Consider the following 142,016-nt stretch of genomic DNA (forward strand, 5'->3'; position numbering starts at 1 on the left):
AATGTGAATACAATGCACACTTGCACATCATGTACATTGCTGTAAATTCACCCCTTCAGTTCAGTATGTTATGTTTATACATACTTATGTGTACAGCACATATTTCATATTTAGTAACCCCTGGTTAAGAAAGAAATCAGGACTGTAAGTAACAGTCAATTCATTCTCTCTCTCATACTTCCCACCCATACAGTCTACTGTAACAACTACTGGAATTGTCAGCTACTGTTTATACTCTATTTTAGTGTTTATATTCTATCTTCCTTTTCCTTCTCTGCTGTATCCCATTACTTTTGCTGCTGCGACAACTCAATTCCTCTACTTGAATCATTAAAGTTTCATCATAAAGTTTCATCTCATCTATCTTATCTCGAAATGTCCACAGAGAAAGACAGATTGGACTTTTGAACTTGATTTAGCCTTACAAAGATCCACATTGGATCAAAACATTGCCAGTAAAAGGCATAGACACAAACACTGGTTATTGTAGTACACCTGAGTGTGACATAATTTCAAACATAGGGAAAAGTATGTTGTGGGAAGTAATTACATGTTATTTGATGAAGCTTACAACCTATTTTGCCCACTCAATGTCATAGAAATCAGTTGAAGATGTGTGTTTTGGAGGAATCACTCAAGTTGCTGTAACCACAACAAGGATCAGTTGTATGGAGATCATTTTTTGTATCATTTTTAGACTTAATTCATGTAAAAAAAAAAAATGAAATAAAAGATAACAAACAGGAAATAATGAGGGACAAACCACAGTGAACACTAAAAACACAAAACAAAAATATTTTTCTGTCCACAATCAAATACTTTTTCACTGACATTTAACATACTAATACTTAAATATATATGTAATGGCATGTAAAAATGTAACATTTGACCTGCAAATGCGATTGAACATACCATATTTCACTTTGAAAATATATCATAGCAGAAAATACAGATATTTTTGTTTGTAAATGCTTTAACTGCTACAGGACACAAGATGCTACAAGATAATTACAAGCAAGTAAAACATGAAAGTAATAAAATAAAATTAAGTGGTATGATATTTCACCACATACTGATTAACATGCACTTATGTTCATGTTTTTTTAGTCATAAAAATACACACAACATATTTGTTTGTCTGAATATTTGGCCTTCCCCTCTTTGTTTTTTTTTGTTTTTTTCCATATTTGTGATTTAATTCCCAAAATGAAATCTCCAGACACCTGAGGTATGCTAAGGAAGGTGAAAGCCAGGTGGTGTGTGTGTGTGTGTGTGTGTGTGTGTGTGTGTGTGTGTGTGTGTGCTTTCAGAGGGCAGGACAATGCGGCTCTGAACAGCACTGTACATTTGTTTACAGCTAGTGATCTGGAACAGTATTTGCTTGCCCAGCTGTGAAAGGACAGTGCCGTGTGTTGTTGACTCTGTAGTGCTAACAGACCCTGATACAGTAGCCTCATGTGGCTGGTCTGAATACAGTGCTCTGCACTCAAATATAATGCATACTCAATAGTGTGGAATCAGATTCTTTCATATGTATACATCCAGTCATCTTCCTTATCCATTTCTGGGTCCATTTTGTTGTTTAGTGCTGTATTTTTCTTATTACTATGGATAACTGGCCAAACACAGACAATGTCAAATAGCAAAGTCTTCTTTCTATACTCATCATTTTGCATCAACATTCAACAACCATACAGGGAGAAATCCATAGTAGAAGAGGCAGAGAGACCAATTTCTCTATTGACAGCATCCCCAATAGATCAGAATGCAATGCAGCCACAAGACAGGTGAAAGAGTATCAGAGGGTGGATTTTTACTTTAAGGGACACTGTTTTAAAGTCAGTGAGAGCACAGTCCATTTACGTCTTTTACCCATTTACGAGCATATACGCTCTTATCCAAAGTGCCAGTGGGAAATGAACACCTGACCTTGGCAGCTGTGACACCATGCTCCACCCTTTGAGCCACAGAGCCTCCATTTGACTGAATCAGACAGTGAGGTCAGACAATGCACCGACTCACCATTGGCGCTCCCCGTCGGCCAATGACGTCAGGTCGAGGTTTGAGGTCGTTGCGGTCCATGATGCAGGGGCAGGTGAACGTGAGCGGCGCCAAATAGAGAGCCAGGAGGACGCCGATGTAGATCAGGAACACCGTCACTTGGAAGTCTGGGAAGGAGGAGGATGTCAGGGTCAGACCATCACCATGCCCAGGTCAGACAGCAATGAATTCTTAGCTTTGGCTGTGTTGGTTGGTAACATTGGTAACCTGCTTGGAGGACCGATTTAGCAGCTCCCTTTTCTTGATTAATGTCTCGTTTAATATGCTAGTTTGGATGTGTTGACATTAAAATATTTAAATATTTAATTAAACCACTTTTTCCTTGCTTAGTTGGAGTGATGGGAACTCATACAGTGAATTTTTGTGAACATATTTCAAATTTTCAGGGAGCCCTGGTTTTCAGCTTTTGCCTAATAGATACTTATTATGGTGATACTGCCTCTGAAATTGTAGTCAGAAAAAAAAGTTGATCAATTATATCCTGGTAGCTGATGGCCTTTGAGAATTGACATAGAGGAGTCCATTAAGCGCAAAGGCTGTAAAGTCTTTGTTAAAACTCAAGATACGGCCATAAAATACCCTGCATGAGTCCATATCACCCCACAAAAGCCCCAAAAATGTAATTAAAAAACATGTGAGGGGACCATTTACAGTGCCTCAGTGATGATGGGGAGTTTTTACTTGAAATAAGAGACAGACATGAAGAGGAGACTTACTGGACTTCTCCCTGCGGACAACATATCCAGCCACCAACCAGCTGATGGCTGTGATTGCTGCTAGCGCTCCTATGTGCAGGAAAGGTGCTGTTGACTGGGGACAAAACACAGATGTATTGATTTGTTGGTTATTTAGCCAAGACCACCACAGTGCAACACTGTGTTTATTAGCCTGAATGCCAATGGGGACAAAAAGATAAGGTATAAGGCTCAGGTATGTGTGTTAAAAGTGCAATAAGTAAGGTTTTTACTGTCCCATAGCACACATTTACCATAATATATCTGCAGAGGTTTGATAGGATTGTAGATCAATACCACTGACTCAATGATTACTTGGTCAGATTACTGGCTTTCAAATCTCACTTTCTGGCCCGTGGTCAGTTTTTTCTTTGACTATTATGTATATTTTAGATTTTAAAAGAACCCATATGATGTAGTCAAAAAGCAGCGAATTAAATGGGAAAAACAATTAAAAACATAAAGAAAACATATAGTAAGTACTTCGTACAGTCATTTAAGATGAGCTGAGTGTATTGTATTATTGTTTTGATTAATGTTTTTGTGTCATTCTTGCCATGTCAGATCTGCCATCCTGACCCCACCCCTACACACACCCCATCCCCAAAAGGACCACAATGGAAATAAGCCTCTGGGCTTTATTGTGTTATCCTGACCCTTGTGTTATCCTTATCCTTTTTCCTTTTATGTATGCACTCAATGCCTTGGCAGTGCTGGTGTTTTTAAAATGAAACTGTCAAATAAAATCAATCAATCAATTTGGAGTTAACTGTAAGCAGTGTATAGTGAGATTAAAAGGTGTAAAATATCATTCATCTGGTTTGAATTATCCTACAGACCGACCTGTAGAGATATAAGGACGATGTCCCACTCGTCCCCCCATATATCATCGACAGAAACCACACCGGAGATAGTGGTGAGCAGCGTAGCCAACACTCCGATCTGCGGAGACAAAACACACCAGGTTGAACTCACAGATTTGAGCAGAATTGAGCGATTTCCTAGTCAGACTTTAAAAGACAAGTCACAGTACCTTGTGAACCCAGTAGAGGTTCAGCTGCTGCCCCAGTGAAATATGAAAAAACGCTAAAATCTGAAAAAGAAGCAAAATTCTGTGAGTTATATTGATCTTAATCCAGCAGTAGCAAAGTATGCAAATATTTATGGGTATGAAAAGCAGGATTACCATTAGGAATGTAATGTAGCTGAATCCCACGGTGGTGGATGCGAGGATGGGGATCGTCTCGTCCTTCCATTCTCCAGAGCGGTTGTACACTGACCTGAGGCATGAGAGAGGGGGGGAGGGGGTTGAATTTAGAGTTTTTCCTCAACTCTGCGGCCTGGCTAGACAGCTTTTCACTTCCGGTCAGATGTTTTCTCAAAGCGGGACACGTGACTCACAAGTTGAACTCGTTGAAATCATTTTGAGCCACCAACCAGAAGTAGGCCCAGAAGAGCAGCAGGAGGAAGGAGCTGCACAAGATGATGAACCATGTACACTCCCACTGTAAAGCAAAACAAAAACAATGCACCATTTAATTCAATGCATTGTGAGGACTTGTTGGACTATGTTTTTTTACCAGACACCGGGTGTTTAAGACAGCTAGGTTGAATAACTATTCTGCTTTTTAGAGTATTTAACCCCTCATCTGTCCTCTGGCTTGACTTGTGGGCCAAAGGTATAGAGGAGAGTTTCTGCTGCTTTCAAGGACACTTCCCTTCAGTAATTAACAGGATTAGCAGTTAATGCCGTGGGGGGGGGGGGGGGGATAGTGTACGGCCGGCCAGTCACCAGATCCTGTTGAGCATTGATCAGCTTTGCGCCGCACCGTGCCTGGCCTCACCACCTCCACCGGGCTAATATTAGAGGCTGGGAGATAACAAGACGTGTGCAGACAGGGAGCAAATGGCCACACCGAGGAAGCAGGCTGCTCTCAACAGAAAGACGTGTAAGAGGTCTCACTTTTAGACAGAAGGGCCCCAGGAGGGGAGAGGGCACGCTAGCATGGGGAGATCTTCTACTGTGATGCGGCCAGGAAAAACATGACAGCATAAGATGGGGATATGACAAAGTACCAGGGGCTGTTTTTAATTGGTTTAGCAGCTAGCTGTAACTTAGGTGACAGGACAAGGCTGTGAGGCAATGAGCCAGAGTCACGTTGTTAATCTTTCCTCACGCACCAAACAACGTTGTCAATACTGTCGCGGCTGCAGGTTGGAACACGTCGATACAGTTGCCTTAACAGCGTTCATAATTATTCATAAGGGCAGGGTTCCCACTGTGGCCCTGATGGAAAAGTCCATGGCCTTTCAATGGCTTTTCATAACAAAGTCAAAGCACTTCCATGACCTAAAAATCTGATTCCTTCCTCGTTTGTTAATGTTGTTTTTCAATGATAATGATAATGTTGCCTTCCTGTGGAGAAAAACAGTTGAAACCCACCATCTAATGCAATGAATGTGAGAACCAAGTTGTGAAATACATTCTGGTTTGGTGTTGTAAAATTACCCATTTCTAAAATTCCCTGACTTTGCCAGAGCATTTCTCAAATTCCCTGACTTCCCCTGTCTGGAATAACCCTCTTTAAATTCCATGCTATTCTACAAATTCCATACACAGTGGGAACCCAGTTGGAAGGAGAAAGGAGGAGAAAGGGCTGATATGTACAAAAGGCTGTGTGTGTGTGTGTGTGTGTGTGTGTGTGTGTGGTCTTAAACAGACCGCCAAATGAGTGTAATTGAGACAAGCCTATCAGTCATAGCATGACTCTGATCTGAGTGATCCATGCCTCTGCAATCTAACACTTCCTCCTGAGTTCTGTATGGCCTCCAAAGGTCCCTCACCCCTCCAAACATAACCACTGTCACCCCACTTCTGACAGCACCCATAAATCCTGATCTATGTGCTGACTTCACCATATGACAGAGCCTTCCTCCCTTCCTTCCTTCCTTCCTTAGTTGATTAGTACTCTACAGTACAGTATATTCTGTATGGGACAAGGTCAGTGTCGATTGAGCTTGGGCTTACTGACAGATAAAAACAAAAAGCTGTCACAATCAGTGTACATGGTTATTGTGTTGTGATTGTGCATTAATTATACAGTATATTGATGTACATTAATTATGCAGTATATTATACCTGCATATTAGATTCGATGTTCCATAGAAAACTGAACAATAATGCATAATGAATTGCAAAACTAGTATTCACAAGGGAATAGTACTTTACTGTACTTACTGTACAATTATCACAAATCACTATATGTCACCAGCTAATACTAGTCCCAGGTGTGTAGGGTGATACCTTACACCCATAGAATTACCTTAATTTACAAATCACAAAAATAACATCAGTCAGTGGTGTCTCGACTCTCCAGAAACCAAATCAACAATCGAGGACTAAAGTAATGGATGAACTGCCTGACTTGTACCGGCTCACTCAACAGTGTGCCAACAACCAGAGACCAGAGCGACAGCTCAGTCCATAAACCAAACACTATACTATAAAACACTAACAGGACATCTGGCCCTGTTGTCTTGAAACGGCCTGCACAACAGTTCATCAACCAAACTGTACCTAACAAGTGACCTTTCTGGTATAAAACAGAAAATTCAAAAACTAAACTATCAACAATCAAGGGCTTAATCAAGGGATATAAGGGTGGCTGACCCAGCTGGCTTGAGTCAGTTCAGCACTAACAACACTGTATCAATAGATAACTGTGTCAACTATGCAAAAAAGAACTGCATTAAGAGCTGTGGAGATGTGGCAACCCAGTTCCACTAGGTACTGATATCAAATTTATGCAGCTTTGTCCATGCATTAGACCACTTTTATTCTATTTATTACACCACATAAGAGTTGATAATATAATTAATATGTAAGCAGGGTGTACTAATACACACGTGCACACCTTCCAGTTCTCTTGGACTGACTATAGGGAACCCACCACTGTCAAAGTTGGCAATCCCAACAGCTCAACGGCTCAGAGCACTGATAATCTGAGCCTGAGAAGACATTAAGATGTTGTTAGCAAATATACAGATACACCGAGGGTGAAATCAGGCCTGGGTCAGGACTAAAGTGCGACTGTCTTTAATGACAAAATCAGTCAGTAGGCTACATATCACTTTGTCACTGTGGAGAAATGTATAATTCAGTGTTAACAGACAATATTTCAATGCAAGCGCTGTGAGTCCGACTACATGATGCTTTGTAAACGGGGACAGGGCGAGGAGAGAGGCAGCTGTGTGCTTGTGTTTCGCCTCTTGGTCAGCACATCATTAGTGCCCGGCTCACACGTTCCGTAGATGGACTAATTTATGGCCGAGCCACTGGCTCTTTGTATTAAAGAAGTGATCCAGCAGCAGTGGCTGTGGCTGCCCAGTGGGGATCCAACACAGCTGGGCGTCTGGCTCTGGCCTCAAGATACAAACACTACACTGATTCTATGACTTGCTTTATTCACGGGATAGTTTTCCCTAGTAACTAGCGTCTGGTCAAAAAGACCCTTAGGAATCCAATAGAAAAAAAACTTCATGACATCAAAATCTATTGGATCTTATTTTGGAACCAAGCTTTCATGATTTTTAGAAAGTCTCAAATTAGATGCAACTAGAATTTCAACTGGAGCTTTACAAACATCTTAGAAAAATTAACAAACCTTAGGTTAGAGGTTCCCCAATTTCCAAAAAATTACAATTATCAGCAATGATTTTGGTGATTAACTGAACATTAAGGCCTGTAATTCCAAAATCAAAAACTCAGGCTGAATAAAAGCTTTGCTTTGGGTGATTACACGTTGGGTTGCTGTCCTGTCATTCTGTGCTGCCGCAGACAAAGCCTGACCTATTTTTTGGGCCTTCAGAACCACACAAATGGAAAATTGTTCAATTATTCCTGAGATGTGATCAGGTTTCAATGCAGGCTCAGCAGGATTGTGCGGTCGCTCTATAGGCCTCTGTTGTGCTCTGTTGTATGTAAGCCAACGACCACACACACACACACACACACACACAATACTGTGCTGAATTTACTTTCTACACATAAACGCTGATCTGAAATGTGCATACAAGTACACACACACACACACTGTACTGAGCATAACAATCCCTTTACTGGTCCTCATGATTAGAGCCTGTATTTTAGTAAGGCTCCAACTGAAATGTAATCATGCGGTTGTGTAAATGTCATGATGGCTCTGAGTTACAGCTAAAACAGCACTAGACCACAACAGGCAAACAGATATCATCACCTATAACTGGCTGGTGCATCTACTATGAACCTATTGACATCATCTCTCTCTGTTTTTACTTTTCCCAAGTCTCTTCCTCATCACAGTTTGTGTTCTGCTGTTTTCTTACTTCAGTGACAGTGGGACACAAGCGGTGACTTCACCGATGCCCTTTGCAAGATGACACTCAGGTTCAGCTTTCTCCCCAGTAAGGAGAAGTCCTGGTCTAGTTTCTACTGTTCTGTGTAATGACTGAGCCACTATAATTAATGCTATTGTGTAAAGTTGTGTTGAAGCCTGTTGGAGGAACAAGGTGCTTAAAGTGTTAAAGTGTAGTTAAAGTTAAGTGTGTCTGACAGAACACTGACTGAGAATGAACAGATAGCAGAAATTTAACAAAACTGAAAAAAATTACCTAAATACAGTATATATATGGTTGTACAAGTATGAATACACATAAAAACATAGACAGTATAATATACAAGTACCTATACTTATAGTAATAACAACAACAACAACAACAACAACAACAACAATGATAACAATAATAATAATAATAGTGATAATAAACATTATTGCAATTAATTAATTATTTGGTAAATTATTAATAATAGCATCAATATTATCATTATTATTTTATTTTTATTATTGTTGTTGTTGTTAATATAACAATCACAGTATTATTAGCATTGTTATGATCATTATTATTCTATCCATACTTTGTGATCATAAAAATCTTCTTACCTTAGAGCTGTCGTCATGGCAACGCTGGTAGCGTTTCCAGCGGCAACCATAGATCCCAGTGACGAAGGACAAAAAGAGCTGCTTCTCATAGACCTGTAAGGGTTGGTGTTTCACCATGCTCCTTCAGCCTCAGCTCGCCACCAGTCCGTTAACATCCCACACAGGACAGGGCACCCTGAGGAACACCAAACATTCATTTCAAACCTTTACGTGCAATTCAGTTTTGCCATGTCATGCCACGTCATATTTCTACAAAACACCATGAATGTGTTGACAGCCTTGGGCCTTGTTTGGAGTAACAACAGCAGTCAGAAGAGGAGCTGTCAACATACTATTCAGTAGTGAGTCATGTCTGGGACAGACAGGCTAGTAATATGGGAAAGGTTTTACAGCCATGGGAGAAGTCAACCGTCTCAGGATTTATGCACTTGGCAAAGTTGGCAAACAGGCATCAGTAGGTGGTAGACAGCAGTGAGAGAAGTGGGAGTCAGCACTAGAGAATACTTTGAGTATTCTCAGTAGTAATGCTGAGAGTGAGACCACATTTAAGATCCTCCATAGGATGGACTGTACTCCACTGTCAAGAAGCAACCTCGGTCCAAACTCTCCACAACTTTGTCTACATGATAATTGTTAGGGGTTTTGAAAGGTTTTCTAAAAGGTTTTTAAAAATGTAGTGACCACTTACAACTGTGGTTGATCCCTCCAGGTCAGACATGCTATTGTTAAACTAAGAAACCTGTACAAATAGTTACCTACAGTTTTTTCTTATGCGTTTTTGCTATTTTGTTTCTGTAATCTAGTTTTCTGTAAAACTTTCTTTCATATTTGTTGTATATATTTTGGAAAAAAAAGCAGTTGGTTCTGTCTACACATGAATGAATGTGTCTAAACATGAATGAATGTGCTGATTGCTATGCATATGACTGGAACCTTTAATAAAAAGAACTTAAATTAAAAGGAAACAGTGAGAGAGAGACAGTGTGTTGCCCTCAGATTCACTTGTGACTTGGAGAAAAGCCTGTTGCCTTGGTGGCATGTAAAATTGTCTTGGCAGAGAGCGATGTTTTTCATGCCTCTCTGGTAGAGACGGTAACTTCTCTATTTTCTGACAACAGTCCTTCTATCTACTGAAATGAGGTAATGTGTTGATTTTTTTTTAGCATTTACAGACCATTTCTCTCTGAGGAAGCTAACAGTTGCATCTTTTTAGCCGATGTAACCCATGTGTAATTTACACATCTAAAAATAAAGCAGCATACTGGAAACAACTGCCCTCTGAACCCCTGACCTTCAGTACCTGTCAGTTTAATATGCAGCCTCCATAAAGATGAGCTGAAAAGGTTAGAAGTGATATGGAGATAATTGGGTAAAATATATAATCTATTTTTCATAATCAACTCTTCAGAGAAAGTTAATTTTCCAAGTGTGATTGTTTTTATTCCAAGAAAGACCCCTGTTGCCTTCACTGGCACTCTCTCTCATAAAGCTAATTAAAATTTGAAAATATGAGCCACATTGATCATGATGTTCACGGTAATTGCCTTTTAGATGCTCTGTGAAGCCATTCTGTACAGCTTTGTGTGTTTGAAGTTTGGTTTTCTAATTTTCTCAGGTTTAGTGTGGATTACATGGCTGATTAACAGCAGGGTGCAGATGGCTAAATACAGATGGCTACACATACTTTCTCTTCTTTGACCATTTTTATTAACTGCAATTGAAAGCCCTACTGTGAATATGAATGTTGATGAATTAATTTTGCTCCCTCATAGTGTCAATCCCTTCCGATTCCCTTGGTTAATTGTGTAGATTGTAGTCTACTCTAATACTATAATTCAAAATAAAACGATCTGTACAATTACAAAAATGGTGCTGAATTATGTCTACATCTAGATGTGTTGCACTTGAAGCTAGTATTAAATGCAACAATCCTACAGGGACTTTAATAAGCTTTTCAATGACAATTGCTAAAATAATGCATTATAATAACTTTCTCCATTGTCTTAGCATAGAGTATAGCTCAATACTGTACTGCTGAAACAGTCTGGTAATTAGCCTTGTGTCAGAGCAGAGTATTCACCTCTAAGGGAGTGGCAGTGGGAATTACAGTCATTTCCACTGAATTATTTATCAGCCATACATGTGCAAAAAGTATGAGAGCTTGCCTGATACAGTATCAAGGTCAAGCAAACAAACAAAGCTGAGCAGAGCAGTCCAAGGCCATATCAATCAATCAATCAATCAATCAATCAAATAAGTGAAAGTGAAAGAGTGAATAAATGTATGGATGAATAAACATCTAAAGAAATAAAAAACATAGATAGGTATTTGATTGACAGACAGATAGATTGACAGTCCTGACTTTTAGAGTTTATACAAAGTTTAAAAATGATGCACCTTGGGCAACTTCCCTCTACAAAGTGCATTTCCAATGTGAAACACACGACACAATTTTACTGTCCCGTTGAAACAACGCCTTGGCAACAAAAACGTATCCCTTGGATTGAACACTCTATGTACTTGTTAACGCCTGAAGATCAATATCTGTAACACAACCACTCAACCATCTTGGCCTGCTCTACAATAATTTATCTTCAAACCGGGGGAATAAGCCTGGACTAACATGTTAACAACTTTTCTACAACTCAGGATAAACTCTCCTCACTCTGTTTTGGCCGACATTGACCACAAACATTTATTTTTCCTCCTTGCCGCTTCCGTACAAAAACGTACTGTAATATTAATATGTTTGCCACAGTGTCAGGCAGATGTAGAAAGAATAAGGCAATGGATAGCTGCTTGACATTCAAGCAACTTGTGTGTAAAATTTGCTCACAAACACCTCCTAAGCTGTATGGCTTTATGGGTACAGTATGGGTCGGAGAGATAAGGCAAGAGGACACAGTGGGAGGAAGAGGAAGAGAGACCAGTTTCTCCACCGACAGCAGCCTCAATAGACCAGAATGCAATGCAGCCACAAGTCATGTTGTGTTTTGAGTAAGGGTGCTTTTTCTTGCTTTTTCTTGACTGGAAACTCTCGCTCTCTTGCTGTTACTATCGCTGTTGTTATCGCTCTCTCCACCCACACTAAAACCCACAGCTGAATACAACAAGTCCAGGAAAGTTCTCTTAGGGTTGTTGCAAGTCATTCTGGGAAATCTAGGAAATCAGAAGTAGAAGTAGATGAGGCAGGTTGAGGGAAAGTGTGTCCAACAACAGTATATTACAATACCATATCCAAATTAACTCCTGGAATGCTTTGAACTTCACAGATTGGTGATATATAAAAGTGTAAGAGTATCTGAGGGTGGAATTTTCCTTTCAAAAATGGGCACATATTCTGTTGAATATTTTTGTCTGCTGATTCTGGTTCAATTTATGTTGATTCATTTTTTGTATCCATAGTCTACTTACAGCTCCATATTGTCTGCAAACCAACTCTGTGTTGAGCTGAGATTTTAGTCTTTCATTTGCTGCTGTGTAGATGATTCTGACAGATATTACACCAGAGAAATGGCATGACATATGAGTGTGAAAAGTGTGCCTACCAATCCTGGTCTCCCCTATTATTCACTGACTGGCGCCTGAGTATCTTGGCTGCAATATGCCTAGAAGTGACAGTAATCTAATAAAGACTATTTAGGTGAAAATCTACGATTGTGGTCATTTGGTACATAAATGATAGCCTACATGGGAAGTTTATCTGTACAACAATACCAAATACAAGCACATTCACTTGTTTCGGTTTTGTTTCAGTTTGATAAGTCAGATCAACTGAACAACAATTTACTATCCCATCAATCATAAATCTCAGGCTTGGCGCAGAACACAATTAGGAGAAATGATGGATTAAAACCCTCCTTGGCTCCGCTTGCTAGCCAGATAGGTCTGGATACATTAATTTCTCTTTTTGATAACAGAGGGTGATAAACGACCATTTCCCACAGTGAATGTTGTCAGATAAGGACAGACGAGAGAGGCAGGGCCCATTTCCCGGTCAACCTTCCTTAACAAAACAGACCGGTCCTTTGTCCTTATCTCGGAGCAGACGGATCACAGCGTCACACAGGAACAGTGGAAGTGTGTTTGTCTGGCCGCCGCGCGTTCCTGTGTGTCTGTGTACAGCCACGACTGTCTGTTTCCATGACGCTACAAGTCACCGCACTGCAATCAGATTTTCACGGATTCAGCTAACAAAACACTGAGACAGTGAGTGATGTTCCAGCCATAAAGCTGAGAGCGAAAGGATTGTGCAACACACAATAAGACTGATATCTGCAATGGTGCAATACAAATACAATTGCTTTTCAGGAATGGTGTGCTAATGTTCATCCACAGAATTTGAATTGATGGAAAGGTCATTCCCATTCAAATCTACACTCGCGGTGATGTAGTAAAAGATGTATATGATAGGTATATATATGCAGTATGTATATATGATGTAGTATTGTATATGACATGTGTATGATGTATATGACAAAGCCAAACAGCTTTATGACCAGAGGACGGTGAAGAAAGCAAGTAAGATCGCGAGGGACTCAACTCATAACCTCAGCACCTGCTTTCAGACCCTGCCCTCTGGTAGGGGATATGCTGCCCCTGTATTCAAAACAAACAGGGGCAGGGCCAGCTTCATCCCCTCTGCTATCAGGCTTCTTAACAAACATAACCCCCCGGAACCCCCTTGCCCCCTCCGCCTGGAAGAACTGGCCCTGTTGTGCTAACACACATTCCCAGAATTAGTAGATTTTGAGTCGTTCCTCGTGTCTTTTACTATGGTGTCTTTTTTAATGTGATATTATTTACCTATTTTATATATTTACTGTCTTGTCTGTTAGTATGATACTGACCTGAACAAAATGAATTTCCCTTGTGGACAATAAAGAACATCTAATCTAATCTAATCTAATCTAATGATAGTATGTAAAGCCCTTTGAGACTTGACTGTGATAAAGGGCTCTATAAATAAACTAGACTAGACTAGACTAGACATTTGACTGGTACACTTACAATGGCTGCCATAGAACGTTTGACAATGTTGTCATGGAAATCAGTGTCAATTTGGTGCACGAGACGCGGAAAGCTGATGTGTTACCATGGCAACAGCATCACTTGAAAGAACATTCCAGTGTCAGATGTGATGAACATTCTAACTCTCTGAGTCTCATGTTCTGTCCACACATGAAACAACGCTCATTTACATGGCAGCATTATTAAAACTCTATGGAAGCCATGTTAGTTGTATCAAAGGAAATCAACTCTCTATGTTGCTTACTGTCTGAATTAAATTGATAAAATAATTTTATCAAGATGATCAACTCTATTCCTTCCTACCCATGCAGTCTCTCCATACTCCTCCACCTCATTACACATCACAAGTATGTTACATATAATAGTCGAGCTGTGCATCTTATCCAGGTTCTCTCAGAGGATAAGTGGGGGGCATTTGTTTACAATTCACCGCTAACCTAAATCTATATAATGTCAAAAGGAGGAAATGTTTGTGCATCCACACTGCAGATCTGCATCCTTTCACTGTTGATTCATTATTATATGGGAACTCCCAGGCCTGAGAGAGACTTCTCCTGGAATCAGAGGAGTTGGCAGATTACCAGCATTCACATCCTGACCCCGTCCTCAAACAAGGGCCAACTAGAGCTGAAATCACAGGGGACTCATTCCAGCCAGGTTGGCCTATTGTCTCTCTGTGGCTTTCTACCATGGTGCTATCGCCAGTGCTGTGGTCATCAGGAGGACAATTAAGGTCAGGTAGGCGTTATCACTGAAAATAATTTTCTATAAATCATGTCTGTTATTTATTGGACACTATCTAATTAATGGCAGGAAGCAAAAGCTGTATTATTATGAACTAACATAATTATAACTATGAATCTTCACACAATTTCCATGAGTCGCTTACTATTCAGAAAGCTATATACGTCATTGCTGTGAATTCACCTTGGGAGCGCACAGAATCTGTTTCCTTTCCAATGGGTGTCAACTGGACAGAAGGAAAGAAAGTTAATTTGATCAAAGGTTGCTACCTGAGAACACAATACAATTCACCTTCCAAACACTCCTCACCAGTAATCTATGCAGTGCTCTGAATATTGAATATTGGCTCCAACTCCAACTTTTTTTTCCTTACATAGCCATTTACTTGTTGGGTGAGTTTCATGACCCTTGGGGCTATGAAATTGTTAAAAATGTTATAATTTTTTAAGTACATACAAATAGTATGGAAATAAGCGCTCTTAGGTATTGGCCTTTGTTATTGAGCACTTAGGCTATGTGGTGAATTTGTCTTTGCTCTTAGCTTTTATCTGATTTTGACTGAATTTTGCTTCTGTCTTTTGTTGCATGTTGTCTGCCTGCAACTTTTATGTCTGTCTTAATACTGCTTTCTTGGCCAGGCCTCCCTTGAAAAAGAGATTTGTTTTTTAGATTTTGTTTTGGCCATTTTTATTTGGTAGTTGACAGTGAAGATAGACAGGAAAGATTTGGGGTTTGAGCAGCAAAGGTCCCAGGCCAAATTTGAACCCCGGACATCATAGTTACACAGTACAGACTTTAGCCAACTGAGACACCATGACGCCCCAAAAAAAGAGATTCTTAATCTCAATACCTCGTAAATGAAAGGGAAATAGATGTTTTCTCAGGAGGTAAGTGTTTTTGTCCGACGTCAGTAGCATGAAATTCAGGGTTTATGCCAGGATATTTAGAGAGCTTTGATGGAGTGAAAGCTGTGCACAGGATGAAGGCAATACGGTTGTTGTAACACAAAACACCATGAAAGAGATGTAAAGAAGGGTGGCGTCGCACGTCATTTGAGAATAACAGCTGAGGTAGTCCTGGATCCAGACAAAAACAAACGGCAAAACAGAAACCCCATCAACACTTGACAGATTGGATGAATCTGTCAATAACAAATAAGTGCAGCGTAAACCTCCATGCCTCTGTAGGAATGTCTCCCACACACGCTCTATTTACAGTATAATCATCCAGTGCACAGTTTCAGTTTGATGGTTTACTGACATTTGCAGTAACTGAACTTCCAGCTCTAATGTGTTATTAGTGTTTCCATACATTTGTATTGTTGTAAAAGTATTGCTGTACTCTTGAGCTCTTTCCTGCTTTGGGCACTTGGGAAACGGCATGAGAACTGCAAGTTTTTCATACGTTTATGTTGCATTTACTGTAGAGAAGAAGAGAGAGAGAGAGAGAGAGAGAGAGTTATCCAAACATCGGTATCATTCAATCAGGCTCACCTCTACTCTAAAAGCAAAGCCCTTCCTGCTGGGGCTTCAGCTGGCTGTGGGCCACTTTCCTCTCATGAACCTGCCATTACCTGAGAAGACTTTAGGCTACTACTCTTCTCGGTCCCTTGCCAGCTTCTCCAAGTAACCTGGTTAACGTCTACACCTCCCCACGGGCAGGTGGCTCGGCACGCTGTGTGGAAGTTGTCAGTGGAGTTAGAATTATGTGCCCATTGAATAATAATACAATAATCCACTAAGTCTCAGCCACCGAGTCTCTGCCATGTCTGTCTATAATTAGCCCTTTATATCGGTCACTGTCGTCTCTTTCCAGGCTCCCTCCGTTGTTCACTCCTTCATGAAATTTATATATGCATGCATTAATAATATCCTTAATCTTTCAGTGGATTTAGCCCAAAATAGAGTTTCCATTAGTGCCACGTGCTCATTATCCACACACAGGGAGGACTATGAGGACATGGACTGGAAACGCTGCCATTGTTTGAGCCAATAGGTTTACTGAATGCGGAGTGTTTTGAAGAGTCATGTTAAGGGCTTTCGTCTGACCTGGTGTTTTAACCTGAATCCATCAAGGTGAGAAGACATGGGTTTCTGCTGGCTAAAAGTGAGATCCTCCCTGGCACAGCTGTTAAACCTTCGCCCGTCCTGCACATCATCAGCCGAGCGGCATCTGCCAGTTCGGAGCCAATCACTTATTCATTAAAGATGATTTAAACCTGACAGATAGTGCAAGTGATGCTGCAGGCAGGCCAGGATGTGGATAGAGCTGAAAATTGGTGGTCAGAAATCTTCTACTAATCAGATTTGGAAGGACAAAAAGGACAGACTAATGTAATTAATGCTTGATTCATTTTCTTTGCAGAGATGATGACATTGCCACTTGGTTGTCAGTGACTCCTCCCATCTTTTTTTATACAAATGATCTACCGCAGGACATCAAATCACCCTTTCAACACCTTAATCAAATATAAATATTCAGTCAAGCAACTAAGTGCGGGGACAACTGAGGTCTATATGCAGTTTCAGAAGTGTGCCTACACTGTCATGGAAGTTTTATTAGTCCACAAGCCTCTACCTTGCACTTATCAGACCATGTTAAAGCAAAAACAGACCTCATCAGCCAGAATCTGAATAAGACTGATGGAGATGGAGCCAGATCAAGATCAGTGTGCCTTCATGTAGCCATTTCTTATTTCTTGTGTACTTCCAACCACTGACACCACTTTTCCTTGACGCTTATCTTTGATTTACAGAGATCTAGAAGTAAGTGTTGGGACACAGACATAGTTAACCTTAGTAACTCACAAGCTACTCAATTCTGAAGCTGTTACTGAAGTTTCTCAGTGCTGAAATGAAATTGCATTGATTCCACAACTGCCAAACAACCATCATCCAGGAGAAAAGTTGACATGAGAAATTATAGACTGAAAAATCAACTTATGTCAATTTATGTCAATTGACTTCCTCCACTCCCCCATTGTATTTGTATCATGATGTGTGAATCAACGTTTATGGACAGAGTAGGGTGATATTAGGTGAAGGTGATGATGATGATGATTGATGATGATAAACAGCATGTGGTTGCAGTGGCCATAAGAGCATTTAAGTCTATGAAAGTAGTGTCTGATCCAAACTAATGCATTATTCCATCCACACTCGGACAAAACCACCCACTGCGATCATAATTCCATCAAACTGATCGCAAAACAACACACTGAGGGCCAAGTGACAGTTACTCAGATTATATGAAGATAATCCTCTGAAGTGCGCACAAACACTCACCTCACCTCCACGACAGCGTTTCTTCTGGACGATGTTAAAGACGCAAAAGCTCTCGGGTTGATCGATTATATTCCCATGGATGTCGAAGTAAAGTCGCCTCTTCAGTGTTGGACTTTATGGATTCATGTGATAAGTCTTGAAAGTTAGTTGCGGGAGCCGTATGAGACAAACCATTGGCACACATCAGCCTACTTTAAACCATAGCAGCGGAGGCCCGGAGACTCAGAACGCAACGCAACATACAAAAATGTATGTTTCAGCAAATTATGGGATAGTTGCTCCTAGAATAAAGACGCACCTAAGGTTCATAGAAGAGTTAAAAAGCTGTAAGCCGTCCGACACAGTGTGGGTGGAGCCGCTGAGCACACTGCAAAAAATATCCGCCTTAACAAGTCATTTAGTCTAGTGTTGGGGTCTTAGAATCTTACTTTCTTTAAAACTAGAGGAAATTAAAAGGATCTGTAAATGAGGAGGGGTAATTACGTTGGGTACCAATGCAGTTTCACCTGTTTCTACGATTTAATTGAAACAATAAATTGTAGTGAGGCAGATCTCTGTACTAGTGTGAAGAAAATGACACTTTATTCACGAAAAGTTGATTTGGAGAGCAGTTTGATTTACATTGGAAACAGATTAAATTATCTGAACCCAATGGCAGATTTTTCACTTGTAAGAAAAGTTGGATTTTTGAGACTGAATACTCTATTGACATGTTGAGATGGATATTTTTTGCAGTGTAGGTGATGTCTCTATCACAGGTAGATGTAGGGGGCGTCCTGAGACATACACAACAGTTTTAAAGCAAAGTGCATGGCCACCAAGGCAGGTATGTAGGCCCTTATGTAGGATTTTTTTTAAATATTCTGTATTGATTCCAGCTTGTGCCATGAGGGATTATTGTAGTTATTCCCCACAAAGCATTTTCAATCAACAATTCATACCTGATGTTCTTTGGAAGACACTGAATTTAAGTTATGGTTTAAGAAATTTCAAACAATTTACAGAGTAAAACACCCAAATTATCCATCTCAGCAAGTCAGTTACACTCACATTCAGTCTTATAAGCTTTTTTTTTTTCAAAGAAGTGATAAATTCTGCCAATTGCGTTAAACACTCAATGCAGTTTCCCTTGTTGTAGGAATTTTCTAGAAACAAGAGTCAGATGTATCTTGAGACAAGGCAGAATAAAGCGGACCACTCCACTATCAACCACTGAAAAGTGAAATTATCTCACTCCATTGGCAGATTTTTTCAACCGTTTTCAGAAACATGAGATTTTAAAACTCAATAATAGATTCAATTGAATATTTTTGCAGTTTGAGGAACAATTTATGTACAAAGTAAAGGTTGTACAACTGATTATTCCCCACAAGGAATTTTTTTTTTTTTTTTTTTTAATTTGCATTTTCAAAATTTAAAAATCATAATGCCACACTGCAGGCTCCTAAATACCTGATTGGATTTAGAATGTACTGAATTTGAAGCCATATTTTAAGATTGGAAATATACAGATGAAGAGTGGAGAAAGTTAGCTAAATGCTGTGCAAAATTCTTTGGTGTCCACACATGATTTAATTTAGGAGCTCCTAAATTCATTCGAGACAGAAATGAGAACATTTTGGCAGAGAAAGTGAACTTTGTGCCATTACGATTGTGATTTCCCAGAGAGGCTTTTGAATGTTGAAAGTGTAATTGTAAGGCAGGAGTTGTTGGTGGTTGAGGGTCTCATTTTGGAGGAGAGGAGAGAGACGTTAAGCCGGAATGAGTGGGGCAAGAAGAGGAGGTATAGTGAAGGAGTTGGACGAGGGCTAGTGGGCAGCTGGCATGAAGAGCTTTCAATCTCACCTTCATCTCAAAGTAGGCAGAAAATCCTCAGTAAAGGGAAAAGACAGGAGGGAGGAATGGATGGGGGGGTTGAGTAGCAGGGATGTAGCAGAGGATAAACCCAACAAGACTCAGTTTACCCACTACTTTAGACTGACATAAATCTTTATGATGTATATTAATATTATAAATGTTAGTAAGGGATATCAAACTGGTTTAAATTCTATGAGGATTGGGTCTTTTTTCAGGGACAAAAGCATAAATTTATGCTTTTCTCAACATACAATTGATTTTTGTTTATATTGGTGGTTGTTGATGATCACCAATTGTTTACCTACAGTTTACCCACTTTTCTATTGACCACTACATCACTGAGGAGAGAGAAGGTGCAAAGGAGTAGATTCCTGGCATTATCAGCAGAGGACTGGACTTGAAAATGGTAGAAGGTTAAGACAGATGAAACATAAGAAGCAGATGCAGAGAAGGAGTAGAGACGAGAGTCATCAGAGAGAGGTCGCCGGAGATTTGTACCACTTCCTCTCAGCCGCCTGGAGCCTTGTTTGTTCTATTTTCAAGGCAGGTGGGCAGGTGGACACGGACGGGCAGGTTTCTAGGATCGGGGAACAGAGAAGGTTAGAGGAAGAGGAGAAGGTTGAGACAGTAGCGGTGCTGCAGCAGGTGGAGCGAGGGACAGGACTGGGGGGGGGGCTCAGAGAGAGATGACGACAGGTGATATGAGGAGAGATCAGTTTTGGGAAGGGTTTGTGGAAAGGTTGGATGGAGAGCGACGCAACATGGTGGTCCGAGACACGGAGAAGGGTAACGGCAGAGAGGTTAGAGAGGTAGCTTTTCTTGTGGGAGGGCGAAGTCAAGTCTATCGCCAGCTTTGAGCGTGGGTGGAGGTGCCAAGAAGGAGAGATCAAAGGAGGATAAGAAAGAAATAATAGAATTAAACTTCTACATGGGACACCTGAAGTCGCCAAGGAGGGCGAGCAATGGCCCAATCTCCTGGAAATGTTGATGGTGTTTCTAGGAATTCACCAAGTGGACCAAGAGGAGTTGATGAAGTACAACAGTGTGAAGAAAGGGGGAGAGGGGGGAAGTGACCTGTGTTTATGACAAAATTCAAATAAGAGAGTTAAGCGAGTCAGGGTGGAGGAACAAGGAGTTTCCACTGAGGAAAGATGAGCAGACCTGTGCCACCATCTTAACCCGAAGGTCTCAGAGAGCAGCTAAAGATATTAGTGTTTTTGTGTAAAGGAATATGTTTCATGGATCCCAGTGTTCCACTACCACTGTGGTTCTTCATCCGATGAGCTTCGAAAGGGTTTCATAAGCCCAAGATGTTGGAGAATTTTCTCAACCCATAGATGAGTGTAAATTATACTCATCTCTGGGTATCAAATATTTGGAGGATGACACGGTGTAATCCTCCAAATATTTGAATCTTAAAAAATCATGAAAATCACCAAAGAGTTTATGAGGAGTTTCAAGGAGTGAATGAAGCAAATTAAGCAACACTTCATTTAATTCCCTTCCCTTCGTTGTATTATCATCCACTGACTATTCAGGCTACAGAATTGATTGCTGTAATAATTATACCATTATGTAATTGGACGCTTGGGCCCAGGAAGCCCTGTATCCCCAACACATGTTACCTGGTAGAGAGGTAGAACAGATGAGTAACTTCTTGTGGGAGATCTATTCCAGGCCTAGCAGGCAGAGATTAACCCCTGGCTTGGGATCATTACGTCAGGTCCCTTTAATCTTGTGCAGCCTATCAAGCAGTAACCAACAGTGCCTTTCTGACCATCCCTCAACCAGAACTTCTGTTACAGATGAAGCAATTCTACTAGCATGTGGATGTCAGTGAAATGTGGAAGAGAGCCAGGAGAGGCAATGAGAAGATGAAGAAGTTAAATAAATGCTTTAAGTGTCTAGATTGGTTTTTCTATGTATACTTTTGGAATTTAGGTCATCAGCATGTGACTTTCTATAAAAATCAGGGGACCTTTGTTATTTTGAGAGTTTGAGTCTGTTCAGGTGATCCTGACAAATGTTTTACATTTGGGTGAAAAGTCAGTTGATTCTATTGGAGAGACTCTCAAAGATATACATATATATATATTTTTTTATGATGATACATTTTTATTATCGGTAGCAGAAGTAGTGGTAGCAATAATGGTATGGTGTTTCTTGACCTAGCTCTTGGTCAACCTCTAGTGGTCATGGAAATTACTTCTACTGCTCAGATGAGATTCACTTTTTCTCCCACCAGAGGGCTCCTTTCACTCTTGCTTGCTTTTGAGAGGAATACAGAACATATCCAGTATATCTGATACAGAATCACCGTGGGATAAGCAAAAACATGATTATGGACTCTGAAAAGATAATGTTTGGTGATATGAGCAGAACACGTTCAGGGGTACATGACAATATGGCTTCTGGAATAGAAAACTGGGTTTAAAGAGCAGCCTGTTGTAAGGAAACACACACTTGGCTATAAACAGAGGGTGTGGCTGCTGGCTGTCTGACAGCCATGGCTGCTATTGGAATGCTGAGTCCCAGGGGAATCTGGCTGACCTCAGACTGGACAAGTTGTGCATCCTTTAGGTGTGATGGGTAATGTTTTGAGAAGGCTGGGCTCAGTCAGGGTTAATTTGTTTTACAATTTTACCAATAAAAGAAGTCATGCGTCAGAAGAACATCCAAATAGCAATGATTCACCAACTCCTCTGCCTCTGCATTTCAGCTGCTGTTTGACTTGGGGCCTTGGCTGCTGTCAGCTGGCTGGGTGTTATTGCTACACCTTTGTCACAGCTGAAGACAAGTAAAATATTTCTTGCACAGCTTCAACCCAACTGGATTCACTTCCAGTCCTTACTCATGAAGAAGCATTAGGTTTATAATTCAGGCTGTGTAAGCTGGGCAGCCTTAGGACCAGACAGTGCATTTTTTGGATATGATTTAGATAAAACTGATGTTAGCATAGCTGTTATATTCATAGCACAATAGCAATGTGTCATATTTACTGAGAACAGCATGCTTCTATCAAATTTCTATGTATTTCTAGGCTGCAAAAATACGATATTTTTGCAGGCAAATTCAAAGTAGATGAAATAGCTTGTCTGATTTGTGAGGAGACCCAAAGCTTTCTCCTCATCACTCTCTTCCTACTTCTGTTTTCAAGTTGTTCTGTCAGGTTTACAGATGTTTTGTTTAGATCTGTGTAAATTTCCTGTCTGCTTGTTTCATCCCTGGCCTGGAGAAGGCTACATTATCCTCTTCATCTCCTCCCAAACACATTCAAGAGCAAGTCAATAATAGATAGAAAGACAAAATAATCAAGTCATATGATTGATTAGGAGTGCCTTTTTCAAGCGAAATAAGGGAATCGCTCAAATGAAAAAAATAAATAAAATAAAAGTAAAACAATTTTTTCACTTTCAGTTGCATTTTCTCATCCACATCTGTAATGTATGGCCAAAAGATTAATCAAAATGCTAAATTATTGCTGTATGAAAAGTACATCGATAATTCTGTGTGTAAATAATTGAAACTGAACACTGAACACTGTCAGAATTTTCTTATATTTCCCTTTGGGTACATGTATGATCAAATCTTCTACGCATCTAATGGCTTTTACATGAGGCCCAATGAGTATTACAACAGCTGCATGGGAATAATAACAAGCTATAGAAACAGGGGCAGTGGAACAGGACATGCATCCGTTTCTACTGTAACTTCCTGCTGCCTGATCTCCCAGGCTGGGGGAGGACACACATATCAGGGAAAAGAGAACGACGCATTCATGGGAAAAAGCCTCCAAAGCATCTAGTTTCAATTCCCATGCTCCCCACGCACTTCAGACTCATACATGCTGGAGAAAATGTAAACCTCTCCTACTACTGCGATTATGTAAATAAAATATATGTTAACTTCAGTTCATAAGTACTCCAGTGGGTTACAGGAGCATTAAATTCAAACTTGTGCATGTTTCAACTGTGATAAAGATGATATTCAAACCTGTCATCATTTTCAATGTATTGAATGCATAAGATCTACATTTAAAAAGAATTCATAATGAAATGAAGAAGATATTGCATGAGACCTGACCTCAATATAAACATCAAGCAAGTTTGCCTTTGTTGCTCACACCATTGGGAGGAGCTTGAGTCCAACTCCCTTTACATTTAACACACAGCCATATACACATAACAATGAGGGCATTGAAATACAGATCGTGAAGAATGTGAGGGAAACAGGCAGAAACATTATCACATTCTCTCTACCTCTCAAGTCTCTATATGAGGTTCAAGATCATGTCTCCTTTGTAAGTTCAGTGAAAATGTTGCTCATTAATGTTAAAAGACCCATGTTTTCTATAGCTAACATACAGAGTTACAGAGTTAAAGCTGCTTGTTTGCATTCGTTCAGCAAATTTGTGTCAATAGAGTGGTAAATCTGGCCAAACCGCCTCACTGAGACAATACAGGCCATCTTGTTAAGTAACACCGAGGTATAAAACATGTCGCTTGAGGTTATGTCTCCTTCATGTTTGGGTTAGACAGACTGGCTGCTTTAAAGGAACATCCTGTTGACTCCTGCAGTTTACATTCCACTGGTGTCAGGGGCGTGCAGGCAGCATAATGTGACCTAATTTCTCAATTCAGGTCTCAAATGCCTTGACATTAAACACTGTGACCACTATTCCCTTTTAGAGTGTGTTATGGGTTAAGGGACACTTTCTATTGTATGTTGGGCCAGTGTCTGTGATACCGATTAAGATTTCAGAACGTCACTATGGACACTTTAAAGTAATAATCAGCAATCATTTTCAGATGAATAAATATCTGCTTTGTTATCACTGATTCATACATAGTGATTCAACCTATAGTCAGTTCATGAAAGCTTTTACTTTTGCTGTTCTAAACAGCCTGGTGTCTGGTCGCTCTTTCCTGGGGAAAGTCCCTGGTGCACGGGAAGTGATGTGTTTTATTTGATCTCTGGAAAGTGCAGTGCAGAGACACCACAGCAATGAGCGCTTAGCACCAAAGATGTCGCCAAAATAATAATGAAAAAAGGGGATTACCACTTTAAAGCTAATAACTTCACAGGCCGGTATACTATAGGCCTCTCATGAATAGGACCCCCATCAGGCTTCCCCCTACTATCTGTGTGTGTCTTAGATCAGGCTGGCAGAGCTGCAGACATGGCAATTACAGGGTGGGGGAGGGAAGGAGAGGAACAGTCAAAGCCTTAACACATCAACAAAGATCATTATTTAACACTATCTCATTGCTACCATGTACTGTATGCCTCAAAAGCAAAAAAAAAAAAAAGTCTAGCGTAAGGTAAGAACACTGAATTTCATTATTTTTTGTTGATCCCATGACTTTGGAAAGTTTGGTCTGTATAATATAATTAGAGAACGAATTTGAAATGATGAAGAAATCAACTACAACAACAGTTAGGATTCACTTTGAGCAGTCAGGGTGCACTTAATACAGCAGCAGCCACAGATGTCCCACTTTGCATATATTCATCATTAGCATTGCAAGATTTCCCTAACATTTCTTCTTTGCTGTAGAACAACAGTGCAGCAGTAGTGCAACCACCATGAAAAAGTGGGACTTCAATGATCAAGACATCTATACTGGTTTGTAAATTATGGCACCACAATTGTATAATCAAAATCATCATGTCCACAAAGATAACCATAATTTTAGTATCATTGTAACAGATCCAGGTTTTCCAATGGTATCACAATTGTGTCAATTCTTAAACTGAGTGGTGTTTGAGTTAAAGTTAGTACAACCAGTGCAAAACAAGTATATCAGTGAGGTGGTAGGTTTTTGAGTGATCTAAGTGGGACAAATCTCAGGCTTTAGGACCTGGAGGGGGAGGATTCTTCTCCCACAGCCCTGGTAACTGGATACCATGGGTGGGCCCAGCCAGTTTACTGTGACTGAAAATCTCTGCACATCTCTTGTACACTCCTTTTTCCTGTCCTCCAGAAAAATCCAACTTTATCTAGTGCAGACTGCTGCTGAAGGATCTATCCATTTGTAAGCAAAGGGGTCAGACAACCAACCTGTGCTGAATTACTGAAAAAGCCTAATAAGGTAAGAGAAAAGGGCTGGGAGTAAGAGGGGGGAAGGGGAATTACCCTGGTCAGTGTTCAACTAGTGGGAAATCTCTGCCCAGGCATGCAAAAAGAGTCTTCAAATTCAATGTATCTGTCTATGGCATATGGTAAAGTAGTATTGCTTCACATTCCAGTGTGGATTTAGCAGTGTGGTTCAGTCAAGTTGTTGGTAAAGTCTGAAAAGCATGAAAAAAGTAGGAAAAGTTTGTTGCACAAAATAGAAAATGCATGGGTGTTGACACATTTCGAGACTTCAAGTGTGATTATTCAATGATGGGCTATGCAAGTATGTGAAACATTTGATTAGACTGCACTATTTGCATCTTTGACAAGAAATGAACCCAACTTTTGACCTTGTTGTGTCTGTGACGTTTCTCTTTCCACATTTCTCTTTCCTTTGTCTCTTTATTACATTGCCAATACACAATCTCTTTAATAATGCGTAGAAAGGAATACAAGATGCATTCACAATAAACTACAAAAGATTTAGACATGCATGCCAACTCATTATATATTAAAACTGCACAAGAGCAATAACACCCATTCATACTGTGGCAATGCTGACTGGTACTGTAAGTGTCATGTCCGATGAGATGAACCATCTTATGTTCGTACGTGACAGCAGACTTAAAAGCAATGGCTTACAAGGGCTCTTAACTACAGTGGTTAGAAATGGTGAAATTAGCCAGCGTAGAATATTCAGATGAATATGATCTTATTCTAAATGCTTTTGGTATGCTGAAATGAGATGTTGAATGAGGATGAATGAAATGAAATGATCTTTTACAGAAAGTGCACCCAAACTAAATTTAACAATATTGGCCAATGGGTCATTTGACATCTAAGGAAATAATAGCAAATGTCTAACACTGTGTTGCTGTCCTAATAATATAAAATAATAATATAATAATAATATCCATGGTGTTCTAAAGATGCTATCAAAAGGGAAAACACACAAAGTATATTCCTTCAGCAGTAAGTTGAAGATACTGTTGCAAAGCTGAGAATAGTGTAGCCTTGTGTTGACTGTAAAAAAATACAAGGTTCTGCTTTAAAAGTAATTTCTTTCAGGCTCATTGAGGTCAGACCACTCTATCTTTCTGTAAAGATCTTGCGGCTAAGCGGGCCTGTTGCTACTTGTCTGTGAAGCTCCTGAGTAGGGCAGAGTGTCTTAACATAGAGTCCTTCACTCACAAGTAGACTGTGGTTCATTCCTTGCATTTTACTAATGGGAACCAACCAGCACCAACCAGTCTACGGTGTAATTCTGCTTTAAGAGAGTGTTTGAATTCTTTATTCAGTTATAACTCTTGTGTGTTGCCAAGAAATGAACCACTCAGACCTAGCTGGCCAATGTTCTGGCTTAGCTACTTCCTGCAGCTGCCTACGTGGCTGTTATATAAGAGTGCCTTGAGGTCAAATTGAGAAGTCTACTTTGATTGGTATGACTAACCCAGCTCCCCCAGCTATCATCTATGAAAACTGCTGAGTAAAACCTAAGTATACCACAACATGGCCATCCTGATCTGGGATAAATCAAGGAGAACAAGCCATTTCAGTTCAGTCAGGAGCAGAAACACCCTCCCAGACAAGATGTTGTCTCTCTTCTTGGGTCAGGAACATTATTTTACTGCAAGCGAGTGATCTTTTTCTTTGTGTCTCCTCATAGGTCCTCACCCATTAGCATTATACCATGTGGGTGACAAACTTGGTAGGCCTGGCCCTACTGGCCACTGCAGCCTCAGCTGCCACCTCTGCCTCAGCAGACAAGGTCCTCAGTAACCACGCCACCATCCTGGCTGACAACAGTGCCAACCTGGCTTTCAGTCTCTATCAAAACATGGCCAAGGAGAAGGACATGGAGAACATCCTCATCTCCCCTGTGGTGGTGGCCTCCTCTCTGGGTCTGGTGGCTCTGGGGGGCAAGGCCTCCACTGCCTCCCAGGTGAAGACCATACTGAAGGCTGATAAAGTTAAAGACGAGCAGCTGCACGCTGGTTTGGCCGAGCTCCTGACTGAGGTGAGCGACCCCAAGACCCGCAACGTCACCTGGAAGATTAGCAACCGCCTGTACGGGCCCAGCTCGGTCAACTTTGTTGATGAATTTGTCAAGAGTAGCAAGAAGCACTATAACTGCGACCACTCCAAGATCAACTTTAGAGACAAGAAGAGCGCCGTGAACTCCATCAACGAGTGGGCGGCCAAGTCCACTGATGGCAAACTGCCTGAGGTCACCAAGGATGTAGAAAAGACTGATGGGGCCATGATCATCAATGCTATGTTTTTCAAACGTGAGTCCATATGAAAACATATTTTACCATATGTATGTTAATCCCTTCATTATTTCTAAAAATTAATTGGATTTTTTTGAACAGCTCACTGGGATGAGCAGTTCCATCATAAGATGGTGGACAACCGTGGTTTCTTGGTGTCCCGTGGCTACACTGTGTCAGTACAGATGATGCACCGCACAGGTAGGAAGAGACAGCCCATGTAATATCTTCAGAAATAAATCTGGAACACTTTACATTGCTTATTACATATTCATAGCACCTGAACAAAAGCTGCCTCATAACAGCTACATGGCACATTCATGGATGCTGATTCATTCCTTGTGTCGCCTTTCGTAAAGTGTCTCTGTAATACTGTATGCCATTTGTAAGAGGACATAGAAGAAACCTAGAACAGTTTACCTAGAACGTAGTCAAAATCACAAGTAATGGTGGATAATACAAAGGGGTGGCTAACAAAAGTGACGGTTGCCAGGTTGGACTTTCATTTTGAAATACTTGCTCAATAAGTTTACACACTGCTTCACTGCTAAGCCACATATGGCAACATTACACCAACATGTAAAGAAAGCTGACCTAAGAATTGACCCAGTATGAATCATGAATGTGTACATAGCTGATATACAAAGCACTGGTCCAGGTGTTTTTGATGTTATGTTTGTTCGGGTGTAAAGTGTTCCCACTAAATCATGGTATAGGATTTATGAGATTCCCAAAAAAGGGGTTATGAACAGAGATGTCTCATACAACAAGCATTGCAGAAATATTCCTAATTCATTCACAGGTCTCTATGGCTTCTATGAGGATACGACCAATAAGCTGACGATCCTGAGTATGCCTCTGGCCCATAAGAAGTCCAGCGTGGTGTTCTTCATGCCCTTCCATGTGGAGCCTCTGGAGAGACTGGAGAAGATGCTGACCAAGAAGCAGCTGGATACCTGGATGGGCAAGCTGCAGGAGAAAGCTGTAGCCGTGTCTCTGCCCAAAGTCAGCATGGAAGTCAGCCACAACCTGCAGGTAAAAGATGCAAGAGACCAACAGCATCAGTTAGCGGACCAGTAATGGCTTCTGTTGTGTTTTTTTTTAACAAAATCTCTCTCTCTCTCGTTTAGAAATACCTTGGGGAGTTGGGCCTGACGGCGGCTGTGGACAAAACCAAGGCTGACCTGTCCAAAATCTCTGGGAAGAAGGACCTCTACCTGGCCAATGTGTTCCACGCTTCTGCCATGGAGTGGGACACCGATGGAAACCCCATTGACACCAGCGTCTTTGGCACAGACAAGCTGAAAAGCCCCAAGCTCTTCTACGCTGACCACCCTTTCATCTTCTTAGTGAAGGACCAGAAGACAAACTCCATCCTCTTTATCGGCCGGATGGTCAGGCCTAAGGGCGATAAGATGAGAGATGAATTGTAACCTCACCTTGACATGAATTTCTAAGTTAAATGTTTGACTGTGTGTGTATATTTTCTACTGCAATATGATGAGAGAAGTGGGAAATGAAATGTACATTTGATACCCCACAAGTACATTCCTTTACATCATCACTATGCCAGCGTATTTCCCAATACATGACTGAAGAGATCTTTTTGTGTATTTCGTCCTGTGTATTAGTGAGCAAAGCATTGTCCAAAAGCCTCAACTTTATCTTGGAGAATTTTTGGCATCACTATGTGGCGTTTTTGTTATGTAATAGCAGATCACATTACGGGTAGAATACTTACATTAAGTATGATTTCCCTGATTACTGCCTTAAAAAAACAACACTTCTCTTCTTTCCTGTATCTGTGTGGGTCACAGTTTACTTGAATTGTATGTAACTGAGAGGAGAATCCGTGTGATACATTATCATCAAGATGTGCCAAAGCAAAAATTGTTTCTGTGGTGACCACTTCTTAACAATCAATGCAAAAAGTGTACTACAATGTTACTTTTGGAGAGGTTTTGCTTTCTGTTTAACCTACACCAAATATCTTTTTGCACATTATTTTGTGACCAAGGGGCTGCATTGCTGTTTGAGTTGGTAGTGATCTACCCTGAAAGCACTAGTTTACACTGGCAAACTAACCAACGATCAATAACTGATTTGATATGAACTACAGGATCTCTACAACAATATGTCTGCTCATGGTTTGCCACAAACAGATATTTTGAAACAATCGAATGGTATGAGACTGTTACAAGCTTCATCTTTTTTTTACAATAAAAGTAACAAAACAAACCAAGTGTCATCATTATTTTAGATGTTTGGAGTTGGTATTTCCATTTTGTGTTATCAGAAGACACATTTTGACTCAGATTTTTTCCTGCTTTTTCTGTTCAGTTCTGTTTGAAAATCAGCTTGCCACAGCAGTTTGGCCTTGGGCAGTTTTGGTGAAGTCAAGCCTTTATCCACTGGGATTTCACGGCTGAATAGCACGAGAAAATTCCAGCTATGGGAATTTTGTGACCTCCCAGACAGCTGTACCTTTTATCAGCAAGGAATGTCATAGATTTTCATTAATGGTATATGTGGTATGCCTGCCTCAAGGTCAGTAAGGTCCTAATCTCCAAATATTTAGACCTCTGTAAATGCCTGGGTCATCCATAACAGATTAGTGCTGCAGCTGCTTTACTTGGATGAGAAAAACTCTTGCTGAAACCCACAACATTTCCAACATACCACCTGTGTTTGCATTAGGATTGCAATGTAAACTAGAACTGACTTGGCGAAAGACAAGACTAGAAGTAACATTAGTAATACTGATATATCTTTTATGTATTGAAAAAGAGACCAGTGGCTTAGGGAGAGTTTTGTATTGTTATGCTATGTTTTGGGACTTTTTATAAGTATCTCACGCCACCTAGAGGAAATCTGACAAATGTAACTTTGATGTGTTCAGCAGATTCATAGCTACAAAAAACACGTTGTTTACATGCTTGATAAAGTACGACTAAAGGCCTACATCTATATGGGAAACTTTAATGTAATCTATGGCTATACAATAAACACAGTAAACTGAAAACAATAAAATACAAGTGTGTGTAACTTAGTCCTGTACTGTTTACACCAGCAAATGATGTTGACTACCGGTATTGAAAGTGGCTTAATGTTCTTCTAATGATTGAATCATGTTGTTTTGCACAAGCCAGTGAGACAAATCATTGTTCCTGATTCACTAAAAAACATTAATTTGAAAATAAATTTCAATTTCATGAATGGAAATGAATGATCCATTAGAAAACTACAGCAGATGGTTGTAGTCTTCTAAGTAAGTACACAGTATGAATCAGTACAGAGCTATGTAGATCAGGAGCGTAGGTCTCACCCACAGGCAACAGGATACCAGCTCAACAGCCATTCCAGAAATGTTAAAAGCTGAAGCCTAAAGGTATAATTTCTTCGAATTTTGCAAAATTGCAAACAGTGTATCCATAATCATCACCACTAAGCACATTGACATGACTGACTATTCACATCCATGCTAAAAGAAACAATAAACTGTATAGGCTACTAACATGTTTCCAAAAAGGAAGGCCAATTTATGGTGAAGAGTTTAAGCTTTGTTGGAGGAATTAATCAGATGTTGAAGCTGCATTACTAGGTTTACCTGCATGCCTAATGAATAGCTTAAATTTTAATAGCATTAAAATGACTGTTGTCATAGCCAAGATTGAGAGGGTACTTTTAAAATGTAATTCTGCAATTTAAATTGTAATTTTTCATAAAATCAGCACAGTAATATATAATGAATGACAATTTCATTTAAAAAATGCAAATAATAAAGCAAAATATGTAAAATTAAATTGGTGTCTATCTTGCCTCTAAATACTAATTTCCCTCTAGTTTGTGTCCAGGTAATGCGTAACCTTGACCCTTGACCCTTGACACTTAACCAATGATAGTAACAGTAATAGTAATAGTCGTGGTGCTAGTAGTAGTGATAGTAGCCTATAGGCTAATAGTATTAATCGTGGTGGTAGTAGTAATTGTAATGGTGGTAACCATAATAGTAGTAGCCTAGTAGCAGCTTATAGTAGTAATAGTAGCAGCAGCAGCAGCTGTTGTTGTTGTTGTTGTTGTTGTTGTTGCTGCTGCTGCTGCGGCTGCTGCTGTTTTTTCTGCTGTTGTCATGTTGGTAGTATCACTATCAATGATATTAATGTTAACATTTTACAGTATATGTAATGCAATTGCTGCATTTCTACAGGAACTAAAGGAGGTTATCAGGTTACCGATTCGTCACGTTACCCCTCGTTGTTGATGTGTGCAGTGAGGGAGGAGTGCTCCTGTTGATGGGACTATAAATCCGTTACTACCCAGACTCAGCCTCCTCCTCTTCCATCATGGCTCCCTCGATAGACAGGCAAGGATACTGGGGGCGGCCGACTTCAACGCTGGACTGGTGTGAAGAAAATTATGTCGTCTCTTTCTACATCGCGGAATTTTGTGAGTAACAGACAAATACTGCAGTTGAAGTGAAAATTGTGAATTGTTGTCGCTTTTATCGAGGGAGGGAGAGGCACGGAGCCGGTGTAAGGTCGTCTCTGAATAACGTAAACAGGAGCAGCGGCTGTAATTGTGGATTATGTTATCGTGTTTGCTCGGTTGATATGAATTTTTCAGTGAGTTAGCATAACCAGTAATTTACATTACGCCTACTGGACATACGGCTGTAAACCGACTGTAATGAAGAAAAAAATGACGAGCTGTTTTTTTTTTGTTGCCCTGGACGCCTAACGTAACGTTAGTCTGCCTTTTTCAGTTCGGCTGCTTTGCATGTTTCGTTTTACTGTAGGCTAAGTTATATCTGCACAGTGTTTTATCTATCATTGACACAACTCACACAAATTTTGCTAATCTCCATTAATTTGTATAACAGGTCAACACTGAACCCCCTAAAGGCGTTGCTCTGGCTCTGCACGATGCACTAGTCATTCACAGGCACCACGTTGAAACTTCATGATATTATCAAGGCAGCTCATTCCTTTGTCCAACGATAAAAAACTGGTTTATCGGGAACTACTGTCTTAGATTTAGACTTTGTCAATGGCAAATTGTTCAAAAATGTTTTATAGTTGTATAGCTATAACGGGACTTTCTGCAGAGATGGCACAAGCTTCAGCTTCAATACCAAACTTACCACGTAGCATTCCGTCCCTTCAATAGCACCTTTGCTCTGCTACAGTATGGGGCAACATTTGTGACAGATTGAACTTGAAGTCATTGGGTATGCAGCCCATTTACAGTAAGCAATTGGAATTGAAGTAGGATATATATTTTGGAACTGAACATAGTTATTTGTAGACAAGTTGTAGTCTAGTCTTTTTTGTTACAGTCCATGTGGTAATTCAAAATACAAAAATCTGAATTTCAAGTAAGTTAACTTCACATTCAGCTACAGTTCCTGTATTTCAAAAATTATGTACAAAATGAATATACAGATTAATTGAAGTTGAATTCCTGGCAGTACACATTTCACCATAAGATAGAGGAACCAGATCCATTGTCAGTCCCTTGTTGCCATGTTGTCCATAACACTCAGACTAAGTGATGCAACAGTTAGTCCAAGGTGGACTCAAGCCAAGTGGGTCAGAGTTCAATTACTACTGCTACTGCTCTTTCACCCCAGATGCATTGTGCCTGCTCTACAATAGGCCTATATGGCAATGTTCTCCACTAAAAGCATTTCGTATAAACACATTTACATGCAACATTAGTAAGCTTTGGCATTGACCTGAGTGCAGAATATCTAGGATTTTAAAAATTGAACACAGGTTTTTTTCCACAAGTGACACACGCTGGCCTAGCTGGATAGTAATTTTCACCCACAGACTAATGGCAAAGATTTATTTGGCATTGAAACGGTGATTCAGGTTACAAAGGCTGGAATGTGCCATTGTTCACGTGGAAGACACAAAGAGAGAGCCCAACACAATTTTAATCCTCATTTGGTGTGTGCTTTTGTGTATGTTATCTCAGTTTTTAAAACATCAGCAGATGAGAACAATAGAAGGCTGACATAGAGGGAGGTCAGAAAGACCGTCGAACAGCAGACAGGAGTGTCTAAACAATATTTACAGTTTAACGTCGTTGAGACGTGGCATAGAAAACCTAACTCTGACATGCCACAGTATCCTTGACGTGTGCATTTCTATCAGAGTCCAAAGTCCACACAAAAATGTCAATCCAAGGACTCTTGTGGATAGTGGAGACGCCTTGACTTTTATCAGGCACCTGCAGATAAGGGAAGTTATCATGTCAATTATGAAAATAGTTAGCAGTATTTATCAGTTTTTACACTACTTTTTAACCAGGCAAGTGGCTATGCTAAGTACACATTTTGTATTTACAGCAACGGCCTCGGGGAGGGAGGTTTACATATACACACACAGTCACACCTGGGAGCTACCCAGTTCAACCCCAGGTCACTGAGCAACTGCACTGGTGCAGATGAGGGTGCTTTGCTCAAGGATACCTAGACGGTAGTCGTTGAAGCCTTGTTCACTTCCCCTCCCCAGATTTTCCTAGCTGGTTTTGTGTTTCAAACCAGCGACCTTGACATCATACATTAAACTTCTCTAGCCATTAAGCTACTGTAGCCCCACTTCAGTTCAATTGAATTCAGTTTAACTTCCTTACACAAGTGCACAGTGAAATTAAAAGCCTTTTGTTGGGGTCATGGTACATTCCAAATGAGCAAAAATTAGAACACTATGAACAAGGCAAAACAAAATAGTGCAACAACACAACGTAGAACAATAGCAAAGTGGTAAATGGCAGTCAAATATCTATTGAGGTAGTCAGAACTGAAAATGTATCTATTGCAGTGTTAACAGTATTAGAATGGTGTAACACTTAAAGGGACTCATGCGCTGTAATTCAAGAATTTCAAAAATTACTTCTATTGAAGGAATCAGAATAGGGAATTCAGGCATAGCAATGTTAACCGTAGCAGTATAAGTATCTGATGCAAAGCAACTTGAAATGTCATTGTTAATGAAGTCTTCGTGCAGAGATCATATTTCTGCAATAGGATACCTCCCAGGCTGCTGATCACACAATGTAACCCAGACTGTCTCTGAAATCTCACTGCCGTCATGTCACCCAATCACAGATGCAGGCAGGGCTGATCTACTCAATGACTGAGGGTTCAACCATGATGCAGGTCATATTGTCTTCCTCTAAGTGTCTCTCCGTTGTCTTGTTGAACAGGGAACACCGTCAGCAACCTGATTATGATCCTTCCTCCCATTTATGGTGCCATCCAGACGTTTCGAGATGGCCTTGAGTTTCGCTACATCTGCTCTTTCCTCGGACTTGCAGGTTAGTCTATAGGAACCACAAAATGAAGTAAACTGCCTCTTGTTAATTTATTAATGTATTAGCTATAAACAACAGCCTTTTTAGTCATACAGTATTTGCTGCCTGATGCCATCATAACATAATCATACCCTCTATGTGTGAGAAAGGAGTGTGTCTTTACTTCCAGTTTTAATGTTATGTTGGGTTGTTTGTATGTCACCCAGCTGTTGGAGTTGGTTCCTGGTGCTTTCACATGACGCTGCTCTATGAGATGCAGGTGGGTTGACTTATACTGACTAAAAATAAATCCTGATTTGTCAGCAAAAAAGTGTGTACACAATCACGAATGTGGGTGACTGTTGAAACAGTTCAACAGTTTTTTTTATCTTCTCATTATATTTGTAATGCAAAGGACACAGATTTGTTGCCTATTGCAATGCAAAGTTATACTGAAACACTGTGGCCTTATTGTGCTGCGTTGACTCACATAGCGCATTGATAAATGTGTGTTATGTGTTATGTGTCTTTTGTCTTTTGCAGTTACTGGACGAGTTGCCAATGATTTACAGCACATGTGTCTTTGTCTACTGTCTGTAAGTGGCCCAGCCTTTTGGATTTATTGCTATTGAACACCTCTCAAAACAACTGGTCAAGCCTGATGCCCACTGAGAGCAAATTTAGTGTGATTAGGGCAGTGAAATGAACCAGTGAATCCCTTAATTGATCCATTCCAAGGAAGTACAGCATGTCTTGTTCTTGTGGCTTTAGAGTGTGTGTAATGGAGCTATTGATTCTTCGGCTGAGCTGGACTGGAGCATATTTCTCCATTCTAGTTCATCCTGTTATTTGCTCTCTGTCCTTTTGTATTTCATGCTGCAACATGTTTTTCATCAAATTTCTGTTTCAGATATGAATGCTTCAAACAAGAGAACACCATCAGTTTATTTCCTATTACGTTATTATTAATCTTCAGTGTCTCAGTCAGTGTGGTGAGTGTCTGCATTTGCTGAATTAGTTCTGTCCCTATGTAATAAGGATGATCAAATGCCTCTAATTTTACTTTGAATTATATGATAAATGACATGTAAAATCATTAACATGTCCTTGACTAGTTTCCTTATCGGTTTTCGTAGGTGTACTTACAGTGGAAGGAGCCAGTCTTTCACCAGGTAAGGGAGCGTACTGCATTCAGCTGAGTCAGTTTGCTCTTTGTTTGCTATTAGGGTTCAGCTTGTCGTAAGTCAATTTTGTCCTGTGTAAACACTGGGCAAGGCAACACAGCATATAACACTCTATTTGGTGCATGTTGGTTGTTGAACCTAATGTAGCATTTCATATTAAAGCAGATCCGCAGAATGCAACCTTTAGTGGCATTTTATAGTTTGTTCCAGTTTGCACTTCTTGCAAGAAGTGTTAAATCAAGATCTAGTATGTGAGAAACTCTATTCTAAACACAGTGCATAATCATTAACTATAAGATCAAAACACAGTAAACATTTGTTGGGATGCTAAGCCAAGAGGGGAAATTTCATAGCCATGACCATAAGACTGTAACCTTAAGCACTTACTTCTATTATACCAAGTGTTTATCTGTAAATGCTTACCGTCCCACATTGTGTCTGTCTTGCTTCGCAACAATAAGGGCAATGTGACAAAGCTGCCTTTGTTTACTCTTTGGAGCTGGCTTTGTTTACTGATCACACTGCTCTATGGTGGTTCATAACTAGACTGCGCTGTTAGTCCTGTTGTGGAGTACATGAAATGCAGAGGATAGACATTGGTTCAGAAGGCTTCTTGTCATCTGTAATGATTTTCTGTTCATTTTTAAGTAGTGATTGCACATAGCACTGGATTTGTGGATAACTCAAATGAGTCAAAGCAACAGATGTAAACTCATGTAAATGTGCCTTTACTGTAACTAGCGGACTGTATTTGTAGATTAAATTATTTTAGTCTAATTCATGTAAAGTTTTAAGAGGCTTTTTTTTTTCTTTCTTGCCCCACAAGTTCTTATGGTGTTTCAAAGCCATATGCTTTTTCATACTTCCAGGTCATGTACGGTGCTCTAGTAGCTTGCCTAGTGATGCGATCTGTCTTCATAGTTACATGGTAAGTTCGCCAAGTGGATACAGGAAATTTAAAATGTTCAGCGAAGTAAGTAGCGAAATACTAAAGGTGATGCTTTTTGTGTCATTTGCAGGGTGTACCCCTGGCTCAGACCTCTGTGCTACACCTCCTTAGGTGTCTTCATGTTAGGGTTCCTACTGTGGAACATTGACAATATCTTCTGTGACTCATTAAGGTAAGTGAGAGGCTGGACATTACACATTTACTTTAATGTGTCCCCGCAAATTTAATTTAGAATGCAAATTTCTCAGAACTAAGTTCATTTTACCTTTTAAACAGCAGTGGTGAAGACAAGCGAATGATTATTATTTATTTGATGGCACAGCTTTAGCTTAATGCTTTTTTGCCATCTCAAGAACAAGGCAGGCAAATTAAAAGTAATGTCTGTGCCTTGAAATTGATCAGCTCATTAACTGTAGAAAAGCTATTTTTCTTAATCGGCACTATCTCTCATTTCAAGTTGATGTATTTTTAGTTTTGATGTGAACACAACATTTATAAAAAATAGTGATTGATCGGGCAATTTGATAACATCACCTTGAGGCAGAGCAATCCAATACTGTAGGTATAACAGTCCTTGTGTTATTAATAGAAGCTGATGATAGGTAACACCCCCTTTTGTCCCTCAGAGCCAGTAGACAGACGCTGCCCCCTGGTGTTGGCACAGTAACACAGTTCCATGCCTGGTGGCACATCTTCACAGGCCTGGGGTCCTACCTGCACATACTTCTCAGGTAAGCCATATGGCTTGTATTTGAATAACAGGAGATGATAGCTGCAGTGGGTTTTGTTATGATGATCACTGCATTTTTATGCATGTAAAAATCAAATGTTCATCCTCTTTTAGCCTCCAGATCAGGTCAACCTACCTCAAGCACAGACCAAAAGTAAAGGTATGTCCAGTCCTTATCCTTTGCATACAGCTTTTTTTTTTATCCTATTATATTTTGAGTTCTGCATGTATGGCACCGAATGAAAATCAAAAACATGAGCTAATGCTACATCCAAAATGTGTTCAGTTTCTATGTGGAGTGTGGCCCACATTGCACATTGAGCCTCAGAAGACAAGCTGAAGTGAGGGATGGGGACCATTAAAGGATGGTGACTGCCATATCCAGACATCATCAGCACAGGGACCTACCAATGCCCCTCTCCCTATGCTGGGAAGTCAGCCCACAAACAGAGGGCAGGTGTACCCCAAGGCACCACCCCAGGGACCCTTCAGTTCTGCACTGCGGAGATTTGCTAAGTACAGTATAGCACTGAGAAGTGTCAAGAAATGGAAGATTTTTTTCATCAATCATAATTTATTAGATTAGTTTTTTCTGTAATGTTGTTGAAGTGTAATGTTTTTATTTGTTCATTCATTTTCAATGCAAATATGATGTGTAGTCCACTGCTGATACAGTGGTAGATGTTGAATGGGTGAAGGAAGGTTTCTTGATTACGATTTGGGAAAAGGGAAAACAAGTGTCAATAAGTCCTAATTCACATTAGCATATTTATCGTTGTATGTTAAAATCTGTGGATATTTAGATCCCCTAACTAAGGTGTAACTAAGACTGTATTGGTTATGTGTAGTTTTAAGTGTAGTTGAGGGAGCTCTACATACAACACAGTATTTTCATATCCCTTTCAAGGAGTTTCAGGTATTGTTTTGGATGTGCTCAATACATGTGGGATTTTAACTGCCCGCTAGAAAGTGATACTGTGTTATTGTAGCTCAGCTGTCTTGACTAGAAAGTCCCCATTCATTTGCTCGGCCGCAGGCTTCATTTTTGACTTGAATTTGTTCTATCAAAGCATGCCAAGACTGCAATTATATTATTCTTTCCAATGCTGAAGTAGCTCTTAGATTTAGAACATATTGAAGTAATGTTTGAGACATGTTAATGTTTTACTTGACTATTAATAAGGAGACAAGGAGATGCCATGCTTACATATAGTTTTGGTTCACAGCTCCACAACACTGACTTGCGATACAACAGGGTAATTCTTTTCATGCAATTCTTTTAATTACTTTTTTCCAAATACACATGGCAAGTTGAGTCACTTTTTTCCCCAAATGGTATGGTATTATCTTTTATTTTACATTTATTAAAGATTACTATTTGGTAAAGATGTTTTATGCTGAACTGCATGAGGTGTTTGGCCAAAATCTGGAGGGTAAATATCGGGCACATATAATACGACACACACAAACACTAACACACAGAAACTACAGTGAAAATTGGCTCAACTTGCCCAAAGCAAGACAGTAGACAATATTTTTTGACATATTTTTCTCTAAAATACCTTAAGGTTGGTATTCCCCAGGTATATTCTAAATAGACCCAGACTGAGCGGGCATAAGGCAAATTTTTATGAATTTGTAAACTCTTATAAACCTACCCATCCTTTCATTTGCCAATGATTGGTAACACATAACGTACATAGCACATAGCTTCATAACAGCTACATGGCACTGTCATGTATGCTCATGTTTTTCTTATGACAGCTGTCGTAAGCACTTCATGCAACAATTATTATTGTAGTATTCTTGCATAGCCAGACCTTTCTCCACACTTTGTTTTATTGCTGTTCTTATACTGGACAGAAAGTCTATCTCAAGCCATTGTCAGGGAGAAATGAATGGAAAAATGATGAGGCTGATATGTGTATGTTCTTCTCAATGATCCAGGGCAGCAGGCCTGAGGGGAAGAGAGTGTGCCCTTTCAAAATACTGATGGAAGAAATCATGTTTTAGCCAGTTGGCAGTTACACTAAATCCCCCTTATTATTCCTACTCTCGTGCTGTAGAAAAAATAGCATTGTGGAGTGCTCTACTTACAAAAAGATTACTTAAATCAAGAGTAGTTTGAAGGTTCTACTTCTGTACAGGTATTTAAAAATATTGATGTCTTAGAGCTAAGCATCACCCACAATACTCAGTCAACCACGTCATCACTGGTGTCCAAGTTGGAATGCTTTGGCAACGCCTTATTTGTTCCTGTTTTATTTATTTATCCCATTTTTTTCTGTCATTTATTTATACCATGGTATCAAAGTGAAGATTCAAATGACACATACATATGGTGGACAAGGCTCATGAAACATGGTACCACCACTAGATGGCATGCATTTCTAGGTCTTTTCAGACAACTGTGCCCAAGAATGCCATAGTAACTGCTTTGAGTAACTGCTACCTACGCAGCACCTTTGGAGTCTGTTCCTTAGTTCTCATATACTGGATTTGTGTTGTGACATGAAGGGGTTTACATTTTTACAATGTTTGCTTTGCTACTGTGAAATTGTGCGTATCTAATGAAAAATACATTTATTGGGCTTAACTACTGTAAATGGAAAGAGCTAATATGCATAACTTGGGTGCAGCTTGAGACTGTAAATGAAAATCTGTTGTTGTACGGAGATATTTGTATTTGTCAGGCCTCTGAAACTGCTGTGTGCTGGATTATCTCCTGAGATGACACATTAGACATCATTATATTATTCATTATGCTTCAACCATGCTGTCAAACCTCATATACTCAGTTATAGCCGTGTGGACCCAGTGTTGCAAACATTAAGCGCATAAGCACAATGTATGAAGGACAAGTATTGACATTGTTCAAATGTTCATGTGGAATCTCCAGTATATGTTATCTTAAAATCACTGCTTGTGAGAGGGGGTGAGCAGTTGTCAATGAGGGTGCCTTATTTTTATTCTTGCAGTGTAATCCAAGTTGCCTTGATGCTCATGATAAACAACCCGTTAAAATTTCCCTGTGTGTTTTACAATGCCCCCTTCCCCCATAATTGGCCCGATGTACAGAGAACACTTAAAGTAAACCGTCAAAGCATCAGGAGGAAAACCAATTACAGCTTCTAATGCAAAATGTGTGCCTGATTCCTTGGCCTTCCATTTGTTTCAAACGTGTCTAACTTTCTAACTTAGCTACAGGTTGTGCTAATGATGTTTATGACTATAGCTATAAGTGATAAGACTTCTGTGATGAGGCCAGAAGAGCGAACTCTGCCAACATTTTTGTAGAACTTTGGTCATGTAACAGTCTTTCATAAGATGTCCTGTATTGTCAAATTAAAGATGATGTATCAATGTTAACATGAACTTGGTTTTGCCTTATTTCCTCTCCCTTAAGCCATATGTAATTCCCAATATGTTTATATCATGCTCATTATTGTGAAAGACTGTTTGTTCAAAACTTGGATGGGCGATGGATACTATATTAGAGTAGACACACTGGCACAATCCACCTACATCTAGTGCATGTAGTTTGGATATGGCACTATAGTGATGGTTGATGCAGCGACAGTGACCATCAAAATACTCATGTATGACTCATATCTTTCATAGTAAGCCATATTTATCTGTAGTTTAGTGCGCCTTATCATAGCAGATAATGATTGTATGATGCTAGGGTTACAAGTTGAGTCATGTGTTTGAAGTCTGAGGTGTGGCAGTCATATACGGGCTGTAGGATGTGCAACTACAACTAAGGGCCCTACTGGCATATTTCCAATTCCCCACTGACGCTGATGGATAGGGAGCGGTTTGTTGATGTCCTGCATTTGATCTGGGGATGTCAGCAGTTGTAGAGTTAACTCAGAAAAAAAAAGATCCTAACTACTGTGCCTTAGAGAAAAGATGCAAGAGAAGAGATGGAGTATTTGAGAGCTTCCTCAAATTACAGGGTTAACACTTGACACTTGTCTCACTATGTCCCTCTTACACAAACAGGCAGCTGCCTCTGTCATACTCATATATTAGCTATGGCCCAACTAGACCCTTGCGACATACGACATGACTGTTTGGGTATGTAGGAGCAGTTTGAGGAAACTGGGCCTTGAGAAAATGCTGTCTTGATCATTCATCTCCTCAAACCATAAAACCACAGATTGTCTCAATTTCCTCCAGAGAAGACTGGTTCCCACAAGTGACTTGACTTGGTGACTCTACGTAAGAGCCACCTAGGATTTATCTTTCAAAATCAGTTACTTTGCTCCTTTAGTCAGTGAGGCCTTCGTCAATCCCTCAATTCCTTTAGATGCGGTTAGTTTGTACGGATGTGTTTATCGTATAGTAGCAAATCTGGACAAAGAAACACTTCCAGAGAATGACAGTTCACCTGAACATCTCACAACTACTGTACCCTTCACACTGTGCCCCTTTAGGTACCAAATTTCACAGTTGTTTAGTGAAGGCAATCGGTGCTCAGTGCTGACACTTTTTCTCCGATGCTTCTTAGAGTTAAGGCTTATATGTTACATTAGTTATCTGCACTCGTACCTCTGACTTCTTTTCCAGCTTCTAAATTTTTCCAAGTGGCATTTGAGGCGATCTTGAGAAGATCTGAGCAAAATGTATGCAGAGAACATTGAAGAGGTTGACTTGATCAGGTACAGTCAAATTCAGAAACCCTGCACGTTCTGAATGCTTGTGCAACATTTAATTAGGTTAGATTTAAGCCAATTGAAATGCACTTAGTTTGAAATGTCTGATCTGCTAACCTAAAACAGCTTAAAAATTCCTTTCCTTGGTTGCATCTATTGTCAGGTCTATCTAGCTCTGACCCTAACACTCCTTAAGGTTAGTTGATTGTAATGTTGGTGATCTAGGAAATTAAGCTTATTCCACTGTTTCACTCAGTGTAAGATGGTCTGAATAAGGGCGTCAGCTATAAATGCCTAAAATGTAAATGTCAACGTTATTAGATCTTGGTAGACTTGTGATATCTCAGTGCTTAAAGGAAGACACAGCTTCAATTTCTTTTCCCGGTCCCCTGTGTGTCCACTGCCTTTACCTGAAAGAGTGTAAATGTACACATTGATGTGAGAGACAACATTTTCAGCTGTATTATCTCACAAGTTTCCAATTAAAAATCAGATCAAACTTCCAAGCCACCTTAAAATCTGACAATCAAATCAGCATTTTCCCCTCTGTTCTCCAATCTATGGGGGCCTAAGAAGTCTGAGATGTACGGAGCTAAACCTAAAAAGCAATCCGTACAATTTTTAAATTGAGAATAATGGAGTTCGCTGGGCCAAATTCAAAAGGCTGATTGCCATTGAGAGCATTAAGTGCAAGTGACTGCAAATTGAAAAGGTCTTGGGATTGTGAACATTACCTATGCCAAACGTATCACAGTACTGCGACTATTGTTCACATCTTGTATGCAAGCTTTACTAAGTTGCCTAATACATTGTTTAAATTGTGGTTTATAACATAATCACGACTTCTGAACAACAGATTCATGCTACATGTCATTATAATTAATATTCAGCATTCATGTCATAACGTTTCCGTTTTTTATGGCATAACCGTGGAACAGTGTGTCAATCTAACAAACATTCTCCTGGCAGTTACCTCATTGGATAGCATGTGTGTAGAGAGACAGAAAAGACAGGAGAATGATGACGAGGTGACATGCGCACAAACCATCATGATATGCAACTTAGCCCATGAATAACAGTCTAACTGGTGAGCTATATTGTTAGCTGGTGAAGCAACATTAGGGTCATGTGCTGACGGTTCAGTATTAACACTGGCAGTTTGTATCACTTCAGCCAACATTGTTAATGTGGTGACATTAAGATAGACTTCAATTTTAACATAGACTTCAATGGTTGTCAATTTTCTCTATTTTTCAACTTTTGTTCCAGTATGATATCTTATTTTGTTAGTTATGAGTACTTGTGATCATAATACCCAAAAGTAGGCAGCGAACATTTTTTTTACATTTTTACTGCTGAAACCATGTAAAAACGTCATTTTGAAAGGAGAACCTTTATTTTGAAATTTGATTAAACTGAATTTATCAGGCATTATGTATATATTATAAATTGGAGTTCATGTTGGGTGTTACGTTTTATTTGCTGCACTTGTTCTGACATTGAATATTGGGAATGAGGAAAAAAGCGAAATACTTGGAAAAGCTTGCACATGCTGAGTTAGGAGTTATACTACTATGGTGGTTCGTTTGCAAATTTCTTGGCTGATTTTGAAGTCATCAGTTGTCATATCATGAGCATATCATTTTATTTATTTTTTTCAGTTTTATAAATTACCTCTTTGAGCTTAAAAGCCACCAGAAGTCAATCAGTGTTATATGAATAAGCAAAATCATTTTTGTATAATTTGATGTGTGGTGTAGACATCTTTATGGTGCGGCTCCACAGTCTGAGTGTGTTGTGAGAACAAGTCTCGACAAAGACTAATCACAACATACTGTACATACATACACTACACCGCATTCCTCTTTGGATCTCTTACATCAGAGTTGTTTGGTGAAGTCAATCAGTGCTGAATGTTTGATACGTGCTGCTGAGAGCCTGTCAGAGTTATGGATTCACACAGGACCTTTCACTGTCAAGTCATTTTCAGCAGGACTTTGATGTACAGTATGCTATAGAAACATTTCACTACTATCTCCCTGATGAATAACGTCATTTTGCTGTAAACACATCAACCTCTGCATCACACACACACACACACACACACACACACACACACACACACACACACACAGCATGTGGGTCTAAAGGTATCTTGCACTTTAGACAGATGCATTGTAAAACGTTAATTACAACAATGGTACTACTGGGCTGCCCAGTTGAGGGCTGCAATGTTTTGGTTTTCTAAAGAGGTTGATCTGCCCTGGTTACAAATTTAATTGTTGTCCTCAAGGGGTTTGGCGCTGGACAGCTTTTTATACTCTGCTCCCTTTAAGAAATTAAGGAAAAACATGGTTAATCCTTTTGTGAAAAACACTATTGTTGTCTGGCATGAAGTACAGAAATATCTGGGCGACTCCCCGGTGTTGTCTTGTTTTTCACCGATTTGGGGTAATGAACACTTCAGCCCGGCTAAAAATGACATGGGATTTAAAACATGGTTAAGTAAGGGCATAGTTAAACTACTAGATCTTTATGAAGACAACAATCTAATGTCATTTGAGGAGCTGAAAGTGAAGTATGACTTGCCACAGAAACAGTTCTTCAAGTATTTGCAGAAGATTAGAAGTTTTATTTGGACACGCTTAAAGAACTCAGTGAAACAACCTCCAATGTCCACACTGGAGATATTTTCCACAGGAAATTGTTTCAGTAAAGGACGGGTTACTCAATTATATAATATAATGGTGGAAAACCATAAAGACAACTCTGAAACTAAGAGACAGGAGTGGATACAAGATTTAAAAGAGGAGAATGAGAGAGAAAGAGAATGGGGTTTAATATGTTCAAAAGCCCAAACACAAACCATCAATACTCGACTGAGATTAATACAATATAATTGGATAATGAGATCGTACATTACCCTGGTGAAGTTAAATCAATTTGATCCTAATATTCCTGACCATGTTATAAGTGCAATATTTATCAAGGTACTTTGTATCACTGCTTGTGGGAATGTGGAGAGATTCAAATGTTTTGGAGTTCGGTGATACGTTATATCTCTCAAATGACCTCTTCTCCATTACCTCTAAGTCCTAAACTGTGTATACTAAGCATTTATCCAGACAATTGTTCTCTATCTAATAGAGAAAGAAAAATGGTTGACCTATGTCTACTACAAGCCAGGTGATGGTATTAATCGAATGTGGGAACGTGTTGGAAGAATGTGGGTTGCCCCTCTCTAGGCCATTAGTTGAAAAATTTAACATCAAGTTTGGATCTTGAGAAACTCACTTATATAGTTAGGAAGAAAGCTTCTGAGTTTTATAACATTTGGGAGATGTTTTTGGAATTTGTTAAAAATTGTGACATTGAAGAGGCATTGGAAGTGTGACATTACAGTGAAAATAACTAATCTATTGTGAGAATTGTGTGCTGTATGCTGCTCTATGTTGTGATTGTATTCTTTTTTTTTCTATTCATTTTATTTATTTACTTACTTAATTTTTCTTTCCATTGTAAATTGTTGTCCTTTTTAACCTGATTATTAGCTAATTAATTATTTTTAAGTGATATTTTATTATTATTTATATACTGCCATATGTTTGATTTGGGGGAAGGTTCAGTTGTTATGTATAATGTATTAAATGTATAAAATCAATAAATAAATGTAAAAAAAAAAAAAATGTTAATTACAATAGCACAAAAGAGAGAGCTTTGGCTGAATCTATTCTACAAGTTTTCTTTTCAAAACACTCACAGATTGCACATCTGGCACAGCTGAGTAGTCTGTTTTTACGGTTCCTCCAGCTCATGGAGAAAAGGAGGAAGACTCACCATTCCTGTTTTTGTGACCAATTTGTAAAAATCCCCCTTTGGAGTCTTCTGGCATGTCAGCTTTTCCCTGTGTTGAGTTGAAACACCGCAGGGAGAGCTGGGATTTTGATATCTGATTCCATAAACCTGTTCAAAACATACAGTAGAGAGGCTTCATGCTGATTTTGTTGATAATGAAGAAATGATAAATGATTATAATGTGTTTTATACCTAAGTCTTGATTGAAAACGATTTCTGTTTGAAGGTCAGGGGGAGCAGTATGTATTATGATTTGCCCCATGTTGAAAACTGAATATTATGTGTGGGAGAGAGGACTATGACTCCAAAGCATCACCCAGTTATTGCCACACAACACTTTATGCACAGCGGTGCAATGTTACAGGCTTAATTAAGAACACTAAATCCGCTCTTAACCTCAGGGGACAGCGAGAAGATACGCTATGAGTCAGTGTCAAGACTTTATTGTGTGTAATAGATTCATAATGAGGCCCATTAGCAGGTTTTGCCCAGAATTTCCACCTTTCCGTTGAGTCAGTATTAGTCGCACTATTGAAACTGGTGATTAGATTGTGTTCACACACAGCGTTGGTCATGTATTGGTCCTGGTTCAGGTGAGGTTTGACAAGTTGTGGGTGTCCCAACTGTAAACACAGATTTATATTGGCAGACAGCTCAACAATTAGGATCTGACTCATGTTGGGAATGCCCAAGTTGCTGTAGAGTCAACATCAGCAGGAGGAAAAACACTTTTGAGTGTCTCAGGGAAGAGGCTAGGCTGCTGTTTCTGATGTCATTGCTGAAGCACCTGGCAGTTTTTTGTAGACTTTACTGTATATTACAGTAAAAGTCGCATAGGTGGATCAGCAGCCTGGATTTCAGGCCCTGTTTTAACCTTACAGACTAAGTGGTGTAAAAAATTAGACATTTCCTTGTTTTCTCATTCAAGTAGGTAGTGTCTAAGGTTTACAGTAGGTTTCGGTTCAACTGCTAGGTGTAGGCAGTTTGTGTATTCTTCAGATAAGAGAAGACATGCGTGGGGAGAGTCAGTCACATTATTGTAAGAGTTGGGCTGTATATTTACTTATCTCGGATTTTGCCTTGTGTGTCCAAAGTTCCTGCCGACTGCTGGGACGCCTATTTTGTCAGAGTCTGGGGGTTTTCACTGCGCTTCATACATAGCGATGACCAACTAAACTGATTGAATTGAATTTCTAAATGCTAAACATTCAGTATTCAGAGATAAAAAACTATTTAGGCTAATTCATGGAACTGAAAGTCATCTAAAAAGTAACCAATAAATTATTACTTTCCATTTTCAGTAGCCAAATAGTAACTTAGACGGATAAGCAGTAATCAACCCTGATTTTTTTGGAATAGTGTAGAGTAGCTTTGTACATGCTTATCCTTGGGACTATAAATGTTTCACCAAAGCACAAGCAATAAAGATCTTTTATTATCGTCCTTTGGGCTGTCTATAAGTCTCAGATCTGTTTTGAAGCTATATAAAGCCTCCATTGAGTCTTTCTTAGTTTTGCACTACCGTTGTGGAACCACCCGTCTATACATCCTATTCCTTAGTGAAAATAATGTCCATGGCTCCTGCTATGTGGTGCTATGTGACTACTGAAAACCCATTTGAAACCCAAATAGCCTTTATCTTAGAGTTCTTTCATCATTTGAAACACGATGAACAATTCTCACCATATCAAACTCTACATGAAAGACTGTTTTGCTCATTTTTCACTAACTAAACTTTTCTATTCCGTACCATCAAAGCAATTCTATAAATCACTGAACAAGATATAACCTTTAAAAGTAATCATCTTCAAACCCAATCATCATTCATCATACTTTAAATCCCTCTGCACCCTCCTGACCACATCAGTGCTCAAGTGTAGTTGACTTCTTTATCTAAATATCATAATCATTTTATTTCTTCTGTGAATTGCTTCATTTGGCAGGCACAAACAAAGGATGCAGCGAAATAAAGCATCCATTTTCCTGCATCTCCATAGGGGAATTTGAGTGCTTTATGCCCATGGGCGACGACCCAATCTGAGTGCTAATCTAGGTTTTTAACCCCTCAATTATCTGGCATCATAACATACCATCATACTGTTCCACAGCACTTCGAATATGCAAATCCACCACTGATAACCACTCTGTTGACAAGCTAAAGGGTAAACTAAATATTTGCAGTCCCTGTTACAGGTCTGGTGTTTCTTTGTTGAGCGATTTAAGAGGACCCCGCTGTGCACGGAGCCACACATATAATTAACAGCGGGATCCAGGTGGCCCCCGCTGCAGCTCTACATTCAGTCCTGTGTATCTCCAGCTGAACATCTCAAAGATAGAGGCTGACTGGCTTGGACTCTAGCCTGTCGAACATGAGGATGCTCTGGCTGGGCCTTCTGATTTGTCTCGTGATGCCCAGCCAACACGGCACCTTTCCCCTCCGAACCCCGGAACGACCTGCGCAAGCCCGCGCTGGACCGGCTGAAGCTGAACTGGAGTTTGCGGAGGTATTTATCAGTGGATGCATGGGAGGTGACCCCTGGTAAGAAAGAATGAGCGAGACTGCTAGATTTATGTGTCTTTGTTCTGGGGTAGCGTTGTTTTATTTATGGGAGATCTGTTCTGGACAGCTTTACTGCTGGTGCTTTGCTCAGGTATGTTGGTGGTATGTTAGTTCAGCTAAGTGCCAGAATTCCCTAAAAGCTTCTTGCAGTGACCTCATTGGTGACCCATCGATAGGATCTGCGTTACTTTGGGCAACAACAAAATATATGGTCCCCATTGTCTCTTAATCATAGAATCTCTATCCTCTTTTCTATATTACACTTACAGAATAAATGGAAATATAGAAGTGTGTGTGTAGGGACGTAGAAGTTAAGCCCACCTACCTGTTTTTAGGCTGACATAAATTTTTATGAAATAAATTCATATACATCACAGTAAGTGGTGCCAAACTGATGTAAGTGATATGAAGATAAATGCTTTCCTGAAACTGATTTTTGTTTATATTGAAGTTTGCTGCCTTGTGCTGTTCACTGACTAGAGGTCATAGTTAACCCACCTTTGTATTTACCACTATATCACTGATAATAAGTGATCTACTAGATAAGCTGACAGCAATCATGGAAAGTAGGATAAACTGCAATAGCCACACAGCAGTTACTAATGACTTGGTTGATTAAGTGTTCACACTAAACGCTTACTGCTGATCACAGCATCTTTGTTTTTTCATGGTGAAATCATCAGTAGAAGAATCCTTTAGCAGAATAAGACCAGCACAGTTCTTGTAAATCTTTTTTATTCTGTTGTCTACCTCTTAAAGGGCTACACTGACTTTTTTGGAGTTTGGCCCATTGGTCACCTTACCCAATATGCAAAGAGAGGATTGGTACCAAAATCATCCCTGTCTGGTGCGCATGCTGACGCTTTATAATACAGTATGCTATAACCATAGGCTATTAGCATTAAATAAACGATTTTGACAAAACCTGGGTGAATGACATGTTTCATAATTGCGATCATGTTCGAACTTCATCAACAGCAACCAACAGTTGCATTGTTGCGCATAGTGTAGGTGTTCATGGACTTAAGTGGAACATCTGGCTATGCAGATGATTGCGCAAATTTTTATGGAGCTGTGATAATCCTAGAAGTCAGAAGCTATCTTTAGCCCTTGTATATGACTGTTGGTGACACCTACAATTACATGAGTGCACCTACCTTTGTGCATAGTTCTATTATTAAAGGTTTAAGGAAAATGCTTGGAATGTTTACTGTAAAGACTCTACTCATTTTATGAACTCTTGATCATTTGAAAAATTGAGGAGCAAACATCTTGCCCAACATTGTTTTCAATGCTTGTGTCAGCTTGTGATTATTTTTCAGCTTGGTACAATTTAAATAGAGTCAAACCCTCAGGGGACCCAGAAAGAAGAATAGAGGAAAGATAAATGAGATTCAGTGTCTCACGATTAAATGCTCAACACCTTGAGCATCATCTCAGCTTGCATTCATTACCTTTTTGTTGAGTGCAGTAATAATTGATTCTGCATGCTGAGTGAATTATCTGTTTTCAGGCCTACCTGAAGCACTTTTATGGCTACCAGCCCAAGTCGGAGAGACAGAGGAGGGCTGCAGACTCCGGCGCAGACCAGCTGACCGGACTCTGCGCTAAGGTCCGAGAGATGCAGCGCTTCTTTGGTTTGCCTGCAAGTGGCGAGCTGACCGAGGAGACTCTGGCCGTCATGAGGAGGCCTCGCTGCGGTCTGTCAGATGCTGAAGCATTCGAAGAGACAATTCGCTGGAAGAGGAGCACCCTCAGCTACAAGTTAGGGACTGCCAAAACCCAAAGCTGCAGTCAACAATGATGTGATTAACATTAGAACAGACATAATGCCCATTTAATTACTCAGTGTGTAAAAAAGTGCCCATGATTAGTCTAACTTTAAATCTGTTTCATTAAACTCAATGGCTTCATTCTCAATGGTTATTAATGGAATTTAAAGCTGCAATTGGCAACATTTTTATGTACAAACACACCCGTCTCATCAGCCTAAACACAAAGACGGATATTTAGGTCAGAGGGTGCATTTTACTGACATCACATTACATGATTAATGGGTTTCCATGATTTGGGGCTTCCAACATGTGAAGTTTCCTAGTGCAGCTTTAGGAGAACAACGGAGCGGAGAGCTAAACATATCAATAGGATAAATTATTTGATGTCAGATTAGTGAAATTCTGTGTTTGTTCCTCAGGATCTCCAGCTACAGCCCGACCATCCGAGCCTCCCGGGCTCAGAAAGCCTTCAGGGCGGCGTGGAAGCTGTGGGCCGACGTTGCGCCTATCCGTTTCCGCAAGAGGAGCAGGAGAGACGCCGACATCGTTATCTCCTTCGACAGTGGCGGTGAGCTCTAGAGAGAACAGATCTGCCCACAACACCTTCACAGTTATGTTGCTCAATGATCCTGATACACAGCCTGCATCAACTGTTAGTTGAATGTCATGATTAACTGGGAAAAGTTTGTTGCAGACCATAAGGACGGCTCGCCATTTGATGGCAAAGGAGGCATCCTGGCCCACGCCTTCCTGCCTGGGATTGGTATTGGAGGGGACGTCCACTTTGATGTTGATGAAGACTGGAGCTTCAATGCCACTGGTACTGGCGTTGGAAGTTGCTCAGGATGTTGTTGACATTTTATGTTTGAACTCAAAAACTTGAACTAATAACATTCCTTTTGAGTTAAAGCTGCACTAGGCAAGACTTTTGTGAGAAAATACATCCGTCACAAAGTGGGGCTGCAATAGAGAGGAACATCCCATCCCCCATAACTGAGATACTGCAGATTCACCCCATTTGCCCAAATGTCAAGTATGGTCAGTGGCGAGAAATCTTCACCCAAAGCAAGTGACAAATCAAAACTTAATAATGAAATACAAAACATTTCTTAAACAGAGCACCCTGTCCAGAGAAAGCTGGACTTGCCAACCCAACATTAGATCTTTTTTCTGTCTCGTCTCTTTGATATCCTTTGGTGTAAAACATGTTACTTGACTTCTGAGAACTCAAATTCTTAAATTTCAAAGTTTCAAAACTCTCACTGTCATTTAGGGCCGATAATGTGCAAAATTGCCTAGTGCAGCTTTAAAACCTTTCTTTGATGTTTTTCCAAACAAAAATCCCTTACAAGACTTGTGTCCCTGCATCAGGCTTCAACCTGTTTGCTGTGGCGGTACATGAATTTGGCCATGCCCTCGGTCTGCCCCACTCCCCCGACCCCGGAGCTGTCATGTACCCATCATACAACTTTGTCACTGAACCCGACCTTCAGCTCTCCTTCCGAGATGTCAAAGATGTCCAGCACATGTATGGTGAGTCTGGTCGCATCCAAAACAGTAAGCCACTCAGGGAAAACATTACCATTTCACTGCTTGGATTCAGAAATGTTGCTGTTTTTCTTTGGTGTAACTACCGTAACCCCATCTTTACCTTTGCTTTTACCTTAACTTGAAAATAGCCATGAAAAAATCTGTGTGTATGTCACTCTGGTGTCACTTAGTTACTTACAAAATGCATGAAATTAGTAGGTAATTACATGGTGACACCCTGCTAGTTACTCAGTAATTTCTTGTAGATAAAAATAAAGTGTGTCTGCTCCCATAGCAGGGGGATGAGAGACAAAGCTGAAAACCAGAGTACCAAGATCCTGATTTCTACATCTTGACTTCTACATCATTGTACTGCTGCGAGTTGCACCATAAGCAATGAATATGAAACTGACTTGCCAGCTTAAAAGCTTTACTTAAAAACGAAAAAATCCAGTTCACACAGAGTCTTAAATATGTATATGAATGTGTATATTTTGGCAAATAATTGCGGGTTTCCAATAGATGCCTGTTTGAATTTTTTTTTTTTTTTCTGCTTGTTATAGATACAACTGTTTGCACAACATAGATCCAAATAGAATAAGGAAGAGTCAGTTGCGTCACAAAATACCCAATTTATAACTCATTTATTGTGCCTAAACAACAGGTTCATAACAGCGGCATATGACTTTCATGTATGCTGATTGACATGTATGCTGATATGTCAGTTTACTTTCAAGGTGTTGTGAAATATGTATGTGATTTGTGACATGGCAAGCGAACAGTGTCAATTTATTGAGAAAAAAGTAAAATAAAACAATAGTGTCACTGTAAATTAATATTTTTAACTGAAAAACATTTAAAGTTTGTAATTATGAAACTTTTGTCAGAGATTGGACATCAAAATCTAATAATTCCTTCCAGATATACTGGTGACCAGTACTTACAATGCAGCTGACTGTGGAGAGAATAAAGTCAGGTGACAGAAAGCAGCTTATAAGGTCAACACCTACAGAAGTGCCAACAACTGCTATCACACTTCTGTCACTGCTATCATTCAGTTACAACTTGGACACTGGCTGTAAAACTTTGTTGAAGTGGGGGAAAAAAACAATTGGCTCAATTTCAAAATGCAGGCCTACCATTGTCCCTGTCAAAAGGCACTTTATAAACTGTTTCCTTGTGTTGCCTCCAGGTATCAATCCCAATTTCTCTTCACTCTCCTTGAAGAGGCCTCCGCCAAGAACACCTGACAAATGTGACCCAGATTTGTCCTTTGATGCTGTAACAGAACTGCAACAGGAGGTCTTGTTTTTCAAAGATAGGTAGTGTTATAGTATGTCTACATAATCTAGGGTGACGTGACAGGCGGACTTACTGTATGTCCTCACCTGAGTCTAGGCCCTAAAATTATGTTCCAAGGATACAGAAGACCTAGCTATTAAGAAAAGCTTGTCATGTCTTTTCAGATTTATGTGGCGCAAACATCCTAATTTTGACAAGATAGGAATCTCTCTGATAAGCAGCCTGTGGCCAGACAGCATACCTCCCTTGTTGGACGCTGTCTATCAGAATGTGGAGGCAAACCTGATGGTGTTTTTCAAAGGTACTGTACTATCCTCAAAGAGCAGTATGAGCTGTATTTGTATCTTAATGAAGTCCTAATAAAAGAATACATTGAATAACAGGCAACTGAATGTCTCGTGGATATGAAATAGGGCCGAAGAACATTAGACAGTAGTGTTTTTGTTGCAGGTAGTCAGTACTGGGTGGTAAGGCAGTTGGAAGTCTTGGAGGGCTTCCCTAGGAACATCTCCGACCTGGGCTTCCCTCCCAGGGTGACGTCTGTCGATGCTGCTCTTCACTTCCGCAAAGCCCGCCTCACCGTGTTCTTCACTGGCCATGAGTGCTGGAGGTACTAAAGATCCCACACTGATTTACAGGACGTCCCAGACTGACCGGTAGCACTTCACTAGAAGTCCATTGCGATGCATTATAAGCAAATTATAAGCCAATTAGAACCAGAAATAAACATTTTTACAATGTAATCATCAGGCAAACATCATCAGTCAAACTTAGATTCAAATAAAAATTACATTCAATTCGATATCATGTCATTAACTGCAGCATTATCTATGCAGTGTCTCCAAAATCTATTTGACCCCTTATTTTTGTTTGCACTATATCATGTATAACTATACAGTATATGAATGAATGAATAAATGAATGAAAGCACAAACCCCATGACTATACAAGTTACAACTTCCATAATACTGTTTTATGTGAATAAAGCATATGATTATACACAGAAGAAGGCAATACAAAATAAATTACTCATTTAATTTATACAATGCCTTTTTCCGCATTTCCCATGCCTTCTCCATATAATCATCATGCACTCGCATGTGAGTTCAATGCCAGGTTATGATAGCACATATAACCGTGCAACAGCAACATAAATATGTTGTTATAGATACACTAAACTGGGACCAGATTATTTCCTCTATTTTCAGTCTAATGACGATGTACATGCTTCCTGTCTGAGTAATGCAGGACAGCTTGCCATCATTTTCTGGGTTATTTGTCATCCACTGTAGGTGTTCGGCTGATGATCAGAACAACTTTGGTTACCTCATGTGACAGATCAGGCACTGGAGTTTACAATGATTCATAAAATGATGTGCATTAAATGTCATCTTCCAGCAGGAAGATGTAGACACAGAGATATGTGCTCTACCAACTTTTCCCTCTGTATGATATCTAGGTACAATGAGGTGCAGAACATGATGGAGGAGTCCCCGACACCCGTAGCCCAGCAATGGCCGGGGGCTCCCACTCCCCTGGATGCAGCTGTCTCATACGAAGGTAGCTTATACAGCAATATGAAGTTTATATGAAGGGAAGACCCCTTCATACACATGCAACGATTTAGCATCAATAGATTATTAACACATCTATTTTGAGACATTAGTATAATTACTGTAAACAAACGAGACCATTGTTGAGAAGACTGACAGCCTCTACCAGCCTCAACACAGAATTTTACACTGTGCGACACCAGGTTGGATTTAATGTTAAATCTGCTGGATTGCTTTACAGCACAAAGGGATACTTTTTTTTACAGCACAAAACAAGAAGAGGGCGCTGTTCTTTTAGCACAAACAGAGCTAAAGCTTTCAGAGTTTCTGGCAATGGTGAAATGATGGAGTGAAAGGCCGAAGGAAAAAAATACTTCCAACATGTTTATACTCCTCTGTAAATCCAAAGACAAAACAAGGAAACATGTCGTCCCCCACAGATGATGCAGGCACCCCTTGGACCAATCAGTTACAAGATGCATCCTCACTCCAAGTTTTATCAAAATTGGACAGTTGTTGTAGCAGCTGTGGCCTTTCAAAGTTTTAAATTTTGACCTTTAGTTATAGCGCTCTCATTTGGCCAATTAGAGTTATTTTAGCCAATGGAACACAGCACAAAGATGCCTCATCCTCCCAAGTTTTCATCAAAATCAGACCAGTGGTGTCAGAGATATCACCTGAGATGTCATGTTTGACAGACAACTGGACGGACACGACCTGATCCATAGGCCCGCCCACTTTATGGGAAATGTGGCCTGAATTTTGATAAACACTAGCACTAGCATTACCACTGGTATGAGATAGAAGCTACGTCTCAGCCATGGTCTCATCTGTTTACAATAATTATACCAATATATCACAATTCATCTGACAATGATATATTGATGTTAAAAATGCTACACATGGCACCTTTAATGTTTTCAGCAATGCTCAAACCTCAACACCCCGATACATTGTATATATTTGAATAATAACCCCCCATTCCCAACAGGATTTGTGTACTTCTTCAAGGGGAATGTCCAGTACAAATATGACCCCAACTTCAAACGTGTCGTCTCCATAAGGCCCGCTAATGATCTGCTGGAATGTGAAGAGGAGGCAAACAATGACACAATGATGAAGGGGAGAAGATAATCTAAGTAGTTGATGATAATGATGATGAATGTGCTCTGTGTGGTGTGTGTGTGTGTGTGTGTGTGTGTGTGTGTTTGTGTGTGTGTGTGTGTGTGTGTGTTTGTATGTGTGATATATCCAGCAATAACCGCAAGTTCTCTAATAGATGAAGGGAACTGATGAATAATGCAAGGAAGTGGTTAAAAGTATTACTTGAGCACGTAATATGTAGTGCGGTGTTGTAATAATGGCATTTGTACCTTGTTTTAAAGTGCAGTTTTTTCTGTGTTGTGGTTGATTTTGAAGTTGATGGTGCAAATTGTTTTTTAATGTGTTTTTAAAATAATTCTCTAATTCTACGTATTTTATGGTTCTGTCTTTGCACCACTGGTGATTTGTGGTTCATTGGGTCACATACTTTTTAAGTGCAAAACTGCTAAGACACCTAATATTTCTCATTAATAAATAAATCTTACAAAGGAATATGGTGCTACTGTTTTTATTACAGCACACTTATCCTGTCTGAGTTGCTGAAGACACTGTTGTTGGTCAACTTATCTGAGACAATACATTGAGCAACGAGGACAGAACAGTTCTGCTCGCCAATATTAAGACATAGTGACCAAAATGTAGTTTTCCACTAACACTGGTCTACAAATTAGTTATACAATATTACAAATATGTAAGGATGGAAAATAACAGCCTATAGTGGACACAAGAAAATGTGCATGCAACCAGTCTCCTATCAAGTGAAAAACAATAGCATTTTCTATGCAATACAGCACCTCTGAATATGTTGCCGAACAAATTGACTTCAATGTGGGTATGAATTCACCAGAATTTTTGCCAGAAAAATGCTGAAGGCACAACTATTATTATTATTATCCCTATGTGACTCACATCCATGCACGTAATCGCCTTAGCTGTTGACTTTGTGATCTGGATCATGAGTCGTACAGTGTGATGATGACTGATCAGTGACATATACTAGTACCGCATAACTGGTTGGATGGACTTTGGCATGGGTGAGTTTTAGTTTGGCATGGAAGGTAACTAGGCCTTTTTGTTTGTAATGACATGAGGCAGTATGTCTGTGTTTGCTCACAGGGCACATCACTGTCTCACCAGAAGAGGCAGTAGCCCGAGGGCTGGAGGAGACAGCTCATGAGTGAAGGGTCAGACCTTTCAATTCATAAGGCTTCGAAAAAACCTGGGTAGAGGGAGTAAAGAATGTCATTCAACAACCCTAAAAAACAGGTTCAAATAAAAAAATGAAATTACAAATATTCTCTAAGTCTAAATGTCTTCCTCAAGACCCTAACCCTAACCACTAGAAAATAGTGACCAAAATGTAGTTTTCATCTAACACTGGTCAACAAACTGGCTATATGTTATTACATATGTATATAAGGATGGAAAATAACAATAAGAATGGACATAAGAAAATGTGTGTGCAACCACTCTCCTATCACCCTCCTGCAATAAACGTACAGACTTGAATAAGTGCTCCAGTGTCTTACTTCGGGTAGTCTTTATAAAGTGCCCAGGTAAAATTGTTTTGTTTATTATAAATATTCTGTCAAGGTATCTTTAGGCAAGGCAAGTATCTGCCAAGTGCTCCTGTTGAATTGCTCAGAGGCAATAGAGTGAAACACTGTGGTTGTACTGGGCAGCTTGCATACATTCTTATTAACATCCATTATCCGCATTATCCACATTACCATTGCCATCTGTATGAGTTTAAGTTCCTCCCTGGTATTATTCACTTCAATTGTCAAATATGATTATCAACATCTACATGCAAACTTCCATAATCAATCAGTTTATACTTTCAGAGCAGTACCTAATACCTGGTATATGTTAATTTTCAAAATCAGTTGTTTCAGTATAAGATCATATACAATGATAACAATCTAATACAATATTACGATCACATATTATCATTATAGTGCTATATCAAATATTATGTCTAATAAGTGAAAAAAGTGATTTTAAGATACACTTAGTTGAAATAGAGTCAATTTTTTACCTTACACAAAATACTTTTTTTAAAACAAAATCTGCAATTGGATCATAAAAAGGTATACATGTAGTGCTTTTTTCATGGGGGATTCATGGGATTACTATAACCTTCATGATTCATTAAATATCCAAGAGCAAAGCCTGTGACATGTAACAATCATGAACATGTCATGTCATAATTACAGCGTCTTGTTATGGAAAACTTTTTGGTTGGCTGAGCAATCACAGCCGTACTTCCTCTGCCGTCCATAAATGGAATATTTCCTGACTCACTGACTCAAGAAGGTAGTTGCTCAACACGCCCGGTCCTCAGCGTATATAAAGGAGCTGCCTCCAGCACAAAAACATAAGTCGCACTCGACAAGGAAACATGAAGTCTTTCAATCTGTGCATTCTACTAAGCCTGGCAGTCGCAGTTTACTGTGTGCCAATATCGCAAGTTACTGTGGAAGATGAGCTTCTTGCAGAGGTAAGGTCTCCTCACTGTATTCTCACTGTTTTGCTGTAAAGATGGGTTCAAGGCGTGCATTTGAAACTTTTCTACGAATTCTGAATGTTTTATTCTTATAGACAAATGAGGATCTTATGTGACTGCAAAGTACTGTAGTTAACATACAATACATGCAGATCCTCTCCCCTTCTTCCTTCATGCAATCTATGTCTGTTCTGCAGCTGTTACATTAACCATCTAACCCTTGTTCTTTCCTGCAGAGCTACCTGAAGAATTTCTTCAACCTGACACAGGAGACGGGTCCGGTGGCCAGACGGGGGATCAGCCAGGTGAGCAAGAAGCTCAGCGAGATGCAACGCTTCTTTGGCCTCCAGATCACCGGCATGTTGGATGCTGACACCGTGGGGATGATGAAGAAGCCCCGCTGTGGCGTTCCAGATGGCAACATTGCTCATTTCTCCACCTTTGGAGGCAACCTCAAGTGGGAAAAGAACAGCCTTACCTACAGGTGAGTGATCTAAACAGAGCGCAAGAGAGAAGCAAATTTTAGACATTACATATAATTGACTATTTTATTATATATTTGACTGTTTTTCTGTCCTATAGGATTGAGAACTACACCCCTGACATGTCCATGTCTGAGGTAGATGACTCCATAGATAGAGCTCTGCAGGTCTGGGCCAAAGTGACTCCCCTGAGATTCACAAGAATCTATAGTGGCACCGCTGACATCATGATCTCCTTTGGCCGCCAATGTAAGTACAAAATAACTTTCCGCTTGTCCACTTCCTACCCCCCATGGGGTAAATCAAATCAAAAAACAATAAAAAGTTGGTCATAAAAAAAACGTCCCGCTTGTCCCATCAAAGTCGCAGTTTTATGCCCCAAATGAAAAGCAGTCTATTGGACAATAAGTGTTTGATCTTGCAGGACTAGAGTAGATAGGCTGGATCCCTTGTTGACATCTCTACTCTACAGTGCATGCTTCAATGACACTTATCCTTTAAATGGCTTGGAAAAGGGGCATTTACGCCAAGATTACATAACATATATCACTCACCATAACAAAAACACAACATCATTCCTGTTGAGTTGAAAAAGTGTTTAAAACACTGTCTTCATATCAGCTTCATTTCTTGGTTGTTGTTTCCCAAGAAGCACCTGAACGACTATAATTATTTCTGTGCCTTGATTTACATTGGAGTACAGCTGATCAGTCTCAGTTCTAAGATACATTTGGGAAACCCACTCTGTTAGTTGTCACACCAATACATACAATACAACGCATCCATTAAATCGCTCTAATTTCACTGCTGGCTCTTCCCTATTTGCAAAAGCTGACGTGATTTTGTTCTTGTTTACAGCGCATGGCGATTTTTACCCCTTTGATGGCCCTGATGGCACCCTTGCCCATGCCTTCGCCCCGTCCCCCGGCATCGGAGGAGACGCCCATTTTGACGAAGATGAGACCTTCACCTTCAAGTCCAACAGAGGTGAGTTCTTTCACAGTTCTTTCACTATCCCAGCGGATTCTCCTGCACTGTCGCTATGCATTTTGGCATGATAATTGCTCATCACTCGGCAGAGCCGTAACACAACTGGAATTTTGCGTTTCCCCGCCGCAGGCTACGTCCTCTTCATGGTAGCAGCCCACGAGTTTGGCCACTCCCTGGGCTTGTCTCACTCCAATGACCCCGGCGCTCTCATGTACCCTGTGTACAGCTTCAGAAACCCTGACACCTTCGTCCTGCCCCGGGACGACGTCAACGGCATCCAGTCTCTCTATGGTTAGTAGTCACTGATTGGTTCACTGTAGCCTGTTTGCGCAAAACTGATCTCTATGGAGGTCATGCGAGTTTCATTCTCGCGATTGGGCTTTGTTGCTGAGTGACGCAGACCTCTCTAAATACTCGATGACTGATTTGATTTGACCTCCAGGTCCGAACCCTAATGTGGATCCCGTTGTGCCTGAACCCACTGCCCCCACCACCCCCGATGCCTGTGATTCAACCATGGTCCTGGACGCTGTCACCACCCTGCGAGGAGAGATGCTCTTCTTCAAAGACAGGTATGCTAGACATTGAAAGACCAAGAATGTGAAAGCAGAATTCTTGAGAATGAGTTTGTTGTCTCTAGATGGGAGAAGTGGCTGATGTATTAAAGTTGTCATGTGGTGTTGTCTGTTCTCAGCTTCTTCTGGCGTAGCTACCCCCAGAGCAGGACGCCTCAGCAGAGTCTCATCACCAACTTCTGGCCCAGTGCCCCTGTCAACATCGATGCCGCTTATGAGAGCCGCCAATCAGACAGAGTCATGCTCTTTAAAGGCACGAGTTGTCATGATCTTCCTAAATCTGTAACCATTTCAAAGTCTGCATTAGTGCATTGGCTGATAACTCTTTTCTTTCCATGCCTCTACAGGTCGCAGCGTCTGGGCCTTCTCTGGCTATGATATTGTGCGTGGCTATCCCAAAAGAATCACCAGTATCGGTCTGCCCAGGAGCGTGAAGAAAGTCGATGCTGTCCTCTACGATGAGGAGACTCGCAAGACATTATTCTTTGTCGGCAGGCAATACTACAGGTATGTTCAAACCGGTGTTAATTACACATGACTGAGTTAGGTATTATTAGAACTTACCCTGGTGTCTGAATGGTAGCTGAATTAACGTCTATGTTTATTTTAGCTATGATGAGGCCAAAAGCACTATGGACCAGGGATTCCCCAAACTGGTGGAGCAGACCTTCCCAGGCCTGACCAGCAAGGTGACTGCAGCTTTCCAGTACAGAGGTGAGTGGCATTCAAAACCCATCTGAGTTCCCCAAGTCAAATGTACGGAAATGAGAAGGTGTTCACAGCGTTTCGGGCATAGGAACCCTCTCTGTACCTTATCAGCCTATGACCAGCACAGTATTTAACAGTGTGCCTTTGTTCCCCAGGCTTTACCTACATCTACAGCGGGCCCTTCATGTTCGAGTACAGCCTGAGGAGCGGCAGGCTGTACCGCGTGCTGAGGAACAGCTACTTCCTGCGCTGCACTAACTTCTAGACCAGCTGACTACATTAGTCGCTTACAAAGCCACTGTGAATGACAATGAATGTTCCAGAGAGTCCAAATGTCTCAGTCAAATCTAGTTACTTGTTACACATATTTATGTAAACCTATTTTTTATATATATTTGGATCTACGTTGCTGTTGTTATTCTTATTTTATTTCATTTAGATATGAGTGTATGTATGTATTTAAAAAAATATAAATTTCCAAATAAATTTGTCTTAATAAGAATTTAATGTGTTGTTGTTGTTGTTGTTTTGCATGTGAAGATAAACATCTAAAGAAAATGTACTGTTTGCCATTACTGGAGAAAAGTTGTTTCATATAATCAAATAGGGTTTGCTCAGCAAGCATACTGGGGTTTTTCTAATATGTATTGTATGAAAAATATCTAACATAGTCATTTAAAATCGATCCTCCAATTTGAAGCAGAATAAATGTGCAGTAATTTAGTTACAAACATACAGAAAGACGTTCTATAAAATGTACTGATATTACATATAAATAAAGCGTTATGATAACTCACAAGGTAAAGTGATGTAAAAGATGATAATACTAAAGATGTTTTCAATTAGAGAACTGTTTATATATAATGCCTTATTGAACAGCAGTTGCGCTATATTTGTGTGAAGATATATGATATTATATACTGAAGTCATTACGTCACAAACTTCACTTGACACTAAAAACGACCTTGAAATATGGCCCCTGATAATGGTGAGGTGTGTCTTCTTCTTATTTTGTTACTTCACTGCCCTGAGATCTGACACTGTCTCTCCCTAGGCAAAACTCGAAGTTACTGTTGAAGTTATGTCCATAATCCAGTTAAAAAGAATACACTTCTTTGCCAAAACAAATACTTTTTGAAGAAGCATAAGATCAGAGGGCCTCATAGATTCCTATATCTAGGTAGGAATGGACCAATTTTGGATTGTAGAATGCTGTTTAATTCTTTGGAGATCAATTTGCAAATGGTAGGACACTGCTAGAGGCAATGACGATAGGTACCAGTTTCTGATTGGAGTTTTAACCACAGTAGAGATCTTCTAGGATCAAATTGATTAAGAATACACAGGTTCTATGCTGCCTATGCAAAATGTTGTACTGATTCTCCTTAAATCTGTTGCAGCAAAATGTGCAATTACATGAGAGGAGTCCTTCAAACCAATCATCTACCTCAAATCCAGGTCCCTACCAGACTGATATAACAAGGATGTGTCTTTTTCTGTACAATCTGTTTAGCATAATCCATAAACTATATTAAGTCAAAATGAAGCCTGATAGAAAACGGTTTCATTGCTTTTACTTGGCTTAATTGTTTATCAAGATTTAAAATTCCTATAGCTATGCACCATGTAATACACTGGCAAAGCAGATCTTGGCAAAATGATTCCTGCCTTCACATTAAGCATAGTTCCTTCCATTACTGTAACAAGGCATTGCCAGAGTGGATGTCTATTACCAGTCTGCAAGCTTAACCCTATTTTTGCCCTCAGCGCTCCCTCTTGTGTCTTCTGTGCTTATTGCACCCACTGACACATCATCTTCTAGAGACTCATGGAAAACAGAATAATGGAATCAATCAGGAAAACACTTAACAAAAAAAAAAATCCCCAAATGAAGTGTCTTTGCTAAGTTCCTGTGTGCACAGACAGAAACATCATTGGTATATCAAGCTGAATCAACAGATACCAAGAGTCAGATCTGGTCAGTTTCATCGACTGAGAGGCGAATCTGACTCTCAAGCTGGTTGGAGTTGAGGAATCAACTCTTTTGGGGTCAATCCTCCATCACTAGAAATTATAGGAGATAATGAAGTAAGTGTTGGACTTTCGGACTCACAGTGCAATTGTTTGGCTTCAAAACACTTGGATTAGGCTGCACAAGCTGTTTGGAGAAATTTGCTGGACATTTTATGCTGTAAAAAGAAAAAGCTCTGCTAACTTCAATACTTTGGCTTAAGGCTGAGATGGAACTACAGGGGCTTGACATGGGGGTGACTAGATAATGACTGAATTTTCATTTTGGGGTGAACTATTTCTTTAAGCACTGACAACCTCACTTAAATTGGGGACACTGAACTTTTTTTTTCAACAACAGATCATCAGTGAATCTATTTTGTATTTTTTTATTTTTAATTTTACAAGATGAAAACTAAAAACATAAATACTGACACGTATTACTAATTAATAAACTTATTTCCTCTGCCTCTGTCCCTCCCTACTGTCCACTCAACAGTCCATCTGAAGCTGTATGATGGAGCAGCCACACAACAGGGAAGAAGAAAGAAGAGGAGGAAGGTTACTGGTTCTAATCTCTAGATCAACTAGGAAAATCCAGGTAAAGAAAGAGAATAGAAAACACTCTTCACCAACCTTCGTCAATGCTCAATTGAGCAAGACATTTATTCCCATATTTCTCTATTGGAGCTGATCAGTGGTGAACTTGACGATGGTTCCCTCTAGCTGTGAATGTTGTGCTGCATGTAACCCTCTCTCCACCCTGCATCTGCTTATCCCAGTTGCTGTAAATAGGAATGTGTCAACATGCTGTCTAAATTCTCAAAATGAAACACTGACTTGATGATACTTAATTTCTCATGCCCGTGCAGGACTGAAAACTTCTCTGCTGTTCTCTGATCTCTGTTGCTTAACTGTACCTGTTCTTACCCGTCCTTCAAAGCATTATCTAACTTGGATTTGCATAAAAACTCATCTTACATTGAAACAAAGCCTACATCTTCTTTCCCATTGGGAATACTTGCCATGTGTGTAGTTTGCTGCACATCTCTAATGTAAGGTTGGAGGCAGCACCTGTAGGTCCACTCAATCCTACATATTTTATAATTGAACATAGTCCAATTGGAGTTCAGTTCCTCCCTTATATGGAGTAGGCCTGAATAGGATTAATATTTAATATTTCACTTTAACATAAGGTGTTTTTAGGTGTTTCTCGAACATATCAGCTCTCCATTTACATGTTATCTGCATGTCTGCAGTTTCACTGAGTGACAGCAGGACTTTTGATTCTTTTTCTTTCCTAAATTATTATGTAACTTATATTGAGCAACACAGTCAAGACTGATACTCAGACGGAGCCTTTCTGAACAGCTCTCAAGCTGTAGATGGTGATGGTGGTCCCAAATACATTAAAGAAATTTTAAAATCAACTGAAAGTCAAGTGTAAAGTGGCTAAAAAGAGAAGTATGATCTCTCCTCTTACTGTAGTTTGAGTGAAAAAACTATTTTGAAATGATTGCAGATGCGCAAAAGCTCTATGGTTGAGGCGAGAACACAAAGAGTAGCAAGGTGAAATAAAGTCCCAAACAACTTTCTCCAAGTCAGAAAAAATAGAAATACTTCTTGACTGATAGAAACAAGACTGGGCAACTCTTTGGTGTCCTAGGAGCTACTCCAACTGGCACTACCTGTCCTGACCTCATGTTAACTCCCCCCCGCCCCCCCTCCCATATCCTCTCTCATCCCTACAGTTATTATCCATCTCCTGTTGTCCTCAATGGGCCTGTTCAGACACTTGCAGGAATGTTTTATCGCCCAATCATGTATTTTACCCCAGGTGTTTAGCTCACATCCCAAACAATAATATGGATTGTTTCAGGGAATGACCAGCCAGTCCGTTGCACCTCTTCATCTGAGCAGAGCCAGAGAGGAAGAATAAGTATCTAGCAGGGACTCAGGATAATAATTCCTTCTTCCCTGCAGGAGAAAAAGGGAATCATGGAAGGGGCTTTGGCTGTGAAAACCTTGACGACAGCGGTGCTTGTAGCACTTTGCGCAGCTGCTCCCAACACACCTTCCCGCCTAAAAGAGATCTCTAAAGCCCAGGTAAACATAAAATACATAGAAGTGTTCCTTGAAGCTGTAATTCCTTATGATTTGTTGCTTTTACCAATATTTGAGAGAGAACAACATGCAAATATTTCTCTGTGATTCTATTAAATCGATGCCCTTCGATGCACCTCAAGCACGTAAAAAAAAAAAAAAAAAGTTTGCACCCTTTTTAATTTTGCAACATGAAATAGACATTTCTTGCAGAAATATTTTGTCACTGAAAATCATCACAGCCATTCACACTCAGCTTTACAGCATTTAACATAAGGGTTGAAAATTGGGTTAAAGAACATATCTTCTGCAGAAATGGAATATAGCCTACCTCAAGATGATTGGTTTGGCTGAAGTCGTGTTTTGCTTGTCTTTATTTTGATACTGTTAAGACTGACAGCAGTCACTGTCTAAACAGGAAAGAAGATGGAGCTATGTCTGGAAGTATACCTGTCTGTATTCAAAGCACTTAATCTGAGTCACTGTCACTCAATCATGTGATGCAGAGAAATTGCAAATCTTTAATGTGGATTTGTCTGTAGTGGGTTAAAATAAACACATGATGGACTTTTTGAACCAATAATCAAGTATTAAGAAGGCTCTTCGGACATGGAAAAATATTATCTACTGGAAGATTTTCCCAAATAAAATTCAGGGTAATTTTGATCAAACGTCACTCTCCAACTTTTTGAAGTATCTTTATCAAAAATGTTGCAAATGTCAGCAAATAGTCTGAGGAGCACATTATAGCTGATATCATATGTTAAATTTCACATGGTCCTTCCGGAAAAAATTCCTCAATTGCTGATGGTTCATGTTTATCTTGAAAGTGCTATCTGCATATGAGAATGTTCCGTTTTCTTTGTCCAGAGATATCTGTCTACATTTTACTCCGACGTGGGCGTCAGCGCTCCCAACAGCAACAGGCGCAGCGCTCGAGATTCCTTTGAGGACACCCTTAGGAAAATGCAGGACTTTTTTGGACTGGAGGTGACGGGCCAGTTGGATTCCAAAACCATGGAGGCGATGGATCAGCCCCGCTGCGGCTTCACAGATGTGGCTAGATATGGTCATTTTGATGGCCGACCCCACTGGGACAAGAATGAGGTCACATACAGGTACACAACACCCTCAGACAGACAAGATCCCAATGTCAGATGATGATGACAAAGTGCAGTACGAGCCTGCAAGCAGTCAATCAGAACATAAAGCACAATCAAGCACACCTGTAGGGACTTGTAAGCCATTTTTTTCTCTCAAACTGCCTTAGGATAACTGTGTACACGCCAACCTTGAGAAGAAGCGATGTGGATGCCACCATAGCCGAGGCTTTCCAACTCTACAGCGACATCATTCCTCTGGATTTCAAGCAGATCTACAGCGGCACCGCTGACATCATGATCTTGTTCGGGACTGGAGGTGAGTAACGCAATGCCTTCAGTCCCATTCAGAAAAACATTTCATTTCATTTCTTGGTATATTATTCTCCTCTCAAAACCAGACCATGGAGACTTCTCTCCCTTCGATGGGAAGAATGGGGTCCTGGCCCATGCATTCTCTCCCGGAGAGGGCCGAGGGGGTGACACCCACTTTGATGATGATGAGCAGTGGAGTCTAACCGCAAGAGGTGCACGCGTTAAGGAAACGGTGTTATCATGATGATACGCCTGATGATACATAGTTGAAGAATTACTAGGCTGTAGTCCCCTCATGGCCCCATCCTAACTTTATCTGTGTGTTTATACAGGAACCAACCTGCTGCTGGTGGCTGCCCATGAGCTTGGCCACGCTCTGGGATTAGCCCACTCTAAGGTCAAGACGGCCCTGATGTATCCCAACTACCACTATGTGAACACACAGGACTACAAGCTGCCTGAGGACGACAAACTGGGAGTGCAGGCTATATATGGTGAGAACCCAGCCAATTCATACACTGACAGTTAGAACTGTTCAATCTATAGAGGAGCTGCATTCATTTTTCAGATGCATATACGTTTTCATGAAAGCACTTTCCTAGCCATCAACTCTCTCTTCTACAGAAAATCTTTACCAATGCCATTTCTTTGCCTTTTTTCCTCTCTCCAAGGAGCCCGAACAACACCAGATCAACCGACTGAACCTGCGCCAAAACCACAACCTACTCCAAAACCTAAACCCAAACCACAACCTAGACCTGAACCAGAGCCTGAGCCCACACCAGAGCTTCCTCCAGAGAGGTGCAGCAGGAACCTGGTTTTCGATGCTGCCACCTCCATGCAGAACGATCTTTACTTCTTTAAAAATGGGTGAGACACTGATGTGTTATTTGAAGTAAAATGAGTTCCAGACAGCAAGCTCCTCCATAACCGTCAGATAGAGCCTTTATTTTGAAAGTCAGATGCACACATTAACAAAGCAATAGTTTTTTCTTGATGTTATTTCTGCTTATACTTACCATTGGAATATTGTTGTGTCTCTGTAAGATATTTCTGGAAGAAGAGTGGCTACTGGGATGGCATCACCAAGAGGAAAATTCAGTCTGCCTGGCCTGGAATCAACCATGTCGATGCTGCTTACGAATTTAAGAGCCGTGACATTAGCTTCTTCTTTGAGGGTACAAAATTAGCTTATAGTTACCATATATAAGACCAAAACTAAATCAGAATGTATACTCCCAAAAATGTACTTTGTTCTTACCTGATCTTCCTTGTTAATTAAACATTCAAGAAGCAATAAGTGAGGCAGGGAACAGTAAGGAACAGAATAGCAACTTTCTCTCTACCCTTTCACCTCACAGGGGATCATTACTGGGGTATCAGAGGAAACACTGTGGTGCCTGGTTATCCCAAACCCCTCAGCGACTTCGGCCTCCCCCCCTCTGTTACCAACCCCCTCTGTTACCAAGGTAGACGCTGCTATTCATATATCGTTCACAGGCAGGACCCTCTTCTTTGTGAAAACCAAATACTGGAGGTGAGTATCATTTAGACAAAACACAAACAGCCTGAAGCCAGATACAGACAGACATCATGTGGTGATGAGTGTGGTAAATGGATGCTCCTGGTTTTGTCGTAGCTTCAATGAAAGGAGGGGCAAAATGGACGGTGGGTACCCGAGATTAATTTACAGAAGATTCCCGGGGATTGGCTACAAAGTGGACGCTGCATTTGAGAACCAAGGTAGGTAATGATGGTGAAAATTCCCTCCACACTGGCAGTAGCCTATTTTCCTGTTCTTCTAAATAATTTGGGGTGAACCTAATGATAATATGTCCCATTTTAGGTTACCTGTACTTTTCATATGGACCCAGGCAGACAGAGTACCACTATCCAAGGAGAAAAGTGATTCGTGTTCTGTTAAACTATGGGTGGATGGACTGCTAAAGAAACAAAGACCTTCATATTTACACCACGCACATGCAATTAAAGCTGCAATCTACTCCACTATCTTTTCCTGAATAGCTTATGGCAGCTTATCTGTAGAAGTATGAAAATGCTTTATTTGAAGTAGAAATACAGTAAGAATTAACAAACGCTCTAGGCAATGACTGACTGTTATGTAGCTAAAAATTGTGGATTTTGTCTTGGGTTGTGCCACAAGCAAGTGTGCTTTAATAAAGCATTAAAAAAAATATGAAAGAATGACTTTAAATGTGAATTTGTTTGGAGTTAGGATGTTGTTGAATACAGACAAAAAGGAATTGTGGCACTTGGGTGTGGCCGTGTGTGTGTGTGTGTGTCTCTTCACTTCCTTCACACAGATTTCCCAGTGAGAAGCTTGTCTTTCTAGCCATAAGGTTACTGTTAAAGGCCAATGAGAAAAGACCTGACCTCTGTGGGCTGCTAAAGGCATAATTTAGCTTTTACAATGTTTTATTGCAATAGCAATAACAGTATTGAAGGTTGAAGGTTATAGTTTATCTTATATAAGTGTCTGTTGTGGCTGAGTTCTGTCAGTTATTCATAAGAGATTACTTTGTATTTAAAACTGCAATAACCATAATGCATAGCCAGTCGATGACGTCGGGGGAACACACCTCTCACTGTGATTGGCTGATGCATTTAGCCCTCTGCTGCATGGCTGAAGGTGAAGTGGGTCCAAGTGTGTGAGTCAGAGTCACAGTCCTGTCTTCCACTCCAGCACCATGTCATCCAGTGGACTTTTAACCATGCGTGCTCAAATTTGTAAACGCCTGGTAAGTGAGGGTGTGTAAAATAATTTCTCTGGGTTTGTCTGTATCTGTTTTGTCACCTAGCTATCTCTGTTATCTTGCAGCCACATGCTATTGCTAGCTACTGTATGTCTGGTTGTAAACACAAGGCCGGGGTTATAGCAGCTCAGCTAACTTTTTGCTGGCTCGGTAACGTTAGCGTCCTTGAACAAAATAAAGTAAGTCAGTCAAAAACCACTAGATAATTGCTTTTAGTGAGGCTGCTTTTTACTATTCGTATCACAGGCTACGTATTTATTAACGGTCCAACGTTACTGTCACGGTACTCACACTTCTCAACAAAATGAAAAGTAGCTGCTTTTAGTAGTGTTATGTAACGTTAACACTTTCTTACCAATAACAATACGGCAGACTACCTCAGATAAAGAGGAGTTTAAAATGTTAACGTTATAATTTTAAAGTTAAGTTTCAGTATATCTGCCCTGACACCATCTCTGTCGAGAGAGCATCATCTAAAGTAGCTTTGCTTTTCTGCATAACGTAGGTACTCTACTAATTTTACTAGTTAAAAATATAACTCAAGATCTTTTCTGAATCGTAAGGACCCACTACTAACTAACTTTTCAATTGGGCATGCACATTATTGTAATGAAATAATAACATTTTAGTAAAATTACAACATACAGAATTGTTTTACTCGTTACCGCCCACCACCATGCTACTTTTGGTGGAAGATTGTGGGAATAACAGACGATTACATTTTTAAAGTTGAAACTATTGAAGTACGTATGAACCAGTGTTTATTTATACCGCTTATATGATTATGAGACATATTTTAGGAGGGATGTACTTGCTAAACAAGACTACAGTAAATTGTAAGATTTTGAATGGTATTTGGCCTTACATTTCTTTAAGAGAATGGAATGTATTTGGGTAGTATCAACGTTTAATTACCGACAACATTGCATTACAGCAGCGGATTTCACTTATCAGCTCCCCCTCTCTGGTTGACTGTGCTAATCAGTGAAATCAGCTGATGTAATGTTTGGTAGGAATGAAAACCAGCAGACTCTTGAATGACACAGGGCTGGACACCACTGGCTAAAAGGGAACATTGCTGTGGACCTGTTGTACCTGCTTTGCTATCATAATGGCATAGCCAAAGGAAAATATTCTGTGAGTTAATGATGAGTGTCTCTTATAATTTACCCATAATAATGGGGGAAAAACTGGCTTGAAGACAGATGCAGGGAAGAACAGGAGGCTTGTTGGCAGACACTAGAGTAGATATGAGAACTCCCACATCCATGGCATAATTTTAATGAAAATTTGCAATTATCCATATACTGTAAACAAAGTCAGAATTTTGCATAGAATTGATGTTCTTCATCATGACTTGGCCTTATGTATTCTCTGCCATTACAGACTCACAAGTACCTGTCAAGGACCTACGCATCTCGCCCTTCTCTCAATGTAAGTACACTAACTGAAATTTCAGATTTTATTCGCTTATAGGGATGTAACGGTATACCGTTTTAAGGTATACCCCGGTATCAAGCAACCACGGATCTGAACCGTAAGCCTTTCCCTGTAATACCGTGCCCATGGTATAAATTTATGTTGTGCAATGCGCATATGCACAGCGCCACACGCCACTACAATGGAGGGTTACCTATCCACAGCTCCACTCGTGACAGCCAGGGGAAAAACTGAAACACTTCAAGTTGCTAGCAATATTGAATTGCAACAGTGGACATTGTACTTTAATATACATTATTAAACTGCACTAGATTACAAGATTGTTGTGTGTATTTTCCGTCTTTAATGCAAAATAAATAAGTTCATAATGGAGGACCCTCGTGTAAACATTCTCATATTAGGTCATAAGGAGGACCCTTGTGTTAAATATTTTTATGTAAATGTTACAATGCTAATGCATGAGAGTTTCAGTTAAATACACACACGCACAGGCATGCACACACGTTTCAGTTCAATAAAGCAATATTTTTCTTCAAAGCAAAATACTTGTTTGTTTGTTTTTTCGATGGGCCATAGTACGTTTAATTAAAAGGGGGGGGGAAATGAATACCGTGAAATACCGTATACCGTGGTATTTTGGTAGATATCGTACCGTACTGTGAAATTTCATACTGTTACATCCCTAGTCGCTTACAACTTTCCAACTGTCTCTGGACTGTTCTCTCTAATATAAACTTTTGATGGGTGATCTCAGGAAGTCGTCATTGTCAGTGCAGTCCGCACTCCAATGGGGTCGTTCAGAGGGAGCCTGGCAGCAGTGCCAGCTACCAAACTGGGCTCCATCGCCATCAAGGGAGCCATCGACAAAGCAGGTATGGTTCAGACAATCCAGTGCATCTATGGAGGTGTTCCAGAAATATTTTCACCATTCATTTGTACACTAGCATCTAGATTTTACTCCAGGCTGGGTCCTAAGTGGTTCACAAGTTCGGTTAGTCTTGAAATCTTGTATACCAAGCTCATCCTGAAATTAGACATGATGTCAATGTTTATTAGCGCTGAACAGAATATTTTATTCAGAATGATATTGCAAAGGCTGCAGTATGCAATTTGATTTTTATAACAGATGCTATAAGTGAGTGAAATAGTGAGAATTTGGAACATCTTTCAGACTTGTCCTTCCTTAAACCCAGAAATACTGTTTAACAAAAAGGGTCATCAGGGGGAAGTCCAATGACACTAAAAGTGTTTGGAACCACATCAAAAACTTAATGTAAACTTAAAATGAGTGGGTTTAGGTTACTTACCTTATTGTTTGCTTATATGAATCCTCTGGATGTAACATCTCTGTAGATCTGTGCAAGCATTGCAAAGCTAATACACCGGATGTGGTAAATGACATAAGTTTTCTTTCTCTCAGTTGCACATGTAGGATCTCTGCTACCTCTCTGCGACTTGGATGGGTCACTACATCACAGAAAAGCAAAGTGCATTTCGGTCAAGAGCTGCGTATGTCAGTGACTTGATGTAATATTGCTTGTGTCTAGGAATCCCTGCTGAGGAGGTGAAGGAAGTCTACATGGGCAATGTGCTTCAGGCAGGAGAAGGACAGGCCCCCACAAGACAAGCCTTGCTTGGAGCAGGTAGGGTTAGCAACAGAATGAAGATGCACACTCACACAGACTGGTTGATTTATTTTAATCCACATCATCGAAATTTTGGCATGACCCCAAAAAATAGTGATGTCCACAAACCATCTGCAACGTTTACTTGACAAAAATGAATTAATTGACTCAGGGGTACAAACACTAGGACTACCTCCATACTGCCTTGCTGCTAGGAAAAGCTGATGGTGAACAGTAGCTAGTTGGTTCTGCTTCTGTGTAAATCACCGCTTTACACAGAAGCAAAAGCGGAAATCACTCCTCACCGCTTTATCATAAACATGGCCATGGCTGCAAAATATAGAAACCAGTAGCTAGCACTTGTAGCTTGGCTGCACGGTGACACAAGGCAGGTTTAACTCCAGCAGCTTGGTGAGACCTTTTGCAGCCTACAATCAAAAGTACACCCAGTTTTTATATCCTTATTGACAATAACAGTATCAGGAATGTTGGCAAGCAATATGAGAATATGTCTTGAGCATTATTGCTATGTTTGCCAGTTGTGTTTATAGAGCATAACAAATCACTGTAAAACAGATGTTGCATCCTTGATTGTTAAACCTGCAGTTCCCTTGTGCCAGACTGACACACACACACTAAAGGAATGTATGTTACTGTGTTGGCACTGTGATTTATGTTGTAAATGCAAACGTGTCCCTCATTCTGTCTCCAGGCTTGACCCTCGGCACTCCAGCAACAACCATCAACAAAGTGTGTGCCTCCGGGATGAAATCCATCATGCTGGCAGCCCAGAGTCTGATGTGTGGACACCAGGTAGCATAAGTGTTTAATACACTGTAGCTCTCCTGCTGGAGAGAGCAAGGTCCGTTACCATGATGATGCAATATATACATGCATATACCTATGTTCCTGACCACTGTTGGGTCAATCTTGCATCTGAAAAGGACAAAATATTGACACATATTGTATCTTTAGCAGTGAAATTGCTTTTGGGTGAGATGCATTAAAAACACAAATCTGATATAGAAAACTCATTAATCTACTGGTTGCTCCAAAGCTATATGAGGAGAGGCTAAATTGGATTTGTCTTCGGCTGGACTTTTACTTAAACATAAACCTGGCAATGTTGTAAGATGTCTTAATCAGATAACTGTGACAGTTGCGACCAAAAATATGCATAATATACATAATAACTAAGTACAGACATTGACACAGAGACATTGACAACATAATTTGTAGCGCAAGGACAACCAGACTTTGCATACAGCACAAAGGGGCAGTGCAAGACAAACTACAGATGGTTGGACTATACCTGTCACTACAGCGTAGCATACAGTGTGGCTGTTTGTGTGTGGGTTTAGGATGTGATGGTGGCAGGAGGCATGGAGAGCATGTCCAACGTACCTTATGTGATGACCAGAGAGACACCAGCCTACGGAGGAGTGAGGATGGAAGACCTCATCGTCAAGGATGGCCTCACTGACGTCTACAACAAATTCCACATGGTAACTATCAACCATCTATTACTGGAGATGCTGTTTGAATAATAATAATAAACTTTATCTATATATCACTTTTCAAAACACTCTTACAAAGTGTTTTACAAAGGATAACAATGTGAATGTGTGGTGGTCACATCACATTTTGTTGTGTCAGTCGGTGGCTTCAATCAGGAAACTGAACTCCTGGCACAATAAAAAGGTTTATTTAGGCTATATATTCATTTATTGGCTCTGGCTCGCACGTCTAAATGCCAGATCAAAAAATGTGTCTGGTGAACATTGGCCTTGAACCCAGGACAAACCTATGCTTTACCAATCCAAGTGAACTCAGTGATACAGTCAGGAGTCAGGCTTATAGTGTTTATAGCTGTCACGCAATGGCACATGCGCAGTGCGTTTTTTTTTTTTTAACTGATCGACTTATACACAAACAACAAAGCAATAAAAACAAGGCATAAGAGGGCAATTGTCATAAACGGAAGTCAAAAACGGTAATAAAGGTCAATAAAAAAAATCTAACTAGTCTATAAAATGAGTTTTAACAAGTGATATAAAAGTGAAATCCAGATTTCGCCAGCCTGAGCTAATGGTGCATGACTCCCAAACATTTGGAGTAAAAAAATCATATAAAATCATAAAAATGCCTCATCATACATGCTTTTTCAGGAGTGGTGTAAATGATACCGCAGGCCATATGCAATTGCAAATATAGCCTATAAATATCGTGTCTGTATTGGCAATAGGTGTATCATTGCAACTCATTAATATGCAGTTGCCAAAGAAAATTAAGTGTGGAACACAAATGCAAAACATGTCTAATGCCTTTTTTTTTTCTTTTTTTTTTCGCATTTAAAAGTCAGTAAATTTCAAGCAGTGTGTGTTTACAGGGCATGAGTTTTTTGATTTCTTCTTATACTTGTTTCAAATGTTCCACTCTTTTTCGGGTCAACTTGCGATGTGATGTGAACTTAGGATCATTTTCTATCTGTGTTTGCTGTCCCGTTTGCTTTACGGTCTGTAACAGGGAAACTGTGCAGAGAACACAGCCAAGAACAGCAGCATCACCAGGGAGGAGCAGGACGCCTACGCCATCAGCTCCTACAGCCGCAGCAAAGCAGCATACGAGGCCGGCGTGCTGGCCAAAGAGATCGTACCAGTGAGCATTCCCCAGAGAGGTAAAGGAAGACGGCGACAACATGCTAATGACAGTGGTCAAACACATGGTGCAGCATAACTGATATTGATTTGGTCCTGTAGGCAAACCTGATGTAGTGGTGTCCGAGGACGAGGAGTGGAGGCGTGTCGACTTCAGCAAAGTCCCCAAACTGAAGGCTGTTTTCCAGAGAGAGAATGGTAATTATGCAGCTGAAGAACTATGTGGTGGTGTGTATGGGGTGGGTTCCAGTGATTTTACTTTGAATTAGTAAGGTGTATATGATGGCCCTATTTGTATTTGTCTAACTCTAAAAACGATTATCCTTTGCTGCTCATTCACTCTGAAATTAATCAAATGTGTCTTTTGACAGAAGTTCTTGTTGATATGAAAACATAATAGAAGTGCAATAGAAAAAACCCCAGCGTGGCACATTTGCATGAACACAGTCTGACCCGCATGCTTCAGACAGGGACCTCTGTTTGGATGTTCACTTTATTCTGATAGGTCATTTGCATTCTAGGCACAGTGACGGCAGCCAATGCCAGCACACTGAACGACGGGGCCGCTGCTGTTGTTTTAATGACGGCCGATGCTGCAAAGAGACTCAACGTCACTCCACTGGCCAGGATTGTCTGTAAGGTGCCCACACACATACACGTGCCTATCTGTGTTTGCATACAGTATATGTACAGTGCACATGCCCAGACTGTACACATGGACTGATGGCTCTCACACAGTGTAGTCCTACTGTCTCCCATGAAACTAATTTATTTACACTGATGCAATGCTATTGGGATTGCTGAAAATTAAACTGCAACGCTGAGTGGGAATCATTAAAAGTGGAGTAAACAAGCTCTGTAACATTATTATGAATGCCTGTCTGTATTTTTAATATGAGAAAACAGGTTTGCATTTTTGCAGGGTACTTGCTCCCACATCACTGCAGTACATTTTTAAGAATCACAATCACAGTGATTTTTCTGTGATTGAAATGTATTTTGTTGTATTTTTCCCCTAGCATTTGCTGACGCTGCGGTCGCACCCATTGATTTTCCCATTGCTCCTGCATTTGCTGTACCAAAGGTGAGTATGAGGGTGTATTCAGGTAGTATTGCAGGTTATTTTCAAGGTTCAGCAGGTTCATCTTTAATTGGTCATGCACCAGTTCCGTATTTGGTCAAATATGGAACTGGTGCCACTAATGGTCTGGCTCATGTCACTTCCTCTTCTTAGTTTTATTCTTTAATCATTCTGTAGTAATCCACAAACAGAAATGCCATGGTGGAAAAAAAGAAATATGGAGCTGCTTCCCTGTATGTTCCTGAAAAAAGTTTGGTTATCGTAATAAAGTGTGCACAAAATCAGAATGTAAAATCATAACTTTGTAATCTGGTTTAATAAATGTAGACACATTTAATGCCATGTCTTATAATTTCAATTTTTTTTAACAAGACTCATTATACTGAATGGTGATTAAAGATCTATGTTGCCCCATACTCAACTTATTTTATGGCTTATTTTATGTTAGTACATCAAAACACTTTCTCTGTGTGTGTGTCTGTCAGGTGCTGGAGGCAGGCGGGGTGAAGAAGGAGGATGTAGCCATGTGGGAGATCAACGAGGCCTTCAGCGTGGTGGTGCTGGCCAACATGAAGATGCTGGACATCGACCCCACCAAGGTCAACGTCAACGGGGGCGCTGTCTCACTGGGACACCCCATCGGGTAAGCAGCTGGGAGGGACGGATATAGACTGGCTGCCCATTTTTCATTAAAGAGCAGGGTTGTGATCAGGAACGCAGGGAAAAGAAAGAAAACGGTTTAGAAAATGTGAATTCCCCAAAAAAGAAGATAAATCACGCCCCTGGTAGAAGACTATCTATATATATCATGTCCATCCATCCATTTGTCTCCATCTTTGGTGGTCAGCGCTCATTGCTGTGGTGTTTCTACACTGCACTTCCCAGAGATCCAATCAAACAAGGGCACAATCCCAATGTCCCAATCCCAATCCCAATCCCAATGACTGAACCCTGAGTCCTCACAGACTCTTTGTTTGCGCTTTTGTCTAAACAGCATTATTAAGAAATAATGAAAAAAATGTTGATGAATAACGTTAAATAGGCCTACATATATGTTTTGCAACATCGCACAGTTTATACTGTGCTAATGGATATAGAAAATACACTTCATTCTACTAGAAGTTAATCTGCACTACATCATTACAATATGAAAAATATGTAAAAAAAAAAAAAAAACATTACAAAAAAGAAACAGTAGGAGGTACATTGAAAACAAAAGGTACTTTTAATAAAGCTTAATGAGCACAAATAAGCACATAAGAAAGCAAAACACTATATTACATGCTGCTTATATTAGCGGCATCTAACATCCTTCTTAAAAGTTTAGGAAAACTTAATTTTCTTTTTTCTCAAATGAGCAGTTTATTCTGTTTTAATGTTGCAATGTTTTCTCTTTTAGCTGTATCTTGCATATAGTTTCAACCGTTTCATTCCTGTTTCTCTCTAAGTTCTTGTTAATTGTTTTTTTTGTGGTTTTTCCTTAATTATGTTTTTTTTCTTTTGTATCGGTTATATTGGCTGATATTTTCCACATACATGAATATTAACGTCAAAAACGCTGTGAACTGTGGGTAATTCCCTCAGGCAAAGTTTGCAGCTTGTCGGGAACGTGTGTCAAAGTCCGTGAGTCTGTGAGTGTGGACATTGGGATTGGGCCAGTGTGTCCAGTACTGTGACGTCTTTTTCCTTGGTTTTTCTGTTGATGCACTTTGAGTTTCTGTAGGTGGCGCTCTTTTCTCTGTCTGTTCAGCCATGGTGCCGTGCTAACTACTGCGTCCCAAAGCTTTTCTCTACTCCTCCTTTCCTCCCTTCTCTCACTACCACTCCTCTCCTACCAGGAAGTAACTTGGAGGAGACAAGGGGAGCAGTGGGTCATGCGCTGTTTGTCCAAAAATGCCTCCTCCCCTCCTCCCCTACCTTTTCTTTTCTTTTCCATGACCTAGAAATTGATTTTTGGATTGCCATTTTGGAGACTGTCCCAATATTGTAGGGGACAAAAGAAGCTGCTTAAAATCCTCAGACAAAGGATCAACCAAGGATCCACAACAAGAGTATCCTCTTCCAGGAAGTTTATACTTACTTGACACCGGATGTTTAGAACGGCAAATGTAAAAGCAAATAAGAGTAGCAAAATGGAGTTTATGTGAAAATGTCATGGATTATTACTTTAACTTAATTTTTCTTTTTTCCTTTTCCCTCAGGATGTCTGGGACAAGAATTGTGGGTCACATGGTGCACAACCTGAAGTCCGGCCAATATGGGCTGGCCGGTATCTGCAATGGAGGCGGTGGAGCCTCCTCTATTCTCATCCAGAAGCTGTGAGAAACTGTAAGAAACTTGACAGGAACCTTCTCCCTCCCTGTTAACACTGGTTGTTTAACTGTGTGAACTCCCTGTTCGATGTAACTAGTTAAGATTTCCATTCACTCCCTTTTTAAAATATGAAGACTGCATCTGTTACAACTGTATTACCAGCGGCCTTACCCAAGAGCAAACTCACTGTACATGACATTATATTATGACTTCAATGTTCAAGACACTCCTTTGTTTGGTGAACTTTTGGTGCAAAAAAAGGATAAATATTTAACTTTGAGTTGAAAAGGTTGAATAAATAGTTTCTATGAAATCAGTTTTGTGTTATTGGTATTTTTTTGCTTGAATAGTTGATAAGGGTTTGACTTTGATTCATTAAAAAAGATTGAGTTTCCAGGAAGGTATATGTCTTTTGTCATATGACTTTTTTATGTTTTTAATCATCAATTTTTAAAAATATTAATGACCATTATTGTAGAGTTGGCACTGTAATTTTCAACTTGGCCACTGGATGCTGCAATTTCCATTCTTTGTACATGGATAACTGTACACATCCTTGTCAGTGTTGCAGTGTGTAATGGCGGAATTTAGTTGTTAGTATGGCCTTCACACCACAGAGGGGCAAAAGGCATAACAGGCTTATAGGTTGCTTATATTTATAGGTGCTATCATTGCTTGATTTAAACTTGTTATGGTGAAGAAGATGTAGTTGGCCTGTTACACCTTTTCAAAGATTGTTTTTGTCTAATGTACCATGAGGCTGAAAGTGCAACATTGTCTAGATCTGTATATAATCATCAGTACAAGCAGTCAGGTTCCAACAGAGAAGCAGGTGCATACTGTATAGATAAGCAACTTTTCTTGCTACTTAGTTTTTTTTAATATACTTTATGACCTAAAGAGACCTGATCCCAAAATTTCTACTTTTTAATTTTTAGTAATATGTTAAAATGGCTATTAATTAAACCAATGTTAAGTTAACGTCAGTCAAGTGGGCAGTATGTGCTTCACTGCATGCCCCTTGGCTTTCATTCCCTCCTCCCTCCAGTCAACGCAGTCATATGTCATGTTAAATATTGACAGAGTCTCAAAGTTCTCAGACCAACATTTTGTGTCGAAGCCTGTTTGCGTGTTTGTTAGGAGCCCGGTGGAGACGTTAACTTGGTTACTGATTAAACACTCGAGAAGCTTCGCTATAGGAAGACTGACAATGCCGTACGCAATGTAAGAGCCAAAACCCTGTTTGAATGATTTCTTTTCCATTAGGACGTCAAACAAGCAGTGACCAATTGCTGCTTGCCCACAGGCGAATGCCCCTCCTCTCGCTCACATTGCACTGTGGTCATTATAGGAGTGGCAGCAGTATTGCTTGAAAGCACTATTACCTATTATTACCTAAGATGTTCTCTACCATGAGAATTTCCCATTGTGCAAGAAATTGCCAATGAACAGTGAGTTGCCATTTTTTTCAAACTCAGAAATAAATCACAGCATCGTTGCCCTGCCTTGTTCTTCTATGTGTTGTGGTTTTGCAACTGTGATACAGTATACTGTATTGTATATGTGCATGTAGCCAATACAATAGATAATATAAATTCAAAACATCTTCAGAGTATAATTTCTATCTTACAAAGCAGATTCATCGATGGCAATTAGAAACTACGGTTGTTTTCCCCTTGATTCCTGAAAAGTTCCTGATTTAGAGATGCAAGTTTTCATCCAGCAATATGAGATGTAAAAAGCAGGTTCTGATTCTTATGGATGCTTGAAGTGTGGCCAACAAATCTTTGTAACGGAACAAAGCGCTTTGTGAAATCAATCTCAGAGACAGGCTGGTTTGCTCGGGAATGTCATCTGTACACAATGTAACACAATATACCTAGACGATACACAGGTAGATACACAGGACTGCGCGGCCTATTATATCGTCCGAGATAGCGCACCGCTGAAGTGAACGCATAATTGGCTTCTCTTATCACTAATCAATGGATGGGCACTGCTGGGTGAACACGGCCCTGTGCACGTCGGTTTCATCTCATTCACCTTCATCACAAAGAGCGGCTGCGGAGAAGAGATGCTGAATGTCAGTCCTGGCCTGCATCAATGCTGGCTGTTTGCTCATGTCATTTCAAGTGTTGGCATAGATCAAGTGGCGCACAACGGGCTGGCTTGTGCACACACAGGAAAAGGTGTGGTCATGGCTGTTGATTACCTGGAAAAGTGGAAGAATGGACTGAGCCAGAGGGAGAGAGGGAGAGGAAGGATAGACACAATCAGACTGGTGAAGGAATTTGTGTGATTCTCAAGGTAGGTGAGAAAAATGGGTGAATGTCTTTTGCAAACTGTAAGTACACCAACTTAGATTGTGGGTGAGCCTTTTTGGTGTAGTGTTTTGAAAAGTAGCATAGTGCTTCAATTTGTAGCTTGTTTGTAACAACAGAGGAAATTCTCACCATGTTGGTAGTTTCATGTAAAATATTCTTAGAGCCAAACTTTTGACTAACAAATGTTCAGTGACGAGACTTAGTTTCACTTGAGTTTCATGAATTGATATGGCTTTCATGTATACTGTAGTGAAGTCACACAGTGTCACGTACTGTATGGTCAGTAGATCATTAGTTTTCATTTAATAGCTTGTACAACCTTTTCCAGGTGTGGCAGCCTCCTACTCGGAGCAGTGTAGACGGTTTCAGTATGAGTAATAATCAGGTAAATGAAATTTCACGTCTATTCAGCAACATATTCAGATGTTTTTCTATTCGTACAGTTCACTCTTGATCTCATGTTGGCATTTTCACAACACTGTTTATTTGTTCATAATGACTTAAATGATGATTTGTAATATAATATTTTATAATAATTTATAATATGATTTGAAAAATCACAAAGAACCAAATCACGTTTAACATATTTACTGTCAATGTTACTTAATTAGTAACAGCAAATAATGTCTTATTTCTTTTCTCTTTACCTCTAGGCAGATGGTCCCCAGTATGTCAACCGAGGGTTTCAGTATGAGGAAGGAAGACCTCCCCCATATTCCCCGCAAGGGGGAGGGATGTACCCCACCCTCCCACAAGCCCCCCCACCCTATGATGACTCCCCGTTTACCCCCAAAACCATCAACACCCACCACACTGTGACCCCTGGAACACCACATAACACAGGACAGAGGAAAGGTACAGTATAATAATATTTATATAGCTGCAACGTCAATAGCATTGTATGTATGGTGTTTTATCAGAAGGCGTTATTAATTTATGTGTATTTTTCCTTATAAAACTCTATCTTCCTATAACTAAATCCAGTAATACACCACTTACTATGAATATACTACGAGTTTACCTCCTAAAGATTTAAGCCAGCCTAAAAAAAGAGGGTAAACTCTATTTATGTGGGTAAACTACTTCAGCTGGGTTTACCCTTCACTACATTTATGATTATGAGTGCATTTCAAGTGCTTTATAACTGCAGATGATCTCTATAATGTGTTTTGAGGCTGGTATGAGAAATGCCACAGAGGCCGTTTTTTTCCCAATGAATGTCATTGGGAAGTTAAGGGGAGATGCTGCAAAAGAGGCCAAAAAAGTGTGCAATCGCTATCTTTAGATAATGTTTAATAACACAAGGGGATGAATCAATATTATATTTTTGAAAGGAAGTGGGCTGGAATGCCATATACAGTATTCACTGTTGTATGCAACAGTTTGCTCATACATTGATGTTTTGCACACTTGGTTATGCTGCAAAATAAGTCCAAAATACAATCATTTGGGATTTATTTTGCTTGTTATCTACATAAAGTTCTCAGTTCTATCAAAGTGGAAAGATTATTATGGAATTATGGAAAATAATGGAAATTCAGAATTTTAAATGTAGCACACACGCCTCTTGTGTCATTAGAGCTTAATTGTGTCAGGTCGATATACTGTTTGTGTAACATGTAATATTCAGACTTCCTATCCAAGTTGTAGTTATGGGATATTGTATTTCTTCAAAAGGATTTTACCACAATGCATCTGGAAGTGCCCTTTATTTTGTATTATTCAAGTTTGGTTATTATAATTCAGCCATAATGCTCTCATATGTTTATAATTCAACAACCTTTTCTTCTACATTATTTTTGGTCTTTAGTCATATCTGTAGTTGTCGAGCCTGTTCTTTGTATGTTTGAGAACATGTAAATTTTAGAGAAGTTGCTATTTGCATGTTTCAAATTTGCCAGCACAACCATTCAAAATCTCTGGTCATCCAGACAGAACTGATGTAATCCAGTCGCATCAATGACTCCTCCATGCCTTTTTGTTTCTGCCGTCTTGCAGGGGTAAAGAAAAGCCGCTGTACATGTATAGCGTGTGCATCTGCCTGCGTCTTAGTCGTCCTCGCAGTGGTCGCGCTCTTGCTCTGGTACTTCCGTAAGTTAATCTTCAAAGGTCTTTTTGTTGTTGTTGTTTGAAATGATGTTGGTGACATCACAGGAAGTCAGTTTGAAGATCAACCACGCTTGTGATGACAGAAATATGTTTGTAGGTTTCAAATTGGATGCCTGTGTTTGTGCTCCTGTGTGCTTGTGTGTGTGTGTGTGCGCGTTTGCAGTATCCTACCAGTGTTTACTGGGGAAGTCATGTGGAAGTGGCGGGGCGTGTCTGAGCGCCTCCCAGTGGTGCGATGGTGTCAAAGACTGTTCAGAAGGACAGGACGAATCCCAGTGCTGTAAGACAGTCACCCCCCCCCACACACACACACACATACATCATATTATTCATCAACCTTGTTATATCACTGAAGAGTGGAAACCTACATGCATTGGAAGATGTGACGTACAGATGGAAACTGTCACACTGCTCTCTCTGGCTTACAGTTCGCCTCCACGGGACCAACTTCATACTGCAGAGTTACTCGTCAGCCAGCCAGAGGTGGAAGCCCGTGTGTGCGGAGGACTGGGATGATGACTATGGGAAGGCTACCTGTGAGCAGATAGGCTACAAGAGGTGCGTCTGGGTCCCTGGCAGTGCTGATGAAACATTTGTCACTGTTATCCCCCCTATGAATCTTTTCTGATCATAAAAGATTCAGTGTTTCCCTGAGAAATGTAGTCTTGTCAGGGTGGAAAAGCCTCTGAAACAGCATTTAGAACACCATGTGACACTAAGCGGACTTTCAAGAGGACTGAGCTCTCTTTTCTGGTCCACAAGCATGGATGAGATCTCAGACTCATTTGTTGTTCACCCCACATCTCCTTTAGAACTCAGATGTGTGGTCACAGGACATTGCAGCTGTGTATGTATGGCAAGTCTCAAGCTAAAAAGGCGTAAAGCAAAACACGAAGCGGACTGGGGCCGCTTTGTTTTGAGATGAATTGCACGAATCAATCAGACCACTAAGTGGACCACAAACGTACTGAACTCAGACCACCTCCTGGGGGGGTCTGAGTTAGGTTAGTTTTTGGAGGGTCTGAGTTCATTTGGCTGAGTTTCATTATTAAATCAATAAATAAAATGTGCAAAGAAAATAAAATTTCATGTCATATCGCCGGTGGACGACACTGACTGGCCGATATCAGATATTTAATAAAAGGCCAATATTGGCCCAGTATATGGGCAAACCGGCATATTGGTCTAACCCTACTGACCACATCTTTGTCCTTGTGTCTGTTCCACAGAGAGCAGTATGAGTCCTCCACCCAGACTAGTGCAGGCTCCTTGGCTTCCGAGGGCTACATGAAGCTGAAGCCTGGCTATAAACCTGGAACATTCATACAGTCACAGCTCACCCACAGGTGCAGTAATGCAACCCAATACTGGATCATAGTTACATTTTGCACAATACAAGAGTGGTGAAATTGAATTGCTGCTGGAAGCTGCATCAGTCCAGTTCCACTCTGTTTATGAAGTTGAAATGAAGTTCAATATTTTGGCTCAGATTCACTCCCTTTAAACAGATTTTTGTGTCGCTTTCCTTCACAGCAAAAGTTGTTCAACCAATGCTGTCAGCCTGCGTTGTATTGGTAAGCTACTGTTTTAACGGAGGCATAACTGCAATGCTAGAACATGTATGAACACATGTGATCTGTGCGGACCTGTTCGGACAATTGGATTTATCCACATTGCAGTGACATTGCAGTGCAACAGTGTGTCAGTTTATTGGAAATTTAAAAAAAGATTGTATTTTTTTAGTTATTTTGCAGCACAACAAAGTGTGCAAAAAAATGTAAAAACAAGTCTCCCTGGCCATTGCCAGTTTTAGCAGAAAACATGTAAGGAAAGTTACTGGCATAATATTCCTGTTTGTTTGACCCATGCCAGTTTGATGACACACTGTTCTCCCCTCAGCGTGCGGACGGAGCGAGGCGGCTCCCCTCACTCGTATCGTGGGGGGGACGGCGGCGGCGAGGGGGGCCTGGCCGTGGCAGGTCAGTCTCCAGATTCGAGGCAAGCACATTTGTGGAGGCTCCATCATCAGCCCTGACTGGATCCTATCTGCTGCACACTGCTTCGATAAGTGAGACTCTTTACACCATTTAGGGCCCTAGGCATTTGCACTACTTGCTCAAATTTGATTATTGTCTTTTCATAGATACGCAGGACAGGATTAGAGGTTTGTTTTCCTCATGTGTGACTCTTTCTCCTGTCTGTCTGTTGTCCATCGTAGGCAGTCCAATTTTAACATTTGGATGGTATACTCCGGCTCTGTGAGCTTGTCTTCAATGTTTGGCAAGCCAGTCAGGAGAATCATCGTTCATGAAAAATATGACACAGAAACTAATGACAATGACATTGCTCTCCTGAGGCTCAACACGCCTCTGACATTTTCACGTAAGCACTCGCCAATCACATGCGTTAATCATAATTGTGGCCATTGTAGGTGCATTTTTTTTTTTTTTTTTTTTTTACCGCAGCTGGGGGGAGGGGGTAATATTCTGAGATTAAAGTCAGAAATTCTGAGATTCAAATCAGAAATTTCGACCTACAATGGCCCTAATACTTTTCCGTGTATTTCTGTAGCGATAATGGCGATATTTTGCCAAGCTCACATGATTGTTTATGCCACAGGAACAGTAAAGCCAGTGTGTCTGCCCAATGTCGGCGTGGACCTCTATCCTGGGCGCCAAGCCTGGATCACTGGATGGGGAACCTTGTACTCACAAGGTCAGTCTAGTAGGAAGAGGGGGTTCCCATGCATAATTTCTCAATGAAACCTGTATTTTTGCAACCCTGAAGGTGCCTAGTAAACAAATCTGGATGTTCAAAAGAATGTTCGAAAGGGTTCGTTTGGCAGCCGTTTTGATTTTTGGCATCACGACAGATAAAAATCATCTTTTGAGCCATATATTGTACAGAGACTCATAAACCCACTTTTTTTTGCGTAATTTAACCATGAGGAATCGACTGAAATGGTTATTTTAATGATTTGAAATGTCTTAAATGGCTTTTTAGTGCAAAATTCGGGCCAAAAAAATATTTGAAAAGGTTACATGCATATTTCATGTGTGCAGTGTGTTTTATTTGTTCAAATGGTTGCCGGGGGGTCACCTGCATTTTAGTGTTGAAAATGTAAGTGAGAGAACGCTTGACTGAGCTAACCGTGGATGTATAGCCTAATGATTAATTTCTCTCAGGATCATCCCCTGACAACCTGATGCAGGCCCAGGTGACCATTTACAGCAGAGACACATGTAACAGAAAGGAAGTGTTAGATGGAGAAGTCACTGACTCCATGATCTGTGCTGGCAAACTGCAGGGAGGAGTGGACACATGTCAGGTTAGTTTCCGTTTGTTCTCTCTCTCCTTCACACACACACACACACACACACACACACTGAGATGTTACATTGTTCATGTTTGCTGTAGGGTGACAGTGGAGGACCCCTGGTGGCCAAGGTGGGAGAGCTATGGTGGCTGGCAGGGGACACTAGCTGGGGTATCGGATGTGCTGCGAAGAACAAGCCGGGAGTCTACGGCAATGTAACCTACTTACTTGACTGGGTATACGAACAAATGCAGGTACAGTATGTATTAATGCCATGAATGTATTTCTCTAATGCATTTTAAAGGGCCAACCTGATAAATACTGAGCCTTGAAGCATGATTGAATTCTACTACTCTGCACAAATCTAATTGGAATTTTCCAAATACATTTCTGTTTTCTTTTACAGTTAAAAGTTGCATTATTTATACAGGGTTTTTTTTTTTTTCAGATTGGTCTGCACTTAAGGCAGATCAATCAAGATTTAGCTTCTTAAGGAGGTGCTAGACAATTGCACATTTAATATAATAGGAAGCATAACTAATATAGAGGTAATATACGTAGAGAATAAGTCACAGCAACTGACCCCATAAGCAGTCTGGTAGGAATGAGTGACATACTGTAGGTGAATTCAGTTTTAACATAGATATTCCAGTTAATATGTTCATATAGTAGACAAATGATATCCTCTGTTTTTATCCTAACAGAGGGAGTGATGGAGATGTCAATGAAGACAAGCCTCTGTCCCTAATCAAATGTCTTTACTATAACACACACTTTGCACTTTGAATTCTGAAGTTCTGACAGAACTTTTTGAAAACAACAAATCCTATATTACTCATTGATCAGAAAGATTTTCAGGAAATGCGCAAAACATTCTCTCACATAATGTTGGATTTATCACTTTCTTCAACACTTATTTTTATATGCCAGTTATTAGTGCACCTTGACTTTGTATTTGAACAAAATAAAGGTATTTATTTGTTGAAATAAGACTAATAGTTTATGTGCTAAATGTGATTTGAACAATAAGCAACTTTTTCCCGGTCCGTCCCCAAAGAGGCTTTATAGTAGATTTCTGTCTTGGGAAAAATCCTCTGGAGCACAGCAAGTGATGCGTTATACATTTCCGGCAGCAGCAACAGTCCATGGCAACAGCAGTTTGTTTGGAATAAACAGAAGAACTGGGTAGTTAGCATGAGCAGCGACCATGGCTGAACAGACAGAGAAAAGAGCGCCATCTACAGAAACTCAAACTGCATCAACAGAAAATCCAAGGAAAAAGACGCCACAGTACTGGAAACACTGTTTGATTGACAGGGGTTCTGTGGGAAGTGCAGTGCAGAAACACCACAGCAATGACTGCTATAGGCACCAAAGACGGACACAAAATAATAATAAAAAATAAATAAAAAAAACACAGGAGGACCTCAAGGATTACCACATTAAAGAAACAGTTAACCCAAAGACTTCAGTCATCACCCCCATGCCAGTTGAAACTCTGGTGAAGTTTGTTAGTCCATAGAACCGTCCCGGAGCTTCGCAGCACAACTCTGTAGCAGCGTTCTCTACGAACAGCTGAGGTCTTTGAGGACCGATCTTTAGAGTTCCAAAAATAACAAAAAATAACCATACAATTACTCCATTCAGCTTGTGAAGCACTTCTGATGCCATACGATTGCTCGAGTGAAAAAAAATGTGATTTTATCCATTATTTAATGTAAATCGAGTCTTTCTGCATTGTATTTAACTTCCGCAATACCAAACCTCACTAGCTGTTCTCGTCAAAATCAGAATATTAGCAAACCTTGCTGGTAACCATCATCAACTTTAGCCCCTTAAACCTGCAATAAGCGATTTCAGACCCTGTAACCAGTCCTGAAACTAACCTGTGCTACGTGGAGATTTCTGTGAGAAGTAATGATATAGACAAACAGCCACACCCGCGGACCAGCTGTGTTGCTGTTTTCACCTCTTTTCTAAAGCGTGTTGTCACTTTTGGCCCGGGTCGTAGATTTTCCTTTTTTCAAAACTAGCTCCTCGCTCTCCCCCTCCCCCTCCCCTCTGTGAAAAAAATGCTGGTAATGGCGGAATCGATGAAGCAAGCGAGAAAATGTTTTCAAGTAGTAAAACCTTTGACCTACTTGAAAAGTAGGTCAAAGTAGTGGAGGCATGTGTGACAACTCAATTCTGCTGCAAAGCCAGTATTCCACTGCTTTGGTTCTCGCAGCAAAACCTCTTGCCTCAGCAACTCGCCGTAAGTCAGTTTGGCAACAGTACACATAAAAATGGCTGCTCCTTCAACCATCCAGCAACGTTTATTTGAATGGGAAAGACCGTTCTATCCATTCAAGTTCTGTGTCTAAATCTCATGTCTCATGCCCTTTCAGTCTGAAAAGGCTTTAGACATGTGCTTTAACTTGTATGTAAGAGTCATATATTGGTCAACGCACTTCCACCAAGGAGGTGTGACGTAACCAATCAGAGGCTAATTTTGATCAGCTGTGTTTGTGCACCATGTGGCCAGAAACTATCTTCAAAAGGAGGAAGTCAAAGAAACAAGGTGAGCTCCATCTAACATTTTATTTGCAGATTTTCTTGTCTTAATCATTAACATGTTTTCTACATGAATGGAATTTCTATTGCTATGTTTTTGTGTAACTGTAATGTTTGAATGTTGATGATTGTTGATGATGCTGAATTAAAAAAAAAAGCTCCATCTAACATCCCAATTCAAGCTTGAGTCTAGCAACAGTGTTGTGTGTTGAAAGAGAACTATTCATTTACATAAACTGTAATTTGCTTCTTGTGTTTTTTTTTTTTTTATTGTTGACAACTTCAACTGGTGTGCTATGGAGACTTTAATGAGCAGCCACTAACCATTTTCTCTCCCTTTTTGCCATTGCAGGAGACTATATGAAGTCCCCAGATGAGGAGAGCTTGTGTGGACAGTTATCTTGCTGCTATACTCCTGAGCTTATTCACAATATAATGAGTGTAAGACGTTTCCAAAAGATCTACAGAGACACTCTGATCCAGCTGGCTCATCTTCAGAGAATGTCTCCACCTTCTTTGTCATTGCTAAGAGTTCATAATAAACTACAGATGTCTCAATAAAAGTGAGTTTGACTGTATAATTGGTAATTGCTGCGTACTTTATTTTAAAACTATAAAACATGAAAGGAATCTTGATAGAACCCCATATAAAGGTTCAAAGAGGAACCTATAAAAAATAAAAGGATTCAGGTAGAATCCCCTAGAAGGGTTCCAAGTGGAACCCTAGTAGAATGCACAGGATTGAACTATCCAGAACCACCTGGATAGATTCTAGAACTCACAGTTATACCTAGAATCTATCCAGATTCTAGGTATAACCCCAGGGTTCTGTAATGAACCCTGAGGAATGGTTATTTTCTGAACCCTTCTCAGAGGGTTCCAGATGTAACTACCTGCTGTGAGTTCTAGGTAGAACCATTTAGTAAGGGTTCTAGATTAATCCCGCCGAGAGGGTTCTAAGTCTAACCTTCAAAAAGGGTTCCACCTAGAGCCAAAAATGGTTTTCCTATGAGGACAAGTCAAAGAACCCTATATGGTTCTAGTTAGCCCTTGTGTTTCTAGAGTGCATGGCGCACGCACTGCAGAGATTTCTGCAGCTCAAATTTACCTACCTTCCATGTGTTCCAAAAATCCACAGGCAACAGGAATCGTGGTAATGTCAGTATCCTAATCAATCAATCAACTGAGCAAAAAAAGAGCCAATTGGTTGTGGTTGGCTGACAGGTTTTTGTTGAACTATTTGGTGTTGATTTTATGTAGCCTACTGCACCTTGCTGACAACTGGACACTTGTGGAACAACACCAACACCACTGCTATCAGTGCTGAGTGCAAGGCCACCTCGCTAATGCCAATGAGGTCAAGATTAATAGCCGAGTAATCCATATGAATTCATTTGGAACCATCCTTGCACATTGCCTTTCAAATATAATATAAAGACAGAGCAGAATTGAGTTAATGTATGTTATGTGGCCCAGTGTATATTTCAGTTTATACCTAGCTTTCTGCTGGATGTGTTGTGAAAACAATGCTGCAGACAAATTAGTATGGAAAATTAGCAGTAGGTAACTTGTAATTTGGTTTTTGACAACATGGCCCTTGTTGTATACATGGACCAGAAAACAATGGAGTGAACTAATTTATCTTGTACCTGAGTAGTCATGGGCTCACATATTCATGGTTTGTAGATTTTACTCTTTGATAAATATTTGTTAAAAATAATGTATTTATTTACACAGATTTTTATTTATTTATTTATTTTTAAAAATATAAATAGCCATTTATGTTGCAGTAAAATTACCATCATAACCAAAATATCCAACACCAGGAACACCCCCTTAGTCATGTGGAAAATGGTTTAGCCCAGCCCGGTGTTTGGGCAGTTTAATTGACTTTGCGCGGGAGAAGCAACGGGGAATAGGAAGAGGGTGAACAAAGAAACACAATTAAGTGTTAATATCATGCCTCTGCTACAAGCTGAGTCCAGTTTTCAGAAGAGGAAAGAGAGGCAAAACATAAAATGAGACCATTATTTACACAAGTTTTCACCATGAAAGGTGGGTTTACTGTCTGTTAGGCTACATGACTATGGCAAATGTTGACGTGTTGTTTCAGTTGAATTAAGCTAGCTGCAAAAAAAAAAAAACGGCTTCATTCTCATTATGCCAAAATGTCCCAGCAGGTTCCCCCCACCTGATGAACACGCTTCAACAGCGACAGAGGGAGGTGAGCTAGTGTAGCTTATTTTAATGCTAGACACGTTCTGTGATTTTCTGCAGTTTTGTACATTTTCATATTTAATCATTTGATTAGACATTAACACAGATAATCACACTGGAGGCAAGTTTTTTCATGACACTGCGTATGTCTGTAACATTGGGTATAGTTTTCACCTCATGCATAATGTGTTTTAGTTACATATATTTTAATAAGTTGGAATCCTTTCATTGTACAGTATCTACTCATAGTTTACAAACAGGCAGTATCTATAAAGAATTGGCAGCAGTAAGACCTAATAGTGTTGTAAAGCAATGATATGTTGTCATGGATCATAGATTTTGAAGCAGCTACCCTGCTACCCAGTGTTTGAGCTACTAAATGTGCTATAAACATGGCTGTTGTTGTATACATGGACCACAAAAGAATGAAGGAGTGAACTCACTTGCACATTTGACATTTATCACAAAAAGAAATGTTTTCCATTTCAATACAATTAGGTCAACATAGTTATGGCATTACAGCACACTATGATACTGGCTCCTGAGTCATATTTACTATTAACAGCACACCTCAATTAAATGGTTATGCCTTTCTAGATGGTTTACAGTGTTGGAGAATCCACTCTGAAACTGTAGTTTACCAAACTACTAACTAATTCACAATATAAGAAGGTAGACTACACTTAACCTAGGTCACTGAAGATCTGCAGTAGAGCATGCATGGCAATCTGCACTGGCAATCAATGGTCACATGATATGTAATTCAAAGTAAATATGAGGAGTTCATTGATGACAAACACCTCAGGCTTCTATTTGATAAAGGAGTGTTACTGGCACTGCACTATTTCTTCAATCTGGTTATTTCCAGAACATCTCAATCAATTTTATTGATTTTATATTATTATTGTAATAAAGAATTGCTGTATTCCTTATTGTTACAGCTCTAGGGAGCTTTAGGGCAAAGTACAGAAATAAGGGTAATATAACTACTGTAGGTGGTAAGTGGACTTGAAAAAGATCCAGAATGGAGCAGACTGGCAGTTGTTATTTCCTCTAGAGGAAGGTGTTGGCAACCTCTTGTCAATAGTGGAAATGTCTGTTAAAGATTGAATGTGTAATATTTCTGCTTAATTGAAGTGTAATATGACAGAGATTCTGCTTTCAAAAACACAGTTCTGGTAAATGCATGTATATAATCCTCCAAACAGCTTGAATTTACCTTTACCTTCCATATGTTCCAAAAATCCACAGACAACAGGAATCGTGGTAATGTAAGATAGTATAAGAACAATATAAGAAGGTAGACTACACTGAAGATCTACAGTAGAGCATGCATGGCAATCTGCACTGGCAATCAATGTTCACATGATATGTAATTCAAAGTAAATATGTGGAGTTCATTCTATTTATTCAATCTATTTGATAAAGGAGTGTTATTGGCACTGCGCTATTTCTTCATTCTGGTTATTTCCAGAACATCTCAATCAATTTTATTTCCTTGTAATAAAGAATTGCCTTAGTCCTTGTAATTACAGCTCTAGGGCAAACTACAGAAATACGGGTAATATGGCTACTGTAGGTGTTAAGTGGACTTCCAGAACCAAAATCCAGAATGGAGCAGACTGGCAGTTGTACAAAACCATGGCCACACTGACCGGGTCTGTCTGGGTCTGGTTTGCACCCACAGAATCAAAACAAAGAAGCCTTTGGCATGTTTCCACTGTGTGTGTAAAAACGAGCTGCAAACATGTTGGCTGCAACCTTACATTACAAGATCTGTTCAATTGGAATATCATCTCACTGTCCTGATGCTATTACATGCTTTGTACTTGTAGCAAAGTAGTGATTGGACCTGATTAATATAAAATAAAGTGAAAAGTAGCTTAGTGCTGGTTACATGCTTGTCAGCTGTGAGCATCTTGGTGAGTAAGATGATGCTATTTTTGACCAGTAACTATAGACCGATATATTTGTTTGAGATGTGGTGGCATTCAACAACATTGCTGTACTTCACGTCAATGGAGTCGGAGAGCATCTCAGTGTTTAGCTAGCCAAATAATGTGCGAACATGCAAATGCCGCGTCAGGACACAGTTTGTCAGCACAAAACAGAGAGTTATGTAGGACTGCAACTAACGATTATTTTCATTGTCGATTAATCTGTCGATTATTTTCTCGATTAATCGATTAGTTGTTTGGTCTATAAAATGTCAGAAAATGGTGAAAAATGTCGATCAGTGTTTCCCAAAGCCCAAGATGACGTCCTCAAATGTCTTGTTTTGTCCACAACCCAAAGATATTCAGTTTACTGTCATAGAGGAGTAAAGAAACCAGAAGATATTCACATTTAAGAAGCTGGAATCAGAGAATTTTGACTTAGTTTTCTTAAAAAAATACTCAAACCGATTAATCGATTATCAAAATAGTTGGCAATTAATTTAATAGTTGACAACTAATCGATTAATCGATTAATCGATTAATCGATTAATCGTTGCAGCTCTAGAGTTGGGTAACAAACTCAACCTTAGTGATGGAATTAACCTGTCGGACTTCTCCCCTCCGTCCTGACAGTGAATTTATGGATGTTTACCTTTTATCCTTAAGGTTTCATGAAATGAAACTTTGGGGCATCTAGTTTGTGTTTGGTTCATGCTCTTAGCACCTGTGTTAGTGTCATCATAGTTTAGGCCATATGCCCTAGAGTTGAGTTAGGGTAAGTTGTCTAATGTGGGTTAGATACACATTTTCCGTATATTGTTGTCAGTCACAGGCAGAAACTTTACCTGATATGAAATGAGCACTGCAAACGCAGTTATTACCTCCGCCAAGGAGGTTATGTTTTCGGTGCCGTTTGTCTGTTTGTTTGTCTGTTTGTTTGTCTGTTTGTTTGTCTGTTTGTTTGTCTGTTTGTTTGTCTGTTTGTTTGTCTGTTTGTTTGTCTGTTTGTTTGTCTGTTTGTTTGTCTGTTAGCAGGATTACAGAAAAAACTACTGGCCCAATTTTCATGAAACTTTGTGGAAGGGTGTAGCATGGGCCAAGGAAGAACCCATTAAATTTTGGAGCGGATCCGGATCCGACTCACGAACAAGCAATAATAGAATGAACCTTGGTGGAGGTCTGCGCTCTCCGAGTGCCCTTCTAGTTTTGAATGATATCCTCCAACTTCGTTTTAGTGTTTGCAGCCGTAGGGGTCTGCAATTTGCTTTCAATTCATTTTTAGCTGCGACCAGCAGCTAGTCGTCACTCTGTCAGTGGGTCGGTCGGTCGGTCTTTACTGCACATGCATGATTGTGGGACACAGCTATAAAGACTATTACACTGAATGCTGCTGCAATCTGTCCTATAAATCAATATATAGCCTAAAGTAACCTTTTTATCGTGCCAGGAGTTCCGTTTCCTGATTGAAGCCACGGCCTGAAACTGACAAACCTTCTCAAAGCAACAAGCTGGTTGAACCTTATCACAGATTATGTGCCTGTTTTCTGTTGATATGCAATAAAAACAAAGATCCTGTTTATGATTATCTTGGCAGCCAACAGCACAACATGACTTTTTTCTTAATATCCTCTTTCTTACTTTATAGTTTAGATTCCCGTCTCTCCCAGATGTATCACTCCTGCTGTGTTTGTTTTGATACCACTTCTGCATGCAGCGTTTATGTGATAAACGTGATATTGACAGCAAATGTGTCTACACCTGTCTCTCGAAGAAACAGAAAAAGAAAACAAAAGCAACATTGCTACCATATTTACCATAGTTACCACTTACCTTGTCAGATAGACAACCAAGTATGCTTTCTATCCCCAAAATATAAAATAAAACCAACATTTGCACTATTTTAAACACAACTGCTGTTAGTATGCAATTGGGAGTTTCTCTATATAGCAATACCCATGACTCTTTGCAAACATCAATTCCATGGAATAATCAATATTTTTATCATGAAAATCTTACCAAACCAACCGTGGACGTGAAAGAGACTAATTCAAAGCTTGCACGTTCTTTCTAGTGTAGCAATATGGCATGATATCCCACTGATACCCAAGTTGTCAGTCAGCATCATCTGCAGGCTAGTAGGGTTTAGCATGACAAGTATAAGCACAGAGTAACTCATTACTGTAAACTAATCAAGCAGGGTCATCAGCTAGCCTCTCTCGAGAGGACATGAGCAATTAACTATTGACTTCATGAAAACCCACCCAACAAACCAACATGTACATGAAACAGCTAAAATATAACTTCAAACTAGACCATAGTTTAATTTAATTTAATTGAATTTAATTTAAAGTTGTTGTTTTTTAAGTGAGTCACAATGAAACTGCATTTTGAGAGCATCTTGCTTCTTTACTGTGATGTATTTCCTGTTGAAACAGGATTTTGGGGCAGGACATAATATGGGGAGGGATCATTCAAAAGTGTAAAAATACAATCAAATATTTTTGTTGTCATTTTTTTGGCATAAATTGTCAAATAGGTGTATGGTATGATAGAATGAGCTACAAAGTGATTTTTCATTTCAGTGTGGCTTTAAGTTCATGGCCTCAGTCTGGTGTGGGTCGAATCCTTGAGTTTTCACAGGAACTGGGAAACCCCAAGACTTTCACTGCACCTTATTTTCAGCATTAATTGATATTTCATATTGAGCAGTAAAAAGTTAACTGATTCAGATACATTTTAGCCTCAAGATGGTGCTGTGACATTTGCAAGGGCCCAAGCTGGGGTGGTGATAGCCATCACATTATTTTCTTACACTACCAGTCCTTTCTAGGAATACTTTGAACTGGTAATGTGGTTTCATTTTTCCTGGTGTGATGCTTCCCCAAATAGTGAATGAACTCCATAACAATGCGACAAATACATTGATGGGAAAAAATGTTAGTTATTACCTTCACCACATCGGCCCTGAAAGGTATTTATTTGTATTTATCTTAATGGGTGGTATGCAATAGCCAGACATCACCAGTCATCATATTCAGTCTTGTTCTCTTCAATTTTCCCCTTTCGAAGTCTTATAATCTGTCTGTTTTCTTTCCTCTCTGTTCTTTTCAAATGCTTCCTCCCTTTCTTTTTCATTCCCTCTCCTCTCCTCTCCTCTGCTCTCCTCATCTTTCCTTTACCTTTCTCTCCTCTCCGCCCATCTTCTCTTTTCTCCTCTCCCCTCCTCCCATCTCTCCTCTCCTCTCCTCTCCTCTCCTCTTCTCTCCTCTCCTCTCCTCATCTCTCATCTCTCTCCATCAGCTTGGCCGTCTAATCATTGCTCATGGAGATTGGCTCGCTAATTGGCAGATGCTCAATCCCAGAGCCTGCATCTGCTACCTGTTTGTACCAATTAACAGACCCATGATACTGCACTGACACCTCTTCAATGGGTTAACAGATGCCACAATTAGCCACTCATTTGAATAGCTGCCTGTTTAGCGTGAGGACCCTTGTTGCATCATCCCCAACTGGGGGGGAACGCCTTTCATCTATTTGCCTTTTTTCTTGTCGCCTCTCAAATGAGGTGTGGGAAGGCCCGGGAACCCTGGTGTGTTGAACAAACAAACTCTTCACCAGATCCCTAAATTAGCTCTCCGCGCTCACTGTTGTAGCTGAGGGGGAAGCTATAGGGTCGTATGGCAAGATGTGCTGCATACATACATGAGAGGGGAGGTGCTGCTGTTGCGTGCGCTCACATTGATTGGCTATTGGCTGCAATAGTCCCAGCGTGACAAAACTGACATGGAGCAGGTTGGGGGGTGAAAGATAAGGATGGTTTGGTGATGACACTGCAGATGGTAGAATGGATGAAACCTCTCCAAATAATCATCAATCTATCGTTACTTCATGCAAAGCCTGCTTTCTATCTTTATCCATATAAAACTGTTGAGGAAAAATCTAGCTGCAAGCCAGTTATGGTCAGTAGAATCTACAATTTCTTAATTTTGGTTAAAATTAAGATCAAAGTGAAAATGTCCATGTTGTTGCAGATTTCAGCCTGAACAAATGCCATTAGTTAAAAGCATAAACTGTGGGCTGTTGTGAAACTCAGCCAATTATTGAGGAGAAAACTGTTGACATTAAGTATGAAACACCCTGGGTGACGTGTAATAACAAAATGACAGCACTGTTACTAGGGGCTAAGTGCTAATCTTGGGTGAGGAAAAAAACTGAATTCTCAGAGGATATTTAAGTAAAAAAGAGGCTTACTGGTGTGATTCTGCCCTAGTTCTCACCAGCACTTTGTGAATGTGTGTGTACGTATGTATGTATGTGTGTGAGAGAGAGAGTGCTTGTGTTGGCGTGTGCATGTCTAAGCCTCAGTCTGTGCATGTGCATACACAAGCTTTTGTGTGTGTGTGTGTGAGCATGTTACTGTAATCCTGCCTGTGTGCGCGTGGATCAAAACCACATGTGTCATTTCGCACAAAGGGTATGATCAATCCAACATTCTTCAGCAGCCAATGAGGAGAGAGCTCTTGTTACTGGGCAGTTATGTGTTTATTTTTTCCCCCCCTCCTGTTCTTTCGTGAGGTCGATGTCACGCGTCAAGCCTCATAGACTCTCAGATCAGCATGAGTCTTTACGACACACCAGGGTCCTGCGGTTGTGATGAACATCAGCACTCTCACTGGTTTTGTAGGTCAACCAGTATTGAGCTACGGGTGCAGCCCAGCTCGCAACACATGCACTTGTGTGCGCTGGTTTTATACAGTGTACACAGAGCAAAGGTCATATAGGAGATTCCATTCACACTGATCCTGGGTATTGGCTGGAGATGGTGCAGGAAAGTTTCCATTGATTTTTTTTTTTTTTTTTTTTTTTTTACAATAATCTGCAAGTCTAATTTCTTCGTTTTCACTGTCTCTGCTGCATCAGTGGTGTTTACATACTGTAAACAGGGATGTAGTGGAGGGTCAACCCAGCTAAACTCAGCAGCTTTTTATGTGTGGAATACAATATACCCATCTTTATAGGATAAATTCACAGTATATATCATAGTAAGTAGTATCAGACTATAAAGATAGGGTCTTTTAAGGAAAAAAGTATGATTTAATAATTTTTTGAAAGTATGATTGATTTGTTAATATTTGTGGATCATTGCCTTGTGATGATCACCGACTGGAGGTCACCTTTTGATTTACCACGACAGTACATCATTGAAATTGCTATTCAGACAAAATATTAGCTTCTACAGGGATGTTTTTCCAAAGAAGCCAATACTTGCTTGCACTCTTGAAGGTTCCTAATGCATAAGTCAACAAGACGTCAACCACACCATGTGGCATGGGGTTGGAGAAAATTTAGGATTGTCAAATTGAAATTGTCAAATTCACTGAAACATAGATCTGAGGAAGACCCAGTTACAGCTAAAGTAGCTTTTAAATGTGCCCTGATACTAATGTTCAATCCTTGGAGCTAAATGGCCTTGTTTTCTGAGTTAAAATTGGTTAAGAAATCCAAAATGGTTTTTTTTATACCATATGTCTTATATCCAGTGACACAGCGGGTAAAAAGGTGGGTAAACTATGACCTTTAGTTGGCAATCATCATAAGGCAAACAGCCACCAACATAAACAAAAATCAAATACATTTTCAAGTATTCATTTATGTTTTCTTCAGTACTATGATGTATAATCTGAATTTACCTCAATATTTATTTCAGCCTCAAAAGGTGGGCAAACTATTTTGCAAATAAAAAAGGCCGGTAAACTGGATTTAAGTGGGTTTACACACCATATTCAAATTTAATATTCTTTATTAAAATTACAAATGCTGACAATAGAATATCAAAGATTTCTGAGCATATCATCCCAAGAGAGGCAGGTCTAAATCTTGAGGCCTATGTCTGAAGAAGATCAAAATCACAAAAACAAGCATGTCATTTAGAGGGAATAACAAGCATAGCCTGCTCGTTATTCCCTCTAAATTACACCTTAAGGCATCGCAAGTTATTGCTCTGAGGATAAGCCTCCAAAGATTATTCTCTGTAAGGTATTTAAAGCAACCATAACGACAACAACAAAAATACAGCTTGATTTCCCCCAGCTGAGTTTGAATGATTTACTCTGTGCCTTACCAGCAGCACCGCCCCTGACCACATGGGGGCATCTGTCTTCACTGACTCAGGCCACCGATTCAGCACCGTCGATGAGCTGGATCCAGAGAAATCCTCTTTACTGGAAGGGTGAGACTTTAATCTTAAGAATCTCTGTTCAGTGACGACGCCTCCCTCCATGTAAAAACCATACAGCAATAACAATAAGGCAAAAACATCTGTCTAAACCCTGCAAACTGGTAAACAAGAACAACAACAGAAGGATTACACCTAAGCCAGCTAGTTAACAGTAACCAGATCTCCATGCACATCAACAACACTTCCATCTCAGTTTCTCAGGAGGAATACATGTATTTTGCATATAGAGTAAGTAATAACTTTTGTTTATTTTGTTTGGAGCGATGGTTCTGCACAATTAGAAAAATGATTGTGCCACAGCGTTCCATTTTGCCTATTTTAGAGAAGGGAAACCATAGCCTTTTAGATGCAGATTCCCAGTGGAGTATTTCAACTAATGCCATCTTTGCAGAGTTAAATGTTTGTTTCCCCGGTGTCCTCTTTTGGTTGGTCAATGTATTGCTGTTGACAATTTTGTATTTAGGTCAGTGTGGCCCCCTCAGGCTCTGACAAACCACTTTCTCCCCGAGTCCCCATGATTGACACATTCTTTTATAGCGAATGAAGTCCTGGGCTCCTCCGGTTTTGAATTCTTGATGAGTAACATGTTATAAAATACAACACTGAATGCCATTGTTGGTGCATTCTCATTTAGTTTTCCCCCAAATAGCACAATAATAATAAGAATAATGTTATTATTACTTATACTTGAATTATTATCATCATTATTAATAGTAGTGGTAGAATTTATCTTATTAGTTCAATTTTAATTTTATCTTTATTATAGCCATCATCATGGCAAACAATTTCCTTCCCTGACTTCCCTGAGCATTAATCCCATCAGTTCCTCACACACCACAAAGAGCCAGATGTCCCTGGACCTGCAAGGCCTTGTTTTGCTTGGGACCGCAGCACCATGTGACCCGGCCGGCAGAGAGGGCTACCTGTTGTCCTCTCACCGCCGCTAGACAATGTGGTAATCATCAGCGGCCTGGCAAAAACCAGCATTACTAGGACATCCTCTAAGAACATAATGCCTGTCTTAGACACTGGGCATCTGTTGGCATTTCCTCGTGATATACTAGATACAGAGTAATTACAGGCTAGGAGAGGGGGGAGCGAGGCAGGGAGGAGTTAGGGAGGGAGCTTCAGGCTGGGATTAAGGAGGGAGGGAGGGAGGGGGTAAGGGAGGAGGAGAAGGAGGAGAGATGACCTGACCACATGGTCCGTCCGTAAAGCTCTTTTCCTCTGTGCTGGCCCTCTGCCCTGGACAGCCATTCCAGGTCAGACCAAGAGCCCCCGCTGGGCGACGCCCCGCGCTGCAGCGAGCGCTCGTTGTGATCTGCAGGTCTGCCTTGTGACGGAGCTCAGTCAAGTAGTCGGTCAGACACTGCGTATCGGGGGAGGTCTGAGGAGGCCTGCTGGCCACCGCTGACAGAGATAAGGGAATACAATATGCTCCAGTACACCTTAATTGTTTACTCAACACGGAAAATTTGTGTTCAGTTCGGAGTTGCAAAGCATGAAACCGAACCTAACTGCTAAAGCAAAACAAAGAATAAGAATAATAATCCTAAACAAAATTATTGTTACTATTGTTATATTAAAGTAAGTATAAAAATAAAAATTGTAAAGAAGTAAATACACATGCACCCACAAGCAGTGATTTCAGGATTCAAGCACATATTCTAATATTAAAGATTTAAAGGAATACAATTCAAATCAGAAAAATCACAAAGTCACTTATTTACTAATTTCTCATTCATTTGCTTTTTTAATTCTTTTAGAATTAAAAAGAAGCCTGATCTATAAATATAAAAGTCATTAAATTGACTTCTTTTCTGAAGGACTGTGGAAACCGAGTATGGGAAAGTCACTTTAACCGGCCCATTTGCTCCAAAAATGTGGTCTCCTTAGCCCTGTCAGCACCATCTGACATGACCGCCACATTTTCAACTCCTTTGGCTTCTGTTTGAGTTTTCGAGACAAAATGCAACTATAAATTCCCATGATTCTTGCGAGATTGCGTTATGTATAACCTGCACAATCAGAGTTTTGTGATAACCCGGGCAAGCCGTTGTCTGAACCCTGGGATTAATTACAGTTGATTCCCATTCTCTTCCCTCCACTGTCTACTGAAATTAGCCCAGACTACAGTGTTTGATCCCCCCCCCCCCCACCACCACCACCACCACCACCTTCCCACCCTCCTCCTCCTCTCCGGCGAAACCGCCCAGAGAGTACAACGTTTTGCGCAAGGTGACTTCCAACTCTTGACAGGCTTTTTCTGCGGGGTAAACGGCGAAGATGCCCCGGGGCAGAGTGCCAGCACCGGGGCCAGATGGGAGCCCCGGTCTCTACCTGCCACCCGCCCCCCTCCCCTCCTCCCCCCCGGCCCAGTGCCAGTCCCCTGACACTCCCTCCTGCCATCTGTGCCGACCTGCCCCTAGCTGTCAACAGTTCAAGAAAGGGGTTGGAGGGGCGGGGGGTGTGTGTGTGTGTGTGTGGGGGGGGGGGTTCCCGCCTGCGTGTGGCAGCCGACAACACAGCTGTGCAGATGTTGTCGGGGCGGTAAAGATGGCGGCCCGGGCGACAGCGAGGCTAACATCTGCGCTCCCTGTGGGAACGACGGAGCAGCACTTTGCGAGGAAGCCAGTCGCTGTGATGCTGTGTCAATAAACTGACAGACGGAGCAGAGCGCCGCTTAACGTCCTGTGTGGCGCTCTGCGGTTAAGAATCATCAGCACCGCTATGAGCTCACGCAGGCCCCGGGAAACCCCACGCATACACAGCAGATAGTTAGTCGTATGCAGCACCGCCGCCGCATAATACTTTATTAATTCCATAAATATGTACTGAGGATTAAGCCTGGATTAAGACACTGCGCAATGTAAACTAGATAGATTTCCATCAACTAAGTAGATCACAGGAACATGATACTGTAAGCGCATCATATCATAGGTTACGCAGCGTCAGCGAATAAGTGACCAATCCAAATATCATCATCTTTCTTAATCCCGCATTTCCCAGCATTTCTTTTTTTTTTTTTTTGTAGCAGCATAATTCCTCTCAGCGTAGCACACACACACACAGCTTAATATTTGAAAAAGTCTTCCAAAAAATATCTCGGCATATTAAAAGTGAATCTGCTTTCCCCACTTGCATCCTCTGCTGTTTTCCTCTGTGGCTTATTGCCACTGCTGATTTTTCCTGTCACTGGATGCTCTCCCCCACCTCAGTCTCCTCATGCTGCTTGATACAGTCTGTGGCATGTGTCAGGTATAGCCCTTCATTACCACCCTGCTGATGGCTCACACACACACACACACACACACACAAGAATAATGTATTGAGGATGTGCTTTCATCGGGATTGTGTGCGTATCAGTGTGTGTGTACGTAAGAGAGAGAGAGTGAGAGAGAGAGAGAGAGAGAGCTCAGCAGAGAGGGTGAAATGAATAAAAAGGACTTCATACATTTTTATGACCGCACCGATAAGGTCAGCCATGTGCCGTGGTTACTAAGCAACGCTGCCACCCCATGTTGGACAGTTACGGACCAGAAGAGTCAAACTCAAAGATGTTTACTCCTGCTTGGTGAATGACAGCCTAGCAGTCTCTTGCCGCCACAATATCTCCAGTCTAGAACAGTGTAATATCGCATATATTATTCAGTATTTAAAAGCTGACTTGATGAACAGAACCTGCTGGATGACCACTAACCCACCAGCATGATCACACAGAGACCAATATATCCCAACACCGTATTGCACAATGTCATGGAAAGCCTTTCCAGCTAAATATCTTTATATGATTCCATAAATTAATAAATAAATGAAAAGGCTTATCAAGCAATAAACCAGAAGAGGCTGTGGTTTTCATTTATTGTTGTGAATAACAACGGCTCTAAGCTGTTTTGAAATCAGTGTAAAGGGTCACTTCAAGTCGCTCATTGTTTTTAGAAAACGTAACACATAAGAACACATAATAACACATCAAGTGATATATTGGTTTGCCAATATATTGGGCCGATATTGGCCTTCTAATAAGAATTGGATATTGCTCAGTCAGTGTACTCCACCTTTGATATGATAGATATGATGCAGTTTGTTTGATTACATGTTTATTGTGTAATTGATCAATTCTACACTGGTTGCCTATGGGAAGACCTTAACCTAAACTGATTCTAATTCAACACTTCGATTGGAATCCACACAAGTATGCATGTATATATTATATGTATATATTATAATAATAATAATAATAATAATAAAAAATAATAATATAGTCTCCCATGGTGTAAATGCTGTTTCAGAGGCTTTTCCACCCTGCCATGAATACAATTGGGGGAAACACTTTTGGGATTGGAATGAAAATGGTTGAATTTAAAGATATTGGATATTGGCACATAAAGCAGCTAATCAGCAGCTTCAGTCCAAAAAATATTGTTTCGGCAACCCAACAAACCCTAGTGATACACAATTTTATTGAGATAAATTATTCAAATGTTCAAGAGACTTTTTTTATTGTTCTTTTTTATTTGCTCTTTCATTGTTCAATCAATAATAATTATTGCCTGAATATTTATCTCAGAGTGTACCAAAGTTATGAATTCAGCTATTGAAATTCAAATGCCCTAAAATCCTAGAATTACCTCTGGCTGACCCTGCTGTCCACTCAATCAGGATTTGGACAGAAGCGCATTGAGCCGTGAGATGCAAAGTAGTCAATGAGTGGAATCAATGTATAGATCCAGTAAGGTGCGCCATCAAGGAGCTCTGCTCTGTTCACTCAATTGGTCACTACCTTATGAGGCAGGGTGATTATGGAAACCAACTAGGGAAAATTAGTGTTTTTCAGCCTTGTTAACCAGGAGTCTACCAGGCATTCAGTTAGTTCCTGCTCCCTAAAAATGACTGCCATGCATGTTAGGTCTGCTGCAGCTGAAGGAAAGGAGGTTACAAGTCCTCACAGTTTTAGAATAGTAGAATAATTGTATTCTTTGGTGTTGCCACTCCAGTAATCAACATAAGAGAGCATCTGTCTTAAAGGAAAAATGCACACTAAAACAGCTATTGGCGATGTACTGTGATTTAAAACAGTAGAAGTGGGAGAAATACCAATTTACCACATTCCACTGACAGCAGCCTCAATAAACCAGAATGCAATGCAGCCACAAGACATGTTGTGTTTTGAGTAAGGGGCACATCTCTCTCTCTCTTTTTCTCGACTGGAAAAACATCACAGATTGATGATATCTCACTGTGTAAGAGTATCCCAAGGTGGATTTTTCCTTTAAATTCTTTGTTGCTCTGGCTCTGAGCAGAGTATCAACTCCCTGTGTAACCTGCAGTAGGGAACTTATGGTACATAGCTGTTTTCAAGCAGACACAGCGCTTTCCCCCCCCTCTAATGGCGGGGAATTACTCTCAGTGGGAACACGATTTCTCCATTTCTTTATTCTGGAGACATGTCGACTCATTAAATTTGAATTGTGACTTTGTCTCACGTTCCCTTCAGAATTTATGGGCAGAGAGAAGGATTCAAAGATGATCTAATAAAATCAGGGTCTCAGGATGTACATTAGACTACTGTTTCTCCTATTCTACCTCATAACGTGGTCTGAATTATTCAACAGTCTGACCCAGCTAGCCAAGCTCTCTTATTCCTTACAAGTCACAAATTGAGATGAACTTGCCATCATTGGTCATGTCTAAGGCAAAGACTGATATATCTTTATTGGGTTGTTTGAATATAATCAAAATACTTGAGAGTATTTAGTTAATAGAGTCATAAAAGGTACACCCTTGGGGAATCAGGTTCTTTGTTGTTAAAATTGATGGATATTATCATTCTCTACTTACATTAGCCTCTTACAATGTGCCATACAGAGAAATAGGACAATATTGCTCTGTGCTACAAATAGCTGAATTGAACAAAATGTTGAGGTTTTTATTTTTACAAAAATCATTTCATCTTCCTCTCTAGTCTTGTGTATTCCAAAGAAATCCCTCAGTGACCGTCGCTTCTGAGAACAACTCTCCCATCTCCGGTCTCATCTCATCACATACTGTAGTTACGGGTGGAAATCAGCTGTAGTGTTTTGGTCAAGCCTGGCTACTCACGACTTGACAAGTGTTTGTCACAATATGTACTCTGTGGGATATTTATAGCCCTTCCAGTGGTCTCCATGTTTAATGATGAGTACAGGCTCGCTGTTGTACTCACATTTCACTCGCCATATTGCTGGGTGGTGGAATTGGCCTCCAGTCAACTCTCTCCCTTCCTTTCCCCCTCACTCTTTCGCAACCACTGTTTTTTCTATCCGTATTTCTGTGAGACATTGTTTTGGGCGAGGCAGAGATAGGAGAGATCGACAGAGATGGACCTATTTTGTTAGTAGCTGCTGCACTGTGGAGGCTCAGGGTGTGCAAGCTGCCCCTGGGCAGTGTAGGACATGGTCACCTGATTATGTCCCATCCACTGACAGCGTAGTCTTTTGCTGCAATGTTCACTGGGCAAGGAGCAACACAGGAATGTATTTCCTTCTTTTTTGTCTTATTATTATTACGTCCACTTGTAACGTAAAACCACAGCACCAGAAAACAAAGCATGGGAGCGTTTTTCATCCTCAGACTTGAGTGATGAAGCTCTTGATACAGCAGACAGTGTGTGACAGCTAAATCAGATTAACATGTATTCTCAGTGTAGTGCAGCATGAAGCGTCATAAGTGCATTATAAGCATACTTCAATTCCATTACAGGCATATTACAATTAGTGCAATACATTAGAAGACATAATAACAGTAGTATGTTTGCATGTGTTATGAAACTGTTGTGTGTGTTACAGATGTTTCAGATAGTATTCTCCCCCTTGACACTTTGCTCATTTTTTTTTCTGTGCAGCAATTTGAAAATGCATTAATGTTGGACTTTTTTTTGTCTCAGATTTATGCAAAGTACACCACTTTATCAGTGTGAAAAAGAAATTCCAGAAATGTCTGTGAAGGTGTAACATTTAAATAACAGCAGGGTTTAAATAGGATAATACCTTTTGATTTGATCATAACCTCCTCACAACATATCATGGAGTTAAACTAGGGATTAGAGAAATGGGGCTTTGGCTCTATATGTGACCATGCAGCCAGTGATTTAAAGCCGATCTTCTTACCCAAACAGTCCACCGGGATGAAGCCTGAAAAGAATAATTTACCATATGGCTGAATGATTAGTCATAGGAAGAAAAGAAATACAATGAATCGATGAGACTGGTGAGGAAATGGGTCAATGCCGAGTAAATGGGTCCTCTGGTTAGCTCTTGTGTGTGTGTGTGTGTGTGTGTGTGTGTGTGTGTGTGTGTATCAGTGTTTTGTCAAGAGCATGAACCAGCAATAATGCATCTAAACTGTATCTATGCATCAGTAAATATGTTACGTGATGCATTTCTTGTATCTCATAAATCATTTCTCCCTGCTTTTTGCCAGCAATGTTTTGCCTGGAAATTCAAGTTTCTAAGATAATTTCTTTGACCTCGATTTCTGAATTAGAGACAGATAAGATAAAGAAAAAAGGACACAATCCAGGTACCAGTACAGCATAAACAAACGGATGGAAGACCAGTGTGTGCAGTTAAATATCAATAGGTGGTGTTGTGTAAGGCAGTTTATCTAATGAATCGCCTCATATTGCAGGCAGTCTAAGTAGGTAGCTGTCATGTTTTCAGAGTGCCGGAGAAACTGGAGGAAAATAGTACAGTAGGGTTTCTAATAATAATCCATTTGAAAAGGCTAGTGGGGCGTTGAGAGTGCCAGGCTGCAGACCAACGCTGCACAGAGGCAGGTACAGAGGAAGAGGAAGAGGAGTGGAGCTGTGCAGATTACAAGGAACACAGCGCCATAACTGGATGAACAACGCAGCTCCTCACTGCAGGGAGGCTAGGAGACTGACAGGGAGGGAGATTGGGCAGAATCAACACAAAAAAAAAAAAGAATTACTTTGTACACAACGTGTGAGGAATAGTGCATGTTTTCCTCCCTGCCATCTTGGTTCGGATGGCTGGAGTCAGCGATAATGATCTGTTTTATTTTGGGGCTGGCTGGCTGGAAGCGCAGGGGCCAGACAGGCGGTTACAGGTCCTGTATTCCTGGTGCAGAGCATGTTCATGTGCAGGTCTGATGTGGATGCTAAATCTAAGAGACAGACACTGCATCTGGGCGGAGGGCTAAAGCTCCGGCTCGCCTACTATTTGAACATAAATGGGCCAGGCTGAATTCAAACGGTCACATGGTAGCGGCTGTCATCGCAGTTGCAGTCATGTCAGTGCCTGCGAAAAATCGTTTTAAATTGAAAATATAAACAGATAATGCAAATGTGTGACTTCCTCGGCGTGACACCATGCCTGTTGGTACCTCTGTCAAAGGAGTAGCGTGCGTGTTTGCTCCCAAAATTGTTCAGTATAGGAAACATTTATGAAACCGACATCTTTTTGATTCAGTGCCTTGCAGTACATGTGCACCACTAGGCCTTGGTAGAATTTTTACATATAGCCTCCACCATTTAAGCCCCCTTCATGTCTGCAATTGGTCAGTATAATCATTCAAAAATTAAATTAGTTCTACAATTGAACATTTTGCCCAGTCTGTTATGTTGTGGGTCTTTCCTGCAGCTAAATGTTAATTTCCTCCTACCTGTGACACATCCTGCTATGCTGATGTAGGCCGACATTTAGACAACAATAATGTTTTGCCCAGGACTGTAAAATCAACCATGCTTGATAAGTATTTTTATTTTAATTTAACCTTTATTTTACCAGGGAGTGTTACAATCAAGAATTAGTGGAGGCTAAACCCACCCATGGACTCAGTTTACCCACATTTTATAAGCTGAAGTTAATATTCATGGTGTAAATGTATAGTATACATCTTAATAAATAATATCAAACTGATGTAAGTTATATGAAGATAGGTTCTTTTAAGGGGAAAGAGCATAAATTAAAGCTTTTATAAAAAATATAATTCCTTTTGTTAATTTGGTGGTTTGCCGACCTTTTAATTTCCCACTAAATCACTGGTTTCATTTGCATAACCAAATCATCCACATCTTCTTACCTGCTTTAGTTTTCCTCCTGTGCGGTTTTGAACTCACGGGCAGGGGGGGGCTGTGGATGTCTGACATGGCCGCCGTTTGATGCCCCCTGGTGCATTGGGGGGTCGCTGCTTATATTTGTCAAGGTCAATTAATGAACGCAGGGGTAAGGCTGGCTGGATCCCCAAAACGCCCCTGGGGCTCATAAATTATACAGAAAACACATTAAAAGACAGGATTTGATCTCCTCCAATTAAGATAATTTAGCATTTCTCCCCCCCACCAAAATGCCTACATATCTCGTCAGGTGTAGCCTACATCACGCCCTCCCTCCCTCTCCGCCTCTCTCCCTCCATCCCTCCCTCCCTCCCTCAGCATCCCTCCTCCAGCCTACAACAGTACAGCAGTGCCAGTAAACCACAGAAGAATGTCCTGCATGGGCTAATTTTCTCTTGATTATGTTAATGCACAGTTCCCCTCTCTGAGTGGGACACCTTGGTCCGTCTTCTGTGCACTAAAACAAAAGACAGGAGGGTGTTTTTTTTTTGCGGGCTTTCAGACGCTCAGCTGCGCGCCCCCCCTCTGCACCTTTAAGGCAATGGAGAGGGAGAAAAGCGGCTGCGGAGAAGGAGGCGAGGGTTTATTCCACAGTGCTCTGAGGCAGGGCAGGTTATAAGCGCAGGGACCAGTGTGCGCAGTTTGTGTGTGCGGCTGCGGGGGGAAGATGCGTGTGCTTGTTGCTCGCCGGACGGAGAGAGGCGGCGAAGAGAGAATGAGTTTTCAGCGCAGCTAACAATCAACTCCATGCGCTTTTTTTCTTTTTCCGAAAAAAATCCAACTTTTACGCATGATTTTTTTCCCCAAGATCCCTGGAATGACTTATTTGACTTCTTTTTGGCCGCATCCTTTTACGCGCATAATCTTCTAATTTATTTATTTATTATTTATTGATTCTTTTTTTCTGTGTTCAGATTTTGGAGCCTTTTTGTTATTTGTTTTTTTGTAATTTGAATTGTTCAGCCTCGGAGTTGTGTGCGCGTTCAGGGGTTTGTCCTGCCTATGCGTCTCCAGCCTCTGACTCAGCAGCAGCAGCAGCAGCACACCTCACCTGGACCGGAGCGCACCGAGCCGAGCTCCCTCATGTTCCCCGCAGAGCAGCGCTCCGAGACGGGGGGAAGGCTGCACTGAGGCCCGGTGCGGTGCGGTGCGGTGCGGTCAGTCCAAAAAGGGGAGACGCACAGTTGTGGATCATATAGTATCTCCTACTGTACCAGGAGACAATCAGCAGCAGAAGCAGCAGAAGAAGAAGAAGCTCATACCTCCTCCTCTTCTTCTTCTTCCCAACGTGAAGGATTGAGAGAGAGAGAGAGAGAGAGAGAGAGAGAGGGAGAGAGAGAGAGAGAGAGAGAGAGAGCGAGAGAGAGAGAGAGAGAAATTTGTGCAAGCTCTCTTTCCTTTCATTGCAATAGACTTGTTGAAGAAATAAAAGGAAGAAAATACAGGAAGAAAGAGTGTGGGGAGAGAAGAAGAAAAAGCATAAGCTTGGATATTGAACGGAGCGGGGCATGTGGATATTGGCTATTATCTTTTCCCAGTGCATCTTGAATGGTAGGTGATGCATTTGTGCATATTGAACTTCAAGTTTATGTTACATATCCAACAGGACTGTTGTAATAGCCTAAGTAGATTGTGGCCATTTCCAGGTTTAAGATATTGATTTCTTCTTTTTTTTTCCTGGAGAATTAAAAGGAGGAACAGGCTGTTGCTATGTCCTGACACAGAAGCTTAGTTACGGGCTTCACTGGGCTTGGTAGTTACATCCAGGTTAACTGCCCATACAGCTAGAGTGTGAAAATGCTTATCTGCTGATGCATTTTGAACATTTCAGATTTCCCTTTTTTCATATGGAGAGAGAGAGAGAGAGAGAGAGAGAGAGAAAGAGAGAGAGAGAGAGAGAGAGGCATTTTGAGATGAGTGATATAGGTGCAGCCCACACTATATGTGAAATAAGGGGTTTTCTTTTTTTTACCATTGGTTTTTAAGAAATTGTAGGCCTAAACTCACTATCAAAATTATTTTGGTGCATTCTTAGTTTATACCATAAAGGATCATTTATTCCCTCTCATCAAATTGGGCTGGGCCTAAATCTGGCTTAATTTTGCTAGATCATTTATAGATGTTTAGTATGCATGATGGTAGTTTAAAATCATAGTTTTGTATGTATATGGTTAATGAAAATGCATATTTTCTGAGTAATTAATTTGGTTTTGTTGTAACACATTTGCATGTTTCCCTGGTATAATCAATTTTTTTTTGTTAAAAATAACCTCAAAACTGCATATGAATTGCATACAAACAGTAGAATTATTTTCTTAATGAAACTGCAGTAATTTCTACCCAGGTATTTGTATTGATTTTTCAATTCAGTAAATACACTACTCCTGAACCAAGAAATATCCTGATGAAAAATATATCTAATTTAATTGCATGCCATTATAAAGGATACTATTTTGATTGTTATAACTATCAAATTAAATCATTTGTACGTAAGATTACTTGCTTTTTGTTAGATCTTTCCGGTATCTTCTAGAAAAAGGATTAAATAGGTTGGCTGTGCTTTTTTATGGCATTGCACCCGCCATATTAGAAGCACAGACATGGAGTCATTTTGGATTGGGAAAAAAAACAGTAGACAAGCCCTTATCACCCTTTCCCAAGTGCACCTCCCGCAAAATGCATCCAGATCCCTTTTTGTGCACAGTGAATTCCTAAAAAGATAGGTTTGATAAGAGGCAATTGTGTTATTTTTTTTGGACTGGGGGTGACTGATTTTTTTTTACAGCGAATACAAGAAGGGTGTGTGAGGAAGAGGGGGGGCAATGAGGAGGACAAGGGGCTGTGGGGCTAGAGGGTGGGTGTGTGTGTGTGGGGGGCAGAAATCAGCTCGAAAGAAAATTGGGGCATTTAGAGGATCTTTTGAAAGATGGACGGCTAGAAAGGGGTTAAAAAGATGAAAAGTGGACACATACAATGTAAACTGAGGGTAGAGGGTGATGCGTCAACCCAAGATGACAGGAAAACCATTTTGTGGCCATGCTGAAGGGCTGAATGAAGGCAGCGGTTGTTTATAGGAGAGAATAGAGTAAAAGCAGTGATTGTAGCGTAGCAAAAACTCCTCTCTACAATTGAGGCATGACCGTCTCCAGAAACAGAGCGGACCTGTTCCATAGGCGGATGCCCGTTTCACATCCCGCTCAACGGTGTGCTCGAGTGTCTGCTTGCCTGAGCACGATCTGTTTCTTTGCTTGTGAATGGCTTTTTCAGTCTCTTTGGTCCAGGCAACAGCGTTGCAAAATGGCTGCTGCTAGAGGCTTCGACATGGAAACTTTGAATGGCAATAACAGCACTTCTAATTGTGACAAACGCGACGTTTGCGGCCGCTGCTGATGCAGTGCGTTTCATTGACAGACGCGGTTCACTTAACACTCACCTTTCCATCGATTCAAAGATTCAAATATTGTTTTGTGGGCAGAAATTAGAATTACCCACAGTGCACCATGGCAATCCTTACTTTGCATTTTGCTTCTTTCTGTGCCACACTGAATATGATACACACCTGTAGATGCTGAACAATATTAAAAAAGACACGAGTGATTGTATGATTGAAAAGGCCGTGCTTGTTGATCTGAGACGCTATCTATTTTACTGCACATTTGTATTCATTGAATGGCCCTGAAAATGATTAGTCTGAATGCCCAGGTGCCATTAGAACAGTGCAGTTTGCCCCTCTCCTGGCTTCCTGAAATGAAGGCTTTCAGGGCTTCGGTCCAGTCCGGGCTGCTGAGGTTGTCTCTATGGAGACCTGGGTAATGAGCGCTGCTGCAGTGTGGGCTTCGGGCTCGAGCGACGCTGCACTCTGCTCAGGTGACCCCGGAAGTGCTTCCCCATAGATTTCAGCCTGTCACTCTTTCCCAATGATAGGTGTGAGCGAAATGTTAGAATTGATTTAAAAGTTCTATTGCTCAAACGTTTTCATTGCTTCTCCTCTGTTTCGGTTGTGTTTTTACGGGAATTTATGTAGATTTTGATGTTTACGCTGCGTGTTCAGTGTGGATGATCCATTTAAAGACAAGAACCCACCTTTTTACACCGCAGCACTACCTTTGCAGTGGTCATTTATGGATCGCACTATACAAACTCCATTTTGCACTGAATTGCAGTTCGCCAATTTGGGGACACATTTGCCAGCTCATCTAGAGTAGATATAAACAATTCACTGTTGCAGAGAGTAAAAATTGTTGTAGAGTTCACTTCAGTGGTGCTTGAGCTTTTAGAGTGCTCTTACAAAAGTATCTCTATTAAAACCTAAATGGAATGGGAACAACAGATTCTAGTTATGAAGAGATAAAATGGGGGAAATGGCATAATGTTGTTTTTTGCTCAGCCGTGCCGGGGGGGAAATCTGACACATGCTCAATTGGACACTAATAAGCAGTGTAAATATACAGCGAAGCTCCTCAATTGGCACTTAGTATCACTCTGTGCATGTGTATTTTTAGCTTTGAGTATATGATGGCGAGGGGCTGCAGCGGAGAGGGTACCTCAGCTTATTAAAACATAAGCCTTTTTAGTATGAATTCATCCAGACTTCACACAGTATTAATGCAGGATTGGAATTCAGTTTACTACTATTTTCTTTCCGGCTTAAATCAACCTAGTAAGAGGCTGAGCGTAGAAAAACCGACTCCAGGCTCCTTCAGGCTGAGCAACTGTGTTTAGAAGATTAAAGATATCCAAGACCCCAGCATCTGAATACCTGTCAGCAACACTTAGACTGTTCATTTAGATCAGGAGTAGCCCAGGGAGCCCAGGTACGAGATTAACCTTGATAAAGCTGTCATGAGGATGAAGATTGTAATCAACCAAGCCCAGAGAGGAGAGGTGGGTTTGGGATGAAGACACCAGACAGGCGGACTTTAATTTAATAAAACAGTATGGACACAAACACAGCACTGAATTAAGAGTGACCATTTTATTTTGAGTCCAAATTGACACATCAATGATAGATGTGATTTTAATATCTGTGGCTTAGTGTGCCATTCAGGGGCTGCAGTCTATCTTTTTGTCCATTCTGAAAGTATCAAGATAGAGGTTACAGCAGTATCTGGAGAGAGTCTATTTTGTGTTAAATTACCCAGAACTTTCATCAAGATAAAGCATTGCTTTCCTGTCCTATACTCCCTTCTGAGATAAGCGTGTAGTGGCCATTTTGACATCAATGGTCCACAAACCAACATGTTTTCGGCCTTTTTTTTAAACATTTGCCCAGTCACTTTTGCTAGTATTAAACCGGAGCTCATATTTGGATGAAATTTGGTACATCTTTGTGTTGTTATTATGTCAATTGCATCGTTTTAACGAATTATCACCAGCAAAAACAGCGTTGCTTGGAGGTCATGTTGAGGCCAGTGGGAAACTGGGTCTGCGTCGACTAGTGTCTTTTGGTATACATCTGTCACTTCACATAGAGCCGGGATGGCTTGACAGAGTCACAGCAACACACATCAGCAAACAACGACTGAACTCGGCTCCTCAGCAGCTTCTCAGTCGGCCATTAATATCAACAGACCGGTGTCACTTCATTCAACACAATATAGTGGAAACATGTTTCTTAAAGGGCTGTTTATTTTTGGTAAGTAAATCGTAGTGAGGCCTTGCTGTCTTTTAGTGCCGGGAGGAGCTTTTTATTAATGTTATATTCATTACATACAATATAAAACACAATCTTTGACAGCGATGGAATATTTACATGTTTTTTAAACCTTGTACCTCAGTATGAGTTCATGAACAGTCAACATTAGGTGTTCTGATAATTCATCACAATAATATATATATTTTGTTCTCCTTATCTTTATTCTTGTTCTCAGTACTTACAAATTTGACAAAATAGTTAGAGAGTGAAAAGTTAACCAGAGCACAGAAACAATATCAAGGTCACATCACCATTAGGCTATATATGTGAGAAAAATTAATTTAGAAAATGATCTACAGTAGTGACATATTGTATTAACAATCATGGTCTTGGATAGAGTAGAGTTACAGCTAGAATGTAGCAATTTTTTTCTCCTATATTTTCAATAGTATCAAAGTTATTTTACATTGCACATAATTCTATAATAAAGTACACTGTGTACATTATCCATTATTTCACATTTTACACAAAGTTATTAGGACCACCCACTCGCTCAGAGACATATACTGTACTGATCAGTTGAATGTAGGTGAAAGCTTTGATTCCTCATTGACTTCTGCTTTTAAAGCCACTTTCATCATGAACGTGAGACATAGATGAAGGGGTTAGAGACCGGTTAAAGAAGGGTTTGTAATTGTTTTAGTTGGATTGTGCAGAATTTTGTGCAACTCAGTATTAGAAAGGTAGTCCAATTCGTTTTTAGACACTCAGCATCTATTAGCCACGTGCTGTTTCTCTTCAGTATTTATCAGTGCCACTCTGCATTGAGTCAAGAATTTTGTGAGCAATAAAATTGGCAAAAGGGAAAATCTCCCCACTGTGTTTGCTTATGCCTTAATGTGGCTGTTCAGAGGAGAGTAGACTCAAGCATATGTTAATGGATGCACATTGAACTGTTAAAGGTTTCATTTAACCCAGACCAGAATGCTTAAGGAGATGATGGTGTGTAGTGAAGCAGAAAAACAGGAGGAAGAGAGGGGAAAGAGGGACAGTCGGCTTGTGTTATGTGGTTATCTAATGCTCAAAGAATCATATCAAATCAGGCTATTTCTGTTTTGCCGTTATTTTTAGGCACTGACCAATACATCAGCCAGTTATCATACTGTTGGAGATTGATGAAGATTGAGCAATCTATATTATTTATCTAATATGAAAAAGACAAGGCTTTTTACCAAGTACTTCTGTCCAGTTATGGTGATTTACTGTATTGTACCTACTGAAAGTGTTATGGGTCTAAGTGACAGATGTTGTTATAGCTCTTTTAAATTGTAGTTTGAATCAATGTTTATACAAAAACATAATCCCAAGATAGATTTTTATAAGCATGCAATGTTCATTTTGTCTATCAAACCTGCCTGAATATCTCTAAGAACTATTCTACTAGTTTTTCTCTCATGATGGGGCCTTTTTCTACCAATAGGGATACATTGGCCCCTTTGCCTTGACTTTATTAATATTAAATAGAAGTTCATATTTTCATGACATTTTATAAATCGTTACACTGGTCCCACATCAGTGGCATCATTGATTGTCACCAGCAAAACCAGTAGAAAGCATTGTTTGGAGGTCATGTTCAGGCCAGTGGGAAACTGGGTCTGGGTCTTTAATACACATCTGTCACTTCACATGATGTCAGAGTCTCAGCAACACATCAGCAAACACAACAAGAACATAACTCCAAGTTATGTTGTCAATTATGTTTTGAATTTATGAATTAATGCTGTGGGCAAAATTTAGCTTTGGTTGGCATGACATTTTCTGAGTATTGGATGTTTGTATCAGCCAGGAATTTACTGGTGCTACTGTTTTGTCTTATATGTCATGTGCCAGGGTTTACTGGTAGAATTCATTTGGTTAGGGAGCGAGGCCCATTTTGTGTGACATGTATTTCCAAGTTTGTTTGTGAAATGCAAAAAATGAATGCAAGGTACACTAGGCAACTGATATTGGTGAGTAAATTATGTCAATAACTGATTTATACACAAGCAGACTGTTTGTTTGAAGTTAGCTGCTGAAGTTTCTAGCAGCTGTTGCCTGGATTTGTGAATTAACAAGACAAGAGCAGTTAGTGTTGGTGTTTGTTTTCCATTCAGCCTGTATCTATAGGCCTCCAAGTGGGGCAGTAGGCTAATGCTTTGACCACCCAGGTACTGCAGGACTTTAGCTAAATGAAGCTTAGACGGTAAGTCAGGACACTGGCCATTGCTCTTGTCTTGTTTTGGCTTTTCCACTTTATCCTCAAGTGGTTTCATGGTCATTGAGCTTTACACTGAAGTTTTAACTCATGAGAGAACTGTATCAGTGCTTGACGTGTAACATGACAGATAAGGATGTTACAGCAGACTTCAGGTATTTTTGATGCAAGGAGGAGAAACTATGAACCATATGAACCATGTGCACCAGTGTTTCCCCCAGAACTTTACTGTTGGCAGGTAGAAAAGCCTTTGAAACTCTAAAACTCTTCATTCAAATCCATACAATGACATTTTTAGGTGGGTTGGCACCAGGGTGACCCACCACACCTGTTCAGTAGTAGGGGAAACTCTGATGTACACCACTGTTAGGTATCAGGAGAGATACAGATACAGGCCATTGAGGACATATAATCTAAACTGTACATTATGTCCATTGACATAATTATATATGTGGTCAGGCCCTTTTCTGAAATCACCATAACTACAATCAAACAACAGGTAACCGTGTTTTTGCTTGTAGGTGAAACAGAGATAGGCTTGGCTACTGGTGTCGCTTATGAAGACATTAAGAGCCAGTGGCAGAGAATGTGGGGGCTTTCTCTAATGTGGTTTGCACACTGCACACACATACTGTGTAGCTATTATTGGAAAGCCATTTTTAAAGGCTGTCACTGGGGTAATGGAAGTGTCGCCAAATGACCCCTACAGAGAATCCGGCTCATGGGGTTTCTCCACGTCCTTCTTGGGTGTAGACAGTCATGCCTGCGTGCATACACAGTGAGACCAGCCTAATTTGAACTCCTTTGAACAAAAATGACCATTATCCCTAAGAAGAAGAGAAGGAAGGTAAAGTGGCTTATATACAGACTTGTTCCCTTTCTTTGTAGCCTAAAGAAGAGCTGTACAACTAAGATGGTGGTGGAGACCAAAAGAACTATGTAGACACTAAGATGGAGAAGCGCGTATGTGTAAGCTTGTGCTATTCATATATGAAACCCACATATATGTCAATTCATTATGTAATAAGCTTGTAATAACCCGAATAATATCTAGCTAATGTAGAAATTATTTGGATCCATTTGAAGCCTAAAGACTTTATATTACAGTGTTTCTCATCATCTTCTGTTTTACAGTGTATCTGTCATATAACTGACAAGATACTGTATATGAGAATTTTCCCTGCCATTGAATAGGTGTGGTGGGTCACCCTGCTTTACAGAGCAGCTAACCCACTTAATAGAATTTCATTAGTATGGCTTTCAATGGAGAGCTTTAGTGTCTCATGATGGTCTTAATGCTGCTTCAGAGGCTTCTCCACCCTGACAGGAATACAAAACAAAAAACATTTTAAGGAACCTATTTCAATATCATTATGTGTGAGCAGGAACTACTCCATCTTAAACTGATATTGTGTCCCACATTGGAAGATGCATAGCAAGGACTTCAAAAATTGCCAAAAATGTTGAAAGTTAATGTAAAACGTGCATATGGAAATGTTCAGAAAAAAATAATGACTTTATTAGTATAGGATTTGTGTCAGTAACATCTCAAAAACACGTGAAAATTAAAAGCAGTACAATTTTATTCACACACTTCAAAGCCCAACCCCCTCCCCAAGTCTGCTACAGTTGAAACTCTTCATCTGTCATATTCCTAGAGGTCACAGTGAATCCAGAGCCAACATGCCGTCTGTAGTAACAGGGGCGTCCAGAGACTTCCAGTTACTGCAGTGTGTATCTGACACTGATGTTTTTGTCTTTGTCGGTAATATCAGTTCAGTTGACAATCAATCAGTCTGCTTGAACATTAAACCTCCCTTGTTTTAAGCATTATCATGTCAAAAAGGAAAACCAATGTTGTTCATTTAAATGTTTGAATCAATGGCAGTGTATTGCCATCCTCCCACCTACAGTACATGAACACACACACACACACACACACACACACACACTCACATTCAGCATTGTATCTTATGTTCATGCTAAGCACTGATTTTTTTTAAATTTGCATTTCAAAGCTATTAAAGAAATAATAGAATGATGTATCAAAAATGTAGAAATGGTAGAAAAATGACCTTGAATTACCACTACCAATTGATTAATAACTTTCTCTCTTAAAAGTCCAATTCATTTTGCCATTGTATACCTTCAAACAAAATGTCAGCCTCCTGCAGTCAAATAAAATAAAAGCTGAATATTAAATCTGAAAAAAATTGCACTCACACTGACCAATGATTATTTTATTGGGACCTTTTTATCGCGACGATATCAAATCAGGAACTCATTGGCAATTTCCTTCCCTACGGCTGACTATTGGCTGTATTCATGAGGCATAACCAAAAAGCGCTGATTAGCATTCAAAAGTCAGCTCTATTCCTGTAGCCCAGAAATGTGTAACATTTTCAGACATTCTGGCAAATGTTTCATTAAAGTGTTGCTAGCCCCCAGGTCCATTCCGCTTCAGTCTCCACTCTATCAGGCCTTCCCCAGAAGTGATTATGCTAATTGCTGTTTGATCAGATGATTAAATTATAATTCGATTAATCCCGAGCACTAAACGCTCTGAATACGTTTATGTGTATTTTGCTGCCTGGCTGTGTTTGAAGAGCCCCAGTGTCCCCCGTCACCAGGCAGGCAGACTGCACCATCCAGATATAGGACGGGGAAATACGCACAGTATTTATAGCTGCATGGAAATGAACGAAACGTTGATTTTGATCTAATAATCACAGTAAACGCGATGATTAATAACGGATGATTCACGTTTGTGTGCAGATTGAGTGTAGCTCTAATGCAGACGGCTGCCATTTTCTCAGTCATTGCTTGTCTCTGTTCCTCTCAATTGACCGTGTGTCCATCAGGGTGATTTATAGCAGCGCTGTATGGACCGTCTCCTGCAGGACTGAATGATGATAACGCCGTACCGTATGTGCACTATAGCGTTCCCCGCTGCTCTGGTAATCATAAGGCGTGTTGCGTGTTGAGTGTGTGTATTCTGCGGTGTATATGCAGGTTTGTTTCTTAATTGAGGGGAGCAGTGGTGGGGTTTCTCAAATGATGTTGGCTGCGGAGGAAAGCGCGAAACAGGAACACTAAAGCACACACACACACACACACTAAGCAGATTGGCTAGCTGTATGTTAGCATTGTGGAAATAGGGGAGGACTCCCTCTCTTGCAGTAGGGATACCGAAGATGAAATCCTCTCGCCTCTAAGGCAAATGGAGGGCTGTGGAGGAGGAGGAGGGGTGGCAGGGATGGAGGGAGAGAGAGAGAGGGGTGAGGGGCGGGGTGGAGGGGGGTGGTATTTTTTCTGAGGCGCAAGAGGATGGCTGTGAGCGGAAAGGCAGTGATGTCTAGTCATCTGACCCACAATCCCATTTAACCCCAGGACTTTGATTTGCCCTCCACTGTCAACTGCTAGCCCGTTTCGCCTCTTTGTTTCTCTCCTGCAAATGGCTGCCTTTTTTTTTAAGCATCCCAGACGACGCAAAAATAACGCAGCAATAAAGCCGACTTCCTTAAACATCTGCCCTCACAGCCTATATAGCACTGCCAAACAGTCGGGCCTTCAAACAGATTTTCTCTGGACAGTCTAAAGGTTTCATGTGATAAGTGATTCAAGCAATAATATATTCTGTTTAGCTATTTTGATGCAATTGAACCATATTTGAGGGGTGTTTTTGTACTTTTTTGCCTATTACAATTCATACTAACAAACACCACGATGATGTAAGACCCAAGAGCCAAATGTATTCTTGAATGTTACATCTAAGTAACCACTGTCAAATCACATTTTTTGGCCCGTGGGTGTCCCACCACCCATGTTGCATTGCAGCTCTCAGTCCTTCCTTGTCAACAAGTTTGGTCACCACTCGCCTACAGTCATACGTCAAATCAAGTCAAATTTATTCGTACACCAATTTAAAGACAAACAGGTTAGTCACTGAGATTTTCAGAGCAGTGCACCTAAGGATAAGGCTGTTTTTGATAGTAAAGACACTCCATTAATGCCCTTTTCCAATAGATTTAGCCATCATGGAAGTCCCACACTTTACTGGATTCACAGCATGCAATAGCAACCTAGAAATTATACTCAGGTTCTTGTTTAATATTCCAATATGGCTATTTTAGTTTTACTTTGTTGACAAAAACAGAATACCATAGCCTGTTTCTACTACTGATGAAGAGTAGATGTAGTGTAAATGCTTATGATAAAAGACTGTGTTCTGTGTTGGCTATAAGGCTCCTGTGCCACACTGTAGTGTATGTAGATGATCTTAAAGCTGTCAGCCTTCCTCCTTCAGCTAATCTCCCCGCTCATCCCGCCTGCTGGGTTTAATGTCCTCCCTCTCAGCTCACCTGAGATCCCCCTTTCTCTCTAGCTCTCTCTCTGTCTGTCTGTCTGTCTGTCTGTCTGTCTCTCTCTCCCTCTCTCTCCCTCTCTCTCTGTCTGCCATCCACATCAACTCAGTCGGAGCTCTGCTTGACAGAATAGCGAGCAGAGGTGGGAAGAATTTTACTGAAATAGAAATAATGTCACTCTCCATCTCCCGGTGATACCGAAGCATGCATATATTTTAAAGCAATGTATTAAATACAAATTTGAGTCAAGTAGAAGTACTCAGACAAGAGAGTCAATTACTGTAAAAGACTAGCTCACTAAAAATACACTCAAGCACTTAGTTTTGAATGACAGCAACTCAAGAACTAAGATTTTACACCCCCAAATTTCACCGCTACTTGGGAAGGCTACTTTTTGCTCATATTAACTTTATTGTCAATTACAAGAGGCTTAATCCCACCATGATTGTGTGTAACTATGAATGACTTGTTCTCCCATACTCCCAGATATATATATTTTTTTACTTGCATAGAAAAAGGTTACGTTTTGAAAATAATCACAAAAACAGTGTTGTCAAAAAATCTGCTTGAGGAGTGCACAGCAATTATTTATAATTAGTCTTACAATAAAGTGAAATTCTGTTTTCGTTTGCAGCTTGAATAAATTCCACAGACTTAAAGACTTATGTCTCATGTAATCTGATGTGTCAGAGGGCAGGCATATGGTTGGGCTGACAGCCGCAGTACGTTATGGGTTTTATTTGGCTCTGTAATACAGTATGTGAGCTCACATTGGTGACTCCAGAGCTCTGGGATGAAACCCATGTCAACAACAAGCTCTGATTCATACTTTGATATTCATGCGGAATAATAATAGAAGTTGCCAGATAGTGTACATTCCGTCCCATTTCAATGCTATGTCACTTAGGAAGGCTAATGGAGCATTATGAATCTCTCATATGGTTGTTTTTACCTGTTTTTCCTTCTTCCTCTTGATGTGTCTTGGCATATTAGCTTCAGCGGCAGCAGAGAGAGCTTGTTTACTTGCTTGCACACAGGAGTTCCTCCACTTTTCATTGTTCAGCCATCTCTCTCTCTCTCTCTCTCTCTCTCTCTCTCTCTCTCTCTCTCTCTCTCTCTCTCTCTCACTGTCTCTCTCTGTTTCTGCTGTTTTCCAGTATTTGTACATTTCCATCTTGGTGATGTAATTGATTAAAGTCTTCACAGTACCCACTCCGTGGGAACTCTTCCTCTGTCCTGTTGGCGCTCATGTAAATGAGCATTCATATGCATCAACTAACCCACTCCACAGCGACTCTCGTCTCGCCCTCCAGAGAGTTGACATCAGAGGAGGGTATCATTGGTTTTACATAGCGGCTGCGTGGCACTGAGCGCACCGCTCAACATTATTCATGAGGGCAAATTGGGAGCCGGTGATTCGGGAGAGTAAGGGGTCCCTGTTCTCCAGTCTGCGCATCACGGCACAGCACAGCGCTCCTCTTTACCGCTTACTGTGTAAGCCCCTAGGGCAGGAGAGGAGGGGGGGTGCATGCTTACTCAGTGTCATCGTGAGGCCGTCCTGTCCTCCACCCATCCCCACCTCCCCCATCCCTCCCCCTTTTCTGCTCCCCCAGCCCCCACTCTCCCCTCCCTAGGCGGTCTCTGCAGAGCTCTGCCTTAATTACCTGCATCTCCTGCCATGAGCTGTCAGTGTGGCTCAGTGGTTGTTTGCCCCACTGGAGTTGCCCTAATGTCTTGATGCCCTGGTGCCCAGTGTAGCACCACAGAGATCCCTGACCTGGCGAGGGCCACGCTGTGGCTAAGAGCCAACTGGACTCTAATGTTTTAATTCATGCCCAGCCTTGGGCGGGATGGATATGTTGCGGTTAATAGCTAATTCAATGTGATAAAATCATAGGAGAAAGGGGAAATAACAGGCTATTGTTGCAGAAAGCCAAGCAGTCAACCAGGATAATTTGAAATAATATGTAGCATGAATACGTCTTTTTCTTGTAATTTCAACAAGAAAACACAAGGCTCACAACAGCAGATTCAACCGAGGTGTATGGTTGATTAATGGTGTTTGGTTGAGGTAAACACAGACCTAGCAAAGAGCCCCTGACACATCAGTGGGCTAATGCACAGGCTAATGCATAGGCCTATTTATGTTGTGTGTTAGCAGGGCCCGTATTGATCAGACATTTACTTAAATAAATTGCCTGGCTGGTTTTGGAAGCAGCCACTGATGGGCACTGTCATAGTGGAGGTCTATGGGTCTGACTGAGCAGACGCTAATCCCACACATTAGAGGCAGGATAGAGGAAGGTCTTTTACTTACTCTTTTGGAAGAGGAAAATCACTGAAGAGCTGTGCAACTCGGGCTTTTGGCTACTAGGTGATACTTAGATGTTTATTCTTTCCTAACGCATTAGAAATATACAGCAGGTCTAAGTGGTTGACCCTCCCTCTCAAGAACTGGTGGCAGACAAAACCAGCAACGTTGCTGGCTCAGTTGACTCCTCGCTGTCGCGCCCATCTCCCGAGCCCATGTCAGCATACAGTATATGTACAGTATATGGGCACACTGTCCTTGACCGGAGCGTGTCTGCTGCCCTTGAGCTCCAAACTCAGCATCAGGGGCCCCAAGACAGGAGGAGTGCATTAGGAGTCACCCGTGATCCAGGATTAGAGGCTTCAGCAAGACCTGCCACCAATAGGTCCTGACATCTGGGACTGTGCCCGCCATTATTCCACACAGCAAGAAGAAGGGGCCCCAACAGATCCCTCCACCCCACTCCCACCCCCACCCATCCCTCTCTCAGCTTTGCTAAGAGATGAGAACACAGAAAAAAAAAGAGGGAGTCCATTCATTATAGATGTGTGGGATTCATAATTGAACAATATCACTTTTTTCTCTTTGTGGTTTTGGCTCATGGAAAAATGATGTCGATTAAGAGAGGCTGTGGCACGGGCCGTTTGGCATATGGTGACTTTTAGTGAGCGCATACTTGTGTGTGTGTGTGTGTGTGTGGGCATGATAGGCATGGGAGTGGGATTCTGTTTATGTCAGCGCATTGTAATAGTGCGCATGTGTGTGTGTGTGATGCCTAAAGAAATGAGAATGCAAGAACTTGTAATATCCAAAATCGTTTTGTTTTTTTTTGGCTCAGTGAAAGATGTGTGGGATGGGACATAAGCAGGAACTTTAATGAAAGGGAGTGGAAAAAACCCCCCCCAAAAACATAGCCTAATCATTTTTACAGATCTGTTCAATAAGCAGTTACAATACAAGAAGATTATTCATTTTGGTAGGGTAAGATTCAAAACACCACCACTACGCATCAACAGAGAGAGAAATTCAGATGAGTCCTTTGAGATGTGGACCAAAGTGTTGCAGACTGCAGCCTTAATCTGCCAGCCAGGCTGACGGCTGACCGACTATCGATACGGTCCACATAAATCTTTCATCTCCCGGCTTTAAGATTCAGCCGGCTCTCGTTTTGATCTCGCTCGTGTGTTCTCAGCGTTATCAATAGATTCTCCAAAAGTGCGCCTCTTCGCGCCGCAAAAACAATGCGTTTCGATATCTCCGGGATGCGCATTTGTATGTGTTACATCTTACTATTTTATGACAGCTGTTAATGAGATTATTATTTAACGGTGGCGTACACAAACACGCGCGATGACAGCCAGCAGCCACCCACACACTGTCTCCTTTGCTTGCGAGCAAGCGTGGTGATAATTTAGGCCGGTTTGACTGAATATTCAAATCATACCCCCCCCCCAAAAAAAAATCACAATTATTTTTATGTAATTTCTGCTTTATTAGATAATACACAAGAAGAGTCACAGGGAATATATGGAGGGTCTGGCATGAAGCTGATTTGACCGGATGATATTGCAAGTGGTCCAAGTATGTGATAAAATGGGATTTTCCTATCGATACACTGGTCCACTGTCCTCTTTTCCCAGTACACTGTAGAATTTGACTTTTAGTTGACTAGTACTGCACAGCTAAGGATCGTCTTGTTCCATGTGTGGAGTAGCACAGCAGTGTCCTTATCCATGCAGTGAGTACAGCACTTTCATTTTGGGCTGCGCTGCTGTTCAGTTGTAGGGACTCATGAAGGTCCAGCGGATGATAAATACAGATAGTCAATGGAGAGCTTGGCTCAGGGTAGTGTGTGCTCTAGTGTCTCCCTTACAAGGTTGCACACACACACACACACACACACACACGCACACAAACACACACACTCTTCACATTTGTTGTTTTTTTGCACCTGCATCCTTGTGCAAAGGTTGAGCAAGTCTGAATGTGAGAGACGGGGTCAGAGGAGCGTGAAGGAGAGATGAAGGTTAGAGAGGAATAAAAACAGACGGAGCAGAGCTGGGAAAGAGAGAGAGAGAGGGGGGAGGGAGGGAGGGAGAGAAATAGAAGGGGAAAAAGTGAATTTGCAGGAGTGCTTGAGAGACAACAGACGTGGAGCATGCCTCTGACCTCTGCTGTGGCCTCTCGCCGATCTCTTTCTCTTTCTCTGTCTTTCTCTCTCTCTGTTAATAGCTGCCTGCGTGTCACTGTCTGAGTGCTTTCCAGTTTTCCCTCTTCCCTATCTGCCCCCACACCCCCACACCCCTCCTTCACTGTTTGCCTTGGCAATGCACTGAAAAATAAATGCACTCCTACTGTATCTATCTGAACTATTGGGATCTGGCAGCGTTAGCGTCCATCAGTTGACTTGCTCGTCTTAAGGAATCAGCCGCCCAGAGACGGGGGCGGGGCGTCTCAATTTTTCATGAGTTGGTGCAAAGCGGATTGAGACAAAAGCGGTTTTGAGGAGCCTCTCTTCCTCCCTCACTCACCTTTCAAACACGCTCAGACCAGAGGCTGCATGATGGCTGTTTGTTCTCGTTTAGCACTGCAGCACCCATCACACTCCCTAAACAAAACTATCAGTCCCTGACGGGCCCAGCGGACTGATTTGAAGTAAAATGTGGCACCCACTTGTACAAAATGATTTCTGGCAATCTTTTTGAAAATAAAACTCATTATAGGATTTTTGCAGATGTTTTTTTCTGACTTCAGACAACAGTAAGAAATATGTTTGTGGTACAAAAACAAAAATTAACAAAGAATACAGTATATTGTTGGAGGAATGGTGACATAACCAGCAATGAAAGTGACTTCTGATGTTCCAGAGCGTACTGTAACTGCTATTTTGAGCCTAGAAACAGCTTTCAAATATTCCTTTTACTTTCCAGTTAAAACTAAACTAAATTAATTTTTTTGCCTTCTTCTGTCCAATGACGAAACTTTTGTGCAATGTTACAAAAAAAATAGTACAGGCTTTAAATGTAGACAGTGAGCCGACCATTGTCTTTGAATTTTCACAGTCAAAATTTTTGCACTACATATTTGCATCGTATGTGGTGTGAAAAAGCTATCACTTTCTCCTGCTTTCCCTGTGCAAACACAGGCTGTCCAAGGAGGAGCTTCATTTTGCAGCAGTGGTGGACAGTGGAGGATTTGAAGTTGTCATTTTCATAAACATGCAGACTCACTGAGAACGAAATTCAGCTGCCTAGTACGATGGATAACGCAATGCATTGTGGATTATGTGAAGGAGGACAGGGTCAGAAAACAAGGAGGGGTCAAACAGTGACACAATAACAGACACTTGTGAGTGTATGCAAATTCACAAGGCCATAAGGACCATCTGGTAATCGGGAGATTATCATTGGAAATTTATGCATTTGATGAGTGCCACTGTTGATGTGGGATGATGGATGATGGATGTTGGATGATGGTGAAACACTTACACTGCTGGTCAGTCAGATAGCTAGCAGCTATTCATAACAGATGCTGAGATTTTACGATGATATCATAAAATCTTATCAAATGTTCCCTGTGTGAGTGACTGCCTTGTAGAGACTGCCTTTCTACATGAAAGAAGTTATGGAATACATAACAACCACTGACAATACGACCCTCCATCTGATTACCTTGTCTTAGATTAAACCCTGAAAAGTTATACACTTACTGTATGATTATGGATAGTGTACCATACAAAATGAGTGATTTTGCACGCATGAATGTGGCCTATTTTGAACTAGTATTATGGTTATTGACTGAAATTATAGTTACGTTTGAAATGCAGAAATTTCAAAATCCTTTTGGTTCTTTTCCTTGCTTAATGCAATGCAATAATCTGTTTTTGAAGGCTACCTCTTATTAACCGCCCATCCATTCTTAAAATTTTTCAAACAAACCTTCCGAACAAATAATTGGTTGGCAGAGTAAGATTAGCTACACAAAGTTGGGATAGGAGAATATAATAATAAATCTGTTTTTGAGATTTATTTTGGTGTTGCATAGACATTTGACTGGAGTGATGAGGTGACTGGAGGAGGATTCTAATGCCAACATAAAGGCTGAAGGTTATCTATCTGTGTGTTAACTACTGACATGCAGTCACACAGCACACACAGAATACAATCTCACACACACACACACACACTCAGGCAAACACACCAACAGAAGTGTGTGTGTGTGTGTGTGTGTGCATGCTCACACATACACTCAATTGGATGTGTTGCCAACTCTTATCAGCAGCTTGTCTTTGAGGTCTTTTGTCAGGTCACTCATAGATTTGCAACATGATACCTCCATGTTTGAGTCTGCATCTAAACTCCCAAATGACCGGTTTTGAAGGGAATTCATGTTCAGGTTTCAGCAGTCAATAAAAAGTCCCCCAGAACGGACCAATCCCGCGGCCGCTCTGCCTCTTCTTCCCACCTCTCGGATAAGAAACTGCCAGACTGTAGCTGTCAACAGCGACCTCCATTCACTTTTCAACACCTCCGCGACCGGCCCTCTGAGTACTGCATGTGTGAAGTGAGTGCAGCTCGAAATGTGCAGGAACATGTGTACGCGACAGTGTTTGTTTGTCGTAACGGGTTGAACGACCAGTGGGTGGAAGTGGCCGGTGATTTGAGCGCGCTCATTAGGAATTTATGAAGCGCTAAAATGTTTGGTCCCCGGGGAGGGGGGATTGGCAGCTGTCGCACAGGCAGGCAGGCGGGCAGGCAGGCAGGCAGGCGAGAACCAGACTGCACAGATACAGTAGAAAGGCCTGAGATATTTACAGTAGGTGACTGACAGACTGGGTGGTAACAGATTACCACAATTACGGTTAGCTTTATAGGGGCGTACCTGTGTTCAGAAGTTTTCTTCTCATGCCGTTCTGTTAGTCCGTTTACTCTGGAAATACCATTTGCAAATGAATATTTTCGTATTGGTTTGTAGTTGCCCTGCAGGCGTAATTGATTCCAATATAGAGTAAAAGCGCATTTGCACACTGTCATGTGTTTTCACTTTGTGTTTCTATGATACTTAGGTACACCAAGGTGGGCTGTAGCCATCCAGTTTTCAGCTTGGCCGCTCATAATTTGAAGTCATTCAGCAAGCAGTTGCATCATTAAAATAGATTATTATTAATACGGCTACAGTAATGAGAATAATATATCAATACCTATTGCCCGCACTTGTGAAATCTCTGTAAATCTATTTTTAGTATTGTACACCAAATTCGTCACTATAATACAAATCTACCATTGGGCTTCCCATCTATCACTGGATGGACCTTAAATGTAGTCTTTTAAAAACGTTCTCACCTAAAATTTAACATGGAATGACTTTAACAGTTTTACAGTTTTCCCAACATATATCAGTCAATACATTTTGAGTTTATATGCTCAGTATTAGCACTGAAGTTATCTATAGTTTGCAGAGACAAAATACTCATTAAAGCAGTGACCCTCTTGTAATCAGACCATCTTCTTTTACATTGGCAAAAGAGTGAGCGCAACTCAACATGGGTATGCCATCTGTGGGTATGCATATCCAGTGATCACTTTTTGACCTCCATTGGCAGATAGTGGGAAATCAGTGAAATGTTTCCCATCTTTCTAGCATAGAGGCAAAAGTTACATGAGCCACACAGTTGAAATGCCCTATAAACGCATAAATGCATTGAATGGACTAGTTGATGGACAAATTTACAAGATAAAACCAAGATCCAACCTACACACATATTACCATAAAAATCCCTTCTGCATTTCCATATTATAGTATCTGTTCTTTAGTTGGTTGAATTGATTCAGTTTCAGTGTCATTGTTGTCACATTTTTCTTGCTTTGCCTGATGAACTTCTCACTTCATTTTAGTTTAGTTGAGTTAATATCCACCATAGAAACAATAAAATCCTCTTCTAGTTGCACATTAGTATTTGCACAGCTATGAACAGGTGCAGTAAGAGCCCCTCTTGTACCCACATTTAATGCAGTTTAGTATTTTTCAGGGCCCAATCCATACTCTAAACATAATCAAAAAAATTGGGGGGATTGGAGGTATTTTTATTTTCAGTTTGACTGACTGAGCTCATGTTGCAAGGACTGTATGTGACAGCTAAGGTGAATGTGTGCAGCTTACATTTCCAATGTTTATAAATATCAGATCAAAAACCCTAACTGTCTCCTCTAGAGGTACAGAGACGCACGATTGTGCAATGTTAAAGAAACATATGTCCAAACATATTTCCTTGAATCTTACACGTCAGCTTTATAGAAATGCAACAAAACAAAATATTAAGGGCTAAATCATAAGGCGGGGTATGTAGTTCTCTGTCATTATGGCCATTTGTTTGCCCCTCACCTAAAACACATGAACAAAAACAAATGAATATATGAAGTAAGTCCTCCACCCATGATTCTTTGGGATCCAGCCAATATACATATCCTGGCTTCATGCCCACAGTGTGGGTTTTCCATTACTGCAAAGACTTGCGTTGTCAGTTTTATCCAGCACAGTGACTTACTACAGGGGAAGTGTATCGCATTACATAGCCTTGCTTCATTAGTTAAGATGACTTGGAAACCGCTTCCACTGCACACGGACAAACATGACAAATTGACCCCATATCAGCTCTTAGGGGTATTTTTGCCAATATCCAAATTGTAATCATGGAAACTGATTCTGAGGAAGTGTTTGACACCACAGCAACAATATAATTGCTACAATGACAGATAACTGAAATCGATCCAAGATTAAACCTTTTGGAGGCATTGAGGGGAATTGCTTTTAATTCTGATGAAGCTATGGATGCAAATGAGTTTGTCAGGGGGAAATGTGTGGTCATTTGGCTACTTGAGGGTCAACAAAAAACTGAAAAAAACAAAACCTTCATGACACAAATATGATCTTGTGAACGTCATTTTTTGTGTTACAAACAATAACATATGATGTAGCCACTTGCAATAAAATATTAGTATTATGGTTGGCTTGTTGAATTGAAATAGTAATGCATTTTCCTTCCTTGCTTTTACCCAGAAACACTATTTGTTGGAAGATTGGCTCTAAAGCCATGACAACAAGGCAGGCTGAGATACAAAACATACAGCATGGAGTACTTACTGGATTTCCCAGAAACCCGTGGGTTTGTGTATGCAGCAAGCATGGCCCTACAGCTTATAAAGGATTGGTGCAGGATAGGGTTGTGGGTTTTTTGTGTGTGTGTGTGTGTGTGTGTACGTGTGTGCCTGTGTGTGTGTGTGTGTGTGTGCGTGCTGTACCCACCGACATGCATGTTTTAGAGGCGGGGTGTGGCTCCAGTTGCCCCCCTTTCCCATCACTGTGCATGTAGTGTAGTCAGGTCTGGCGCTGCGCTGGCTGTGTTAGTTCATATCCACTGCTGCTCTCCCAGAGCCCTGCTGCACTGCCTCTTCATAGACAACAAAAGACACACTCCTCCAAGCTCCCTCCACTGCAGCAAAGACAAACACAACGGTCAACCAGAAAAACACACACAACCCAAATTCCAAGGCAAACATGACACAGTTGTAGAGATGCAGGATGGCATAGTCCGATCATAAACACAATAGTTATTCAAATTTGCTGAGTGAATAGTTTTGGGTTAAACAACTGGTTTCTTTAGTGAAGAGATAACATGACGCATTTCTGAGTAAATATATCCATCTACATTGTTCTCCAGGCTTTGATAGGAAGTAAACAACTTGCAAATGCTCTTGCAACATGTCCCCGCTTCCTTTTCTTACATTTCTGTTTCCCATCTCGTTTCTCTCCCCGCAGTTTTCAGTGAAGATCTACGTTCCAGCTTATATTTTGTCAATGCATCTGTGCAAGAGGTAGTGTTTGCCAGCACCACAGGGACGTCGGTGCCCTGTCCCGCCGCAGGCGTGCCCCCCGTCTCGCTGCGCTGGTACCTGGCCACCGGCGAGGAGATCTATGATGTGCCAGGGATCCGCCATGTGCACCCCAATGGCACCCTCCAGATCTTCCACATCCCCCCTTCCAGCTTCAGCAAGCTCATCCACGACAACACCTACTATTGCACAGCGGAGAACCCCTCAGGGAGAATCAGGAGCCAAGATGTCCATATTAAGGCTGGTCAGTTTCTCTGCTCATGTCCACGCTTAATGGAGTGGTGCTTTGTTGAAACCCAAACAATGATGTTCCATTATCAGCAGGTTTTCTTGCCCCAATATTAGGAGTGTTTTTTTTGGTCTAATGCACCTCTTCATCCCCTCCTTCCAGTCCTACGAGAGCCCTACACTGTCCGGGTGGAGGACCAGAAAGCCATGAGAGGCAATGTGGCGGTCTTCAAGTGCATTATCCCTGCCTCAGTGGAGGCCTACATCACTGTTGTGTCCTGGGAGAAAGACACAATGTCAATCAACGCTGAGAGTAAGTCATAATGTCTTTATTTACTAGACAAGCCACTGCACAATGTCTGAAAGCCAAGTGGCAGAAGTGACCATCAGTATTCAATATTTCTAGGAATGTTGTAATTAATGAGCATCTTGTTTGAGTTGTCCATGTGGGATTCTCATATCACTACGCAGAGTGAAACCTATATGGTTAGATTGATAAACGCAGTCTATTGTGGCGAGATAGAGGCTACCAATCGTCTCCACCATGGTCTCATTTGTTTATGGTAATTATGCTAAGGTATCACAATTATTCTGACAATGATATATTGGTGTTTAGAAATGCTACACATAACACATTTGATGCTTAAGAGGTGTATCCCATCTAAATGACAATTACAAGTAGAGGTGTTTGCCAAGAGCTGAGGATTGTGACAACAGAGGTGTGTATGGACTGTGAACAGTAAGGACCTTTTGACATGAGACTAGACAAGGGCCCTTGTACCAGCCAGCCAACCAGCCCTGCTGTGTATGTGTGTGTGTGTGTGTGTGTGTCGGTGTGTGTGTGTGTGTGTGTGTGTCCACGTCTGTCTGACCCAATGACAGTGAGGTCCCACTCCTCTTCCTCTGCCGGTCTTCCACGAGAGCGCAGGCTGCCAGCCGTGTCACTTAGTCTCAGTGTATTGACCCATTTCTCTGGCTGATAGGAAGCACTGCAGCGCTCCGATCATTCAAATCACTTAAATGGAACGCTCGCCTGCGTGATTGTTTCCCAGCCCTGGGGGGCAAATTCACTTTATGTGGGGCATTTAACAAACTCAATAGACAAGAGCTAATGTCATTTTGCTTTTGGATAGAGGGCAAATGCTGGCTAGCGATTGCTTTTTTTTTTGTTGACGTTTCACATTTGTCCGCTGAGGCGAAAGCGGCCATGTTGAAATCTATAGCAATCTCTTAATTGTGCATAAATGGATTTGCCGCAAGCATGTTTTTTGAGCTGTGGGCATACAAGGGTTATGTTGCTGATGGAATACATAGTCTTTATAATGTTGAATGCATTTGTTTTTAGACTTTTTAAACTTCATTGCTGCATTCTTTTTCACTGCTTTACAGTATGGTTGCAAGTTTGAATTGCAATTGAACATTTTGGAACGCTGGATCTTTCAGAACTTGTGACGTCTTCACCAGTTATCTTTAAAGAAAATTGTTGCTGCGCTGTCAAAACAGAAGTGTTTATCTTGCGCCGTTAAAATCATCACATCTGTAGCTGTCAGCCATGTAAACGCTGTCAGAAAAATCATCCAGCCACCAATCCACTGCTCTTCTCCATGCTAAATAATGGAAGACGGAAGCCTATGAATCCATGAGCAAATGGTCTTTATTCACGTCTCAGTGCACGCATCCCACTGACGCACCGTCCATTCCCCTCATCTTCTGTGGTACACACATTTTAAGTGCAGTTTTTGTGTGTGTGTGTGTGTGTCCGTGTCTGTGCATCTATATGCACACTGACTGGCAGCTCAGTGCAACATGGCCAAACCGCTCCTCTCGTTGACCAAACCCCACCATTTCAATATTTAATGAATTAAAATAATATCAACACTTAGACTTGGAGAAAACTTTGTGAAATAAAGCTTTTCTGTCTCTGGCATGAATAATTGAGCGGAGCGTTTCTGTTTGGAAGGTGTAGCATGACGTGCAGCACCCATCTGACAGGCCCTCTGCAAGTCTCACTGGACATAGACCACTTTGAGTTGTTGCAGGGTAGACTAACAATGCACCACTTTAAGAGCCCCGCTGTCCATTAGAATAGAATGGAAAAATGATGATGAAAAATACATTCACAGGATGCCGTTTGCTCCAGTAGTTACCACATCTGGTGTTTGATAATTCCAACTCAACAAACAATGCAAAAAATATCCATCTTAACATGTTTTACAGTCTAGTATTGTGTCTTAAAATCCTGTTTTACTGAACAAATAACTGAAAAAAATCTGATAATTTCAAATTTAATGTTTTCAATGCAGTTTCACCTGCTTTAAGAATTGTGGATCCTTCCATTAGTATCAACCAAATTCTTGATTTTCTCATATTTTCTCACTTGTTGTAGGAAACATGAGCTTTTAAGACGCAATTCTAGACTAAATGACTTGTTAAAATGGATATTTTTTTGCATTGTAACCTGTACATCGACAGGATGGAGCTAAACCCTGCATTGCCTTGTCAGTGCCCAATCTCCAATTCAGCAAAGACACCTATTCTGTTATTCATGAATCAGTTTTTCCAATGAAAATTATTGTGAGATTGTGGTTGGAATAGCGGTAATGATAAGGAGCTGATTGTCACTGAGAAATGTGTGGGGATAAAGCAACGACATCCATGCATTCATCTTTTCTCTCAGCAGAGACAAACTTGAAAACCAGCGGTGTGTCATGTATTTACTGTAGTGTGTCTTTGGCTAAACAAATAGCATTTACTATGCTGAGGAATAAATGTGGTGTGTTAACCGAATGCCTGGGTAAAAAAAAATTAAACACTAGCAAGATTTCCCTGCAAAGTGAATGGCTCTGGTGGTTCTGCAGCGGTGGCAGCTTCATCATCTCTTCATCTCTTATGGGCCTATGCAAATTCTAATCACTGTTAACATTACATGATTCTTCATTGCGTTATCCCTTGACCTATTACTTTCCTAGTGTAAACGGTTGTTATCCAGAATGACAATATACACGCTGACAAGCTACAAGAGCTCACCAGTTGTTTTAACAACATGATAATAATGCCATTGCTTTCTAAAAAAAAAAAAAAAAATACGATTTGAATTAAGAATTTATGGGTGCGGGTAGTTCAAATGCTGCAAACTTACTTGATTGGAAGGATTTTAGCAATTGTTTACTGAGCGGAGCCAATCAAGACCAAGTCCAGTTGTGATGTGTTTGCTGGGGATAGTCCAAACCTGCCTATAAAAAGGGTTTTTTTTTTGGTAATGCAACAAATTTAAATGTAACAACTAAATTGAATTAAATTGAATTTATTAAATTAAATAGAAATAAAAATATATTAAATTCCTATAGTAGGGCCCCTTTAAGAAAGCCATTTTCTACCACTATCATGAAGATGAGGGGTCCAGATGATCATTCAGTGTGATCAGATATTATAGAGTGATTAGCATCAACATCACCTCAGAGATCACCTCAGAAAAAAAGCAGCCAACATCATGACAGAACCGCTGTCATAGAGGAAAATCTGAATCCTGGTGCTTCCTTTTTGTTTTTCTGACCATACCTGGACAGAATGTGCTTGTGTGCGTCCTGTAGGGTTTTGCGGGATGCATTGTGCTGGACTGTGGCTAGCTGCTGCTGTATTGCTGTGCTGGGCCATTCCCCAGGTGCAGCCTGTGCTGCAGTCACTGAGGAGGCCTTGTAGTCATTTGCCTTGGCCTGATGTTGCCTGCTCTGCATTCAGCACCAGTAGGGCCGAGAGGGGGCCGACCCCCCAGCACTACTGCAGAGACTCACACACACACACACACAAACACACGCGCACACACACACACACACACCCATGCACGCACACGCACGCACGCACACAGGGGCTTCTTTTCATTCTGCACACGAGCTAAGCACAAGGGCCGTCGGCCATCACACAGCTTCTCTTTGCTCGGCTCAGCCCTCCCTCATCTCTCCTCTGTTTCAAGCTTTTCTTCTTCTTCTCTTGCCCCCTCTTCTCACTCTGTTTCTCTCACTCTCAGACACGCACACATACACTAATACATGGGCACGCATTCCCATAACATCCACTAATTTTTCCCAGTCACCCCACAGTCGCTCCATGAGTTTGAAGACGAATCATCATAATAAATATTTCATATTAACAATCAGTTGCTGTTGGGCTCCGGTAGTGCAGTACATGTAGACACAATTGTTTAAGGATTCTGCGAATCCCTCTAACACCTTCAAGCTGGCTATTTGCTGAGCCATCTTGTGTATTTCACAGTTCCTCTCATGTTTGTTGACATTTGGGATGTGTTTTCCAGTTATTTCTGCAGCCAGTCTCTATCCCCCAGCCATTGCCGAAAGGGAGAAGAGCCAGCCACACTATGTCGGTTTAATTGGCTGTGTATAATGGGCCTTTGAAGTAAATATCAAGAGTTTCTATCAGAAGGCTGCCGGACGTTATAATGTGTTTCCACAGCGGCCAATGTTTTCTCCTCTGCATTTCAAGGCAGCTACAAAGCCGGGCTAGTATTGGAGGCATGCAAATGTCCGGGAGGTGAGGAGGCATAGTGGAGGCATAGTGGAGGCATAGTGGAGGCATAGTGGACAGCTGTTGTTGGTGTAAGAAAACCTCAGCTGACCTGCATGTTTTGCAACTCCTCGTTGTCACTATAGATACAGTCAAGTCAACCCTGAGATGTCCTTGGGAGGCAGGTGTGTTCAGCTACATTGTGTGTAAACAGCTCAATTTCATATTTTATCATGTTAACATTGTGAACAGTTTCTATGACCTAAGCAAACTAAATGTTTTCTGCAAGTGTTGACATGTTTAACATTTACCAGCAGCATACATCTAAAAATCCCATGCTACCAGTAGCTCACAGGTAGCATGGGATAATGAATGTGTATTGTTGGGAGCCGGTCGCTCGCTGTTGGTTTTGCCCTTTTCTTAGAATGGTACGGAGAAAGCACAGCCATTGGTGCAGCACAACCTTGAGCTGGGGGCTGGGGTGGGTGGGTAATGGTTTTACTGGTCCCTGTGTGGCGGAGATGAGGAGAGAGAAGGAGGGGAGGGAGGGAGGGGGGAGAGAGAGAGAGAGAGGATAACTAACTCCCTCTCTCTCTCTCTCTCTCTCTCTCTCCCTGCCTCCCTCCCTCTGTCGACAGGCAGGGTTGGGACTCTGACGTGTGACAGGCTGGATGGAGAGTCTTTTTCCAGCATTCGTCATTCTGTCTGCCCATGATTGGCTGGAGTATTGTTATTCACACAGAAAAATGGGTCAGGTGGCCTGTGGAGAATCGAGTGTTTGTATGGATGGACGGATGGACAGCACAAACACACACACGCACGCATACCTACACACACACACACACACATCCGCATGTCTTCAGAGCAGGATTTTACTCTGCAGCAGAGCAATAGCAGCAGATAAATAACAGATAAATGAAAATAAATCCAGGTTATGTGGTAAGCGTGTTGCGTTCGCTGTGTCCTCTCACAAGCTGTGAGCTGCTTCTTCCCCCACACCCAGTGGCAGGGGGCTTAGCGAGATAAATAAAGGGATACGCGGAGGAAAAAAAAAAAAAAAAAAAACTGGGAAGAAAATCAATACCTGTGTGCATGAATCTGGCTGCGGCTGCCACAAGGCATTATGGGAACATGACGGGTAGACGCAGTTGTGGGCTGGGCAGTGTGCAGGCAGCATGATAAGCTATAAGGGAAACCAGGAGCCCACAGAGCCACACGGAGCCAAAATGTTCTCCTCAATTACCGGCCGCTCATTTTAGACCCAGATCTGAAACAAGCTAATAATTATGTCAATTAAGGGATGTGATAGCCAACAATCAGTGCAAACTGCTAAATGTTTTGTTGGAGATCGTTACCAGTATTTGGTAATGATGTATATTAACTGGACTCTTGCATCCGTTATACATCTATGAGCACAACAGTACAGATATATAAGCGCATTTCCTTCTCTACCTACTGCAAGATGCCATTGTGATGCATCCAGATCACATCTTTTTAGTGTATGTTAATGTGAGATGGTATATTTATAATATATAACTAGATACACTATTGACATTGCATATGAGATATTATTAATAGGTTATTATAATCATTGCAATTCTGTTATAGCCTTTCCTCATCTACAAAAAGTATATTGCCAATCTTTATTAATTTAATCCAAACCTTTTGCTTTTTCTACTAGAAACCTGTCCACTGCGCAGTGAAACTGGTGCTTGAGAGATAGTTGTATTTTTCTTAAACCATCTGTGAGGATGGCCTACTGAATGACACAAAATGCTTGATCTGAGGGTTTTTGTCAACCTGGGCAGCTGCAATAATAGTTTAGGAATTTGAGCTTGTGCCATAGTTCCCACATGGCTAGCTAGAAGAGGAAAAATATAATAAATCAGCTATTTCTTCACATACAGTATATAAATTATATCAATACAATATGTGAGGGCTAGATTGCGCATACATGTGTAAGTTTGAAACATTAGAACGTCAATAAATCAGGAATTGGACATATTTCTGAAGAGAAATTGACCATCTCTCCAAAAAGAATGCATAAGCGGCCTTTTGGATAAAATAACTATCTATTAATGAAAAGGTCCTGGATTTCATTTGCTTTAAGTAACTATGGTTGTTCTGCATTTGAAGATAACGTGCAACATCTCTAGTCATAAAAACGACAGTAATTTTGAAAAATATCTGATATGTCATGTTTGGTATGCCTGATGACATTATCATCATGTTATGAATGCGTTATACCTTACATGGCAATGTGCCGAATAGATGTGTTGTGAATGCTTCATAGCGACATTAAAGGTTGGGTAGGAAATGTGATCATAAATATGATTATACAGTTATAATAGTATGTTTATTGATGAGTTAAGAATGTGTCCTGAGTGTCCAGTCCCACTGTCAAACATTACCATTACATTATGCTGTGTGCTCACCACAGCCTGCTGCTCCAGTCCTAGCCCGAGACCGACAGAGATACTAATTAAATTGGCTGATGCCCTTTCTCTCTCTCTGCTGCACCGTCGCTGCTATGATCACACTCCCACCTCCATACTGTGCTGTTTGCTCACCAATAACCGCAATTTGTTCTTTATTAAACTCTCGGGGCCGGGAACAATTAGGGTGTGAGCCGGAGGCGGCGGTGTGTGTGTGTGTGAACGTGTGTGTGCGCACGCGCATGCGTATATCTGAGCGCGGGGGGGAGGAGGAGGGGTGGGGGGGGGGGGAGATACTAAACACTGCTTAATCTTTGATAAACAGTGTGGTCTCCTTTGTGCCGCTGCAGTTTGGCACATCTTCTCCAGGCTGTTCAGTGCTGTGCTGTGCCGTGCCGTGCTGGTTCACGGCTGCTGCCTCCACAGCTCCCGGACCTGGACGCCAGCCAGGTCACACGTGGCTCCCTGCCAAGATACAGATTAGCTATAAGCGCAACATGAGCTAATCGTGGAAGGAGCCACCAATTAATTGGCACTTAGAGATTCTATGGACTGTATGGATTTGGGGCCGGGTGTTATCAGTGGATCAAAGTGATTGGCACGAATGTCAATGGTGGGCGTTGTATATTCACGGAAATATATTCCTGCAGTGTGGGTGCGTGTGTATGCTAAAAAGGATCCTTAAGGCTTTAGTTGATGGAGAATGAAAATCAAATGATTTGGGATTTTGCGTGTTGCCCATATGTATGAGCTGAAAAGTAAGCTGTAAGTTGAAAAGAAAGCCTGGAAGCTGGATGTCAAACTGCTGAGAGGGTTGGAGGCAGGGCATGGATGCTACATTCAGGCCTGCACCACCTGGGAACACAAGGTGACATAACACAAGGTATCACCATTAACACACTTTATTCGCTAAACACAATAAACATGTAGGCATTTGCCCTGGTGTTTTTGGTGCGGAGACAATCCTACCTAGTTTCACAGTACAGGACCTCACATACAGTGTGGTCTATATTGCAAACATCCTGCTGTCGTAAGGAGCCAGTGATCTTCAGGCATTTAACCAATCGTCTGTATGTAAGAGCATCAGAGAGAGAGAGACAGAGAGAGAGAGACAGACAGACAAAGAGAGGGAAATGGGACTCGGCGGTGGATGTGGCAGACAGCTAGACGAGCGTCAGTCACAACACTGGAGGAACGCCTGTGTTGCTGCCTGCCTAGCACCATGTGATTACTCTCTGTCAGCGATAAAGAGGGGAAGGCGATTCCTTCTCCTTGTTCAGCCCCCCCCCCCGCTCCACAAACACACACACACACACACACACACACACCCCTCCATCTCATCCATGTTTAACCTTGCTGTTGATGACTCTGACGTCAGAAATACAAAAAAAAAAAAAAAGATGATTCGCAATGAGGACCTTTGACTGGCGACAATGGCTCCTTGGAATCGCCACATCTGTGTAGGAACCTGCAGAGGGCTTAATGTGCGGCTGAACGTGTGTGTGTGTGTGTGTGTGTGAGAGAGAGAGAGAGAGAGAGAAAAGTGTATTGGCGTGTGTGTTTGTGCGTAGGAGGAGGAAGAGGGGGAGTTGGCTGTGAATGGCTGCTCTTATCGCGTGCATGCAGCTGCTGCAGTGTCTTTGAGAGACAGAGGGGCCGTCCATGCATGCCACTCACTCTGCCTATTCACAGCCTCCCTCCCTCTCTCTCTCCCTCTCTCTCTCTCTCTCTCTCTCTCTGTCTCTCTCTCTCTGTCTCCATCTATCCCTGCCTGTGCTGCATTTTCTGTCAAGGAAGTGAGCGAAAGAAAGAGGGGGGTGAAGAAAAAAAAAAAAAAAACATGACTTGAGCTTTAATGCAGACTCATGACACACGGGCCCGCAGTTTCACATCTTCAGATTTTTATAACAAGGGACAGGCAAGAAATGAAATGTCATTTGACATCACCGCATCGGCCCAATTGATGCGCGCTTGTTTGTGCGCGAGTGCACTCCGGTGTCTGCGTTTGTTGACACGGACATTTTAGCGTTTCAATAAATCATGGTTGTTTAAGTGCAAAAGCTCAATGGGCCTTGAATGCGGTTTCGCGCTATTATCACATTATCATGCAGAGATTCGGCTCCTCGCCTTCGCCGTGCGCTTAAGTTGGACAGAGGCAAACATCCAGTGGAAGCAGCAGATTGATGTTTGTGTTTGTGGAGAGCTGACTGTGTTTTCACAGGAAAACAAAATCACCTTGGTTACAAGTTCTCCCCCGGCCTCGACTCGCTCCCAGCTACCGTAGGACGGAAAGAACAAATGCGATGAGGAGAACTTTTACGGTAGATATTAGTGACGGAAAACAAAAGGAACGCACAGGAGTGGAGAGAGGAGAGGGGAGGCGAAGCTCAGCTGTCCCACAAGTCAGTCAGAAGATAATGGCGATGAAGAGTTCTCCCCCAGGTCCGCCATGCTAATCAAAACTGGGAATAATGAAGTGAATTAATTCATCTGGGAGCCGGTTGCCAGCATAAAGGTGACCTGTAGAAAGGTATTTCCAAGGCGACCCGCCATGGGAAATCACCTTGATAGATGGACGTCTTGGGCAGCTGGGGCGGGGGGGGGGGGGGGGGCGATATCCCCAAGCAGTGCGCGTTGCATGCAGAATGCATTCTGGGAATTGTAACCCACCCCTCCCTTGCCCAGGTGCCCTGTCATGTGCACTGTACACTCCTGCAGCGGTATTTTTCATGCTGTGATAAGTAACCTTGACTCTAATAAAACAGCGGAGGAGCAGATGGTGGGAAAGGATGATTAAGAATGAGTTTGGGCCGGCCGAAGACGCTTCATGCGTTCGTTCAAGGTGCTTTTGAAGAGATGGAATTGATATTTTTGATCGCCGTGACCCCGTCTTTGCAATGTTGATTTAAGCAAAAAAAAAAAAGAAACATAAAAAAAAAGAATAATTTGTTAATTTAGTTGCACTAAATTTGAAGTTGATTTATTATTGGATAAATACATATTTGAAGATTTGTTTGTTCATAATTTCAATTGATTTGTTAATGTTTTTGAGGATGGTTTATAAATATTTTACAGCCAATATAAAAAGCAAATATGTCTGTTATATATTAAAGGCCAAAATTAAATTCCATATTTACATATTTAGAGTTTTTCTTCATTTTAAAATCTAGAATTCCTGTAATTTGTTTTTATTTACTGTACTAAACTATACTATAATGCTTGGTAATATTTTAGGAATGTATTAAATAGAAGTAATTTTTTTATTTAATAAACTTGATTTAACATTTAGATCTATATTTATTATTGAATGATGAA

At 40.8% G+C, this 142,016-nt stretch overlaps 8 protein-coding genes across 9 annotated transcripts; 7 read left to right on the forward strand and 1 right to left on the reverse strand.

Moving 5' to 3' along the window:
* Positions 1-2,022: 2,022 nt before the first annotated feature.
* Positions 2,023-18,099, reverse strand: LOC139641070 (glycerophosphodiester phosphodiesterase domain-containing protein 5-like; the record flags this gene model as incomplete). Its single annotated transcript, XM_071515307.1, has 8 exons — positions 17,833-18,099; positions 8,774-8,948; positions 4,197-4,300; positions 3,982-4,075; positions 3,829-3,888; positions 3,639-3,737; positions 2,778-2,871; positions 2,023-2,168 (listed from the first exon to the last, which is right to left on the reverse strand). Coding segments are annotated over exons 2-8 (714 nt in total), but the record flags the coding sequence as incomplete, so codon positions are not given.
* Positions 18,100-25,644: 7,545 nt separating this feature from the next.
* serpinh1a (serpin peptidase inhibitor, clade H (heat shock protein 47), member 1a) lies at positions 25,645-30,306 on the forward strand. The gene is made up of 5 exons (XM_071515302.1): positions 25,645-25,781; positions 27,474-28,095; positions 28,180-28,278; positions 28,880-29,112; positions 29,208-30,306. Exons 2-5 carry the CDS (start codon positions 27,498-27,500, stop codon positions 29,508-29,510), a joined length of 1,233 nt encoding a protein of 410 aa, XP_071371403.1. The 5' UTR covers positions 25,645-25,781; positions 27,474-27,497; the 3' UTR covers positions 29,511-30,306.
* Positions 30,307-32,420: 2,114 nt separating this feature from the next.
* acer3 (alkaline ceramidase 3) lies at positions 32,421-41,608 on the forward strand. Its single transcript, XM_071515305.1, has 11 exons — positions 32,421-32,523; positions 35,290-35,400; positions 35,604-35,656; positions 35,920-35,972; positions 36,287-36,368; positions 36,513-36,548; positions 37,430-37,488; positions 37,580-37,681; positions 38,136-38,240; positions 38,354-38,399; positions 38,526-41,608. Exons 1-11 carry the CDS (start codon positions 32,421-32,423, stop codon positions 38,577-38,579), a joined length of 804 nt encoding a protein of 267 aa, XP_071371406.1. The 3' UTR covers positions 38,580-41,608.
* Positions 41,609-49,160: 7,552 nt separating this feature from the next.
* On the forward strand, positions 49,161-56,606 carry LOC139641065 (collagenase 3). Its single transcript, XM_071515301.1, has 10 exons — positions 49,161-49,256; positions 50,826-51,076; positions 51,507-51,655; positions 51,782-51,907; positions 52,459-52,620; positions 53,810-53,939; positions 54,084-54,220; positions 54,370-54,529; positions 55,379-55,479; positions 56,464-56,606. The coding sequence occupies exons 1-10, from the start codon at positions 49,161-49,163 to the stop codon at positions 56,604-56,606; spliced, it is 1,455 nt and encodes a 484-aa protein (XP_071371402.1).
* A 2,362-nt stretch (positions 56,607-58,968) lies between these two features.
* On the forward strand, positions 58,969-62,452 carry mmp13a (matrix metallopeptidase 13a). The gene is made up of 10 exons (XM_071515299.1): positions 58,969-59,076; positions 59,319-59,566; positions 59,665-59,813; positions 60,423-60,551; positions 60,684-60,845; positions 60,997-61,126; positions 61,249-61,382; positions 61,477-61,636; positions 61,740-61,843; positions 61,993-62,452. Exons 1-10 carry the CDS (start codon positions 58,978-58,980, stop codon positions 62,100-62,102), a joined length of 1,425 nt encoding a protein of 474 aa, XP_071371400.1. The 5' UTR covers positions 58,969-58,977; the 3' UTR covers positions 62,103-62,452.
* A 3,221-nt stretch (positions 62,453-65,673) lies between these two features.
* On the forward strand, positions 65,674-69,561 carry mmp30 (matrix metallopeptidase 30). The gene is given in 11 exon segments (XM_071515298.1): positions 65,674-65,953; positions 66,821-67,068; positions 67,221-67,369; positions 67,452-67,577; positions 67,698-67,859; positions 68,037-68,235; positions 68,413-68,543; positions 68,727-68,803; positions 68,805-68,902; positions 69,005-69,108; positions 69,212-69,561. Coding segments are annotated over 11 exon segments (1,503 nt in total). The 5' UTR covers positions 65,674-65,845; the 3' UTR covers positions 69,313-69,561.
* Positions 69,562-69,991: 430 nt separating this feature from the next.
* acat1 (acetyl-CoA acetyltransferase 1) lies at positions 69,992-79,571 on the forward strand. 2 transcript variants are annotated; one of them, XM_071515303.1, is made up of 12 exons: positions 69,992-70,124; positions 71,526-71,573; positions 72,334-72,451; positions 73,127-73,222; positions 73,917-74,017; positions 74,566-74,709; positions 75,731-75,881; positions 75,964-76,059; positions 76,383-76,496; positions 76,881-76,945; positions 77,428-77,585; positions 79,144-79,571. In XM_071515303.1, the coding sequence occupies exons 1-12, from the start codon at positions 70,074-70,076 to the stop codon at positions 79,262-79,264; spliced, it is 1,263 nt and encodes a 420-aa protein (XP_071371404.1). In that variant the 5' UTR covers positions 69,992-70,073; the 3' UTR covers positions 79,265-79,571. The 2 variants fall into 2 exon arrangements, with proteins under 2 accessions (XP_071371404.1, XP_071371405.1); XM_071515304.1 differs by having other exon boundaries at positions 70,014-70,134.
* Positions 79,572-81,525: 1,954 nt separating this feature from the next.
* Positions 81,526-87,926, forward strand: tmprss2 (transmembrane serine protease 2). Its single transcript, XM_071515306.1, has 14 exons — positions 81,526-81,562; positions 81,908-81,964; positions 82,233-82,434; positions 83,578-83,670; positions 83,852-83,968; positions 84,117-84,246; positions 84,918-85,034; positions 85,222-85,262; positions 85,588-85,756; positions 85,907-86,070; positions 86,308-86,403; positions 86,874-87,016; positions 87,106-87,258; positions 87,709-87,926. Exons 2-14 carry the CDS (start codon positions 81,950-81,952, stop codon positions 87,715-87,717), a joined length of 1,449 nt encoding a protein of 482 aa, XP_071371407.1. The 5' UTR covers positions 81,526-81,562; positions 81,908-81,949; the 3' UTR covers positions 87,718-87,926.
* The last annotated feature ends 54,090 nt before the right edge of the window (positions 87,927-142,016 follow it).

The sequence above is a fragment of the Centroberyx affinis genome, unplaced genomic scaffold (assembly GCF_046629955.1).
Source record: "Centroberyx affinis isolate AG114_WGS23_722 - 3 ecotype Tasmania unplaced genomic scaffold, CSIRO-AGI_Caff_v1 ptg000336l_1, whole genome shotgun sequence".
Lineage (NCBI taxonomy): Eukaryota > Metazoa > Chordata > Actinopteri > Beryciformes > Berycidae > Centroberyx > Centroberyx affinis.

Bases quoted from the DNA above. Each gene is read 5' to 3' on its own strand.
- serpinh1a (XM_071515302.1), top strand. From the start codon at position 27,498: ATGTGGGTGACAAACTTGGTAGGCCTGGCCCTACTGGCCACTGCAGCC. The intron at 28,096-28,179 runs GTGAGTCCATAT...TTTTTTGAACAG, and splicing joins CAATGCTATGTTTTTCAAAC to CTCACTGGGATGAGCAGTTC. The intron at 28,279-28,879 runs GTAGGAAGAGAC...ATTCATTCACAG, and splicing joins ACAGATGATGCACCGCACAG to GTCTCTATGGCTTCTATGAG.
- LOC139641065 (XM_071515301.1), top strand. From the start codon at position 49,161: ATGCCCAGCCAACACGGCACCTTTCCCCTCCGAACCCCGGAACGACCT. The intron at 49,257-50,825 runs GTATTTATCAGT...ATCTGTTTTCAG, and splicing joins CTGAACTGGAGTTTGCGGAG to GCCTACCTGAAGCACTTTTA. The intron at 55,480-56,463 runs GTAGCTTATACA...CATTCCCAACAG, and splicing joins TGCAGCTGTCTCATACGAAG to GATTTGTGTACTTCTTCAAG.
- acer3 (XM_071515305.1), top strand. From the start codon at position 32,421: ATGGCTCCCTCGATAGACAGGCAAGGATACTGGGGGCGGCCGACTTCA. The intron at 35,401-35,603 runs GTTAGTCTATAG...TATGTCACCCAG, and splicing joins CTCTTTCCTCGGACTTGCAG to CTGTTGGAGTTGGTTCCTGG. The intron at 37,682-38,135 runs GTAAGTGAGAGG...TTTGTCCCTCAG, and splicing joins ATCTTCTGTGACTCATTAAG to AGCCAGTAGACAGACGCTGC.
- mmp13a (XM_071515299.1), top strand. From the start codon at position 58,978: ATGAAGTCTTTCAATCTGTGCATTCTACTAAGCCTGGCAGTCGCAGTT. The intron at 59,814-60,422 runs GTAAGTACAAAA...TCTTGTTTACAG, and splicing joins GATCTCCTTTGGCCGCCAAT to CGCATGGCGATTTTTACCCC. The intron at 61,844-61,992 runs GTGAGTGGCATT...TTTGTTCCCCAG, and splicing joins TGCAGCTTTCCAGTACAGAG to GCTTTACCTACATCTACAGC.
- acat1 (XM_071515303.1), top strand. From the start codon at position 70,074: ATGTCATCCAGTGGACTTTTAACCATGCGTGCTCAAATTTGTAAACGC. The intron at 72,452-73,126 runs GTATGGTTCAGA...GCTTGTGTCTAG, and splicing joins GGGAGCCATCGACAAAGCAG to GAATCCCTGCTGAGGAGGTG. The intron at 77,586-79,143 runs GTAAGCAGCTGG...CTTTTCCCTCAG, and splicing joins TCACTGGGACACCCCATCGG to GATGTCTGGGACAAGAATTG.
- tmprss2 (XM_071515306.1), top strand. The intron at 82,435-83,577 runs GTACAGTATAAT...GCCGTCTTGCAG, and splicing joins TAACACAGGACAGAGGAAAG to GGGTAAAGAAAAGCCGCTGT. The intron at 83,671-83,851 runs GTAAGTTAATCT...GCGCGTTTGCAG, and splicing joins GCTCTTGCTCTGGTACTTCC to TATCCTACCAGTGTTTACTG.